A 144,179-nucleotide genomic window follows, 5' to 3' on the forward strand; every position below is an offset into this window, starting at 1 on the left:
AGGGACCATGGGAGGTTGGCTCCAGGATGTATTCAGTCCTGCCCTGCTGGCCACCTTCTAATTAATTTCCTTTCCATGCATGAATCCATGCTCTGGGGCACTAGTTGGTTAATAAAATTATATAATTTTCAGGTGCATAATTCTATAATACATCATCTGTGCATTGTATTGTGTGTTCACAACCCCAAGTCAAGTCTCTTTCTATCAACATTTATCCCCCCTTTCCCCTCTCTTACATCCCCCACCCTATATTTTCTTATATAATGGAGATGTGTGTCTTAGCCAATAGACCATTGCCAGAAAAAAAAAAAATCCTACCTTATAATAGAGAAACATGCAAATTGACCGTACCTCCGCTATGCCCATGATTGGGCCTGCGAGAGGCTGGGGGCGGGACTCCGGGTGGCCTATCCGGCAGTTGAGAAGACCAAGATGGCGGCGCAGATTCCTCTTAGTTCCGGGGGTCCCCCGGGCCGATCGCCACCCGGGGGGGCGTGGCCGGGCCGAGCCGGGCGCTTGCCACCTGGGGGGGCATGGCCGGGTGGAGCCAGGCACTCCCCGGGGGTCCCCGGGGCGGATCGCCACCCTGGCCTAAATGGCTGGTGCTGAGAGGGATCAATGGGGCTGGCGGAAGGAGCGGGTGGTAGTTGACCACCAAAGGCATCTGCAGCAGCAGGATGCAGAGCTCGGGTCCGAGTTCTCCAGGTTGGCCTCCGTGGGGTCCGCGTCGCACCCATAGTGGCCGAGTGGGGACGCTGGCATCGAAGCCCCAGCACGAGGCCAGCTTCCCAAGCCAGGCTGCGGAGGGAGGGAGGGCCTCTGGGCTGGGAGCACTCCCCAACCCCAGTGGACAGGGCACAGCGAGCGAGCAGCAGAGAGCTACTAGGGGTGGTGGGTGTGGTGGCCTGGCTTCCAAGAGGCTGGCTTCAGCTGCTGTGGCCTGCGCTGAGGTGGCTGGTGGTGGGGGCAACTGCGGGGGCGCATCCGAGGCTGGGGCACTGGGAGACGTGGGACTGCAGTCCAGAAAGCGAGGCTCCGGAGGATCTGGTCACCGACCCCCGGCATTGAAGCCGCCTCCTACAAGATGTATCCTAGCCTAGGTGTGTGGGAAGCAGGTTCAGGAACCTCTCCCTTTGCGGCGCCAGAGCCCAGGCCTGCCAGTGCCCCAGAGGAGACCCCCGCCAGGATCGGGGGCTTGACCAGTCTCTAAACCAGGGCGGCCATTAGCCCAGGCCTGCCAGCACCCCAGAGGAGACCCCCACCAGGATCGGGGGCGTGACCGGCCTCCAAACCGCCAGTGACCCTAACCCAGGCCTGCCAGCGCCCCAGAGGAGACCCCCGCCAGGATCAGGGGCTTGACCAGTCTCTAAACAAGGGCGGCCATTAGCCCAGGCCTGCCAGCACCCCAGAGGAGACCCCTGCCAGGATTGGGGTCATGGCCAGCCTTCAAACTGTGGTGGCCCCTAGCCCAAGGAGGCCTCCTGGCCGAGGACGCCTCAGTCTGTTCTTGACCTAGGGCCGGCTCTCCCCGCAAGGGACTCAGAAGCCGCCAGAGTCTAACTGCCAGTCTCTGGGAGTGCATCCACTGTCCACCAAAAAGTAGGGCCATCAAACCATTCAGTCTCAGTGCAGGCACAGGTCCGTGGCTGATGGGGTGGAGGCCAGACCAAAACAAAACAGCAGAAACACCCTGCCCACCTGGGCGGGTACTGCTGTAGTCCACGTGGCCTGGGCAGTGTAGAAAGCGCTACCTTCTCCCAGGTCCTGTGCTGGCACCTCCGCTTCGCTCACCCTCAAGCCCCCCTGAGTCCTGACAGCAAAGTGTGTGGGGCATTCTGCAGGAGTTGTGCCGTTCTGGGTGCTTTTGCCCAAAGACACACTTTGGGATGAATTCAGAGCCACATCTCATTTCCCATGAGACTGAAAGAACCATGTAAAAGGATTTTGACAAAAGCTTTCCACATCTCTGTTTATTCTTTTGAATCCATAAAACGACCTTAAAAAAAAGCATTCGGGCCACCTAAGAAAGAATGCACTTTCTGGCCAGAGCACGCAGGATTCCTTTGCCCAACAGGTTAAAGGGAGCAGAGCTGGCACAGTAGGAATGGCCCTGGTGCCCTATGAGGAGACCGGGGGAATGGTGTTGCCGAAATTCCATAAGCCTCTTGCCACCTTCTCCTTTGCAAACCACACCATCCAGATCCACCAGGACTGGAGGCAACTGGGAATCACAGCCGTGATTTGTGACATGGTAAGCAAATCTTGAGGGGCCTCTGAAAACATCTGCAATTGATTATAAGACTGGTCTTTATTTAAAAAGAAATAAAAGAACAGCTTTGTTGAGATATAACCCATATACTGTACATGTCACCTAAAGTGTACAATGAACTGGTTTTTTAAAGTAAATTCAGAGTGGTACAACCATCACCATGCTCAATTTTTAAATATCTTCATGACCCATCCCCTCCAAAAAAAACTTCTACTCACTGGAATCACTTTCCTGATCATCTTCCCCAAAATAGATTGCACTTTAAAGGTGGGTAAAGGAAAGTTGAGGGAAGTTAAAACACTGCACAAAGGATATTGTAAGATGACAAAGCCCAAAGTGAAGATCATGTGTTTTCTTTAAAAAATATATATTTTTAAAATTTCAGAAAGGGAGAGGGAGAGAGAGATAGAAACATCAATGATAAGAATCACTGATCAGCCGAAACCGGTTTGGCTCAGTGGATAGAGCGTCGGTCTGCGGACTGGAAGGTCCCAGGTTCGATTCCGGTTAAGGGCATGTACATTGGTTGTGGGCACATACCCCGGTGGGGGGTGTGCAGGAAGCAGCTGGTCCATGTTTCTCTCTCATCGATGTTTCTAGCTCTCTATCCCTCTCCCTTCCTCTCTATGAAAAATCAATAAAATATATTATAAAAAAAAAAAAAAAGAATCACTGATCAGCTGCCGCCCACAGGCCCCCTACTGGGGATTGAGCCCGAAACCCAGGCATGTGTGCCCCTGATCAGAATCAAACCTGGACTCTTCAGTCCACAGGCCGATGCTCTCTCCATTAAGCCAAACTGACCAGGGCCATGTGTTTTCTTCAAGTTCTGCGTGGTTGTAATGGTCCCCAAATCTATACTAATAAAAGGGTAATATGCTAATTAGAGTGGTTGTCTTCCGGACATCTTTCCAGACAAAGCCGCAGTGGCTACAAAGGCCAAGGCTCAGGCAGCCATAACCAGCTGCAGTGGCAGCAGCATTGGGGTTATGGGGGTGGTGCCTCCAGAGGGAGGCCAGACTGGGGGCCAAGGCACAGGCAGTTTGGGGTGATCAGGCTGATAGGGGAGGACAAGGTAGGGGCAATCAGGCTGGCAGGAGATCAAGGTAGGGGCGAGCAGGCCGGCAGGCAGTGGGGTTAGGGACAATCAGGCAGGCAGGCAGGTGAGTGGTTAGGAGCCAGCGGTTCCGGATTGTGAGAGGGATGTCCGACTGCTGGAAGTTGGACATCCCCTGAGGGGTCCCAGATTGAAGAGGGTGCAGATTGGGATGAGGGGCACCCCCCCTCCCCCAGTGCACGAATTTCGTGCACCGGGCCTCTAGTTAAAATATAAAACAATGTCCCTTGAGAGAATTTGTTAGTAAGAAAACTAGAAAAGGAATGATTTAGAAGATTTTTTTTTGTGTGAGACTTATTAAAGAGACAGCATAAATTGTAATTTGGGTACAAAGTGCTCTTACTGTGCCAGAAACTGAACATTGTCACTTGGTAGTTAAATGTGAAAAGTTAAATTCGTGCATGGGTGAAGTCCAGCCTGCCTCGATGGGGGCTGATCAGGGCCAGGACGGCAGCAGGTGGGGAGAGGACACAGGAGGTTGGCCGGCTGGCCCCACCCCTGATCAGGGTGGGGAGGCCAATTGGGGGTGGGGTCGGCAGTGGGGAGGGGCTGTGGGAGGTTGGGGTGTTGGGGGGCCAATCAAGGGGCCCCTGATCGGGCCGGTTGGCCACCTTGTATGCATCATAGCAACCGGTCATTCCAGTCGTTCCGTCATTCAGGTAGCTTGGCTTTTATATATATAGATATATAGATTTTGTTAGTTCATATTGGTTTCCCCCAGACAATTTTACATGGAAACTTTTATCTACCTCATAACTATCAGAAACACTATCACCTTGTAGGTTTGATAGTACTTGTTCTTTTATGGTCTCTAAAAGATTCATGAGGAGTGTCCCAGATTATTTGTTGACCTCATTTCTCAGGATCTTATGGGTCCTCAAAAATTTTATTCAGAGTGTTCTGAAAAGCAAGTTTATAGGAAATTAAGGAAGTTTTTACTTGGCTTCAAATTCTATTAGGCATCTGTGTTCTTGATTTCTGGAATGTAGACACCAATGATTTCACATGATGAAGTATTAAAGAATTAAGGTTGGGGAAAAGACATTTTGTGGCACTCTTTTAAACAATAGCATTATACACAGTATAAATGCAATAATACTCTGATTGGCCTTGGTCAGCATGACTGTCTATCTCTTTTCAACTTCTACTACATCTCCAGGCTTCCTTTCTATTCATTATGGGGGCAGGGCTCACAGCTGACCAGACACTCTTGGCTGTGTCTTTAACTGCAAAGAGGTTTTGGCAGGTAGCTCCCTCTGGTTATGACAGGCTAAATTAAACTGTTTTGAATTTAATGCATATTATATTGATGGGAACTAGCTGTTTAAAGCACTGAGATTCATCTCTATATGAACCCCTTTATTTCCTGCTAGTGTAAGTCCTATATAATAAAAGCATAGTATGCAAATTGTCCCCTTGACCATGAGTTCTTCCGGGAGTTCAACCAGGGGGTGGGGCTGGCTGGGCCAAGGGAGGGAGGCCCTGACTGGCAGCAGGCAGCTGGGGAAAGGGAGGGAGGCCCCAGCTGGCCGCTGCCAGCTGCTAGAGACCCTACCAGTGCACAATTTTCATGCACTGGGCCTCTAGTTATTAATAATAGGAAGAAAGCAAAAGACAGGGCAGACATTCATGGTCATCTAGGCAGCTTCACCAGGAATCTGCAACTTTATACTCCCCAGGGAACCACCTGTCCATTCCCTTCAGATCCCTGGGGGAAGGGGTCCTACAAAGGGGAGATGGAATTCTATGAAGTAAAGTCGGGGTGACATAGGGAAAATACTTGCCTGTCAGCCTAACCTGGGAACAAATGTAATTGGCTAGAGGGGGTGAAGCCTCTGCAAGCACTGAAATTTGGACCCCACATGCAATGGTGGAAATACAAAATAACCTAGCCAGATGCTGGACTGGACTGTACAAATATGGAGCAGAAACTGGGCAATGGCTTTAATCCTAGCCCTGCTGAAGACACACTGGACTTTTTCCCTGGTGGGATGGAGGGAGATGGGACCTTGGAAACCCAGGGATTTAATTCCATGCAAATAAATATCACTCATTCTCCCATGCAAGTCTTCAAGAATTCCTTTTCTCATGACATTGAAAGAAGCCCACTTCCATCAGCAGTAGGTGGGGGCGAAGAGAACTCACCACTGATAACACTAGGCCATCCTTTTGCTGTTGTGAATATATAATGTTTACTTATATTTAAAACTATACATATATAAGAAAAATATGTTTTTGAAAATTGAAGATATTTTCTTATTAACAGAATGCATGAGAAACAGTACTTGATTGTTAATCCTAGTAGAGGAATATAGAGAATATATTTTATAAAAAACAACACGCATTTTGGAATGTGTTTTATTTTTGCTCTGTTAGCACATAAAATGATGAAAATCTGTGAAAATCTGATTCTGGAGAACCCGAGGGTTCTTATCTCTTTCCTGTGACCCACTGTAATATCACCTTTGAAAATAGTAAAAATAATACTTTTTGCTGGGTTCAAACTTTACTTGGAGCAAAGAGAGGTAGTTAAAAGCTTTTGTTTAAAGCTATTTGATAAGTTCTTACTGAGAGGAAGTAAAAGCAAAAAGAAATAACATAGGACTTAAATGAGCAAGAGTCAGGTGATGTGGAAGTTTTATTCAGGGATAATTGAAGACTGACATTCTGGTGAAAGGCACAAAGGAGAATTAATGGCTTATTCCAAATTGAGGGTGATTCTTTAGGAAGTATGCTGAAGGATATACTTGGCAATAAATTTGACAACTAGCATGGTCTCTTTGCAGGTTGACTTTATCTGAGATTCTGGAAGTAGAAAACCAAATTTGCCTTTATCTCAAAGCTCAAAGGCAAATGTGTGCTTGATGCCCAGGTTGTAGGCCCAATCTAAAGATGAACCTGATGTTCGGTCTGTAAAATATAAGTAGTAAATATTTAATTAAAACAAATACTAATGTTTGTCTTGAAATGGAAATTCACTGGTGTAAATTAGCAATAAAAATAATTATGTGTACAGTTAATTGCAGTAATGAATGGGAGTAGTGGTCTGCGTAACACAGAGTGTAAAATATAATCATAGCTTTGATACTCACACACATTTAAAAAAATGCTGTGCTTTCAAAATTACATTTTGCATGGCTCAGCACTCTAAATTGAGTTTGTTTCCTGGCAAACAGTCTCAGAGGGAGGCATTCTGAACCAGGGCAAGCAGCTGAGGAAATCACTGAGGAGGGGTCACTGGTTGCTGAAATCCCACCAAGGAAAACTATACATATAAACTAGGCAAAATTACATTCTTTCTAACAGTCCAGGTCTCTTTATATTCATGTTACTAGGGTAAACTCTTTTCATAGTAAAAAGACCAAGAAAGTGGAAATCAGTTACCTTAAGCATATATTTAACCCCCTAATTCAATTTTTCCATGTCAACTTTTATGAAATTTTATTAAAAATGTTATTATTTGGTAAAAAGATTGAAAATATAGACACATCAAGAAGTTATATACACATAAGGTTTGTTTTGTTTTGTTTAAAATATATTTTATTGATTTTTACAGAGAGGAAGAGAGAGGGATAGAGAGTTAGAAACATCGATGAGAGAGAAACATCCATCAGCTGCCTCTTGCACACCCCCTACTGGGGATGTGCCCGCAACCAAGGTACATGCCCTTGACCGGAATCGAACCTGGGACCCTTGACTCCGCAGGCCGACGCTGTATCCACTGAGCCAAACCAGTTTCGGCATATACACATAAGGTTTGTATAAGTGCATATAAATACCAATATGCATTTATGTAATAAGATAGTATTTTTTACACATAAAATAATTTATATTCCAGGACAAGTATTGACATTAACATTTTAGGTTTGAAAGTTAAGAATTCAAAGCTGTGATGAGAAAAGAGAGAACACCTATTTCAGTGCAAAGAGGTAAGATTGGCTCTTAAATTATTCAGCAGATATTTATTGAATCTTTAATATGAATAATTCACTTTACTTGGCATTGTGGAAAGTGGGAGGTGCAGTGTAGAAAGATGAAGATGTCATTGGTGTCTTTAAGAACTTAGAATTTAGGTGAGAGAAGTCAAAGATGCAAATTAATAGAGACTAGACAGAATATATAAATACCATAGGAAAGGTACAATATTTTATGAAGTTTTTAAGGAAAAAAGAGATCATAAGGGTGGTGAGGAAGATGGCACTTCAGGCCCTTGATGGAGGTGATACTGGAGGGGAGCCTTGAAGAAAGGTGCACTTTTCTCAGATGGAGATGTAAGAAAGGCATTCTGGTCAGTGAACCACAAGGATGGAAAAGCATGGAGGTGTTTTTAGGGACCGGTGACATCCAGTTGTACTGGAACAAAGGGAGCTGTGAGAGTTTGTAGGCAAAACTTCGAAAACCTGATAAGTCAGGACAAAACAACTTGTTTGGGAGGCAGTAACAGCCATTTCTGCGCTGTACTTAGGATGGTTAATTTGGACTGAAAAGAGTAGAGACTAGGTAGGAAGTAGCGCAATAAAAGCCTGAGCTAGTATAGACTCGTCACACTGGGAACAGAATTGAGAGCTCCATGTAAGAAACACTGGAATGGAAAAGTCACAGAATTTTATAAAAATTAGTGATATTTCAATCTGCGTGGCTGAAAACTCCACATCATTAACACAAAAAGAAACTCACAGAGGGTAGTGATGGGGAAAAGAAAGAAAGACACAAGGATATGTTTAGATCAATCAGGAATCTGGAAAAATGAATTTTAAAATTTCGGCAGAAGCATCATAGGCGAAATTGGTTTGCATAAAATCATTATATCTTTCTGGTGGATTAATTCTTTTATTATTATTAATGTCTAGAAAATTTCTTTGCTCTGAAATTTACTTTATCTGATATTTAATATGGCCACTCCTTCTTTAATTAATGTTTTCACAATATATATTTTTCAATTTCAACCTGTCTATGTTATACCCACCACATATCAATCTATAGTTCTGCCAACAAAAAATCTTCATTGAGTTTTACAAGATAATGTTTCTGTTGACATTAAAACAATTTTCTTCTTTCAAAGAACATTAGGTGCAAGGAACTTACTGTAATACAATCAAAACAAGTAAAAATAAAACTGAACTAAGCTAGGAATTTGGTTTTAGACCAAAGGAACCCACAAAAGTGATGCTGGTAAATTAACGTATTTTTTAAAAATGTTATTGACATGTATTAAATATAATAACCAGCACTTTTATATCAACACTAAGTGAAAATTCTATTTGAACCAAGAGCTGAAGCTAGAGATACATGGTCATAAGTTGAAATATTTTCTCTGCCCTTCTGTTTGTTAATATAATCTCAGCTTGAATTTCTCTTAGTAGATAGACATTGGGTATTGTGAGCTACAAATTTGAGGTTTTGATTTTCTTCTTTTCCAGATGTATTGTGGGAAACAGCAGTAGGTTGAGAAATAGGAACACATGTAGCAATTTTGGTGTGTTGGAAGGCAATAAAAAAGGCACTTTGAAATTAACTTTTTAATTCATGATGTAACTCACAAATGGATGATTTTAATTCTTGCTAACCAGGTACTATTTCTAGATGGCAAAGGATTGGATATGCTGTAAATATGCAAATGTAAACATTTCACAATCTTTTAACACCAATTTTGTCATCTAAATATTGCTGCTTGTGGCAGAGTACTTGGTATACCATTTGACTGTGGTCTGAAATGCTGATTTTTGTTCCTGTTCTGCTCTAAAGTAATAAAACCTTTCTGTATGTCAATTTTACAGTCTATAAATGAGGGATTTACCTAAATAAGATCAGTGGTTGTCACACCTCGTTTCATCTTAGAATCTCTTTGGGTGCTCCAAAAAAAAAAAAAAAAAGAAAGAAAGAAAGAAAGAAAGAAAGAAAGAAAGAAAGAAAGAAAGAAAGAAAGAAAGAAAGAAAGAAAAAATGCAAGTGCCTGGACCCAGCACAGATTAATGAGATCAGATTGCTTTGGGGTGGGGCCTGATCACCTGTATATTTTAAAAGTTCCTCAGATGACTCTAAAGGGAAGTGAGGCTTAAAAACCATGAATTATATCAACAATTTTCAACTGGTGTGCCACAAGAATTTTTAAAATAAGCAATACCTGACTATTTAGTCAGGGGTACTGAGCTCTTTCCTCTTAGATTGTCAAATAAGAAAATCACAACAGCCTGCACAAAAACAATAGCCATCCCCTGTGAATGAATCAAAACTATACCCCCCCCCCTTTTTTTTTTTGGTCAGATTGCAAAAAATATATTTTTTGTTGTGCTGAGGAATTTTAATAATTAGTTTATGTGTGCCGTGAGATTAAAAAGGTTGAAAACCACTGAATTAGATAATCTTTTATGGTTTAATTTTTTTTCGGCTTTAAGTTATTTGCTGTGTTTGCTTCTTAGGTTCAAATTGTAAACATTTATTTTTTTTTCTGGAGGTCAGAGATCTCTCCACAATTTGGGTTTTTAAAATGCTCTTTTTCTTCTATCTCTATCAATTCAAAGAGAGAAAAATACTGGTGAGTTCTGGATGCTTTGTCCAAATCCCAGGACTTGTTAAGTAACAATCAGGATATTGGAATGACTAAGTTTTAATTGTGGTGCCTTTATTTTCTATTCTTATCAAGTCAACCATTTTGTACCCCTTACTTCTCATGAATGTTTAACATTCAATCAGGTGCTTTATTAAAGCCGTCACTTCTAAGAGTTTTGAACACCTATCAAGCTGCTGCAGCCCTGTATGAAAGAGGCAATGCTTTTTGAACCTGAATCCCTTTAAAAATCTTTTAATATCATATAATACAAAGTTTAAAATACTGCTACACAGTTTTACACAATAGTAATTCCTCTTCACCCTATCCTCTCCTTTAGAAAGTGACACACGTTGGCATGGATCGATGGTATCTTTGGCTATCTGCCAGTTAGAATGTAACTCCTTGAGAGTAGTCTTTGTGTCCTAACTCTTCTCACCTATCTCTCAAAGCTCCAAAATGCTGGGAAATTATTAGATAGGTACTCCATAAATTAAATGATTGTGATGCAATGCCATGCATAGCTCTACTCTGCTCATAATTTGCATATACTAGTATAGATGTGGAAAGTGTGAGAGTAATAATCCTTTGATTTTCTAGTTGCCATTTGAAAAATGTATTCCTGTTTGGAACCCTTTGTTCTTTGATGCTAAGAATACCTGTGAGTTTTTCAGTTTATGGTTGTAAGAATTGCTCTTATATCATATCTGGTGGCTTCTCTGGCCCTGCTATTTTTCAGTTTCCACAAAGTAGGCTGCCATTTTAAGCTGGTGTTCTAGTCTGTTCTCTTGGTCTTTGCTTTGCTTTTTGTCCATTCATGTAGCTGGGTATAGCATTTGTTTTGAAATCCTGTTGTCCTCCACTTGTATGTATAATGAATTCCTGGCATGTTGCAGCATGATCTGTTTGGGTGCTGGTGATTGGCTGTGTAATTGTACATTTTCTTCAGCCCAATGACTAGTGATTGCTGTTGAATGTTCTGTAGGAATGGGATTTGTCTGTTTGTTTTTTTTAGTCATTAATCTAATTCCATAAAAAGGAGCCTCCAATAAGTTGGCTCTAGAAGTTGTATGTGATGGCTACAGCATCTTCAAATTTCATGGCAATTGCTAGTTCAAAGTTTATACTTTCAGCTTGGGCAAGGGAAGTGGTTTATGAGGTATGGCAGGTAGAGTTATTGCAAGAAATCCACACATTTAAAAGGTATAATGGAAGTAAGCAAGTGTTTTTGGTGGTGATGAGTCGTCCATGAAATGCAGTCTTTATGCTAAAAATATTGGCTATTTTTAGAGAGTGATGCAGGCTATACCAAGTCCAGTCTTGAGGTTTCAATCCATGTTTACTCTTTTTAGGTAAGTCAGGACACCACTTTCATTAAGACACCATGCCCTGCACCGTGCTAAATATTGTGTGGTCTAAGAGGAGATTGGATGTACTGGTATAATTCTTGCTTTTGAGGAATTAAATTTTGTTAAGAAGTTAAGGTTTTGTAAGTAATTTCATTGGGAATTTTCCATAAAGTTTGGGCCTAAGAACTGAAACTTGTAAATGGTTTGGAGAAACAGCAATTTTTACTAAAGTATTTCCACATTAACACCAATGGGATCTAGCTATAAGAGCAAACATGATCTCACTTTCTAGGGTCTGAATTAATGGCCTTTGGTGAAAACCAAATGAATGTATTTTCATTGCTTGAAAATATAAAAGCCTGATTATTTTAGCTGAAAAAAAAAAAAAAACCACAGGAAAAAAAATCTATGCATAGTGGTCAAAATCATGGTCTTTGGTTTTTGTTATAACCTGGGAATGAATCGCAGTTCAAGTATTGCCCAGTCATAGGGTATTCTGAGGATATTTGGTCATGTTTACAGGTACTCTTCTGTAGCTTCTTTTTGCATCTCAATAATATATTATTTTATGGCTTGTAAGGAATATAAGTCAGTAATATAAAATGCAAATTACTAGAAAGTCTAGAAATAGGGAAGAGTAAGAAGTACTGAGACAGTAAAATAAAACTACAGAACTAGAGCCCTGTAACCTCCTTTCTTAATCCAATATAGATTTCAGTTAAACACTTTAGGAAGGGGCTGGTGAGAGAGATAGGAAACTGGTTTTATATGGTCAAAGTGGCTGAAACTGTTGGTTTCCCCATTTTCTCATCAGGAGCTCAGGAAAAGACTATGCTTGCTTGGGAGACTAGCCTAAGTAAGAAAGAACCCAATTAAAGTTAAATGATTAAATATAAAACTATTCCCTCCTGGGTGGTTCAGCTGACTGGAGTGTTGTCCTGTACACCAAAAGGTTGTGGGTTCGACTCCTGGCACATACCTAGGATATGGGTTTGATCTTTGGTAGGGGCACATACAGGAGGCAACTGATTGATATTTCTTTCTCTCCTTTTTCCCCTCTCTAAAAAAGCAGAATAAAAACACATCCTCGGGTGAGGATTAAAAAAAAAAAAAAGAAGTATCAACTCTGCCCCAATTAATTCTTATCATTCCTGAGAGTAAAATATTGTGTAGCTGATGGGAACAAGAAGAGGGATGAATTAAACTCTAAATTGTTTTGAATAACTTCTTTTGACCTCATAACCTTGTACAAAGTTCAGTATAATTTGTTTCTAGAAAAATATCCTCACCAACCGCAGATTTTATCCCCCAGATTCACATATGATTTAAAATCACCTGTTAAAAGTAAAGGTTAAATTAGCAATTCCAAATGTTCTAATACAAATTTACAAATTCTATACTTTTCTTAAATATTCATAAAAAAACAATTAGGGAAAATGACACAGTAAGTAATAGGAAAACCTTACAAATGATTGATGCTATTGGGCCATAGATGTAGTGGGTTGCATATGGAGTTGATAAAGCATCGGTGCTGATCTTTGCAACTTTGGCCTATAGAGAAAGGGAAGTTAGGAAGTTAGGGTACTATGTAAATGCCATTAATTTACTGGGGATTTAAAAAGTCAATTATACTGGTTATTTTGCATTTGAAGATCAAAATAAAATAAATGGTTAAACGAGAAATGTATTTTCAGTAAGATATATTGTCATTGTGAAGACTTCTAAATGTGGAATCAGTTATCTGCAATAATGTCATATCTCATTTTGTGTTTCTACACATTCTTTTCTCTCTGTTTTTTTCTTCCTCCCTCTCTCACTTCCTCCATCTTTTTATTCCATCATTTCTTATTAAAAAAACCATATCTTTCTTCTTCCTCTCGGACTTTGTTCTGGCTTCTTTGTTTGGTTTTCTTTGAGCTTTGGTATTTTATTTTATGTTTTTAAATTAGATTTATTGGGGTGACATAGGTTACTAAGATCACATAGGTTTCATGTGTACATTTCTATGATACATGATCTGTATATTGCACTGTGTGCCCACCATCCAAAGTCAAATCATCTTCCAACACCATATATTTAGCCCCTTAAAACCTTTACTATCCCCTACCCTCCTTCCCTTTGGTAACCACCATACTGTTGTCTGTGTCTATGATTTTTAGTTTTATAACCTACATGGGAGTGACATCATATGGTTCTTAGCTTTTTCTGGCTGACTTATTTGATTAGCATAATATTCTCAAGGTCCATCCATCCTGTCACTGGCTTCAGATTTTTGTCTCTTCCAAGCCTGTTTCTCTCGTCCCTCCTTCCTTTGTCTTTATAGGTTCCACGTTGCCATAGGACTTCCTCTGCCTCAGATTTTAGCATGCCCAGGGAAGAAAGGTGGTGCACCTCTTTAAAATAGTTCTGTGAGCCCTGGCTAGATTTGCTCAGGGGATAGAGCATCAGCCTGTGGACTGAAGGGTCCCGGGTTTGATGCTGGTCCGGGAGCTCCCGCCCTGGTGGGGGGCACCCTGGAGGCAGCCAAACGATGATTCTCTCTCATCATTGATGTTTCTATCTCTCTCTCCCTCTCCCTTCCTCTCCGAAATCAATCTTCATTCTTCTCTGAAATCAATAAAAAAATGTATTTAAAAAATAGTTCTGTGAAATTAGAGTTTTATTTCCAGAGTAGCATTTCATGACCTTTAACACACATTAGTATTTGTGCTATGAGAATGATTTATTGGAACAAACTTTAGTGGAATATAGTCACTAAAATATTTGTACTCTAAGTGAAGATTTTTTAAGTCTATGTAATTAAGAAATACATTTTTCTTAATTTAGTTGCTATATAAAAACTCTTACTTTATTCAAATAGTTTTGTGTGTATATTTCTATTTTTTTAATCTGTAATGCCATTTTATTAAAGGCAGATTGAAATTGCATTGGTGTGTCTTTGTGTAGGTTATTAATACTCATGGATTCAGATTTTCACCTATTTGGTTAAAGAAATGATTCTTGGGCCATAGCTTGCTTGTATGTTTTCTTAGTTTTATATGTACAGATGGTTTTAATGATTGGTCCAAATCTCTGCTTCAACTCAAAATTAAATGCTGTTTTGCTGAAACAATTGACTGAAGTCATAATGACAATTGTGATCGCTTAAAAAATTAAAAATAATTTCATGAGGTAGTATTTGAACCATAGCTTTTACTCGATGTGTTATATTTGCCAACTACCAAGGGATCTGGGACATTGGATTTTATCTGTTTTATTTCTTTTCTTCTACAGCAATTAAAAATATTTATTTATTTATATGGATATTCATTTATTCACATTTCCAATTTCTGTGATTCACTGAAATCCATATATAGAATTCTTTTTTTTTTTTTTTTTATGAAGCTAACAAATTTCCATAGAGTGGAAAAGGAAGCTTAGTGGATTCTAGTTCTGAAAAGACTGAGTTCTTAGTGAGGAAGTTTCACAAGCATCCTTTGATAGTAATAGTCTTCCTTTGGATAGTAAAAGAATTAATATAATTTCCAAGCTGATCTGGAGAATGAAAATACAACAGATGTTCCTAAATCTGGTGTCTCAGGGATAGGAATAACAGATGTCTTTGCTATTCTATTAGGCTTTTACTGTGTGTGGTTTTTACATTATGATGTATTGTAAATGTTTAACTATCTACGTAGTTATAGAATTCTACCCTGATGGCCCAGAAGTTTCTTCCTACTGGCTTTATCTTATAATCATGTTGAAAGATTTTTATTAACTGTATACTTTTATCACATGAAAAATTAATCTAAGGATTATGTTTTTTAACTCCAAGGTAAACTTCATTTGTTCTATTCTTTGGTATTAAAATGTGGAATTATTTTAATTTAACCCAAGTTGTTAATGAAGAACAGACTGAAAGTCAATGGTGGTGTGAAGACATAAGCCACAGGATTTTCGCTACATACCAGTTCCTCCTGGTCAGGTGGCAATTCTGATGTGTATCCGTAGGGAAACAACAGCATCTGGCAGCAGGAGTGCATGGTGATGTAGCCCCTGATTGATTTCAGGTGGCTTAGAATGAAGTCAGTGACAGCTTTGGTCTCCTTCTCCGGTTCTGGGGAGGGACCCGCATGGGTTTCCCCACATGGGTCTTTGGTGGCAGGAAAAGCTGTGGAGGACGTGGATGGAGGAGATCACAGTCTGCTCCCCCGCAGCACAGCCCCACTTCTTCTGATGGGGATTCACAAAGTGCTTTAAGCATGTTAGTCCCCCAGGTTCACAGGGCCCCTCTGTGTTTCTGGTGTGGTAGTCACTCAGACTAACTTTGTACACACAGCTCAGAGTGTAACAGATTTAGCCCAGTGGAACATTCTTAGCCTTGTTTATTTCTCCTCCTTTTCCCAGTCTCAGGAGTAATACTCCAGAAGCAGTCCAGGGCCGGGGGCCAGATAGAACCCAGTTCCAATTCAACCCCAGCTCTAACTTGCTGGCTACTTTCTTTGAGCTCGAGTTACTTCACCCTGTTTCAGCAGGCAGCCCTCAATCAGGGAAGCTGCTACTATCATATTCATTATGGTAGAATAGAATTAAAAGTTGAGGTGGTATTTTCAACAAAGTTAGGTTATGAAAAATATTATGAATTGAGGTAGTGGTAATTTTTCCTTGAGTATATATAACGATCAAGTCATATTTGTGTAGCAAGTACAAAGTCATCTGATGTAGCAGGTCTTTGCTTATTATTATTGCATTTCCATGAAACCTTTCACTCTCTCTCTCTAGATGTTTCTTTTCACTGAACATCTGAAGAACTACCTGTATGTTGGTTTTAATCACTGGCATTTCTCAGCTGTTACCAGAACAGGATGAGGAAGCTCCTGAGATCTCTCTTCAGAATATCTGAATTTTTGTACCTCTGGATTGTGCTTAATTTCAGCAAGCTAAATATATTAAGTGAGAGATGGTTTGATAAACAATCCCATGCCCCACTTCCTCCCATACAACAAAACATTCATAATACTTCTATTATAGTGATGATTATCTTTCACTTTTCAGATTAGAAAATGAACACCACAGAGCTAATACATATCTTTACTGAAATAAGTAGGTGGTTTAAGTAAATTCAGTGTCTAAACACTCTTTATAGCTCTTTTGCTTGAGATCAAGTCAACTCACAGTCCCCGAGGCATTAAAGTTCCTGTTGAGGTCAGTGCCGACGCACTTGGAGTCTGGGTTCTTGGGACGATTTTTCCTCCACATGCGTTTCTGCAGGATCAGGTGATGGAAGTGTTTACAGCAGGTGATGGAAGTGTTTATAGCAGATCAGTTTGCGTTTTTCAGGTTTATCATTTCAGATCCTCTCTGCAAGTGTCTACAGCTTTACTGGAAATCTATCTAATTAAACTGAGGCCCTTCATTATAACAAAATATATTGTTTTTGCATAACGTAATATTTTCAGAAATATTGCTTTTTATATTAATATTCTAAGTTAGTTTTAAAAACTGTTGATTAGTTCTCAGTGTTAGAAAAGATAAATGATGTCCTGAAATTGCCTATACTTTAAATTATAACTTCATTACATTGTTCACCATGTATAGATTCAGATATAACACAGGTCAAATTGTGACTGTAGGAGCATACTTTTCAGAAAAGGACTTGAAGAGGTAGTATTTGTCTGGAAGTTTGTTATTAATCTTGTTTAGCAACAGCATGGAAATAAAGGATCCTGTTAAAAGACAGATAGATATCTGTGCCAGTTTTTAATTTCTTTTTTGATACAATTATTCCCCCTCAAATTCTGTCCCAAGTTGATGGAATACAGTGACTTTTGCTTTGAAGTCAATGTGTTCATAATATCTTTAAATGACTTTTATTCTTAGCTAAAATATGCTTTAGCAAATATATAACATACATTTTTTATAATTACTGCTTTATTTTCTTTTTCCACACTACCAGTTTCAGCAGCAAAAATTTCATATTATTTCTTTTTATTAATTTATTTTTATTGTTGAAAGTATTACAGATGTCCCCCTCCTTTTTTCCCCATTAACCCCTTCTATCCCATACCCTCCCTCCCAGGCCTTCACTACACTATTGTCTGTGTCCAAAATTTTATATTATTTCAAAGACATCTATGTAGCTAGGAAATCTTGCTTGTCTTAGTCTGAAATTGAGATTTTTTTGGTTTTGTTAATTCTCACTGAGGATATTTTTTCCACTGATTTTTAGAAAGAGTGGAAGGGAGTGGGAAGAGGGAAAAGAGAGAGAGACACATTGATTGGTTGCCTCCTGCACAGCCAGGACCTGGGCAGGGAGATGAAACCTGCAACTCAGGTATGTGCCCTTGACTGGAAATCGAATCCGAGACCCTTAGGTGTGTGTGTGTGTGTGCACATGCACCAATACTCTAACCATTGAGCAGCACCAACCAAGGCAGTTACCCAAATCTTAAACTTATTGCATAGCAATTAGTGTGCATTAAAGTCAGTAAATAATATGTTGTCCAAATGCAAAAGATAAACTACAGAACAGTACCTGTGTCCATGACCAAATATACCCATCAATGTTGAACACAGGAAGAACATAAAAATTCATTCAGTCCAGGAGTTTGATCATAATTTTGTTTTCCCCATAAGTTTTGGTTGCCTGCGGGATAAAAAGAAAAACTGAAGCTATTGGTGTAAAGTTTAGTTATCATGTGGAAAGCTGTGGTTATAATAGTAAAACTGCCATTCCTTAAGTTATTTGCCAAAAGTCACATGATTTCAAATATATTTCTCCTAAACTGCAGAAAAATAAATGACCCATATAGATGACAGAGAAAAATGACATTTATTCAGACTAATTAAATTAATTGAACTGAGCATTCTTTACAGGATCATTTCATTATTGAGAATTGTAGCATTTCAAATGTAGCATGCAAGATACATTTCATAGGGAGAATAGAGGCCAAGTGAAAATTAGCACAACTTATTTTAAATGGATTATTTCCCTCACATTCCTTATGTACATATGGATTGAGTTTGTAAACATAAGAATATGCAAATATTGGAGAGGATTCATAAATTAATCATAATAAGATTAAATAAAAAATGTTCTATTGATAACTCAAGCGTTTAGAAATTGACCAACATTTTTCCTCACATCTGACTGAAATTTCTCTAAGTATCTGGACTTTCTATAGCTACCTAAAATCTCTGTCATCCTTCTTGGAAAATCTCTCTAGGTACAGCTATACTGGCTCCAGGAGATATCTTAAAGTCTTATGATGGGTTTCCTTTATGGGTTGCATAAGGGGAGCTTGGGCCCTCAGCTGGAAGAGCTAAAACAGGGCAGTAATAAATCAGTTCTACTCGCAGATTCATTCCCAGTGAAACTATCATGCCCAGAAAGCCACTGTCACATATTGCTTACATAAGCTGTGGAAAGAGAAAGTTATATGTAGTAGAAGTCAGAATACAATAGATATAGAGTGAGAGGAATAACAAACTTTTTAAAAAAGTGAGTCATTTTTTCCTTGGGAAGGAAATTTAAGTTTGCAAAGTGCATGTGTGGGCAATGAAACACCTAAACAGAAATTAAAGATCTGTGCTTTGAGCTTACTGAAGAAAGGCCATGTTTGTGGATTGTAATCTATAATAATAAAAGTGTAATATGCTAATTAGACTGGACAGCCGCAGTGGCGGGGCTGAGGCAGAGGTGCTTAGGGGCAATCAGGCAGGCAGGCGAGCAGTTAGGGGTGATCAGGCAGGCAGGTGAGTGGTTAGGGGTGATCAGGCAGGAATACAGAGTGGTTAGGGGCAATGAGGCAGGCAGGCAGAGTGGTTAGGAATGATCAGGCAGGCAGGCAGGTGAGTGGTTAGGAACCAGCAGTCCCAGATTGTGAGAGGGTGCAGGCCAGGCTGAGGGAACCCCCCCCAATGCATGAATTTTGTGCACCAGGCCTCTAGTATTAAAATAGTTTCATATTTTCCATACTTAACTATAAGAAAAATTCTCATTTTGTAACAAAAGAACTTTCTTTTCATTTTTTAAGCTGTCAGCTGGAATTTAAGAAGTCTGAAAGAAGGTGTCAATTTTATAAAACCAATGCTAAGTAAAATCGGAGCATTTATTTCCAGGCAGCACCAAATATAAGCTTGTCCAGTTCAGTGGAACTGCACTTGTTTTAAGGGGAGTTGCCACTTAGTGAGGTGCTGAGACTTGACAATCAATGGAGGGTTGTGTGGGTGTTCCATTCACTTACCTGATAGACGCACCACTGGCAGAATGCTGGGGAGATCTATTCTCGTGCATGAATGCCACAGTCCATAAAAATAGCCTTTCTTCTTTCATCCTTTTTCCCAATCTATTTAAAAATAAAGTCAAGATATTTTGCATGAATTCATAGATTGATCTCTTATTGTCCTATAGCTCATTCACATTCTCAAAGCAATTCTTTCCCCTGTCTCCCATTGAGTGAGTACCTGTGTAAGCACATATGTTCTCAGGGAGGACCATGGCATATACCTTACTAGTAAATTATGTCTATACATAATTCATAATTTATTCTATAGTGTATTTTTCAAAAGTCTTCCCTAATGTCAGATTTGTTTTTAGGGTTATTTTTTAAAATCACAATCTATTGTTTTTCTTATTTTACTGCTAATATCCTTTGGTCTGAGACATCCTACCTTATAATAGAGAAACATGCAAATTGACTGCACCTCCGCTACGCCCACGATTGGGCCGGCGGGAGGCTGGGGGGCGGGACTCCGGGTGGCATATCTGGCCGTTGAGAAGATCAAGATGGTGGTGCCCAGTCCTCTTAGTTGGGGGGTCCCTGGGGAGATCGCTGCCCCGGGGAGGCGAGACCTGGCTGCCCAGATGCTCAAGAGGGTATCGGGGAGATCGGCACCCTGGGGGGGCGTGGCCGGGCCCATCAAGCCGCTCCCGGGGGTCCCGGGGCGATCACCACCCTGGGGGGGGCGTGGCCGGGCCCATCCCGCCGCTCCCGGGGGTCCCTGGGGAGATCGGCAACCCGGGTGGCGTAGCCGGCCCATCCAGCCTCTCCCAGGGGTCCCTGGGGAGATCGGCACCCCGGGGAGGTGAGGCGGGACTCGCCCAGCCGCTCCCAGGGTCCCTGGGAACATTGCAGGCATGTGGTTGCTGAGACCCAGACCAGGCCTCTGGCCACAGATTCATAGCTTTGCGGAGACCTAGGGCAGGGATCTGCCTCATCTGCAGAGAGACAGAGGTTCTGCAGTGCCCCCAAGACGTGGGTAGGCCCAGCCAGGGATCAAGGGGCATGGAAGGACTCCTGGCAGAGGGCCAGGACCCTCACCCCTGAGGCGGGGGTTGAGGGGTTGTGCCACCTCAGTGGAGGGGTGCTGCACTGCAGGGTACTGGACTGACTGATGTGATTCAGAGAAGCTCCCAGTGCTAATGGGCCTCGTTCAGAAGGCCTTCACACTTCAGAGGCAGTGACTCCTGCTCCTGCCTTGACCCAAAAGCAAGCTCACGACACCCTGCCCCATAGCAGAGCATGCCTAGGCAGTGAGTGGGAAGCCTTCCACCTGCTTCGGAGAAGGGGGAGCAGTAAAGAATGGGGGGAGAGGAAAGAATGTGGAGCATCCGCAATGAAGAGGTGCTTGAGAAAGAGGCCCTGAAGCCTGACTGGAAGGTTTGTTCTGTTTGCTGGGCCGCTGCCCCTTAGGAAGCGCAAAGAGCATGGCTCTGAGGGCTTCCTGTGTGCTGAGTCAAGTTCCACAGCCAACTGGAATTGGCCTCAGTTTCCTGGTCTGTAAAATGGATGAAGCATGTCCCAGTGCCTTCACTGAGCTTTGATGGCCAATTGAGATACTATATAAAGAAAATGAGGGAAGAAATGAGAAAGAAAAGGAAGGACAAGCAACACAAAAGAAAGACTGAAAGGAACCTGTAAACCCATTGTCACTTAAATAGGGAATATAGTCAGTAGTGTTGTAATGATGGTATGATGCCAGGTGGGTACTAGAAATATCGGGGAACACTTTGTAAAGTATATGATTGTCTAACCACTATTCTGTAACTAATATAAAACCTGAAACCAATACAAAATAATGTTGAATGTAAAGAAATGAAAATTGGAGTGAAATTTTTATGAATTTCAAAGTTTAAATAAAAGCTGTAAAGGAAGGAAGGGGAGAATAAAAAGTGTTTTTCATTTTGCCACTTCATTAAAAAGACAGTTGTCTTTATATGGTGCTTTTATATTTTTCTAAGTCATTATCTCATTTTAATTTCCGGGCAACTTAAAGACAAGATAAGTATTCCCTCCACTATTCAAAGAAAGGAAATCTTGGTGTCTGGTCCTAATGATTCAATCGTCAAGCCCTTATTGTAAAGCAGGGTTAGTAAAATTTTCTGGGAAAACCAAGATGGCGGCATAGGTTAAACACCTAACCTGCAGCCGGGCACAACAATTTCAAAAATACAACTAGAGGTCAGAACGGACATCGTCCAGAGCCACAGGAGAGCTGGCGGACTGAAATGCCCACAGCTGGGGGGAAGGAGAAGGCCACGGGGACAATCGGGGGAGCCGTAAAAGCCTGAGGTATGGAGAAACTGGCGGAGACACGAGCACGCGCACCTGCGGGGAGGATGGAGCCGGAGAGGAAGGGGCGGCTGACGGCCTGGCCAGCGTTCACTGGCAGGAAGGAGATAAAGGCTCCGGAGTGCGCTAAGCGCCGGCTCCGACTGCACTGAGCACCAGTTCCGGGCGAAACCCTGGGAAGCCAGGCGCAGGCTGGGGGAATGAATCTGGGCTGTGGGGTGCAGGCACAGAGGAGCGGTGGAAGGCAGAGTTCCAGAGGCGCGCACGGGAAGGGGCGCAAAGGACGGACTGTTGCCTGCGCCACTGAACTGCCCTAGCGGGAAGGAGACATAAGCTCAGGACCGTGCTGAACCCCAGTTCCGACTGCACTGAACCCCAGTTCCGGGCTAAACCCTGGGAAGCCAGGCGCACGCTGGGGGAATGAATTTGGGCTGTGGTGGCGGAGGCACAGAGAAGCGGCGGCTCCAGACGCGCGCACTGGAAGGTGCGCAGAGGACGGACTTTTGCCTGCGCCACTGGGTGGCCCTGCTGGGAAGGAGACAGGGACGCCAGACTGCGCTGAGACCCAGTTCCAACTACACTGAAACCCAGTTCCAGGCGAGAATCTGGGAGTCCAGATTCATTAGGGGAGGGACTGGACTGTTTGGCAGTGGGCGAAACTCCAGGGCGCGTTTCTCTCAGAGGTGTTTGCAAGGAATACAGAGGGACACAGACGCAGGAGCCTCATAGGGCGGGGCTGACAGGAAGCCAAGGTTGTAGGCTCCACCCTGTAGCTCCGCCCCAGCCAAGCTGAGCAGAAGCTTTTTCCTGCTGAGTGCCTCAGGTAGTGGCTGACCCACACTACATTGGAGACCCAGAAATGAGGGCATCTAGTGGTTGGTGTGAGATGACACCAGATTTCAATCACTTGCATAAGGGAGGCATTCTAGAGGCAGACTCAGTGAGCGCCAAGGCATTGCTGCATCAAGACCCGGCCCACAAACATGTCTCCTGCACAGCAACTCTTCCTATATAGACAAAGAGGGTCCTCACGGCCAATTGGCCTGGAGGACAATTCCTCCCAGTGACACCAACAACAATCAAGACTTAACTGTACAAAGGAGGACCAAGATGGAGACATAGGGCGGCAGCCTGATCGTTGCCTACCACAACAATATTGAGACTACGACGGGAGAGCAGAGCAGACACCAGCCAGAAAGACCGGGGGGCTGGCTGAGCAGATGCTCTACAACTAGAATAAAAGAGAGGGGTACGCAGGATGATGCTGATGCCGGTGACCCAAAGTCCACACTTTAAGAACTATGGCTCAGGCGACACAATGGCGGCCTGGAACGTGCTCGGCGCAGTTCCCCCGGCGGTCTCCGGCTGAGGGGACGGCTCCACTCGCTGCCGAGCACGGACAGACGAGCCCCTGGGAGACATGGGGTGGGAGACTCCGTGCTTGCTGACCTCCGAGTCCTTCAAGAATCTCAATGCCCCGAAGTGGCCAGGTGCGCACGCTCAGCGACCGGCCACCGTTGCAGACCCAAGGGCCGACGCAGCGACACCGGACCAGCCCACCGCCGTGCACCGGGCACACCGGAGCCTTGCCGAGCCCGCTGCCCAACGAGTTCTGCGGCAGCCGCCCTGGAGCTCTGAGAAAATGACCGAAGGAATTGCTGAGAGGGAATTGACCAACAGGAATTGGGATCAAGAAGACGAAACCCCGCTGAGACCCGAGTCCAGGCGAGCCTGCGAGCCTCTGGGCTCAGATATGGTCACACGCCTCTGGGTCTAGATGAGGCCTCACGCCCCTGGGTTTGGGTGAGGCCAGGCGCCCCTGGGTCCAGGTGAAGCTGGATTCCGGGTTCGGGTGAGGCCATGTGCCCCTGGGTCCGGGCGAATCTGAACCCTGGGTCCGGGTGAGGCCGTGGGCCCCTGGATCCGGGTAAGGCTGGGTCCCGAGTCCGGGTGAGGCCATGCGCCCCTGGATCCGGGTGAGACCACGCGACCAGGGGTCTGAGAGAGGTAACGTCCCCCTGGGTCCGGGTGAAGCTGAACCCTGGGTCCGGGTGAGGCCGTGGGCCCCTGGATCCGGGTAAGGCTGGGTCCCGAGTCCGGGTGAGGCCGTGCGCCCCTGGATCCGGGTGAGACCACGCGACCAGGGGTCTGAGAGAGGTAACGCGCCCCTGGGTCCGGGTGGCCTCGTGCACCTAGGCCCGGGTGGGGCCGCGTGCCCCTGGGTCTGGGGGAGGCCAGGCGTCCCTGGGTCCGGGTGAGACCTTGTGTCCCTGGATCCGGGTGAGGCCTCGTGCGCCTAGGCCCGGGTGAGGCCACGTGCCCCTGGGTCTGGGGGAGGCCAGGCGTCCCTGGGTCCGGGTGAGACCGTGTGTCCCTGGATCCGGGTGAGGCCTCGTGCGCCTAGGCCCGGGTGAGGCCACGTGCCCCTGGGTCTGAGAGAGGCCACGCACCCCTGGGTCCGGGCGAGACCATGTGTCCCTGGATCCGGGTGAGGCCTCGTGCACCTAGGCCCGGGTGAGGCCATGTGCCCCTGGGTCTGGGAGAGGCCAAGTGTCCCTTGGTCCGGGTGAGACCATGTGTCCCTGGATCCGGGTGAGGCCTCGTGCACCTAGGCCCGGGTGAGGCCACGTGCCCCTGGGTCTTGGAGAGGCCAGGTGTCCCTGGGTCCGGGTGAGACCATGTGTCCCTGGATCTGGGTGAGGCCTCGTGCACCTAGGCCCGGGTGAGGCCACGTGCCCCTGGGTCTGGGAGAGGCCAAGCGTCCCTGGGTCCGGGTGAGACCATGTGTGCCTGGATCCGGGTGAGGCCTCGTACACCCAGGCCCGGGTGAGGCCACGTGCCCCTGGGTCTGGGGGAGGCCAAGCGTCCCTGGGTCCGGGTGAGACCATGTGTCCCTGGATCTGGGTGAGGCCTCGTGTACCTAGGCCCGGGTGAGGCCACGTGCCCCTGGGGCTGGGAGAGGCCAAGCATCCCTGGGTCCGGGTGAGACCATGTGTCCCTGGATCCGGGTGAGGCCTCGTGCACCTAGGCCCGGGTGAGGCCACATGCTCTGGGTCTGGGAGAGGCCAAGCGTCCCTGGGTCCGGGTGAGACCATGTGTCCCTGGATCTGGGTGAGGCCTCATGCACCTAGGCCCGGGTGAGGTCACGTGCCCCTGGGTCTGGAGGAGGCCAAGCGCGCCTGGGTCCGGGTGAGACCATGTGTCCCTGGATCCGGGTGAGGCCTCGTGCACCTAGGTCCGGGTGAGGCCATGTGCCCCTGGGTCTGGGAGAGGACAAGCGTCCCTGGGTCCGGGTGAGACCATGTGTCCCTGGATCTGGGGGAGGCCTCGTGCACCTAGGTCCAGGTGAGGCCACATGCCCCTGGGTCTGAGAGAGGCCACGCACCCCTGGGTCCGGGCGAGACCATGTGTCCCTGGATCCGGGTGAGGCCTCGTGCACCTAGGCCCGGGTGAGGCCACGTGCCCCTGGGTCTGGGAGAGGACAAGCGTCCCTGGGTCCGGGTGAGACCATGTGTCCCTGGATCCGGGGGAGGCCTCGTCCACCTAGGCCCGGGTGAGGCCACGTGCCCCTGGGTCTGAGAGAGGCCACACACCCCTGGGTCCGGGCGAGACCATGTGTCCCTGGATCCGGGTGAGGCCTCGTGCACCTAGGCCCGGGTGAGGCCATGTGCCCCTGGGTCTGGGAGAGGCCAAGTGTCCCTGGGTCCGGGTGAGACCATGTGTCCCTGGATCCGGGTGAGGCCTCGTGCACCTAGGCCCGGGTGAGGCCATGTGCCCCTGGGTCTGGGAGAGGCCAAGCGTCCCTAGGTCCGGGTGAGACCATGTGTCCCTGGATCCGGGTGAGGCCTCGTGCACCGAGGCCCGGGTGAGGCCACGTGCCCCTGGGTCTGGGAGAGGCCAAGCGTCCCTGGGTCCGGGTGAGACCATGTGTCCCTAGATCCGGGTGAGGCCACGTGCCCCTTAGTCCGGGTGAAGCCGTGCCCCTGGGTCCGGCCGAGACCAAACCAGAGGGAGTCGGACCTCCGTTACCACCATTTGTCCACCATCCAGAGCTGAGGGGTCAGTGCTGACATGTACACATAAGGAACTGGTGGACATTGAAATTGGGTCTCAAAAGAACTGTTGGTCCAGAAAGAAACTCACTACAGACTGATTCATTTGCCTGTCAGCATAACTATTATTGCTTGTCTCACATTCAGTTCTCATAAGTATATATCTAGTGACATATGATCTCGCTCATCTAGGGGAAATGATGAACAACATAGACTGAGGAACAAGAACAGAACCAGAAGCAAGGAGGCATCGATCGGACTATCGGGCCTCAGAGGGAGGATAGGGGAGGGTGGGGGGAGGGGGAGAGTTCAACCAAAGGACTTGTATGCTTGCATATGATCCTATCCAACGGTTAAGTTCAACAGGGAGTTGGGGCATGCGTGGGGAGGGGGGGGATGGGAATGGGGGGATGAGGACAAATATGTGACACCTTAATCAATAAAGAAATTTAAAAAGAAAAAATAAATAAATAAAATAAAATTTTCTGTGCAGGGTCATATCTATACTAATAAAAGCCTTGGGGGTGATCAGGCCAGCAGGGGAGGGTATTTGGGGGCAATCAGGCCTGCAGAGGAGCAGTTAGGGGGCAATCAGGCCAGCAAGGGAGCAGTTAGGGGGCAATCAGGCAGGTAGGTGAGTGGTTAGGAGCCAGCGGTCCCGGATTGTGAGAGGGATGTCCAACTGCAGGTTTAGGCCCGATTCCACAGGGATCGGGCCAAAACCTGCAGTTGGACATCCCCCGAGGGGTCCCATATTAGAGAGGGTGCAAGCTGGGCTGAGGGACACCCTCCCCAGTGCACAAATTTCGTGCACCGGGCCTCTAGTAGATTATAAAATTGCTTCTGTTTCTGTCATTTTCTTTTGTTTTTCTGTCTTTATAACCTGGGGATATTTTGCTTGGAGTGGACAAGATTTTGTGGTTGTGTTTGAAGTGGGTGTTTGAAGGGCTGTCATTTTGAAGAGAGGTTAGATTTGTTTGGTGTGGTTGGAGAGAATGGATGGATGGGAGTTTAGGGTAAGGAAGGACTTCCCTGTTATTAAGGGGATGCGTCAAAATCCAGCAGCAGCTGACTGTAATAATCAGCTCGGTTATAGAAGGAAATCCCCTTCAACATGGGGTGGAAATGCCTCACTTACTGTTCTGGGATCCTATGATTCCATGATTCTTAAATTTATCTTTTCTTCATGATATTTTAGTAATCGGTTTCACTGAATTTTAATGGGATAGAAAACTGTTTTATACACCAGAGACATCATAAACTCTTATAATAAAGATACAGAATAAGTAAGATGTTTGTCTGCATTTATCCACTGCATCTGACAAATGGTTTAATCAGGAACTTTTTTGGTTCCACCTGAAACCAACTGTTACTTCTATTTTAGAATGGATGTCTAGAGCTTAAATGTTCTTAAAAAATAACTTTTTATTATATCAAAATTAGCTATATGTGGCAAAAGGTAACATTAAAATTCATGTTTTTCAACAATAATAAGAATCAGTAGTTCTTGAATTATTTTTACCTTGAGAACATACAGTGGATTATTTTCAACAGTAGTTCCAATTTTAATATGAGAGACCATGTCAGGATGCTTATGCACCATTTTTTCAGTCCAAGCAACAATCTTAAGAACAAAAGCAATTTGAGGAATTAGAATAAAAGAAAACTAAGTGACAACAAATGTTGAGGATAACTCTTTTTTTTTTTCTTTTTGGAAGCACAGCCACTGTACTGTACCTTGATCCAGGCATTGCATTTTGCATAGATGTGCCTGCCTGGGATATCTTTTTTTAACATTAAACTGTTTCTCAATCACTTCTTGTAGATCATGAATCAAGATTCTGTTTGACAGAGGAATGATAAAATGCACATTTACTAGGGAAAGAAAAACACATTTATCTTTAATTTGCAGAAAATTTCTCTTCCCTTTTCTTTATCTTAGATCAGGTTATTCTCTTACCATAGCCTTTAGACATGTCATGTGTCTGGCTTCAGATCTTTCCATTTATCTATAGCTGTGCTGTCCAATATAATAGTCTATAGCCACACATGACTATAGAACACTTAAAATGGGCTTGTCCAAACATAGATATTGCTGTACATGTGAAATAGTTCACTAATATGTTATATTCATTACATGTTGAAATACTATTGTGCATATGCTAGATTAAATAAAATATTTTGTTAATATTGCTTTTTTAACAAAAAAAATACTAGAGTATTTAAAATGTGCAGGTGCCTTGCGTTATACTGCTATTGGTCAGTGCCACTCTATAGTCAGTCACCTACAATCTTCCTTCAAAGCACACACATTCACAACATACAACACAGACAAAAGTGGATATTCTTATGCACAAATCTAATGACTGTCCTGAGAAACTTGAGTAACTATAATAATAAGCATTTACTTAGCTCTTACCATGTGCCAGTCATTGTTCTAAGTAACTTTCATACATTAACTTATTTAATTTCCACATTGAGATTATTATCCTCATTTTACAGATGAGAAAGCTGAAGCATAAAGTGTTTAAATAACTTGCCTATGGTTACAGAGGTAGAAAATGGCTAGGCTGATTTGGAGAATGTGAAAAAAGATGCAGGAAGAATCACTGGAAGGTTAGTGTTGAGGACCAGAAGTTTACGTCTCTATTCTCTTATCTATTTTATCTAATCTTGACTTATATCCACTTATGACCTCATTGAATCATAAGACTTTAATGGCAATCTGAAGGTCATCCATAGTTGTAACTCCAGTTCTGGCTTTCCCCCTGAACCTACCGCTCCTAAATTCTTCCCCTACCTGTCCTATGACTTGCACATCCAACTGCCTACCTAACATTTTCACCTGGATATCTATTTATTTAGTATGGTCCAGGTACTGCTTTACACACATTATTTTATTTTATGTTATTTATATCACCACCATTTTATAGATGGGGACATTGTTGTTCAGAAAGTTTAAATACAATTTGTGTGTGGTGGAGTTGGGAATTTGAATGCCAACTTGCCTTACTTAAAGATTTATATTTCAAAAATACCACTGTCATCAGATGCACAAATATTTTTGTATATTTTGTCTGTTTAGGAATTTTCTATTTTTCTCTACAGATTTGTTTTCCTACTCTTATGTAAGCAATAAACCATATTTAATTATAGTTTTAATATTAAATTTTCATAAGTGTCTCATTTTTGTTTCTAATTTTTTTAGTAATTTCACCTATTTTTAATAAATGTCTTGTCAGAGTCACTTTAGAAACTATTGAAAAAAATGAGCTTTTGATTAGAATTGTATTAAATTATGAATAAGTTTGAGAAGAATCTTATCTATAATAATAAAAGCATAATATGCAAATTGACCAAATGGTTGAACAACGGAAAAACCATCCGGATGACCTTCCAGACGACCTTCCGGACAAAGCCGGGGCTGCAAGGGCCGAGAGGCAGCCAAGGCAACCAGGGCTGTGAGGCAGCAGCCGAGGCGGCCATGGCTGCGAGGTATCTGGGGCTGCAAAGACCTACCGTTGTGTGAATTTGATGCCTCGGGCCTTGAATAATTAATAATGAAGCATAATATAGGTGTTTTTTTTCAGTGAAATTTTGTAATTTTTTGTTTATTCATATGTTTTTATTAGTCTTGTGAGTGACTCTTTTCCTACTAAATGTAGGAACTGATTATTATTTATTAAAAATACATATTGCTTTGGTTTTACTTATCTATTAGCCACTGTATTAGTTTAAAAACTATCCTTTTTATTTCTGATAAATTTTAGTTATATCTTCAGGGTTTCTGTGTAGTTATTTTGCAAAAAATTATACTTTCTCCTTTTTTCCAATATATATTTCTTTTTTTTTTTTCTTGCTTTATTGCATTGGCTAAGCTCTCTGAACAAGGGAAATAATAGTGGTGAAAGAAGGTGTTCCATTTTTTGTTTCCGGTTTTAACAAGAAATCTGTCTTTAACTATTACGTATATATAATATTGATTGCCATTTTGAGATTAATAGGCAGTATCTATATAGCCAAATTATTATCATCCATTGATATATGGTTGCAATTAAAATTCATTATTAAATTTTTTAATATACTAAATATTATGTTGCAGCCACAAGAGATTTATGAGCACCTTCACAAAATGTTCATCTTATTTTAGTTGTAAAAAGCTTGTTTAACCAGGAGGAATGCATTGGAAATAGGGAAAATGACTTGCAGGAAGCAAGTATACCATCAATAGGTGATAGCTGACAGCAAAGAAAGCAAAGTAAAATTACATAAACAGAAGACTTAGAAAACATAGGGGTCAGATATAAGTCCAAATTACCCAACATATTTTGGGAACTTAGCCCTTGAAAATATCATTCTTGTAGCACAGTATAAACATTTGTGTTGATAATGATAATCTCTCAACCAAAAGTAAACTATATTTAATATCCTCGATTTTGTAGGGTAGTGTGGCTTATAATGGAACTATTTCTGTGAAATATTTAAAATAAAGGATTTTATGAAGTTGTACTTATCTGAACAATTTATTTATTTGGATTATCTCTTTTCTCACTTCATATAAAAAAAAACATTACTTGCCCAGCAGGCGTGACTCAGTGGTTGAGCGTCGACCTGTGAACCAGGAGGTCATGGTTTAATTCCTGTTCAGGGCTCATGCCTGGGTTGCAGGCTCGATCCCCAGTGTGGGGTGTGCAGGAGGCAGCCGGATTCTCCCTCATCATTGATGTTTCTATCTCTCCTTCTCCTTTCCCTCTCTGAAATCAATAAAAATATATATATTAAAAAACACATTACTCTGCTTCTGTTGATTAAACACATATGTATTTTTCTCCTATTAGCAATGAGTCCTATGTAGGAAGATGCTCTCTATTTTTGAACATTTATCCTAGTCATTTAGCACAGTATCGTATACTCTTTCACTTCCACAAATTCTATCAAGTAAGGAAGCAGGAATCTAATATGAAGAGGCTCTATGATTAGACATTCTTGTGTTCAATCCCAGTTTGGCTACTTAATACTTGTTGTGGTCTTGGGCAGGTTAACCATCTCTCTGATTACTTACTTTTACAATGGTACCAAACATACCAAGCAGGACTGTGGTGAAGATGAAATTCAGTGAAATATGAGATGTACTTGGCATGTCATAGGCATCCACAGAACTGCAGTCTGATAGAGAAGATGAGTCACAAAACTGACAACTACTTTACAGTTTTAACATGTCTTTAAACAGGCTTTGATGGTGTGTACTTGTTTGACTGATTTCTTCAATTTCTGGTGATAATGAACTCTGACACTGCAGCACCCACTCTGCTTTTCAGTTTCTTCATGCTGATTGGCTGGCTGACCTGAGTTTGGAGGAAGAACATAAATGAGGTACACTCCTCATTGGAGTTTATTTAGCACATGAGTCCAAATACTGCTCATGAACATTGATTCCTACTAACAGCACTGACAAGCACATTATTATGCACATTGTATGTAATTAATTGTTTGCTTGGTTTTTGACTTATGATGAAGCTGGGATTTCTGAGAAAAATATTGTGACAATTTCAGAATAAGATGGGGCATGCTTCACTAAAACTCACACAAAGCCTGCAAGGTTGGAAATTACATTTTGGGGCAACCAGGCTGGCAGGGGAGGGCAGTGGGGGTGACCAGGCCAGCATGGGAGGGCACTTGGGGGCATTAGGCAGGCCGGGGAGTGGTTAGGAGCCAGTAGTCTTGGATTGTGAGAGGGATGTCTGACTGCTGGTTTAGGCCCGATCCTAAATCTCTTAAGGTACTTAATTTGTAAACTATAGACATAATTAATTATTTTAAGCTCTAAAGAGGTCATGTGGCTTTTGCTCTACCTGAATTAATAGAAGTAGAGGAACCAGGCCAAAGAGACATTTTATGTTCCCAAAGGTTGATTTGTGACATAAATCAGTATTAATTAATAACAGGAAGCTCGTATCAAAGAATATTTTTAGACTTACACTTATCAATTTAGCTCTTGTGATAACAGCAGCAAAATTGTGTGAGCTAAAATATGACTTTGCACAAAGGCAGCACCATGAGGACACCAGAGCAATGCCAGACTGTTGCCGTTAGGGAATGGAAATTAAGCCCAAGGCTGAAAATTAAGCACTAGGGCCAGACGTTATTTTCATGAGCCCTTCCAATAACCAGCAGCCAGGCTAAGACAAATGAAACCAATTACCTTGTCTCAAATATTATTTTAGAACTCCAATAATTGCTTAATTTGTTAAAGATATTTCTAAATGTAGTTGAAATGATAAATAATTATCACTGAGGATTTAGTGATATGAATGGCTAATGTTTATCCAGTCTTTCTTATGTGCCAGGCACTCTGCTCAGTATGGCATTTACATTTAATCTTTCAATCTTTACTTCAGCACTATTAACAGGGTACCATTATCACCCCCAATTTTATACAGGTTAGGTAGATTTCCAAAGTTCTCACAATTGGTAAAATATAGAAGTGGGATTTGAACCTAGAGATCTGACGTCTAGTTGTGAACCATTATACAACAACGCCTTCATTACAAGGAGTAAAATAAATCCCTGGAGAGTGCCATTGAACCTGCAGTTTGCTTAGTCCACTGAGGTTGTGCAAAGTTTGCCCAGTGGCCAGCTCTCCTGGAAACATGTGTCTCAATGTTAGGGAATAGAGGAGAAATTCAGAGAAGAGGCAGGATGAGCCCTATCTTGACCATGTCAAGGACCCTCCTTCTGCTGTTTTTAGAGAGGAACAGAGAAGGAATGATGGAGAACTGTGGGCTAGTGTACAGAAGTCCCCCCTTATCCATAGTTTTGTTCTTCAAGGTTTCAGTTACCTGTGGTCAACTATGGTCCAAAAATATTAAATGGAAAATTCCAGAAATAAACAATTCATACATTTTAAATTGCACACTGTTCTGAGTACCTTACTTCATCTTATTCGTAGATATGATATCATTTCATATCATCACAAGAAGAAGGGTGAATACAGAACATTAAGATATTTTGAGAGAGAGACCACATTCACATAATTCTTATTATAGAATATTGTTATAACTATTATATTTTATTATTAGTTATTGTTCATCTCTTAAGGTACTTAATTTGTAAACTAAACTTTATCATAGGTATGTATGTATAGGAGAAAACATAGTTTGTGTGTGTGTGCATGTGTGTGTGCACTTGCTCACAATTGTGTAAACACATGTAAGTTGTCTTTCCTCTACTTGATTTAATAGAAGTAAAGGAACCAGGCAAAGAGCGATTTTATCGTCTCAGTAAATTTTCATGAAAGCTCTATGACACGCCATTTTAAAGATGAAGCAAGTGAGGTGGAGAGAAGTTAAGTAAATTGTTCATGTTAAATACCTAATGCCTGGTGTAAATGGGACTGGACCACACTCTGCTGCTTTTTACTGTGACCAACATCTCATCAACATTTATAGCAGGTATCAACATAGTACTTGTTTTACTCTTGGGCAAATAATATATAAAAATGTAGAGCAGAAGGAAAATGAATAGGATGAGACATTAGAATGACTTAATTGTATTAAAATATTAATTTTATAGGACCATGTATATACTTGGAATATAAATTTGTGTCTGACTAAACATCTATACTAATAAAAGGGTTATATGCTAATTAAACTGGGTTGATCAGCCATCTTCTGGATGTCTGACTTCCTTCTGGACAAAGCCATGGTTGTGGGGGCCGAGGCAGAGGCAGTTAGGGGTGACCAGGCCAGCAGGGGAGGGCAGTTGGTGGCAACCGGTCAGGCAGGGGAGGGCATTTTGGGGCAACCAGGCTGGCAGGGGAGGGCAGTGGGGGTGACCAGGCCAGCAGGGGAGGGCACTTGGGGGCATTAGGCAGGCCGGTGAGTGGTTAGGAGCCAGTAGTCTTGGATTGTGAGAGGGATGTCTGACTGCTGGTTTAGGCCCGATCCTAAACCAGCAGTCAGACATCCCCCGAGGGGTCCTGTATTGGAGAGGGTACAGGCTGGTCTGAGGGACAAACACCGCCAACGCCCCCCCCCCCCCGTGAAGAATTTCATTCCCCTGGCCTCTAATTATTAGATAACTAGAGGCCCGGTGCACGAAATTCGTGCACAAAGGGGGTTGTCCCTCAGCCCAGCCTATACCCTCTTCAATCTGGGACCCCTCGAGGGATGTCCGACTGCCCGTTTAGGCCATCCCAGTGGGATTGGGCCTAAACGGGCAGTCGGATATCCCTCTCACAATCCAGGACTGCTGGCTCCCAACTGCTTGCCTGCTTGCCTTCCTGATTGCCCCTAATTGCTTCTGCCTGCCAGCCTGATCACCCCCTAACCACTCCGCTGCCAGCCTGTTTGCCCCCAACTTCCCTCCTCTGCTGGCCTGGTCACTCCTAATTGCCCTCTCCTGCAGGGTTGATCACCTCCAACTGCCCTCCCTTGCAGGCCTGGTCCCTCTCAACTGCCCTCCCTTGCAGGCCTGGTCCTTCTCAACTGCCCTCCCTTGCAGGCCGGGTGCCTCCCAACTGCCCTCTTCTGCTGGCCATCTTGTGGTGGCCATCTTGTGTCCACATGGGGGCAGGATCTTTGACCACATGGGGGCAGCTATATTGTGTGTTGCAGTGATGATCAATCTGCGTATTACTCTTTTATTAGATAGGATAGAGGCCTGGTACAGGGGTGGGGGCCAGCTGGTTTGCCCTGAAGGGCGTCCCTGATCAGGTGGGGGTTCCCTTGGGGTGTGGGGCGGCCTGAGCGAGGGGCCTGTGGTGGTTTTCAGGCCGGCCACGCCCCCTGGCAACCCAAGTGGAGGCCCTGATATCTGGAATTTATTTATCTTCTACAATTGAAACTTTGTAGCCTGGAGCGGAGCCACCTGAGGCCGGCAGCCATTTCTGTTGGGGTTATAATTGAAACTTTGTTGCCTTAAGCGGGTGGGCCCTGCCAGGGTGTGCAGAAAGCTTTGCTTCCCCTGTTGCCAGGAGCAACCCTGGCCTGCTCTCTCACGCTCCATTCTGCCGCCATTTGTTTGAATTTGTTTACCTTCTATAATTGAAACTTTGTAGCTTGAGTGGAGGCTTAGGCCTGGCAAGGGCAGGCAGAAAGCTTGGCTTCCTCTGTTACCTAGGAAACCTTGCTCTCTGTGGCTGTAGCCATCTTGGTTTGGGTTAATTTGCATACTCGTTCTGATTGGATGGTGGGCGTGGCTTGTGGGTGTGTTGGAGGTGTGGTCAATTTGCATATTTGTCTATTATTAGATAGGATTAGACATTAATGTCAAGTGTTGACTGCTGTGTCAGTTTCATATAGATATCTTTTGCAATTCCCATACAATCTTAAGTGGATCTTAGTAAGATTTTACTTAATTGTATCATTTTATTTTTACTATTATATTAATAGTGTTTTTCTGAATTACCTTTTAACAGCTCTTTGTCATTTAATTTTAACTTTTTAAAGATGTATTTTAATTTTTGAAAGTATAACAGATATCCTACTTTTAACTTTTGATAAAAGAAAAGATAATCTAAAATGTCTCTAAAATATTAAAAATAAAAATATAGTAAAAACACAAGGGTTTTTAAATGCTGAATCCAAATATGGTATCTGCCCCTTTAAGCTTAGTTGAATGAATGTACTTTCCTTTAGATATTTTTCCACCAGTCTGTTCAGGTTTGTTATTATATATATATTATTTGTTGTTGTTGTTTTTAAATTTGGCCTTTTATGATTTTGTAAAAGTGTAAATAAAAAGGGAGCAAACATGCTACTTTAAAATCAAATCTTAGTAATTTAATTTTTCAAAAATTAAAATATAGTAATGCACAGATGCTTTAAACTAAATAGTGGTTTATATGCACTGTCTAATGAAGGGTGTTCAAGTAAATCATTGTGTCAAACCAGCCTCATAATGTGGTTTTATTCAGACTGGTGCCTGGATCTAACCAGATGTTTCTGTTCTTAGAACTTTCTTCGCTTACTGACTGACTCCAAGTAACACATATAATTAATATGCAAATAAAATTATCTATATAGTTGTTACTTGGAGATAAGATTTTAAATAGTTCTTGTCTGCACTAATCACTTTACATATTTATATTTCTGAGTAAGGTAACTATCTAATTATGTGGCTTTCCTACAACACTTGCTAATTTGGACTAATTATGTGGCTTTCCTACAACACTTGCTAATTTGGACTAGAAATCATGTCCTAATTAGATAAAACTAAATTTTATAGGTAGTTTAACACTCTGGTTCTTGATGTGGATAGCAAGGATGTATCTTGGCATAAGACAAATTGAAAAACACACTATTTATGAGGATCTGAATTTAGATAATTAGACTTCTGTTTGAAGTCAGAGTTGCATCAGGCTAGAAAGCCTATAGAAGAACAAAGGAGAGAGAGGACTAATGTGAGCTATTTGATAAAATGGGAGGATGTCAGCCACCTGCCCAGGTGTCTTCTGTCACAATGATTCATTCCACTACCCACTCTCGTGGCAAGCAACTAGCTTTTTGTCTACATTACCAAAATATTAAGAAAAACACACTACTTCATTTTTACCCTGCTGTTCAAACCAAATTATACAAAATTGGCCAGTTAAATAGCTTGGCTGGATACTTTGTAAGAATGAGCTGATCATAGGAATCTGAATCAGGTCTATATCAACGAAGCAAAGTGAGGAGTGTAGTAACCGAGGCACACATTTGAGAAGCCTGGCCATGAAGTGAATCAGGAGACACAGTCACCAACAGTTATATAGGGTGGAAGGGCCATGTCTTTTAGATGAAAGTATCCAGATGTCATCTGAACCTTAGCATAAGAAGAGACTTCATAATGCATTACTGATTCCTGATATCTTATAGGTATACTTATAATGTGTCTATTCTAATTTAATGGTGCAATTTGTAAAAACATAGAAAAGCACATATTGATATATTAATTAAAAATAATTAAATCAACTTTGGCATCAATTAACTTTGAATATGTTCTCCCCATTTATTAACTTCAACTGTTTCACATCCCTCTGGAAACAACAGCAAAAACAAAAACAGAGATTAATAACAGCCTGATACTTTTTAAGCCATCAAGCCAAGAACAAGAATGTTCTTCAAGTTGTTTTACATGTCTTTCCTTAATTTCAATAGGGTTTATATTTATTGAGGATATTGTAGCAATATCACAATGCAATCAAGTTGTCATGACGACAGGAAATCCTGATCTGCAGTGGATGATGGGATCTTTGTCTCATCTGGAAGAGGCTTCTTGAGTAACAGCACTAAGTTAGTTAGCAGCAACATGAAATGGCAGGTCCCAGAGAAAGGACTAATGTTGAGCAGTGTTTTGAGTGGTGAGGGGACTCCAGGGCTGATAAGGGCTGAGGGAGTTAAGATGGGAGCCTTTAGTACTTCAAATCACTAAATGTTTGAAAGTATAAAAACACATTTTGCTTCCTATATTTTGTTGATTTGTAATATTCATCGCTGGGTTCCCTTTTTGTTCACTGCCCCAGGGCTCAGGCAGTGCATGGCCCATGACTGGGACCACAATGACTCATTTTGGCATCTTTGGCCATTCAAAAATTCCCTCCTCTTGGATTTGTCTTATTCTATTGCATTGCTTTTGCTTTGCCTGAGAAAGAATTTCTTTCATAAAAATTATTTATTTACTATGTATTTTACATTCTCTCATCTCTGATTTAAAGATGAACACTATAATTTGGGTCTCTTTTTATGTATCAGGAGAATTCAAATACAAAAATGTGGTGCTGGCGGTTACCAGTAAAATCTGAGCTCTGGATGATTTCCTGTTGGGGTGATGAGTGTGGCTAAACCATCCATGCCTGCTCACATGCACTCTGTCCTCACTAGGGGTTGGTTTTTAGAGATGGCAGAGGTAGATAATTGTCATTCTTGCAGATCAGAGCAAACATAAGATGCAAGTTGATTGGCCAAGTTTGATTTCATCACCTCTATAGTCAGGCCTCAATAGTCTGTTTGGAAGTAACTATAAGTTTTATGTAGTAGATACAGCTTTCATTTTTATCCCCCAATTAAAAAATAGAACTTCCCTTTCAATTTCAAGACTCCCCAAGCTTTGAATATCTAACACATTTGAATATTGAATAATGGGACTTACTCATACTGCATTTTATTTTGATCCAAGACAAACTGGATGGACTGGGATTCCTTTTCACTAACTCGGAAATTCACCCTCATGTTAACAGCCACATGGGTGGCATCTGGATACAGAAGTCATGCTGTGGAGAGGAGTTCAATGTTAGTGACAATTGTTTGTTTGCTCACCCAACACATTTATTAATAAATGACTGTGTGTCATGCACCATGAAGGAATGTGGGTTCAATGTGACTAAGGTATGGATCCTACTCTTAATAAACTTATGAGATTTTTGCAAATATATTTAAGTTATGTCGAATATTATAAAGTGGGAAAGAAACCATTTGTACCAGCCACTCTTGCAGGACATGTTATCTATAAGTGCAAAAAGAATGAACAACTTTTGGTTAATTTGTTTGTTTCCACCATCTTGGGCTTGATTTGGATTGTTTTTTAATTGATTTAGCCCTAGCATCTGTCTCTAATTAGGAATATAGATTAAATTTATGGTTCCCTATTCCCCTTTCCAACTCAAGCCTTAAAATCAATGTCTCTATAAATTCTGGAATTCTTGGAAGGTTTGTGTCCAACAGAAGGCATAATGTTCAGTCTGTCATTTTTCTAGTAGTATGTCCTTGGGCAAATCACCACGACTTTTTGAGTTTCAGTCTGCTTCCCTGAAAATGAGGCTAACAGGGATCCATCGGGGGATGTTGTGCAGATTGTGAAATGGCTGTGAGAACTGGGACATGAAGGCATTTATCAACTGTTGACTCCTCTAGCTTAGAATTTCACAATAGAAATTTGAGCACAATAGAAATTTGGTGACTGGATGGATAGCATTCAGATTAAGATAACTTTGAGAAGATTCTAGTTCTTGTTGTTCTTTAAAATCATACTCAAATACAAAATATGAGAAATGTGAAGGAAATGCCCAATTTGCACCCATCACACCAGGCTTGTGGGCACATCTAAGTCTACCTGGCTGTATCTGAGTTGAATGCCACTGTAACTCTCAGTTAATAATGATGAGGCTGCTATGAACTAACTAATATTTATTGGTTTATTTTGATAAAAAAGCTACAGATGAATTGGACATAGGAGAGAAGTAGTGGTTTAAAGGTGAGTTAGGCAGGGCCATCTAACCATACAGCAGTTTCTCTGTCCTAACAGGGTAATGTGGAACAGGCATTCAGGGCTAGTGAACTTTCATGAGCATTTATTAAGCACCGGGCACAGAGCTGGATGTCACAATTGTGGAGGCTAACAAAGGATTTAAGATAAGCAAGAAGTTCATTGTGAGAGACATATGCATTTCCAACATGCTGAGCAATGCCAGGGAAAAGCACAGAAGCTCCCGGAGCACAGGAAGCACTGCAAGCTGGACATGAGAGTTGGTGGATTGAGGAGACTTCCTGCAGGAGACTGCCTGAGCTGGGTCTTGAAGAATAAGCCAAGTACAGAAGGAAGCATTCCTTCTGCACAAAGGTGTGCAGGGCCAAAGTTGGTGAGTCTTTGGTGTTCGTGGAGTTTTTAGAAAAAGGTGGTGGAGGAGCAGGAGACTGCAGAGGCAGGCCATTGGTAGATTCTGAAGGACTCTGGTGCTTATTATGGCCAGGCCCACTACCAAGCGCTCCCCAAATATGAGTATACTTAATCTTTGGTGAAGAAGGAAATTGAGAGACAGAGAGGTTAAATAACTTGTCTAAGGCCACATAGCTGGGATTGGAACCTTTGAAGACCATACTCTTTCCATAATTGGCTGCCTCTATGAAAAAGCTTCAGTTGGAGGAATGCAATCATCAAGTTTTAGAGAGAGCAGTCAGGTTGCCATGTGAACCGGTTGTGTGGGAGAAAGGACTAAGACTAAATATTAGTTAAGGGGTTATTGAAATTGTTATAATAAGAGGTAGAGCCAACATGAACTTGGCAGTGTCAGGGGAATGGAGAGAAAAATGTGGATTTGAAAAACATTTGGGAATTAGAGTAGGTGGAACTTTTGATTGATTTGAAGTGGAGATAAGATATATGGAACTAGAATAAATCCCAGATTTGGTTCTGGGTTTATATCGGCTGTGTAATCTTGATTATTTAATTTGCTGCCTTTGAACTTCAATTCTTCTGTTTTAAATGGGTTAGATTATGATACAGACACAGAAAATCTGTTGGCGAATTTGAAATGATGTATGCAAGGTGGCTGGCACATGTGCCTTTGTATAGGAGCAGCTGAATGGATGATAGAATGGTTATGTTATTCTGTTATATTGTAAAAGACTGGTCTGACTTTAAGAGTTTCCTTTTAGACATAGGAGAGGGAAGGGTCACATCTTGATTTATTACTATTATCAGTTAATAATTCTGTAACAGAAATGATGCCATGGGTGAAGACTGGGGTGGGAGTGAGCACAATAGAGTGGGCAAAGCACTAGCAGGGAGGAATTTTGTCCAGAAAAAGGCTTTTTGGAGGAAAAGTGGAAGTGGTAGTCTAGGGAAAAACAAAAACAAAAATAAAACCTAGGAAGTACTGGCAATTGTCTGAATTATCCAAGTAGTGCCTGCCACTTCCCCTTACCTTTGTCTTTGGACATTAAACATAAAATAGAAGCAACGTTTAGAGAACAGAAAGAAAAGATAAACTATCTCTCTAAATGCTTTACCTTGTTGGTTTTGGCCAAGTCCTTTAGGATGTTTGCTTGTTTTTCATCCTGGGGTTTTACATGGAACACCTTCTCCCTTCACGAAAGCAAAAGATGAAATATGTGAACTGCAAAGAGCATTCCTTAATCCTCTTCCCACACAGAGACCACAGCACAGGGTGATGAGAGTTACCTGTCAAAGCGGACAGGAGCAATGGCCAGGGCGGTAGTGATCAAACCTAAGACAGGATGAGGCACATGGTTCCTCTTTGCCTGCTCCCAGGCCCTCTGCCAGTTTCATGTCTCAGCCCTTATCTGGAGGAGCAGCTGATTTCCTCTTAGGGTTCTGGTGGATGAACCCCCCTCCCCCGTGTTTTCTACTTGGGGAGTGAGAGGTAAGGTGGGGACATAACAGTAAATGCCATGTGACTCATATTCCTTTTACAATAAGGAATGCACATTTTGCAGACAGAATGGGAGGCAAATTCCTTTTTTAGCAAATAACTTGCCCAAGAACACCAATCAGAAAGGATATATGCACCCCTATGTTCATAGCAGCACAATTCACCATAGCTAAGATTTGAAAACAGCCCAAATGCCCATCAGCAGATGAGTGGAGTAGAAAACTATGGTACATCTACACAATGGAATACTACGCTGCTATAAAAAAAAGAAGGAATTCTTACCATTTGCAGCAAAATGGATGGACCTGGAGAGCATTATGTTAAATGAAATAAGCCAGGCAATGAAAGAAAAATACCACATGATATCACTCATTTATGGAAAATAAAGAAAATTATAACCTGATAAACAAAAAGATAAATACAGAGGCAGTAAAGCACCGAACAGACTGTCAAATTACAGTGGGAAAGCTGGGGAGTGTTGGGGAGCGGGGGAAAGAGGTCAACCAAAGGACTTGTATGCATGCATATAAGCACAACCAATGGACACAGACACTGGGGGGTGGGATGAGGGCATACGACAGAGGGTAGAGGAGGCTGGGGGAAGGTCAATGGGGAACAAAAAAAAGGAGATAGATGTACTACTACATGTAATACTTCAAACAAACAAAAAATATATTAAAAAAATAATAATAACTTGCCCAAGGTAACAGAGCTTGTATGTTCAAAGAGCTGGGATTTGAAACAATTCTTTGCTCTAAAATACTGCTCTACCACATGTTTGAATTGAATGAGGGAAGGTATTATGTTAAATTTGCATTTGAAACCTGTGACAAATTTGTGAATCTGGCCCTTAATAACAAAATATGTTTTTGAAGTTACATTGTAAATTGTTAAATTAAAAACATTTAAATTATAAAATATTTTGAATATACTAAAATATTATAAATAATCTGAAAAACATTGATGTGTCCACCATCTATATATTTTTTAAAATATATTTTTATTGATTTTTTACAGAGAGGAAGGGAGAGGGATAGAGAGTTAGAAACATTGATGAGAGAGACACATCCATCAGCTGCCTCCTGCACACTTCCCACTGGGGATGTGCCCACAACCAAGGTACATGCCCTTGACTAGAATTGAACCCAGGACCCTTCAGTCCGCAGGCCGACGCTCCATCCACTGAGCCAAACCGATCAGGGCCACCATCTAGATTTTATGATGGCTACTAGAGGCCTGGTGCATGAAATTCAAGCACAGGGGTGGGGGGGGGGGTACCCTCAGCCCAACCTGCACCCTCTCCAATTCAGGTCCCCTTGGGGGATGTCTGACTGCCGGTTTAGGCCAGATTCCCCTGGATCGGGCCTAAACCGGCAGTTGGACATCCCTCTCACAATCCTGGACCACTGGCTCCTAATCACTCACCTGCCTGCCTGCCTGGTCGCCCCTAACTTCCCCCCCTGCTGGCCTGGTTGCCCCTAACGGCCCCCCATGCAGGCCTGGTCACCTCTTACTGCCCCGCGCCCCGCCGGCCTGGTTGCCCCCAACTGCCCCCATGCTGGCTGGGTCACCCCCAACATCCCCCCTCCCCTCTGCCCGCCTGGTCACCCCATGCAGCCTGCTGCTCAGTCATTTGGTCGTTCCTCCCTAATCCCCCTGCCAGCCTGGTCATAGGCAGCCATGTTGTGAGGGCGTGAGGGTCAATTTGCATATTACCTCTTTATTATATAGGACTAGAGGCCCAGTGCATGAAATTCATGCATGGGGGTGTGTCCCTCAGCCCAGCCTGCACCCTCTTCAATCTGGGACCCCTTGAGGTGGGATTGGGCCTAAATGGGCAGTCGGACATCCCTCACACAATCCAGGACTGCTGGCTCCCAACTGCTTGCCTGCCTGCCCGCCTGATTGCCCCTAACTGCTTCTGCCTGCCAGTCTGATCACCCCCTAACCACTCCTATGCCATCCTGATCGATGCCTAACTGCTCCCCTGCTGGCCCGATTGCCCCTAACTGCCCTTCCTGCCAGCCTGGTTGCCCCTATCTGCCCTCCCCTGCTGGCCTGGTTGCCCCTATCTGCCCTCCCCTGCAGGCCTGATCACCCTTAACTGCCCTTCCCTGCTGGCCTGGTTGCCCCTATCTGCCCTCCCCTGCAGGCCTGGTTGCCCCCAATTGCCCTCCCCCACTGGCCCGGTCACCCCTAACTGCCCTCACCTGCAGGCCTGGTCGCCCCCAAGTGCCCTCCCCTGCTGGCCCAGTAACTCCTAACTGCCCTCCTTTGCCAGCCTGGTCACCCCGAACTTCCCTCCTCTGCCGGCCTGGTCGGCCCCAACTGCCTTCCCCTGCAGGCCTGGTCACCCTTAACTGCCCTCCCTTACCAGCCGGGTCGCCCCTAACTGCTCTCACCGGTAGGCCTGGTTCCCCCCAACTGCCCTACCCTGCTGGCCTGACACCCACAACTGCCCTCCCTTGCAGGCCGGGGTCGCCCCCACCTGTCCTCCCTTGCAGACCTGGTCTCTCCCAACTGCCCTCCTCTGCAGGCCTGGTCACCCCCAACTGTCCACAACTGCCCTCCTCTGCCAATCATCTTGTGGCAGCCATCTTGTGTCCACATGGGGGCAGCCATCTTTGACCACATGGGGGTGGCCATCTTGTGTGTTGGAGTGATGGTCAATTTGCATATTACTCTTTTATTAGATAGGATACTTTTGCCATATTTGCTCTGTACCTCTCTTTGTAAGGAAGTGAAATGACATTACAGAAAGAGCTACAGCATCCACCTCCTTTCCTTCCTTTCTTCTCCCTCTATCCTCAGAGGCAGCTTGAGGACTCCTGGAGGGCAACATAATATGGTTGCTCAAATTTTTGTACATTGGCTGCTGTCTTCAGGATCTGGATGCTGCAGGTGCCTAGTAAATGCTTTTTGAAAGTAAAATTAATGAATAGGCCATTTTAAACAGTCTCTTGGGGTGGGCATTTTCTTCCATCTTGAACACAACTCAGTTAATTATAGATTACTAGAGGCCCGGTGCACAAAATTCGTGCACGGAGGGGGGTTGTCCCTCAGCCCAGCCTGTACCCTCTCCAATATGGGACCCCTCAAGGGATGTCCGACTGCCCGTTTAGGCCCGATCCCTAAACGGGCAGTTGGACATCCCTCTCACAATCCAGGACTGCTGGCTCCCAACTGCTTGCCTGCCTGCCTTCCTGATTGCCCCTAACCGCTTCTGCCTGCCAGCCTGATCACCCCCTAACCACTCTGCTGCCAGCCTGTTTGCCCCCAACTTCCCTCCTCTGCTGGCCTGGTCACCCGTAACTGCCCTCTCCTGCAGGGTTGATCACCTCCAACTGCCCTCCCAGTGGGATCGGGCCTAAACGGGCAGTCGGACATCCCTCTCACAATCCAGGACTGCTGGCTCCCAACTGCTTGCCTGCCTGCCTTCCTGATTGCCCCTAACCGCTTCTGCCTGCCAGCCTGATCACCCCCTAACCACTCTGCTGCCAGCCTGTTTGCCCCCAACTTCCCTCCTCTGCTGGCCTGGTTACCCCTAACTGCCCTCTCCTGCAGGGTTGATCACCTCCAACTGCCCTCCCTTGCAGGCCTGGTCCCTCTCAACTGCCCTCCCTTGCAGGCCTGGTCCCTCTCAACTGCCCTCCCTTGCAGGCCTGGTCCTTCTCAACTGCCCTCCCTTGCAGGCCGGGTACCTCTCAACTGCCCTCTCCTGCTGGCCATCTTGTGGTGGCCATCTTGTGTCCACATGGGGGCAGGATCTTTGACCACATGGGGGCAGCTATATTGTGTGTTGCAGTGATAATCAATCTGCATATTACTCTTTTATTAGATAGAATAGAGGCCTGGTACAGGGGTGGGGGCCAGCTGGTTTGCCCTGAAGGGCGTCCCGGATCAGGTGGGGTTTCCCTTTGGGTGTGGGGTGGCCTGAGCGAGGGGCCTGTGGTAGTTTGCAGGCCGACCACGCCCCCTGGCAACCCAAGTGGAGGCCCTGGTATCTGGAATTTATTTTCCTTCTACAATTGAAACTTTGTAGCCTGGAGCAGAGCCAAGCCTGGGGCTCCCTCCGAGGCCGGCAGCCATTTCTGTTGGGGTTATAATTGAAACTTTGTTGCCTTAAGCGGGTGGGCCTGGCCAGGGTGTGCGGAAAGCTTTGCTTCCCCTGTTGCCAGCGGCAACCCTGGCCTGCTCTCTCAAGCTCCATTCTGCCACCATTTGTTTGAATTTGTTTACCTTCTATAATTGAAACTTTGTAGCTTGAGTGGAGGCTTAGGCCTGGCAAGGGCAGGCAGAAAGCTTGGCTTCCTCTGTTACCTAGGAAACCTTGCTCTCTGTGGCTGTAGCCATCTTGGTTTGGGTTAATTTGCATGCTCGCTCTGATTGGATGGTGGGCATGGCTTGTGGGTGTGTCAGAGGTGTGGTCAATTTGCATATTTGTCTATTATTAGGTAGGATTTGGGAGATGGCAACACCTCTACCCAGAATCATAGATAATCTAACACTGTGAGTGAAATTATTAGAATTTCCTTTTAAAAACTACCTCTTCAGCCCTGGCTGGCATGGATCAGTGGTTAGAGCATTGGCCCATGCACCAAAGAGTCTTGGGTTCAATTCTTGGTCAAGGGTACACGTACCTGGGTTGCTGGTTTGATCCCAGGCCCCAGTCAGGGTGCATGAGGGAGGAACCAATAGATGTATCTCTCTCACCTTGATTTCTCTCTCTCTCTCTCTCTCTCTCTCTCTCTCTCTCTCTCTCTCTCCATTTTTCCCTCCCTCCCACTCTCTAAAAAATCAATGGAAAAATATCCCCGGGTGATGATCAACAAAACAAAACAAAAAACTACCTCTTCACATTGACAAATGTATAGATGGTCATATATGAAACTTCTCAGAGTCATGGTTGCATATTATTAATATTATTATTAGCAGCAATAGCTTAATTTCTCTCCATCTGATAGATGTGCGATATAATGTAAGACTTTTTTTTTATTCCTTCAAAGGTCCCCTTGCCCCCCCTGCAGGTAAGAAGAGGAGGGTTTTACAAATGGTTTCATGTTTTTGACATTGGACAAGCTCATCAGCACTAGCACTCCCAAAGCAAATACTTGTTTCATTGTTTCTAAGAGTATGTTTGGCAGGGTACAGAGAAAAATAAAGAGCTTGGCAGATATAACCTCAGAGTAGCTCCCAAACTGTGGCTACTTTACCTTGAGCAAGCTTCCTAGTCATTCTTATCTGTAAAATGGGGGTGCAAATGCGACTTTTAAAAGTAGCTATGGTTGATCTCTTACTTGCCCCCCCCCCCCCCCCCCGCAACTCCCCCACTCTCCCCTGCCTTCCCTCTGAGGTTTGAAGGTCTGTTCAATGTTTCTATGTCTCTGGATCTATTTTTGTTCATTAATTTACGTTGTTCAATATCGTCCACAAATAAGTGAGATCATGTGGTATTTATCCTTCTCTGACTGGCTTATTTCACTTAGCATAATGTTCTCCAGGTCCATCCATGCTGTTGCAAATGGTAAGAGTTCTTTCTTTTTTAAAGCAGCATAGTATTCCATTATGTAGTAAAAGTACCATAGTTTTTTAATCCACTCATCTGCTGATGGGCACTTAGGCTGTTTCCACATAACCAATGGACACAGACAATAGCGGGGTGAGGGCTTTTGCTGGGGGGTGGGAGTGGCCCGGGAGAGGTCAATGAGGGAAAAAAGGAGACATATACACTGAGTGGCCAGATTATGATGATCTCTGAACGCATAATAATCTGGTCACTCAGTGTACATCCTATATAATAAAAGGCTAATATACAAATTGTCCCCTCAACCAGGAGTTCGACCAGCAGGAAGGCCAGCCAACTGCCCATGTCCCCTTCCCCTGTCCAGGCTGGCCGGACCCCACCTATGCAGGAATTCTGCGTTCAGAGATTATAATAATCTGGCCACTCAGTGTATAATACTTTCAATAATAAAGAATTTAAATTTTAAAAAAAGTGGCTGTGAGGCCTAAATGAGAGGGCATATGTAAGGGATGTGGAGGATGGTAGGTACCAAAAGACATGCCATGACCTCTCGGTGGTGATGAAATTGTCAGATTCTGTAAACAGACTTACAACTGGCCTCGGGCGCTGCAGCACTGAGGAGCACCAGCATGTATCACATGCTAGACTAAAGTACCTGCTGCAACCTTTGGGGGTGAAATATCTCTCTATGTTTGTTTCAATAGGCACTACTTCAAGAATTTTTTTTTTTTTTTATGTAGTAGCTTCGCTTTTTGGAGTTTCATTTTCTATTCTAAAAGTAATAAATGCCCATTGAAAATAATTTAACAAATTATTAAAATGTTGGAAGAAGAAAATAGAAATCACCATTAATTCTGACATTCTGACTTTTTTTTTGGAAGCCTTTTTCTGTGTGACTAGTTTTAAAACTGTGTGGAAAAGGCTTCTATATATATATATATTTAGGTCAAGTGGGAATGACACTTCTATTTTCTTTTGGGATCTAAATAAATGTTTGAAGGATCCTGATATTTCTCAGGATCAGTTTCTGATTATAAATAAATCTTTGACTTATTCATATCTTGCATATTGACAAATCACATGGATATGTGATGCTTTTAAGACCTGCCACTTCTCCCCAATCTATTTTGCCTCTGAGGAATTGTACGATAGATGGATCTTAAGAATATACTGGAGCTTTTTCTCAGAATGGGTATGATTTCTTGGCAAGCATAATTCAGTACAACTTTATGTTACTGCAGCAAGATTTATAAAAGGTCTTGGCAAAAGTATGGGGTAAGATAGCTGTTGGATATCATATTATTTCAGGATTGGCTACATAAGACAATATGTTTCATAGGTTAAATTAATTTCTTTGAAAAGAGTTGTAAAATTGAATGCTTCACATAGCAATAATTTCCAATCTTTCTGGATCTTTATACTCCTAGGATTTTTCAGTAGTATATGTCTAACCACAGTTTTAAAACCACATTCTTTTTTTAAACTATGCTTTTCTGCATATTTTAGACATTATTGCTATAAGAAAAATCTCTTAAAAAATGAGTCAAAATTGTTTTGTCATTAGTAGAATCTTTCAAGTAATTATGTCTTCAAATAGAATCCAACAAACTTCTGAACACCTTTATATATTTCATAAGGATATGGTGAAAGAAAGATTTGTTACCTTTAATTGTGGATGTTGGATTCTTTTTTTTTTTTTGATTCTTAACATTGAAACAAAACTGCCCTGCAAAATGCTGGAGAGAAATGTGCCTTCCTTCCTTCCTTCGTTGCAGCAAAGGTAACATCTCTGGACAGAGACCTGAGTATACGATTCATGCAGAGTGGGACCTGGCTAGGGGAGAATGACTACCTTCTTAAATGAAATGATCTGAGAGGATCATCAAGACCCCATCTGGTACCCAACCTAACTGAAATTCTCTCTGACCAGTTCCTATAGGTTATCTGGCAAAAGCAGATGAATACATGGAATGTGATACCAGGAATGCAGAACTTCAATAATCCAGACTGGAAAACCAGTCTTTCTATTTTGTAGTCAAACTATTAGAGAAAGAAAGATTCAGAGGCCATTCTTGTGCTGTTGGTTAATTGCTGTTTTGGAGGAGATGAGAGTGTGGAACTGAAGGAGAGCCTCACAGCTGGGCTCTCAAGCTGGAGTAAGTTAAAGAAGGGAGGAGGAGAGGTGCCCCACAGACAGGGGCTCCTGGGTGGGCAAGCCTGGGCTGGGGCCCTCAGCAGTCTCAGGCCAGCTGTGCAGGCAGGCATGCGGCACCATTGCATTGGGAAGGATTACAGCAGACTCCTCTTTCTGTTTTTGTTTTCATTTTTTTTTTCTTTTTTTCAGTTTAGCTCAGGCAAGTGACGCTCTAAGCCAGTTAGCTGTTAACGTTGGCAAGAGATATAGCAAAAATGTTTCCAGTGCAGAAAATGTTGGATACATGGGATTTTAAATGAGAATATTTGTGTATTTGCTTTCCCAATTCTTATTCTTTTAAAAAATTTCTTGTAATTTTAGAAAAGCCCATCTATATTCATAATTTCTATTTTAAAACACTCAATTAGAGACTTTGGAGGGTTCTTTATAATTTACTAGTACTCACATGATTTCTGAACTTTGGGCTATAGCATCCCATAGAGGCAAGGTAAGGGAGCAATTTGGGGAACTATCTGTGATTCAATGACATACCTCCAGCAAGAACACTCCACTCAGGTAACTGCGGTTGAGCTAGCTTTCCAATTCACAACATGGATATGACTTAAATATAGAATGGGGAAAGATAATTTAGCTAATTACATCTGTTTTTAAATTACCATCAGTATTGTTTACTAATTTATGGGAATTTCTTTTTTTGCCCTTAAGGATCTCTCTCTCTCTCTCTCTCTCTTCTCTCTCTCTCTCTCTCTTTCTTTAATCCTTATCAGAGATATGTTTTTTTTTTAATTAATATTATTAAATTAAATAGAGGCCTGGCGCATGAAATTTGTGCACAGGAGGCAGGAGGGTGGAGGGGGAGAGTCCCTCAGCCCAGCCTGCACCCTCTCTCAATATCCGGGATCCCTCTTGCAATCCAGGACCGCTGGCTCCTAACTGCTGTCCTGCCTGCCTGCCTGATCGCCCCTAACCACCTCTCTCTTGGCCCCACCTCCATGGCTTTGTCCGGAATGATGTCCAGAAGGTCATTTGGCTGTCCAGTCTAATTAGCATATTAAGCTTTTATTATTATGAATTCTTAGAGAGAGAGGAAGGGAGAGAAAGAGAGAGAGAAACATCAATGTGAGGGAAACATTGATTAGTTGCCTCCTGTATGCTCCTTGACCTGTGACTGAAACCTGCAACCTTTTGGTGCATGGGACAACATTCCAACCAACTGAACCACTCAGGGAAAGGATGTCTTTTTTTAATCTTCTTCTTCTTTTTTTTTTAAAAATGTGTTTTTATTGATTTCAGAGCAGAAGGGAGAGGGAGAGAGAGATAGAAACATCAATGATTAGAGAGAATCATTGATTGGCTGCCTCCTGCATGCCCCCTATTGGGGATTGAGCCCACAGCCTGGGCATATGCCCTGACCGGAATCCAACCATGATATCCAGGTACATAGGCTGATGTTCAACCACTGAGCCATCATGGCTAAGATCTTTTTATCTTCTTATTTAAATAATGTATTACTAAATTATTTTGATGATTGCTTGAGAAATTGTAGCAACTTCACTGCTACCATCTAGTGGACAATGAATGCAATTAACCTTTCTTCGGCTTGACAACTTCTAAACAAACTGTTGTGACTTCAAAAGATGCTTTTTTGTTTTGTTTTCTGTCATATACTATAATTTTTTAAAAATTAATTTTTCTATTGAGGAAACACTGGTTAATAACATGTAAGTTTCAGGTGCACAACATTGTCAATATCTGTTTTTCTGTTGTGTGCTCTTGGCGGTGAGCACAAACTAGAATTCTTTTTTTTTGGAAAGTACACTGTCATAGATATTTCAACATATTACTAGTATGCTGGATGTGGAATCCTATTTTCCTTGAATCCACATAGAAAACAATGAACTAATATTTCATTCTATGGTTTTAGAATAAGAGATGTCCCCAAACTATTAAGAAATACACATTATTTTAAAATTTGCACTTTGCACAATATACTTTACCATTAGCATGTCCAGTTCTAATTCTGGAAAACTTCAATTTCTAGAGTGATTTTTTGTGCAGCCAGGGTTCCTGGAACCTCTTGTTTTACTTCTAGTCTGCATTCCACACCTTAGCCTGGTGGGTGTTTTAAAAACTGATCGTGTCATTTACAACTTAATGCCTTTCATTGCTTTCCATTGTTCCTAGACCAATGTTCCAAATCCTTAAGATGGCCTGCCTAATATAGTCCCTACTCCTTCCTCAGCCCACACACAGGCCTTTCTTTGCTCAGCTTTCTCTCTCTTTTTTTTCTTTTTTTAAAAAAATATATTTTATTGATTTTTACAGAGAGGAAGGGAGAGGGATAGAGAGTTAGAAACATCGATGAGAGAGAAACATCCATCAGCTGCCTGCTGCACACTCCCTACTGGGGATGTGCCTGCAACCAAGGTACATGCCCTTGACCTGAATCGAACCTGGGACCCTTCAGTCAGCAGGCCGACACTCCATCCACTGAGCCAAACCGGTTAGGGCTGCTCAGCTCTCTTAAGTTTCACCATCTCTGGCTTCTTCTCTCAGGTTCTGAAGAGTCACAGGGCCTGGAAGGGGTGCTCTTTTCATCAGCTAATTGTGACTTAATTCTTCAGGTTTCAGTGCTTCCTAAGAGAGCCTTCTCCCCACATCAGGTAGGTAGACCTTTTAATGTTGTTGTTATATATTTTTTTAATGCAGTTTGTCCAGCACTTACTTGCTTCATGTAAATTAATGGATTATTAAATAACAAGTTAAATAACTATTTGTTTCATGTCTGTCTTTCCACATGGTCTATACAACCACTGAGGGCAGAAAGGTTCTCTTCCTTTTTCATTACTCTGTTCTCAATTGCTTAGCAAAGGGCTTGGCACATAGCACACAGCTCATAAAGTAACTTGAATGAGTTGCATGAGATGAAAGCAAAACCAAGATGGGGTCTTTTCACCTATACTATGGTTTATGACCCAAAATTTCCCCTTACATCTATCCTTCCTCGAAAGCCCCCTTCATAACCTGCGCATCTCTGTGCTCTGCCCGTTTTGGCCAGAGGGCTTTAACTCCCCTGTGCAGTGGACCCACTTCATTACTGTGCACAGCTTACTTAGTCATTTGTTCACTTCATTTTTTCCCCAAAGAAGTAGGCAATCTGTCAAGTTTTCTGATGATAGTGATTCACTTTTATTATTACTTTTTCCAACTAATGTAATAGACTCAGAAGCTTAAAAGAAGAATTGGGATCTGGAAACATCCAGGCAAACAGAAATGATAATTCAGGATAGAAAAGAAACAGTGAGCATTTTGAACTAAGGCTCTCAGATGCTCGACTAGTACGGATGCTCCAGGACGTAGCTGGCAATGTGCTTGATCGCCAGCATCGTCTCTTCGCAGGTTGGCCGAATCTTGGATTCAGGAAGGGCAAAGCCATATCTGCCTTTATCCCGCAATTCAAAGGTGAAGGAATATTTGATTCCTTGGTCATAAGCCCAGTCGTCAGAGCCTCCAGCAGCAGGATCTGAAATGTGCAAACAGCAGAAAACAAATCTTTACATCTAGGAAGGAAATTTTAAAAAATGCCAGCTTCCTTTTATAGTTACAAATGTTTCACTGTGCAAAATAATATAGGTAGGCTGCTTGCCTAGTAAACTGGATCATAAAGATATAAAGGCTATTTTTAAAAATTAGACCATTGTTGCTGCTAAGCCTCCTTTGTGGGAATGATGTGCTTACTACCCTAGGAAGTATGTAATTGTAATGTATAAACTACTCAGTGTGCTTGTATGCTGTGGTAAACTATGCTATATAGTATGTAATTTGTTTACAATATATATATATATATATATATATATATATATATATATATATAATTTCTTGGAAAAAAATATGTATCTGCCAGGAAAATAAGAAAAGCTGCATGGTGACTGGTGAGAGGAGAGGACTCTCAGCCCTGGGGCCACTGTGCTGAAGGATAGAACTGGAGCAGCTGGAGGGCAGGGCTGTGCCTTCATTTTTGTTTCCTCAGGGCCTGGCCTATGTCCTGGCATGGATTAGGCAGTCACCCAGTCATTCATTCAATAACAGCTATGGTGTCACTGCCACATGGATTATGAATTCATTTATTGATTCACTTGTTCTTTCGTTCGTTCGTTCATTCATTCATTCATTCATTCAATCACTCATCTGTTTAATTCAGTCAACGATGTACAGCCCTCACTGAGCAGCAGGCCATGGGCTCAACTCTGGGGATGTCAGGACAAAGGAAAGCCGTGGCCTCTGCCCTCCCAGACCTTATAGTAGAATCACAAACCTCACTGTACTAGGTTGAATAAAATATACAAGAAATTCTCAGTATATGAATAGGTGGGTTATTTCTGCTAGAACCCCTTAAGGTAATAGTATATGCCGTCTGACTCAGAGCAGTTTAAAAAAGGACAATACAGAGAACTGTATTCTACATAAAGCTTTTTTTCATTTTTAAAGCCTTAGGATTGGAGCCTCTCACACTGCATGGGGCCGGGTGCGGGGTGGGGGTGGGGGGGCCTTGATGATAGGACCTGGTCTTTTCCCTTTTATTTCCAGTCCTTTTATAACAGGGGCAAAAGAAATCATGCAAAGGCAGGGAAAAATATTGCTAGATTTTGAAAACAGAGCCTGCAGAATGTGCCTTTCTAGTGACTCCAAGGCTCTGCGGTCCAGCCCCCACCTCGTTCTCCTGCTGCATGCATGTCTCATGTCACTTGTTTGCGCACCCGAGTGAGGCCTGAAGTAGCCTCCCTCCTACGCTTTCCTCCAGCAACTGTCCTTGCAGATAAAGCTTCTGTACCATCGCCTGGGCAATCAATCACCCTTGACACGAGGCTGGGCTGGTTACTCCTTGGGGTGCTCTCCTTGGGCTCCCTCTGGTCAGCACTTAGCTCCCCCCTGTCCACAGCTCCTCCCTCCCTCCCTGCTGTGGGTACTTTGAAGACTGCGCTGGTCCCTTCCTCCCCTTCCTCCCCTTCCTCCTTCCCTCTTTCCTCCTCTCCACCCTTCCTTTCTTCCCCAGCACCCAGTAAGGTCTGGCACATGGTAGGTGCTCAATAGGTGTTTATAGGGAGTGAATGTTTACGTGTGTTAAAAGCAATATACTTTTCTCTCTTTTTCTGAACAGAAACTGATGACATAAAAAATTTCATAAAAAATTCACCCCGAGGCACAACCACACGCTTTAAATGATCAGAAAGAAAAGGCTCTGGGAGCCATTATCGCCTTCTTGGCACGGGCTCTCCCTGCACAGTGCCGAAGCGAAGCCGAAGCCGAGACTCACAGATGGTGGTGGCTCCTGGGCCGTAAGTGTACTTGGTGCCGTGCAGCGTGGCCAGCTCCTTCACGGTGGCCTTAGCCAGGGCATTCTGCAAAAGAACCAGCAGCAAGGGAGTAAGAAACCAGAGCACACACAGACAAACCAAAAACAAACAAACGCTCACGTGTTGTTTGGAGGACAGTCATAGTTCCATTAACATTTTATACTCCTTTGGCACCCATTCCAGTTTTCCAGCTAACTTGGTCATGAGACCCCAATGACTGCCTTGATAGGATGCCTTTTCCCAAAGCCCCAAGCAGTCACTCAGAGCTTCCATCTGTCCTACAGAGTGGTCATACTCTGTCAACACCATTTGCTGGCCTTTAAGTCCTCAGTGACTTTTTCTGTCTTTAACTCAGCGTCCCCAGGGTCTAGTCCAGGGTTTGTCACTTAGAGGTTGTTTAGTTAACTATTTGTTGGAACTCTGAGGATGGTCAGCACTCTTCTTACCCAATTATTTGGAATTAGGTCCTTTATTTATATTAAATTACTGTTACAATAAAGCATGAGTTCTAGGAATAAGTTCTGTTTTAGTCACAGGAAAATCTTTTCCTTCATTTTCTTTTTTATTTACATAGAATTTAGTTGGCTTTTTTTTTTTTTTCTGGAATTCTTATTTAGGCTTGTTAAAAAATTTTTTTTAAAACCTTACTTCAGGCTAGACAAATGAGGCTTATAGAAATCTGTAACTGTCCCAGATATCATATTTATTGACATTATAAAATGTCATTGTGAAGTAAAAATTAGGTCTTGTCTAAGGATTCGTTGGACAAATTTATCTTATCTCTGGAGCTTGAAAGAGAAAGGAGGCCATGAGGTTTTATGGTTATTAGAGACAAACAAACAGAAGTCAAATGCACACAAAATAACTCCAAACCAAAAACCACCTGGAAACAGCAGGTTAGAAAGCCAAGATAAAGTCATGATGGGACTGTGGGAGGTGGGGCAGGGCAGCAGAAACTACACATGTGAATGACTGAGGGTCAGTGCTGCGCTCAGTGCCAGCACAGAGCTGTTTAGGCATTGGCAGTTCCAAGGATGTGGGCAGTTCTGGCTTGGAAGAGTTTTAGATTGAGAAATTAGAGAATATTTATTCTATTTCAAAATGCAGAATATTTGAATTCTAGAATAAAAAATTAGGAAATATTAACTTACATGTATTCTTTTTTTCTTAGAAATAGCATCACCCTCTCAAAAGACCTATTGCCCTCCTGCCACTCCACTCAGTTCCCCAGGGAGAAGGGTTCTGTTCCCAGCTCCTCCCTGCACTATAGAGGCCCTAGCATCCTCTGGTGCACTGCCTATTTAAGTGAATCATTTGGAAAGCAAGGCCTGCTTAGGCTGTCTGGGGAATACAGATTCGAAAATCTGACTGTTTACTACAAGAGAAAAAGCCACAATTCACTCTGGTGGTGAAATGGCTATATTTCATACGTTGGCATCATTATCATGACTTGTACAAATGCTTGGAAAACTGAGGTTGGTGATGAAATCAGAATAACTCTATTTACAAAGTAGCAACTTCCCTTCGTTCTTTTTCTATTAAAACCCGTTTAATAGAGTCTGATGTAAAACTGCTGAGGGCACGTCCTATAAGACTTCAAGGATTCCAGCTCCCAAAGAGTGAATGCTTCATCACCAAGTGGTAAATTAGAAAATTTAAAAAGAAGTATAAAACTTAAATCATGACTTTCTGGTTTGGTTGATTGAATTGATGTAATCAGCTTTTTGGAATTAACATGTTATTCTCAGACTTTTGGACACTAAGTTGAAAATTTCCTTTTTTCCTAAACTGCTAAACTGATGTATGACTTCTCTTACTGCATGGCCTCTTTACTGATGTGATCTGTCTAGTTCCTGTTCAATCTTATTCTCACCCACACTGGAGTCAGGTCTTCTTGCCACGAGTTAGTGTAGGGCCTATTGCCCAATAGAACCGAAATAGTCTACAAACATTGCATCACGCTCCGGATAGATTTCAAACCATCTTTTAGAGATGTGAAACATGGTGAGGTACTCATTCTTTTGGTCGGTAAACAGTATGTTTTTTTACTGTTCTACAATTTCTCTAACTTGCCATTACCCAAGGACATCTCTAGTTATTTTTTTGTAAGGCAGAATCTCTGATTCTAAAAACCTTTTATTTATTCCCTAGTTACCTTTTTCAGGTTTTTCATCTGTTCTATTTTTCTTTCCATAAGCCTTGAATTACTACTTTTATTTAGTAGGAATATGACTCTAAAATTTCCGGTGATCTAAGGTACAACAACATGACTATAGTTAGAGATACTGTATTGAACACTTGAAGGTTGCTATGAGAGGAAAGCTTTAATGTCCTCTTCATAACAATAACTGCAACATCATCATTCTGTGAGGTAAAGGATGTGTTGACCAATGTGGCAAATGTTTCACAATATGTACATGTATTAAATCATCATATTGTACACCTTACACTTACACAATGTTATATGTCAGTTATGTCTCAATAAAGCTGGGGAAAAAACCCAGATATGATTCTTCAGGGTTAGTTCCAAATGTGAAAAGTTATGAAGACTAGAGAAGATTTAAGACAAGAAGATCATTGTCATCATCTACTGAACTCATGTGTGTCGGTTGACCTTCAAGTCTCTCAATATATTTATTGGTATAACAATATTTGAGTTATCCAACAAAACCCAAGGGGCCTGCTCATGATATGTTACTTCTTTTGATTTAATTAACTTATCAATTTATCCATAACTACCGTTAGAGTCACACAAAAGTTCAATTTGCCTTTTCTGAAACAGTTGCTGTGCCTTTGATACTGAAGCACTATCTCAGCTTGATGTTATCTTAAAATTGCAGTCATTTTGCTCTGTCGCTCTGCACATTGCAGGAACGTTTAGTTTGGGCCTCAGCATCGGTTCACCTAGTCAGCGTTTGCTCTCTCATCTGGACATCTACCTCCTCATCACACCTGTCAGTGGCTCTCACTTTTCTCCTTTCTTGGTGTAAGAGTTTGGGCTAGTCCCTCCCTTTTCTCTCAGGTTGTATCACTGGCTGTGCCTCCCCCTGTCCCTTACTAGCTAGGGTTCCCTGAACTCATTCCTGCCTCTCCTTACCTCCTTGACCTTGGGTATCCTTCTCCCTTTGTTGGACTCTCCTTTCCCTCCTTGTCCACATGATTCACATGCTATTGTTCTTCAAGTTTCAATTTTAGTGTCACCTTCTTTGCAAAGCTGCCAAAACTCTCTTAGGGAGCACTGAGCCCCCCTCTCTTGTGAGGGCTCATTCTCTATTAGAGTTCCTATCGCTCTGTGGATGAAAGGGGCCACATGCTAACCTGACGAGCTCAGGGGAGGCCTACATGACAGTCTTGCAAACTCAAAGACCTAAAGTAACTACAAAGGATGGTCTGAAATGAAACTTTATCTAAAAGCAATTATGGTGGATAGTCACATCCTAGGCCTGTATCTTCACTGACAAAGTCAACCTTTACCTTAACCAAGCCTATCTGTCTTTTGGCGTCTATGATAACATATCCTTTAAATGTCTGGGTAACTTGTAACTTCCTTTTTCTGGACCCCTTTGGGCACAACCTAATGTGCCTGGGCACCAGGACAGATGCCACAAATTCCTTCATTGTTATTGTTATCATGTTAACTGTTGACTGTTAACTATCCTGCACCCACCTAAGTATGTGTCTATCATTTTGCTTTTCATCCAATCGCAGAGGTTTCTCTGCTTTGCTTTCTCCCACCTTCCTAGTCTATCACCAATGGATTTCTTGTAACCCACCTACGTCCCCTCCTTTGATTTCAATGTATAAAAATAGATGAAAAAACTGCCATTCTCTGGAGCATTATCCCAATCCGTTGAGATACTGCTTCCGGGCAATTGTCAACAGTTTGGCTCAAAAAAACTCACAAAAATTCTTTACAGGTTTGAATGTTTTTACGTTAGCAACTCTGCTGTAATAACTTCTGTAGAGGGCGCCTGGGAAGACACATGGGCATTTTCCTTAATTGTCGTCAGCTGAACTCAGAGCGTAGGCCGAGTCATGCCCTGGGAACATGCTTCCCCAATGAGGCTGGACATGTTAATCAGTTCTGACTTCACAGCAGCCCAGGTGTCAGCAGGGGCGGGACTAGATATGTAAATCTAGGCCCATAAAATAAACGTGCTGCGTGGCTTGGGTCGTCGTTGCAGCCTCTCCATCAGAGAGGAAAGATGGCGTCCCACCCAGCTCCCAGCTTTCAAATCTGCTTCTTGGTCTCTTTCTTTCTTTAATTTCTTAATCCCCAGCTCCTCCACTCAGCAACTGGACTGTTTCCTTTTCCGTGATGGAGATGGACGCGGAAAAGAGAGAAATACTACTACAACTTCTTTTTGGCATTTAATCTCCTTGTGAGGAGGAATTCTTGGCTATTCATTTTGTATCTTCAGTAGGTTGCATAGCACCTACCACATGGTTGGTTGATTGAGTCTAATTCTGAGACTTTGGGGCATTATAGATGGGCCTGATTTGGAAGGGGGTACAGAGTGCTGAGCTCTGCAAAGGCTGAACTGTGACTTGCCTGAATGGAGATTGGGATGCTTGTGGGGAGGGTGGCAGGCAGTACCAGGTACTGATGGCATTGACCTCTGCTATGGACTTTACTTATTTCTATTAATTTTTAAAAATGAAATCTATGGACCCTTTCTCTTAGCCCTCAATACCAAGAGACAAAAAAGTTGGAACTGACATTAGTCAACCAAAATATCATCTTTTAAATTCCAATGATCTTAACAAAAATCTTTGGAATCAGTGTGGGTCTTTTCTTTTGAAGAGTTCAAATACTTTCACAAATGTTAGTCATTTATCTTCCCAACATTATCTGTCCACATTTCATCGACATGGAATTTTCTAGCAGAATAGAATGCCATGGGGGGCGGTGTGCTTGGTGGGGATGTTTCAACTAAGCTAGTGACTAACCCCTGTCAGGAGTGGGAGAGAGGGGCGGTGGGGGAGGGGGGTTCCTGCATTTGCTAAAATGTTAGAGTGGTAACTCCTTTCCCTGTCTGGCTCTGTATAAAGGGATGAAGAAAGTTAACTAAAGACCCACAGAAGGAATAGCTCATCAGAGTGTGATCCACATCTTGAAAAACTCCAATTAATGACACTTTCTATACAACCTGTTATTTGAGGGACATGTTACATCTTTGCTCAATAGGTTCAAAATGAGAACTAACATTTACATAAACCTTAGACTTTACAAAGAACTCTTGATAAGAGCTAGATATTTTTATCCCCATTTTTCAAATAAAAGAACTGAAACTCAGAGAGGATAAAAGAACTTGCCCGAGGGCATGCATTCCTGGTAAATGGCTGATTTGAGATAGGTTCTTCTTGCTTCAAATCTGTGCTCTTTTTCACTTATCCTTGTGGCCTTGGAATGCTTTAAAAGAAGTGTTGCTGGAGCTGGTTTTACCAGTTGTAAAGAACAGAAGAAAGCTAAATATAAACCAGCCTCAGAGAGAACTTTGCTTTCAGTCAAGGCCAAACATGGCCAGCCTTTATTAATCCTTAGATGAGTTTCCTACCACATCTTATGCATGTTCTCTTTGTCACCTGTTTTCTTAGAAAGAGGACTTGGTCATCAGCAAAAGACAGTGACAGTCTAGAGTGTCACATCTAACTCAAAGCCCAAGAGACAAAAGACCAATTAGTATAATGGTTCCCCAGGCTCTGAGCTCCAGGGTGAGAGGAATAGAGTGAGGGTGTTTCTTCCCACTGACCTGTGTCTCCAGGTGACACGTTTCAGGGAGCTCCTGACTTAGGACTGTGCTTGTGGTCCTCATTGCAGCCTCCCTGCACACAGTCAGTGTCATGAAGGGAGGCTGCCTTCTAATCTTCCTCTGGTCCTTTATTCTAGTACTAGAAAACAGAGGCCCCAAACTGACAAGGGCTTTAAACCAATTCAAAGGACATTTCCTTCAGAACCTTGTTTCTCACTGGACTTTAACCATCCCTCTGGGGGAAGACATGTGATAATGGAAGCATCAAAATGATCTTTAACTGCAGTTTCCTTCCTTCTGTCTTGAGATAATGGGGACTCACACCAAGGGACCAATGAGAAATTTAACTTTTGTAATTTTGGTGCAAAAGGAGAAGCCAGCGCTGAGGAGAAGGCCTTTGGGACTTTAAAAAACAAATGTGTTTCTGGGAAAAACAAAGAGGGTAAACAAGCAGAGGCTCTTGTTGCAAAGCCCTGAGATTTGAGAAAGGCAAGGAGTTAGGGACAGCTTGGCTAGGAGAGAGGACCTGTCTATCTCAGCAGAGCCCATGGGGAGTATGGGAATGTTTTCACTGATGTAAACCAAATTTTTTCTTTGGCTGATCTACAGACATATTTTTAAGCTCTTTAAAATTCAAGGAAAATGTGAAGCATGAGTCAGCTGAAGTTTCAAAGTCCAGAATTTTTTTTGGTGTGTGTGTGGAAGTGGTGCTTCTTTTAAATAAATATTAAGAAACAAATGCTACAGAATGAGGATGTACATGGCCTCCTGCACTTCAGATTTGCAAAACACTCTAAACTACACATGAGAAGGGTGGGAGATGCTGTGAAAGCCAGGAACCTTTGGCTAGAGATGTGACTCCACTCTTATCTCTGTTTAAAGCAGGGCTTCTCAGCCTCAGCACTCTGGACACCTGGGCTGGATAACTCTTTGCTGTGGGGCTGTCCTGTGCACTGTGGAATGTTTACCAGCACCTCTGGCCTCTACCCACTCTATGCCAAACACTCCTACAGTTATGACAACCAAAAATGTCCCCTCAACATTACCAAATGTCCCCTCAGGGCAGGGAAGGGGCAACACTAGTTCACAAGGAAAGTCAAATAAAGGACATGATTATGACAAAGAGTTATATTTTATAGAAAAAATTAAAAAGGAAGAGAACTGGTTCTAAAGGTACTCTGAATCCTTATTTTCCTGTTGACAATGGTATGTGTCTCCTAACTACCACTGCAGGTCAATCCTGCTAAAATATCACATTACCAGCAGGGTTGCCAGATTTAGCAAAAAATATGGGATATCTGGATTTTGGGGTATCCAAAATATAAATTTCAGATAAACAAATAATTTTCAGTATAAGCCTGTCACATACAATATTTGGAACATACTTAAACACTAAAAATGATGATCTGCTGTTTTTCTGAAACTCAAGTGTCACGGAGTCGTGTACTTGACCAGGCAATCCTATGTCTTGGGTGCCAACTCCATGGCCTGGCTCCCACACAGCAGTCATCTGACATTCAAGAGCCTCCATAGCCTGTTTGCTTCCTACCCACTGTTCTCTGGCAGGAACACTCCGCACAGGAGAGCCTCCTCTCCCCCATCACCCACTGCCCATTGCACTGTGGTGCATTAGCTGGCTCTTCTCTCTACCTCAAGTGCTCTCTTCCTCTGCCACCCCAATTCTGCCCTTCCTTCAAGGCTCAGAACAAATTGTGTTTCCTCTCTGTAACCTGTATTGAATAACTTCATCTCATATTGCCATTTCCCCGCCCTGAATGCCTACCATTGTGCCTGGTTGGAAACTGCCATTCTGTCCTTCTGTTGTATGGTATCAGTTAGCTGAGTCTCACCACGTCAGTAAGATCCTACACTCTCTATCGCAGGAGCCATGCTCGATGCTGACCACTTAATAGGAGCTCCATGAAATTTCTGGTCATTGCCTGATAAGCCATGTACTGACCGGGAATTTTAATAAGCCAAGCAGTCACTGAAAATGTATAGTGGTAAGTCAGCAACCAGTTTCTCTAATCAAAGAAATTCTGCAGTTGTTATTTGAAAAATTTTGTCTTTTAAGTGAGATTGCAAATTCTGTGAAATTCCTGAAGCGGATGCTTTGTGCCTCAAGTCCTGTCTGCCTTAGCTGCTGGTAGCCTGCCTCAATAAACGCAAAGCTGTGAATAGGTTTGGGAGCCTTTTCAACTATGTCTGATAGTTTTTATTTCCTGTGACAATGAAGAGGTCATACAATTCAATATTTCATTATCCTTTAGAATTTTGAAAATGTAAGTATATTCTTTATCTGGGCCTTAAACCTTCCTTTGAAGATAGTGATAACTTTATAGCAGGGCTATGGCCTCATTGCTCTTGTTACTAGGCAGAGACATGGTGACAACTGTGATTGGGTGTGCTCAAGACCCTGCAGCTGTCCACCTCCTAATAACAATATTTATTCCCTTTGATTTTTATGTTTATCTCTAATCAGAGCCTTGCTCTGTGCTCACATGCTTGGATGGAGCACTGGATTTCTATCCTGGTGGCTCATTAACTGAAACTTTAATTAAGAAGTAGTGAGGTGCCATAAGACTGGAAGGTGTTAGACTTGAGAAAAATACTTCTATCTTTTGTTTAAGTTTAATATTTTTTCAATAAGACTGTCACTTCTCTCCGGCTTAATCATAAAGACTGGGCTCTCAGAAGTGAGGCATCTCAGCTGACTAGTGTAAATCCTTAGCAAAGTTAGGGGCAGAGGCATGAAAGACTATTTAATGAATAATAGCTACAGGGGGTACCAACCTAGAACATGACCATACCAATGTGTGTGTGTGTGTGTGTGTGTGTGTATGTGTGTGTGTGTGTGTGTGTGTGTGTGTGTGTGTTTGGAAATTGGGGCAGCCTAAGAAATTCTTCAGGATCCAATAGTTCCAGGCCCTAGGCTGCCTCTAATACTGCTGTTGACTTAGCCAGCCTTTATTGTCTCAGCTAGAAAACAAGAAGATGAGAGAAATTCCAAGATTTCCAGCTGTAGAATTCTGTGCTTCTAATGCAGAAATGTGGTGTGAGATGCCTGCCCCTTTGTGTACTTTTGTGGAGTGCACATCAGCTTTCCATTTGCTCAAGATACTTAGTTGACCTGTTATGATGCAGGATTCCTACTTTTGAACTTAGAAGAGGTATAATAATAATTACTATTATTAACAGTGCCATGTAGGCCTCTTTGGGAGGAAGGTGTACCAAAGACTGGGAGCTTCTCCATACTCAATAAATGCAAAGCTATGAATAGGTTTGGGAGCCTTTTCAACTATGTCTGCTAGTTTTTATTTCCTGTGACAATGAAGAGGTCATACAATTCAATATTTCATTATCCTTTAGAATTTTGAAAATGTAAGTATATTCTTTATCTGGGCCTTAAACCTTCCTTTGAAGATAGTGATAACTTTATAGTGAAGAAGTCAACACCAAGGAACCAGACAGTTTATTAAACCATTGGAAATTTACAGTGTACTTTCTATGAAAGTGATTTGCAAACTGGGAAGCAATGCATGTAAGATACTTTTATGATTCCTCACACTTTTTTTTTACTGATCTGCTGAAGATATATTTTTGTAGCCTTCCTTGTCATCCATGCTGTTACTTATGTTCTTCTATCTCATTGGTCTTTTGCATTCCTATCTCTGCCTTTCTTCACTCTGAAAGTTGTCTCATGATATCGGCAATTATCAGGCAATCTACATGTAAGATCTTTCAGAAATGAAGCCACATAAATTTTCATCATGAATCAGACATCAAAGGATTGCTACTTATAATATGTCCTAGATTTGGGCTAAGAATGCCAATATAAGTAGAGAATAATTTCCTTCAGCTTGGAGTCTTATTCTTTTTGAATATTTTGCCAAACAATTATAATCTCATAAACTTTATAAGTATATAGAGAGATTAGAATTATACACATACTCAAAATTTTGTATAAGACAAAGTTTGCTTTGCATTACTTTAAGAAAATTCTGACTTATCTATAATGTGGTATGCCCAGAATGTATCTTATTAATTTTTCCTACCTTCTATTTTCTACTGTGGGGTCACATTTTCCTAACTGAGAATTAATGTGGAGGCACTAGATTTGGATGGAACATTCATCTTTCTAGATCAAGACTTACTTTTTCCTTGATATCCCCATTACGAATAAAAACCACAGAAAAGCTAATGTTTTTCTTTTTGAGAGAATCAAATTCTCTTTTGGGTATACATATATTTATAATAACTCTATAGTTATGAATTGTCCTAGCAAAATGTGCCTAGGAAATAAGTAAGTTGAATTTATACGAAATAAGAAAAATGTTGAAAGTATCTTCACTCTTAGTTACTGGGTCTTCAAAAGACTTCTAAAGTTACTGGGTCTTCAGAGTTGCTTTGGAATGCCAACAAAACCCAGATCCCAAAAGAATCAGATAATCAAATAGCATCCACCTTGGATTTCACTAGTGGCATTTAAAATTTTCTTTTGAGATATGAGGCAAAAGTTTAATTATAGAAAACAATGATAAGAAAATAAAGTAACTTTTAAATTAATGAGTGTGATATAAGTACAATTATATTTTGCATTATAGTTACCTGATTATGCTCTGAAAAACACAAGAAGTCACATGTGCTTTTCCTTGAATTTATTAGTTTTTTGAATGTAAAAATAAACATCCAACGTAAGATTATTTTGTGGTTTGTGCTTTTTTTAAAGAATAGACTGTGAATATTTTAGTTTGTTATAATTCTGTTTATTACACTTCTTTGCTAATTAGAATTTAAAAACAATTTTGAAGGGCAGGGTTTCTAATATCTTTTTGTCTATTACCTCTCTTTCCTTGATTTTATTTATTTATTTTTTATTTAATATATTTTATTGATTTTTTACAGAGAGGAAGAGAGAGGGACAGAGAGTCAGAAACATCCATGAGAGAGAAACATCGATCAGCTGCCTCCTGCACACCCCCTACTGGGGATGTGCCCGCAACCAAGGTACATGCCCTTGACCGGAATCGAACCTGGGATCCTTGAGTCCGCAGGCCGACGCTCTATCCACTGAGCCAAACCGGTTTCGGCTCTTTCCTTGATTTTAAATGAAGGAATGATTGTTAGAGAGGAGCATTGGTGGCTCGCTTTCTAGGGAATGGCTTCACACTGTTGGGGGCATGTGTGAACTGGCCCACCAAACCCACTAACTTGAGCCTTGAGTCTGTTTCTGGATGAAACTACCATAGGAAGGAGCAAAAATTACTCAGGAGATTCTATAATTAGATCTTTTTTTTTTAAAGGATAATCTGTGGACTTTTAGAGTAGCCCAGATAGTATGTTATTACTATATGGAGTGACAAATTTTCATCTAAAAGGGTTTACATTTATTCTCAAAATAAGAAAAAGCATTGAACTTTTGTGAAGCAGTTCAATTCAAAGAATACTTTGTCTTAGTCTTTTAGAATTTCTGTTTAAAACTAGTTGCTACTAAGCAAACTGGATATCCTGGTTATTGTTACACTTAATATGGTTTATAATTTTAGTTTTACTATTTTACTTATAAACTTATTAATGCTTAGTTATTATGGGTTTGTCTTTTTTATTCTGATGTGGTACAATTCAAACATATTTACATTAATTAAGCAAACAACACATGCCATCACCTCTCCACTGGTGGCTGGAAATCTAGGTCTGAAGTGAAGAGCTGACCACACCCATCTCTGGGACAGAGGGCCTTGAGCACCCACTGAGAGCACTGAGTGTGATTGGAACACTGAAATATTTAATGGTTCCAACTCATGATGTTTTCTTTGTGTTTTGGCAACAGATAGGGAAAATGGGAAGCTTTTTAAAAAATAGCATTTTTTAAAAAAAGAACGAGCTTGTCAGCTATTAGCTATCATTTTATTTTCTAAGAGGCTGAGTTATTTTTCTGTTTTGCTCTTCACAAAACAGTTACAGCATTACATGTTTTATTTGGTCTTTGAAAGACTGAATCTGAAAGTACAAAGCAATATTTTTCACTTGTTAAAGTTACTGGGTCTTCAAATTTATGTATTTAGGTAAGCCAAATATCTATGTCATTGTCTAAGTAGAATACTTTTTTGGGGGGGAGGCATAACTCAAATGCTTTATTTTTTATTTTTTTTCAAATGCTTTAAATCTTGTTCTTTTAGATCACTGTTCCCAACTTCTGGCAGCCAGATGTTTCACAAATTTAAAAAATATATTGTGTGAAGAATTCAAACCTTATTTTAAAAAAATATGTATTGATGTGTGATATTTGTTAATTATGTAATTTAGCTTTTCATGTAGTTATATCTTGATTCTCCAGCAAGATTGCTAGTTTATTTTGAGTCAGGGATATAAATTATTTCCTATATCAAGGAAGGACCCATTCACATCATTTTTTAATTGACTGATTTACTTTTGTGTCTCACGTCATCAAACAGTGAAATAAGCAATTTTAGGATTTCATCACAATCCAATGTCAACTAAATGTGCCACATTCCTAATGACATCTGCCACATTCTGCCTATGTCAAATCCAGCTCAAGGCAACTTGACAAAATTGACTTTCTGATTAAGATTGTACATGAGATGAGGGAACTTTGTGGATTATCCCAGATGCCTCTGAAATCATCATGTGAGTCAATACTGTGGTGAAGCAGGAGGAGGTGGAACTATTGTCATTTTGAAGATGAATGAATAAACCACATTAGGACCATTCCCTGAATCAAAATGATATTTCTTTTAGCTAATTTATGTATCCACTTTTAGATTCTCTATAAATTTGTTGTAAGTCTTTTGCTTATATTACCAAAAATTATTAATGGAACTTCTAGAAATTGTTCTTATAATTTTTTCCAAGAATAGAATTTTAAAAATTGAACAGTGAAATACCATTTCTACTGTCAAGACTACTTACCAACTCAACATTGTTTTCCGTGAGTTTGTAATCATAGGAGTAAGGGTAAAGCATCATCTGGGAGTATGAGTGGATTGTCAGATATGCTTTGATGGAAGACAGGTTGTTGCGGATGAAATTAGCCAGGGCCTTGGTCTCTTTTTCAGACTCTGCAGCAGGTCCACAGTAAGTTTCATCACAGGGGCTTCGAGAAGCTCCAATTTCTGGAAAAACATATATTGTTAATGGTAAAGGTCATCTACTGAAGTTCTCACAAGGCATATTTCAAACTTTCAAATCAGAGAGTTAAAGATAAGTGGTTTCCACAGGAGTACAAATAATCATCATCATGTATGTACACATTATAAACTATGTACACATTTAGTCACAAGATGAGGGTAGTGTGTTTTTAAGGAAACCAGCAATGTTTCCTGTGTAGTATTATACAGTGAGATCAATATAGTGTATGAAAATTAAAAAGTACAGAGCAAATTAATATCTATGAGAAATTTTCATATTGTAATCATTTTCTGAGATTGAATCACAAAATTATAATTCTACTAGTAGCCCATTTGCAGGGAGAATCCTGCAAGCGGCTGCTGCGGCTGAGTGCGCTCCTGTACCCGAGAGCCGCTGCCACCCGCCCCGCTCTGCCTCGCTCTGCCCTGCTCCGCCCCGCCCCACCCCGCCCCACCCCGCCCCATCCCGCCCGAGCTTTCCCTCTGGCAGCCACCTTGCTTTCCGCTTTTCCTCCCTCTTCCTTCTAAGTTGTCTTCAGTCTTCACTCCTCCCTCCCTCAGCATATGCAAATTAACCGCCGTCTTTGTTGGGTAATTTGCATACTCGCCCTGATTGGCTGGTGGGCGTGGCGTTTGGCTGGTGGGCGTGGCGTTTGGCTGGTGGGCATGGCTTGGGTGTAGCGAAGGTGCGGTCAATTTGCATATTACTATTTTATTAGGTAGGATTACAATTTTGTTTAAATAACTATTTAATGATGGTCTCCTCTAGATTATACATTCCACAAGTAGTAGGATTATGTCGGTTTGTTCAGTCTTATGTTCCGGCATCTAGCACGGTTGGGAATACAATAGAGCACACAACATATTTTTATGGAATGAATAAACTCTATTGTCTATGCTTTCAGAAATTAGAACTCTAAAATATTATATTTTTTCTTGTTTTAGATACTATTTTGTTTCCTATCTTATTTTTCCTTTTATGCTTCTCAACAGATACATGCAAATGGTCAGCTAGATACTTACTGCACCATCCAGCATCAAAATTTCTGTTGGGGTCTGTACCAATGCATTTAGTTCCATCATAGGTGGAGCGAGTCTTTCTCCACATTCGGTTCTAAAAGTGGATTATATGGTTAGAACAAGTAAAATAGAAAGTGGTTGGTTTTAATTTGATCAGTGCCTCTAAATACTGGTTCATATACCTTGGTCCAACTGTAGACATAGCCATCAATATTGAATACAGGCAAGACATAGAAATCTAACTTTTCGAGAAATTCCGTCATGTGGATCTCACGTCCGTAGGTGCGAACAGCCTGTGATGAGTTACAAAGCAGAATTTCATGAAAAAATGGAATGCATGATGCTGCTAAAATTTACATAGACTAGATGATGTTGACTTTGGTAATAGATGCAGTGTCCCTTGTTGAAGTAGATATTAATGTTTAAAAATCAATTAACAAAATACTGCTGATAGTTTTGTTTAAAACACTTATTTTTAATTTTTCTCTGTTTCCAGGATACTCTATTTCATCTCTATGTATTCCACATAATTATTATTTTTTATTTTAATTTTTTACTTTAAAGTTGAACAATGATTTAACAAAACTAAAGACTTTTAAATAACATACATATTCACTTCCTTTGCAATAATAACCATGATAACTTTTTTTCAAAGTTAGTAAGATATGAGGGTAAGACCCATTCTAGTAAGCAAGGATTGTCTATGGGTGGCTATGCCTGTTTCTCATAATATCATCTAGAAATTTATTTAATTTCTGTGAAACCTCCTGTAGATAGTCTAGCCAGTGTCTATTATGGAAAAAGAATGAGAACCTCTTCCACTGTAAATTGAGTTTACACTAATGGGCTTTGGGGAGTCTCTCACTGAGGCTCTAAGCTGCACAATAATGGAAGTCTTCTTTGAATGATTGTTTCTTGAGAAGGGAACTCTGTTAAAGGACTGGACTAGTTCTCCATGCTAAGAAATGTGGACACTTATCTATGAATAAGGACCTCATGCCCATTTATTATATTCTCTTAGAGTCACAGTCTCTTAGTCCCTGAATTATTTAAAAATTAAATTTAACTCTCTCCTAAGTGCTTGAATAGACTTTATATTTGAGGCTTTTATGTATTAATAGTCTTAGGCTCCTAAGTCCGATGGTCTTAGGCTCTACAGCAGCGGTTCTCAACCTGTGGGTTGCTACCCACAGGTTGAGAACCGCTAGCAGGGTCGCCTAAGACCATCGGAAAACACAGATATTTACATTATGTTTCATTAACAGTAGCAAAATTACAGTTATGAAGTAGCAACGAAAATAATTTTATGGTTTGGGGTCACCATAACATGAGGAACTGTATTAAAGGGTCGCAGCATTAGAAAGGTTGAGAACCACTGCCTTATACCCTCCACTCAGCTTTTCTGAATGTTACCATTTATATAACTGGATCAAAGTGATACACTTTGGTGCAGTGCTATAAACTAAACTCATTTTTCACCATCTTTTCTACTAACGTCCTTTTTCTGTTCTAGGACCCCAAACTGCATTTGGCTGTCGTGTCTCCACAGTCTCTTCTTATCTGTGACCCTTCCTCAGTCTCTCTTGTCTTTGTGATTCGGCACTTCTATCGAAGAGTGCTGCCTGGTTATTTTGCAGAAGGCCCCTCAATTGGGCTTCTCGGATATTTTAATAATTAGAGAGAAGTTATACATTTTGGGGAAGAATACCTCAAAAACCATGTACCTTTTCAGTGCATAACATTAGAGAGCACATTGTATTGATTATGTCTCATACTGGTGATGTTAACCTTGATCATTGTTAAGGTAGATCCTGCTAGGCTTCTCCATTGTAAATTTTATAATCTGGTACATATTTTTCAGTAGATACTTTTAGGATGGCAAATATTTTATTTCTCTTTAAACTTTTACCCCCTAATTTTTGTGCATATCTGTTGATTTTCCTGAAATTATTATTACTGTAGTGTTCTAATGGTAATTTTCTATTTTGCTCATTCTTTGTACATCTGTTAGTTGTAATTCTGTAAGAAAGACTTGTTCCTTCTTTTCTTTTTATTAACTTATTTAATCATCTATTTATATCAATATGGGCTCATGGATATTTAAGAATTTTAGTTTTTAAAGGGCTTTCACATATATCTTATAATTAGAATTATAAGGATTGAAAACAGTACCATTTATGGTAGGGAGCACTATGTACTATTTTCTTTTATTCTAAAGCATGCAATAATTAGTATCCAGGAGATAATGATCGAGTTAGTGTTTATCCACAATCATGAACTTTCATCCACTATACTATTTACTAGCCTTTCCACTAAAGGTGGGTGTGAAATTCAAGTAAATACAATTCGCTAACTGTGTTTATTTTAAAACTTGCTTTATGAAGGTCTTTTGGTGAGAGTTGCAACTAATACCCCAAAATAAGAACTTGAAATTATGATTTTTCTGTTATTATTCTCTTCTATTATAGCTAGGTGGTAAGGAATTGATTGAAGTAAAATAACACTTTCTACTTCCCTCCGTCCCTAAATCACTTCACATACTGACCTCTCTCACAAACCACTGGCAGAATGCTGGGGAAATCCACTCTCTGGCATGGAAACCGCAGTCCATGAAAATTGCAGGCTTATTGGGTCCAGGCTTGCCAACCTATTACAAACAAAAGGAAAACTATTATTCATTAAATTTGGAGCTTACCAGTCACTACCCTTCTGAGCTTTGGATTCAAGAGGTGAAACTTGACAGCAGCAAGAAATATATCCCATGATTAAATTAAAACATCATACTAGCACAGTGTGTTCTTGCCACTATAACCCAGTGTTTGAGCTGAAGGCTTATTGAGCCCTATCTGTGGTCTTACATGGTTGTTTATTACTTTTATTAAGCTTGATAAGCACATATTTTCAGAAGATGCTTAATTACTCTGCTTAATTGTCCTCATGGGAAGGTTATTTTCAACTGCTATTATTAGGTGACAGGCCCAAGACAACTGGATGAATAATTAGAAATAATAGTGATTGTTGCTAATCTTGTAAGAATTTTTTCTTCTCTACCACTTATTCCTTGTCTTTTTATATTATTAGAATTATGTGACCTAAATGGCATTGGAAGATGACAGAAAGAAATTGTTGATATGCTTTGTAATATTGTCTGATAGACATGAAGTTTATGAAACTCTTTAGCAAATGGATTTGCAAACGACATCTGGGGGAAAAGACTTGCATCAAGGTAGATGATCATTTACATTGCTTAGAAGAAAGTGGCTAAATTTATAGGACATCCATTTTATTGTATTTTTTCCTTTTGAATAAGTCAACATAATGATTTAAAAATCCATGTATGATAAAAGAAGCTGGGAAATCTGTTTGATTCCCTGGGGGATATAGGCAGGGAAAGAATTTTAACCATGTTTGGGATGAGTATATCTGTGAAACAGATGTTAATGTGTTAGAATTCATTGATTTAAAGCCCTCAGATATAGCAAGGTCATGGTTAAAAACAATTACCTTGAGGAGGTACATAGTGCGTCCTTCAAAAGTGGTGCCGATTGCACTGCGAGAGATGAGGTCTGGATTCTCACTGGCAACTTGCTGAGTCCAGGCCTCTATCTACCAAATGGAACCATATGGATTAATGTGGCATTTTTGGTTCAATTCCCAAAGTAATGTCTTACTAAACAATGTGCATGTCCTACCGTTTCCCAGTTGTTGTACTTCTCGTAACTGTGTCCAGTCGCACGGACCTGGCTGTCAAACTGAGCCTCCAGAATAGATCTCAGGTTGTTTATTAATACCCTGCAATGAACCAAAATGTGTGCTCCTGTGAACATAAGTACATTTCCCAGTGAACACAGGTGAAAAACAAGAGCCACTGCATTAACAGACAGTACAATGTGTTCTCCATGGAGTCACACATGTTCTCTGATAGTTCCTAATATCTTTCACCCTGAGCTGATTATCACAAATAGTGAGCAAATCACTGAGAAGGATACTGTAGAGTGTGAGCAAGGCAGGCTCTTCCTGGGCCCAGACTTCACATATTTGGGTGTTTTGGACCCTAAACTTGAAAAATGGTATCGGGTGTATTCTAGGCTAGGGCCATTGGCTGCCACACAAAAGTGTGCACTTGAGCCCTATCTGTGGTCTTTCTTCCTCAGGGCATTCCTGGTGTTAGCACTAAAAGCCCCATGTCCCAGGAGCCTACTCAGTCCCAGATAAACTGGGGCAGGTGGTCACTGGAGGTCTTCATGTTTTTGAGAAAAATATATTGGGTAGAAATTCAGAAATATTAAAAAGTTAAAGGTTTAGTAGACAAAAGAATACTGAGTTTAAAGACCTAGTTTCTGCTTGCCTGTCTTTCGAGTGTTCAAAGTAGTCTAAGAATGATTCTGTAGCAAGGTAATATGAAAATTGGTGATAGAGCCTCTAAGGCTTGCTTATTTCTATAAACAATTGTTCAAGTGAAAATTTCTGCTGTCAGAGGCAGGCCTGAGGGTGTGTGTATGTGTGACTTCATTTCTCTTCGCTACTTTTGAGTGGAAAGTGTGTTTTGAAGGGACAAAATTTTATGAGCATCAGTGTCCTTAATCACAGCACTGTAAATGCTATGGACAGAAGCCAGTTTGCAAAACTTCTGTTAACCACAGTCAAGCCTTGAAATGTTTTTATCTAACACACTGAGAATTGCAGCCCCACATCAAAAGTCTGCCTCTCCTCCGGTTGCCCCAAGGGCACTCTGACGAGGGAAGGCAGCTATGTCCTCTGAACTCCCCGCTGTTGCTCCTTCATTTGGTTAACTAGGGCATGAACTTGTGTCTATTTATGGAAAATGCAATAAATTAATACAAAAGGATATTGCTTCCTAGGAAAAGGCAAATACTGTCTTAAGGCAGATACTTTTTAAAGGAAAAGAAGCAGGTTTTAAAATGAATTCTGTGGAAAGAACATTTTCTGCCATCAGGACTCTGTCAGCGCATTGGTTTCTATGGCTGCCGTAAAATACCACAAACAACATGGATTTATTATTTCACACTTGTGTGGGTCAGAAGTCCTACCCAGGTCTCTGGGCTAACCTCAGGAAGCCAGCAGGGCTCAGTTCCTTCTGGAGGCGGAGGGGAGAACCTGATTCCTTGCCCTCACCGGCTGCCTGAGGCACGTTCCTTGGCTCTTTGCTGTGCTCCCCCACTTGGAAGCCAACAGCACTGGCTCAAGTCCTTCTCACAGGGCAGCATCTGATCTCTTCTGCCTCACTCTTCCAACTTTAAGGGTCCTTGTGATTACCGTGGACCTAGTTGGACAATTCAGCATAACGTACCTATTTTAAGGCCAGCTGCTTAGCAACCCTAATTCCATCTACACCACTAACGCCCCTTTGTCAGTTAACATAACATGTTCATATGTTCCTGGATTAGGATATAGACCTTTTAGAGGGACCATCATTCTGCCTGCTGTTGTTAAGTGTTATAATTATATTCAACACCCACATTGAATTGTTAGGGAAGAGAGTAGAAGTAGAAAAATCCTAAATTAGAAACCAAAGATCAGTGTCATAGTTTTGCCTAACTCATAATTTGGATTCAGAAAATTAATTTAATCTCCGGGTCTTAATTTTATAATTTTTGGAATGGAAGCATTTGATTAGCTGGTATTTAATGCTCTTTTCAGTTCTAAGATGCAATGACTTGGGCCTTGGTCATTTACATAGATGTCTTCCAAGGTTTATGAAGAAAGAATTAAACTATGGTAAAATTGCTAGTTACAATTTTCATAAAATTCAGGAAAACACAGAGAAAACTAACGTCTAGAATAGAAATAGTTTAAGAAAATGATTTTCAAATATAACTATAAACAAAACAAAACCCTGAAGACTTTAAAAAAAATAAAAAGCAGAAAATTTAAAGAAAACAACTACATTCTAAAATCACCAAGTTGAAAAAGAACAAATCCTACTAAATAAGGATGAACTTGTCTGACCTGTGAACGAAAGAAGCCACCTGCTAACCTGACAAGCTCAGGGGAGGCCTGTGTGGCAGTCTTGAAAACTCAGAGACCTAAAGTAACCACAAAAGATGGTCTGAAAATTAAATATTTAACTACAAACAGGTGATAGTGGGCAGTCATTCCTAGGCTGATATTTTCCCTGACAAAGATCAACTTAGATCTTTCCTGAGCCCATTTGCCTTTTTTGCCTCTAAGATAACATATCTGTGAGATGTCTGGGTAACTTGTAACTTCCTCTTTTGCTGGAGCCCCTGGGGCACAACCAGAAGAGGTGGGCGCCAGGACAGATGCCTCAAATTCCTTCATTATCATGTTAATTGTTCCTGTACCCACCTAAGTATGTGTTCATCATTTTACTTTTTATCCAATCCCAGGGGTTTCCCACCGCTTTGCTTTATCCCACCTCCTTAATCCGTCACCAGTGTAACCCACCTATGTCCCTCTTTTGATGGCAATGTATAAATACAGATGTAACCCGCCATTCTTTGGAGCATTATCTCAATTCATTGAGGTTCTGTTTCCCGGCATATGTCGACAGTTTGGCTCAAATAAACTCACTAAAATTCTTTACAGGTTTCAATGGTATTTTTTCGTTAACAGACCAAATGCCAAAACTAAAAATCCAAGGGGAAACAGTAAATGATATCTATTTTCATTTTAACAGATTTTGCATGGTCAGTGAGCAGGTACTATAGCATATGGGTCGTAGGGCTTCTTCGTTGGGTGCCCAGAAAAAAGAAGTAATCAGTTAATTGCTTCCAGGCATTCCACACCCTCAGGACTTCCATGAGACATTTGTATGTAAGACCATAACCATGGCGATGATCTCTCATCTATGGGGAACCGGCTCTGATAAAGAGGCCACAGAGCTCCCACAGCACATCCTGCCTTTCTCCTGTACCCAATCCTCAAATTCAAAGTATTTAGGAGAATCAGTGGCTGGGTAGGGGTTGATGTTTTGTTCAGTACTAAGACAAGACATTCTGTTTGCATTATTACTGTGTTAAATATTAAACATTTAAATCAATAACCAGAAGCATAAAAATAAGTTACATTTAAGATGACCCCTAAGAGTAAAAGTGTCCTCGGGTAACTTGCAAAACAGAATGAGGTTGAAATAGGGTGCTGAGTTTTGCTGGAAGACTGGGGATTGACCTCAAATGATCTTTTCAGCCCTATGATTATTTGATTTTATTAGATTTAGGACAAAGCACTCCTTTACTATATTACAAAATATTATCTAAAATAATAAAAGCATAATATGCTAATTAGACTGGACATCCTTCCGGACAACCTTCCAGACGAAGCCAAGGCTGCAAGGGAAGCCTGGGTCCTGGGTACCTGCTGGTGGCTGGAGGGAAGCCCAGGTCCTGGGTGCCAGAGGGAAGCCAGTGCTGGCAGCTGGGAGAAAGAAGGCCTACCCTTATACAAATTTCCTGCATCGGGCCTCTAGTTACTAAATAATGAGCCTCTATAGTAGGAGATTAAAACAATGCCTCTTAATGTAATAGAGACCATATTATGGCTCCAAATACAGAGGCATGTATACTATTTTATACTTTCATATGTTCCTTATATAGTGCTATCCAACTTCTTTTTAAAAAATATGCAGGCAAATTAGATAACAGGGACTCCCAACAAAGCAAGGAGTACAATCATGAAAAGGAGAGATGTGACTCCATTCTCTGCACCTTTCAGGTCCCTGGAAAAGGAGCATTTGCTCAGTCCGGGCAGCATGCCTGCCGCCGTGGAAGAACACTGATGCACCCCCTGCTCTCTGAGGACTCGTCCCTGCTCGAATCTGAATACATAGAGAAATGATGTTATAGGCTGTTAGCAACAACCAGTCTTCCCTGGAGTGGAGACTGACACCATCCAACTCTTAGTCTCTCTGTATCTAAGGGTGCAATATACTAGTAAACATTTAAAAATAGTTATTTTTCTGGGTACACACATTGTGATTTTTTCCCATGGTAATTCAGAATCTGATTAATGTTGCCAAATGATACAAGTCTTGGTGAAGAGGGTTGGAACCACTGAAACATCTGAAAAGCTGTTTTGCTGGGATTTGTGCAGTAGAGTATACAAACAACTGCAAATTCTTGTGGAAGGAAATCATCTAAAGTCTAAACACAAATTAATTACCATATGAGGTCATAATGGGATGCACAGGGACTGCTTGCAGCCCTGGCAAGGATATGGCTGGTGTGCTTCTCCAGGGTTTCTAGAGACTTATTATTTAACTAGAGGCCTGGTGCATGAATTCGTGCACATTGAAAGGAAATTAATTAGAAGAAATATTTTAGAGGCCGGGGAGGGACTGTGGGAGGTTGGCTCCAGGGCGTGTTCAACCCATCTCACCCAGTCCCGATAGGCCATACCCCAGCAGCAAGCTAACCTACTGGTCGAAGTATCTGCCTCCTGGTGGTGAGGGCCTGTCATAGCGACTGGTTGAGCAGTTAATAGCATATTAACATATTAGGCTTTTATATATATATATAGATATTTAGAAAATTATATGCTACAAATGTGCTCCACTGTGAACAGAGAAGCAAAGAGTATCAAGATCTTATCCCTTAGGGAACGTCCTGTGTTCTAGATGAGACAGTGTTCACACACAGTTCCCCAAAAATTTACCCACTAAAGAAATACATGAATTTTCCACCCAATACAAGGAGACTCATGTGTGATTAGAAGTCATTTTACTAGTTTGTGAGATGGATAGAGTTAGGACATCATTCGGGTGGCTAGGACTAGTTTATCCTTTTTTCTTAAAGAATTATGAAGAAGCTGTCATCTTTTTTAATGTTACTGAAGCTCCTACAGACTAGGAATTTAGAAGTCCTTCCTAGTGTAATAATATGAGCAAAATGTCACAAATATGAATCTAAATCACATTTTGAAACTTACTGTGTTATATCTGTTTTAAAAAGACAGTCAATTCTTAAGGTCAAATTCTGATTTCCACAGGCAGAAGCAGATAGCTAAGCTATGTGAAGCATGATAATGGGGTTAAACATAACACTTTCTGTTGACATTTAAAAAATGTACAATCTCCCTCTTTGTATAATATTAAACCATAGCAGCATTCTTACCAATAGAAATATCAGATTCAATGTATTTACGTATTGTTTTGTTTTATCTTCGCAACTACCCTTTGAAAAAGGCATCATATTCTCATTTTATACAGAAGGAAACTGAAGTTCAGAAAGGTTAAGATAATTGTCCAAGCTCACACAGCTAGGAGGTTGCAGAGCCAGGATTTGAATCTGATTTGCTTTTTTCCCCAAAGCATTTACTTGTTGCATTTTGCTGCACCACTTCTGAAACAGGTACAGATTTTACAAATGAAAATACTGACATGTTCAGTAGCATAGATACTATACTATATATTTAAGATGTGAAAAACAAGAGATTTTCTGATAAAATGATGTAGGTCACATTTTCTCAAAATATAATGAAGGGTTGAGCTTGTGATAGGGAATTGTTGGATAAATGTTTGAATGTTCAGGACTGGAGCCTGAGACTGCTCCTTTGCTCCATGCTGACCCACTCCCTGGATGAACTCTGCTTAGGACTAAAGCCTCATTTTCTCCTTCCCTATAGTAGTCTAAATGCCTTTAAGTCTACATGGCCTCTCCCACTTCTAAGCCTTAGCACATAGTCTGTTCTCTGCCCAGTATGATTTTTTTCTTATCTTTGTCAGGCTAATTCCTATTTATCTTTCAGTTCTCAGCCGAAGCCTCATTTCTTAGGGTGGCCTTTTCTTTTTTTTATTTATTAACTTTTATTGAACGTATTAGGGTGACATTAGTTAATAAAATTATAAAGGTTTCAGATTGACATATCTATAATACATCATCTGTATATTGTATTATGTGTTCACCATCCCAAGTCAAGTCTCCTTCCATTACCATTTATCTCCTTTACCTTCTACCTCTCCCCAACCCTTTTTCCCTCTACTGTTTTCTCTATGAGTTCTTTTTAAAATTTGCTTAATCACTTTACCTTTTTCACCCAGCCCTCCAACCCTCCTACTCTCTGATAGCTGTCAGTCTGTTCTCTGTATCTATGATCTGATTCTATTTGTTTTTCAATTTATTTTGTTCATTAGATTCCACCTATAAGTGAAATTATATGGTACTTGTGTTTCTCTGACTGCTTACTATTTCACTTAACATAATGTTCTCTAGGTCCATCCATGCTGTCTTAAAAGGTAAGATTTCCTTCTTTTTAATGGCTGAGTTTTATCCCATTGTGTAAATGTACCACAGCTGTTATTTTTATTTTATTTTATTTTTATCCATTCATCTATGATAGGCACTTGGGCTGCTTCCAAATCTTGGCTATTGTAAATAATGCTGCAATGGACATAGGGTTGTATATTTCTTTTTGAATTAGTGTTTTGGATTTCTTTGGATATAGCCTAGAAGTGGAATTGCTTGGTCATAAGACAGTTCCATTTTTAGTTTTTTGAGGTAACTCCATATTGCTTTCCACAGTGGCTGCAACAATCTGGACTATCTTTTCTCCACATCCTCCTCAACACTTGTTGGTTATTGATTTACTGATGATAGCCATTCTGACAGGTGAGAGGTGATATTTTATTGTGATTTTGATTTGTTTTTCTCTGATGATTAGTGATGTTGGGCATCTTTTCATATGCCCATTGGCCATCTGTGTGTCTTCTTTGGAGAAGTGTCTATTCAGGTCCTATACCCATTTTTTAAATTAGGTTATTATTATTTTTTTTTGGCATTGAGTTGTATAAGTTCTTTATAAATTTTGAATATTAACCCCTTATTGGATGTGTCATTGGTGAACGTATTCTTCCATTCAGTGGGTTGTCTGTTCATTTTGTTGATGGTTTCTTTTGCTGTTTGGTATAGTCCATTTTGTTTGTTTTCTTCTTTGTTTTCCTTGCCCAAAGCAATATATCAGAAAAAAATATTGCTAAAAGAAATGTTCAAGATTTTACTGCCTATGTTATCTTCTAGGATTTTTATGGTTTCTAGTCTAGCATTTAAGTCTTTAGTCCATTTTTAGTTTATTTTTGTGTATGTTGTAAGAAGGTGGTCTAGTTTCATTTTTTTTTTTTGCATATGTCTGTCCAATTTTCCCAACACCATTTATTGAATAGACTGTTTTTATCCCATTGTATGTTTTTTTTTTGCCTCATTTATCAAATATTAATTGGCCTTAAGAGCATGGGTTTATTTCTGGGCTCTCTATTCTGTCCCATTAATCTCTATGTCTGTTTTTATGCCAGTACCATACTGTTTTGATTACTATGGTCTTGTAGTATAGTTGATATCAGGCAGCATGATTCCTCCAACTTGGTTTTTCTTTTTCAAGATTGCTCTGGCTATTTAGAGGTCTTTTGTGATTCCATATAAATTTTTTGAATATTTGTTCTAGTTCTATGAAATGCACTATTGGTGTCTTGATAGGAATTGTGTTGAATTTATAGATTGCTTTGGGTAGTATAGACATTTTAATGATGTGAATTCTTCTTATCCATGAACATGATATATGCTTTCACTTATTTGTATGTTTTTCAATTTCTTTTTTCAGTGTCTTATAATTTTCCAAGTACAGGCATTTTTACAACCTTGGTTAAATTTATTCCTAGCTATTTTATTTTTTTGTGATGCAATTATAAATGGGATTGTTTTCTTAGTCTTCCTTTCTTTTGTTTTTATATATTGTTATTGATTTCGGAGAGGAAGGGAGAGGGAGATAGAAACTTCAATGATGAGAGTGAATCATTGGTTGGCTGCCTCCTGTATACCCCCTATAGGGGATCGAGCCCACAACCCAGGCATGTGCCCTGACTGGGAATGGAACTGTGACGTCCTGGTTCATAGGTCGATGTTCAACCACTGAACCACACTGGCTGGTCCTTAGTTTTCCTTTCTTACAGTCATTATTGGTGTATAAAAATGTAAATGATTTCTGGATATTTATTTTGTATTCTGCTACTTTACTGAATTCATTTATCAGTTCTAATCGTTTTCTGATGGAATTTTTAGGGTTCTCTCTCTATTGCTTCATATATATATACAATGACTGTTTTACTTATTCCTTTCCAATTTGGATGTGTTTTATTTATTCTTCTTATCTGATTGCTGTGGATAGAACTGAATAAAAGTGTGGTGAAAGTGGTCATTCCTGTCTTGTTTTGATCATAAGGGAAACGATGCTAGTTTTTGCCCATTGAGTATGATGCTGGCTATGGGTTTGTCATAAATGGTCTTTATTATGTTAAAGTATGTTCCCTCTATTCCCACTATGCTGAGAATTTTTATTATAAATGGGTGCTGGATTGTATCAAATGCTTTTTCTGCATCTATTGATATGATCATGTGATATTGGTTCTTCATTTTATTTATGTGGTGTATCATATTTATTGATTTGTGGATATTGCACCAATCTTGCATCCCCAGAATAAATCCTACTTGATCATGGTGTTTTCTTTTTTTTCTTTTTAAGGTATTGTTGGACTTGGTATTCCTATATTTTGTTGAGTATTTTAGCATCTATGTTCATCAGGGATATTGGCCTATAATTCTTTCTAGTGTCTTTATCTGGTTTTGGAGTTAGGAGAATGCTGGCCTCATAAAATGAACTTTGGAGTCTTTCTTCTCCTTAATCCTATCTTAATTCGGCCAGAGGCTTTAGGCCTGGGCAGGGCCCAGCCCTCCATTGGTGTGAACTATAGAGGAAACACCTTTTCTGACTGCACATTGGCTAAGCTTCCTGTATGCCACTGGTAATATTCTTAGTAACTTGGGTAATAAGAATCCAAAAAGGTGATCTAGGGTTTTTCCACCACACTTCTGGAGAAAAAAATGAAGGTCTGCTGCTGGAAGGCTAAGAAATGTCATATCCTGCCCTAGCCGGTTTGACTCAGTGGATAATGCCTGGGCCTGCAGACAGCAGGGTCTGGGTTTGATTCAGATCAAAGGCATGTACCTAGGTTGCAGGCTCCTCCCTGGCTGGGGCCCAGATCAGAGTTCATGCAGGAGGCAACCAATCAAAGTGTTTCTCTCTGTCTTTCCCTTTCTCTTCCACATTCTCTAAAAGTCAATGGAAACATACCCTCAGGTGAGGATAAAAAATAAAGAAAGAAATCCATATCCTATGAAAGACACATCTTGAAAATGCCTAAAGAAAGTTGTCATTTTTTCTTGGTGAAGGGACTGGAGTCCGTTTTGATGAAAACACCTTGGTGGCTGCGGTGACAGACAGTGGCTGCAGGAGTGGGGTGATGGGGCTGGTGCCTTCCCCTGATCAGCCCGGTTGCCTCCCACAAAGGGAGGCCAGACTGCGGCTTAGGTACACTCCCAGAATTTCGTGCACAGGGCCCCTAGTATTTTTATAATAGTTTGAGAAGGATAGGTGTTAGTTCTTTAAATGTTTGGCAAAATTTACCTGTGAAACTATCCATTTCAGGACTTTTGTTTGTTGGGAATTTTTTGATTACTGCTTTAATTTCATTAGTTGTTATCTCTTCATTCAGATTTTCTTATTTTTTCCTGATTCAATTTTGTAAGATTGTATGTTTCTAGGAATTTATCCATTTCTTCCAGATTGTCCAATTAGTTGTTCGTAATATTTTCTTACAATCTTTTGTATTTCTTTGGTGTCAGTTGTTACTTCTCTTCTCTCATTTATGATTTCATTTATTTGCTGCTTTTAAGATTCTCTCTTTGCCCTTATCCTTTGCCATTTTAATTATAATGTGTCTTGGTGTGAGCCTCTTTTGGTTCATCTGACTTTTTGCTCTTCCTGTACTTGTGTATCTTTTTCCCTCACTGGGTTAGAAAATTTTCAGTTATTATTTCTTCAAATATGTTCTTGATCCCTTGCTATCTCTTTTTCTCTTTCTAGTACCCTTATGATGTGGATATTGTTACACTTTATGTTGTTCCAAGTGTCCCTTAAACTATCATTACTCTTTAAAAATTCTTTTTATTTTGCTGCTTTGTTTGGGTTTTTCTTCCAAATCACTGATTCAGTCTTCTGCTTCATCCAACCTATTGTTTATTCCTTATAGTGTATTCTTCATTTCAGATATTGTATTCTTCAGTTCTGACTGGTTCTTTTTTATGGTGCCTATGTGTGTGTGTTTTTTTTTTTAATGCTTGTTATCTCTTTGTTTAAGTTCTCACTAAGTTCCTTGAGCACCATTATAACCATTTTTTTTGAACTCTATATCTGGTAAATTGCCTGCATTTATTTCATTTAGCTCTTTTTCTGGAGATTTTTTTCTGTTCTTTCATTTGTCGCATATTTCTTTGTCTCCCCCTTTTGGCTGCCTCTTTGTGTTTATTTCTACGTGTTAGGTAGATTTGTTATGCGTTCCAGGCTTGGTTATGTGGCCTTATGTAGTAGGTGTCCTGTGGGACCCAGTGGTGCTATCTCCTTGATCACCTGACCTGGGTCCTCCAGGAATGTTTTTTATGTGGGTTATGTGGGCCCTCCTGTTGTAATTGAGTCTTGATTTCTATTGGTCTTTTTGTGTGTAGGACCAAACCACAGCCTGGCTGATTGTGAGGACCAATCTTTCTCAGTCTCCTAGCTGCTGTGCAGGTGCTGACCACATAAAGCAGATTTCACCTCAGCAAGGTCTGGGGCCTGCCAAATCTCCTTTTGGATATGTCACTTGTGAAGCTAATTGGATCCTGCTTTAAAATTATCTGAAGCTGGCCACTGGTTATGTTGGTTCTAGGGCCTTTTGGGAGGGACCCTGGTACAGGCCAATGTCAGATGCTGTCTGTGACTGGCCCTGGGCAACCTGCTTGAAGCTACAAAGTGATCCACAGTTTGTGGCTGCCTCTGCTGGCCCTGGGTGTGTGCAGAAAGGACCACACTACATATCAAGGCCAGATTTTACCACCTCCAGGCTCAGGGGCAGGTCAGCAAAAGACCCAAGTGACCCTGAGATCAGCCTCCGCCTGCTTCTACTAGTTGGCTGCCTGTTAGTTTCAGTCACTGCAAGAGCCTCTGGTGGTACTCCAGTTGCATGAGGCAGGTTCTCAGTGGGTCACCAGATAGGAGTGAGTGGTATTTACCAGATTTGTACAGGTTCAATTAGTGCCAATGCTGGGTCTGAGGCCACTCAGCAATGTACCAAGATATACCAAGTCTAGCTGCCACTGTCGGGTGCTTGCACACTTTCATGGTGGTGCAGGGTCTCAGTGAGTTGTCAGGGTATGTCCAACAGAGTTTATCAGGCCCAGACTGACTAAGATTTGGCTGTGTGAAGGGAGGGCTTTGTACTACTTGAGAAGGTAAAGAAAAAATGGCCCCTGTCTTAGAGCCACACAACTTAGTTTGTTCCAGATTCTGCCAAGAGCCCAATCTCAGTAGAGAAGGGCTGCCTGGAGTTGGAAGGATTGGTCTAGTGCAGGGGTGGGGAACCTTTTTTACTACCAAGGGCCATTTGGTATTTATAACATCATCTCAGGTCATACAAATTATCAACTTAAAAATTAGCATGCTATGTTTGGTCAAACATTTAATTAACTCACCTCTAATTCTTTGGCAGGGCCAGACCACATGATTTTGCTGGCCTTACATGGCCTGTGGGATGGATGTTCCTCACCCCTGGTGTAGTGGATCTCCCAGGAGTGAGAGGTGCTAGTCAGGCTTGGGGGAAAGTGGGGCGAGTGGCTCCCAACTGCAGAGCCACACAGCTCAGTCATGACATATTTGAGTCTGCCTAGATCTCTATATACTGGCCCAGGCAGCTGTCACCTCAGCAGGGTACAAGCTCCTCAGGGTGAGGACTGCAGGTAGTCCAAAGGGTATAGATATTGCTTTCCTCCAGGCTGATGCTGTACAAAGGTAAGTGCTCCATCTAAGGAAGATGGCATGTACTGTGTGGGAGAATGACTCACCACAGGTATCCTGGTGGCTATATCTCCCCACAGAGCCACAAACTCTAGTATTTCCTCACGTGACTCTACTCCACTCTGCCCTCCCATTGCTGGAGCACAGGGTGAGTGGTTGTGAACAAAATTTATGCATTTGCTCTTTAACCTTTTGCACTCGGATGTCGGATGTCGAGTGTGACTCGACACGGTTAGCATTAGAATAAAGGAATTGAGGAAAAAGCAAGCGAGTGCAAAGGGTTAAAAGGGCACCTGTGTCTCTAGTCTCTCCTTGACGGGCAGAATCCCTGCTGATGCTCTGGTGCTCTGGGCTGGGGAGCTCCACATGGGGTTGAGACCCCATCTTCTCAGAGGGAAATTTTGCAGCTGAGATATCCCTCCAGAATCTTAGCTGCCATCCATGGGAATGGGGCCCACCCTTTTTGCATCTTTGCCCTTCCTCCCAATTTTTCTGTAAATCCTTAGTTATAAGATTTCTCTTCAGCTAGTATTCAGTTGGTTATTCAGGTTTATTGTTCTATATTTTAGTTGTAATTCCAGTTTGGTCCTGGGAGGAGATAAATGTAACATCCACCTACTTCATTACCATCTTGGACCTTTTCTAGCCCTTAGACTTGGTCTATTTCCCTGTATTTTGAGCTCTTTACTTTTCTTGACATCTGTTACACATTATTGAAGTTTAGTTTATAATCTGGTTTCCTCAGAAGTGGGTGGGGGTATATCTTTCATTTTTGGTACTTGGTATATGTAGGCACTCACTATTTGTTGGATGAACAACTGTCTCTACTTAGGTGAACATTCTCATTTTAAAAGATTTATATGGACCAGTGTGCTATTTGGGGAAAGGAGGCATGGTGTGATCAGCTTAGTCAACTCTACTCTAGGCCTTTAGAGAATGACTTTTCTTTTATTTATTCCTTCTATTCACGCCTCTCTTACCATTAGAGATAGTCATGGGGCCTTGGGGGACAAGGGACAGAAGGACCACTCAGTCTGACTCTAGTCAGGTCCTATTATGAGATATTAATAGCCCTCATATCTCATAATAGGTCTGGCTGCTCACCTGGAAAGGCAGTGATTTGACTTGGGACTAATACTGTGTACAGCTGATGATAGTTGGTTTGGCCTGTAGACTATCTATCACTTATAAACCAGTAGCAGGTAAGATTTCTGACTGAAGATTTGGGGTTCAAGAATCAAAACCATTTTTATTGGAACAACAACTAAACACAAAATTGAGCAGGTCTGAAGTCTTAAGATTTGGATTCTAGGTCTAGTTCTGTTATGACCTATTTATGTGGACCTGAGGAAGTCATGGTCTTGATCTTATTTTTACCTTCCCAGAGTTATTCAGAGGCTTGGATGAGAACATACATGGGAGAGAATTTTAATAGTTATAAAACACAAACTTACTCATATTGTAGCTCATTCTGCTCTAGAAAGTTTTCCACAGTGGAAATATCTTCTGCTTCAACACGGAAGTCAACTGTACTGTGAGGTTTGATTTGTGTGACAGAATCTGGTTTCCAGAAGTCAATCTGAATAAGGGATAAGATATATTATATTGAACACCTCTAATCTAATGGGTGGATTATCATTGGCAAGAATACTATTGCTCTACTCCATTGAGTTATTTTCAAACTTAAATTATTAATGAAATCTCTTAGAGATATATCCTTTGAGTAAATAAGAGTTGGGATCAAGCAGTTGCTAATAAAAATGTTTACACATATTTTCATAGCCCTAATTGATTATCAACAAGAATGAAAAACATGTAATTATTTCCCAGAGTGCTAGTCAATTGCAGTACTCTATAACTACTCTTTTTATATTTATTGATTTTCAGGAACAGTTACTTTTTGGAATAGCAATGTTTGTGGTAATGGATAAAAGTGTTCAATGAATGATGAGAATTTATCTAGAGCTACAAAATTTAATAGAGAGAAATTGAGCTTTCCTTTCTAATTTTTAGTGAACTTATTTTTTATGAGGAATTCAGGGCTGTACATGTCAAAGTAATATGTGGACCTGGGGGCATTTCTGACCTGTGGAGGATACATAAGGGAAGAAAAATGTACCCTTCCATAGCGGTCATCTAGGTACCATGACAACAAACAAAATACTCTTGAGGATGATTTAATATACTGACATTTTCATTTGTGCAGTTATTCATGAACTGTTATTGAGGACCTACTATGTGCTAGGCTCTGTGCCTGAGACTACTGTGAGCAAATATAATAGTGAGCAAATCAAATATGGCTTCTGTCCTCATGAGAGATATTTTAGAGAAAATTGTGCACAAAAATAATGGAATATGTAGTTTCAAATTTCCTTTTTCTATGGAAAAATAATAACCAAGGACATGTTGTCTTCTGTAGGATTTGCTATTTTCCTATACCTTTCTTGGGCTGAGTAAAGGCCTAGAAGCCTGATGTGAGCCAGACAGTGGGTCTTTCTCTACCTCTGTGTCTTGCACAATTCCTATTTAGATGTTACGAGCTAGTCTTAGGCTGGAGATGTGACAGGTGGAGATATTTAGACCATTGCTGGCAAACTTGGAAGGAAGTTTGGGCAGACTTAATAGAAACTGGTGAGGTAAAATATTAATTTTAGATATACCTGTAGCCTATATCCTGTGCTGGTAATCTTCAAACCACTGAAGATGTCTAATGGGTGCTGAGTTATGAGTTAGGGTCATAGGAAATGTCAGTGCAATGGGAGGCAGGGAAACAGGGATTACACCAAGAGGGATTCCAGAAGAAAAAGTATGAGTGTGGTTGTCACTAAGGTGTTGAAAGGAGGGAGTATTGATGATTTGATAAGGACTGGCTATAGCATGTGACTTAGTGAATCAACAATGGGAGGATAAAAATGAGATGTTAAAAGGTAATGGAGGAAGTATAAAGGTATGTCGTGATAAGGATATCCTATCTAATAAAGAGGGAATATGCTAATTGACCCTCACGCTGTCACAAAGATGGTGGCGCCCACAGCCAATAAGGAGAGAATATGCTAATTGATTGCCACGCCCTCAAAGTTGATGGCACCCACAGCCATCAGATGGCCTTGCCACGCAGTTGCCTCTGGAGTCTCCCCCCATCCTCTCAGTCCCCCAGCTGCCCAGGGCTGGCCCAAGGCTCAGGTAACCAGGGCCAGTCGAGGCTTGCACTACCATCAGTGGCAACAGCAGAGGTATGATGGGGTGTTACTTTCCCCTGATCACTGGGTCGACTCCCACCCCTGAGGGCTCCCAGAATGTGAGAGGGGGCAGGCCGGGCTGAGGGTCCCCCCTCCAGTGCATGAATTTTCATGCACAGGGCCTCTAGTAGAAAATAAAGGACTAGTAATAAATTCTAGTTAGCCAATGTTGTAAAGAGAAGCACAATGAAGACAAGCACATTATAAGAAAAAGCATACTTGAAAAAGTTAACCCTGAATTTGTGTTTCCAATAAATGCTTGGCATTCTAAGGTGGGATGAGAGAGGGAGGTGTATCTTTATAGACAGAAGTTTAGAATTGGTAAAGCACATAAAGTCTTCCAAGTATCTTAGCAAGTTGGCAGTGCCCCACCTGTACATAATTCTGGGACTCCCAAGCTCTGCATCTCTGTTCTTGAAAGCTATTTCCCTGAGAATTGGAAAAAGCCAAGCTAACAGTTCAAAGCAGGCAGGTCATGCCAAAAAACAAACAAACAAACAAACAAACCCCCCCCCAAAAAACACAGAAACAAACAACAACAAAAAATTCTTTTCAGGGAAGCACTCAACCATGACCCTGGGAGTGGATGTCTAAATACTCCAACTCCCTCACTTCTCAGGTGAGATAATTCTGAGGCGTCTGATTTGTACCCTTTCCTAGAGTTGCACTGTAGCATTAAGCTTTAGTTATCATCTGTGGTAACTGACTTAATAGGGACCCCTTGTTGGCTTTTCTGTAACCATTTCCACTTCTCTATCAGTTCTTCCTGCACTTCCCAAATGAAATCTTTGCCTGCACATCTTTGTCTAAGGGACTGCTCTGGAAGAAACTATATTAAGATGTAGCTTTCCACTCAGAGCAATAAATGTTTGCACAATATCCTTTGTGATGGTTCTAATACAAGCTTGAGTGTAGTACCACTTCAGAACAGCCTAATTGTCTTACAGATAGTTGTATTTTTCTTAGTAAATTGAAAGTTGCCTTCCCCCTTGCCCATTCATCTTGGTTCTGCCAAATTTTGCAGGGAATGAGGGGAGAAAAAAAATATATGATTCTGCAGTAAGAATTATGGATTCTTTAAAATAAGGTGGAGGAATCTCATAAATATGTTTGACAGAAGACATGCAGACCTAACCTAAGCTTCCTTATCAATTTCAGCTTGGCATGGAGAAATCCTTCAGCAAACACTGACTTCCTACACTATGGAGGTCTGAAAGTATGGCACAGACATATTATACTGATGTTACTCCCCACTGCTTAGGAGAAATGGAACCAAAAATCAGGAGCAACACTATAGGCACATAGATGTCTACTAATGTATCAAGTATGGATACAAATAATAAACTCAAATTATTAGCCCAAGGCAATAAATATAAATTTCAGTAATTACCAAGACCTTGTGAGTGATATGTCTGAAGTATGGAAGTGGAAGTGGAGTAAAACATGTAATATGAGATATGGGAAATTGAATGATAAGTTAAGAAGTTATATAACTGAGGTCATAAAATTATAATCCAGAAAATTGAGTGACAAAGAACCATAAAGGACAAGTGTTGGGAGATAAAAGAATATCTTTAGATGATAGCACAATGGGAATGTCAACTTAATCAACCAGCTGGTTAATAACTTAAGAGCCCTTCCTAAAACATATCACAAAACTAATGCAAGAACAGGATAAAGTAGTATGTTCATTACTTTATCTTAAGTACATTTTTTAAATCTTAAATTCTATTGGGAATAAAATCCTATCTAATAAAAGAGCAATATGCAAATTAACCATCACTCCACTACAAAATGGCTGCACCCATAGCCACAAGATGGTGGCACCCAGTCCTCTTAGCCCCAGCGGAGTCCGCCCAGTAGCAGCAGTCCAGGGTGTCTGGCTGGGAGGCACCAGCGCCCAGCGTGAGCCACGGGATCGCTGGCAAGTGGCGGGGGTTGGGTGCTCACCAGTGCCCAGTGTGAGCCGCAGGATCCCCTGGCAAGTTGGGGCGGCTGGAGGTTGGGGGTCTCAGCCTCCCCCAAGCCACAGGATCCCCTGGCAAGCCAGGCTGAGACCCCCGCCCCCAAGCTGCAGGATCCCCTGGCAAGCCTTGGGGACGGGTGTCTCAGCTGCCCCCAAGTCGCAGGATCCCCTGGCTGTGAGGACAGCTTGGGCTGGGGTTTCAGGCCTGCAGGGCCCAGCACCCAAGCTGCAGGATCCCCTGACCAGGCACCCCCACTGCATGATCACCCAGCCAGTGGCAGCAGCCTGGGCTGGGGTCTCAGGCCAGGAGGGTGGTGCACCCCTACCGTGCTATCTTCAGGCCAGCGAAGGCAGCCTGGGCTGGAGCCGTGCAACCCCACCAGGCTATCCCCAGCCAGGCTGAGATGGCAGCCTGGGCAGGGATCTCAGCCTGGCTTGGCTGAGGCGGCAGCCTGGGCTGGGGCGGCAGCCTGGCCAGGACTCGATCCCCTTCCAGTGGTGGCAGCCTGGGGTCTCAACCATTGAGTCACACCAGCCAGGCAGATATAGAGGAATCTTAAATGTTTTTTTTTTTATAATATATATTTTATTGATTTTTTTACAGAGAGGAAGGGAAAGGGATAGAGAGCTGGAAACATCTATGAGAAACATCGATCAGCTGCCTCCTGCACACTCCCCACTGGGTATGTGCCTCCAACCAAGGTACATGCCCTTGACCAGAATCGAACCTGGGACCCTTGATTCTGCAGGCCAATGCTCCATCCACTGAGCCAAACCCGTTAGGACTGTCCAATATGCTAAAGAAAAAACCCTATCTAATAAAGAGGGAATATGCAAGGGAGGGCATTTGGGGGTGACCGGGGTATCAGGGGAGGGCAGTTAGGCATTGATCGGGCTGGCAGGGGAGTGGTTAGGGGGTGATCAGGCTGGCAGTCAGAGAGGTTAGGGGCAATCAGGAAGGCAGGCAGGCAAGTAGTTGGGAGACAGCAGTCCTGGATTGTGAAAGGGATGTAAACAGGCAGTCGGACATCCTCCAAGGGGTCCCAGATTGGAGAGGGTGCAGGTTGGGCTGAGAGACCCCCCCCTCCATGCACGAATTTTGTGCACCGGGCCTCTAGTGGGTGTATAAAACAATATTGATGTTGAGAATCTTTGGTTCTTCACAAATTTACACAAATTTGTTTCTTCACATTGCATTTGACCAGAAATTTTGCATTTTATAGAATCTTTATTTATCTTGATGGAATTTTCCTTTCTTTTTGGAAGTAGAAGTGACTTCTATTCTAGACCTGATTCCATGGAGGAACTTCCTAATGTAGTGGGAGTAATGAGAAATTGGAAACTTGTAACCAGGTCACTCTAGGCACAGATAAACATGTACCTTAAACTAGAGAAACAGAAATTTAAAAGTACAGAGAAAACAGTAGGTTTTATGGTGACTGTCACCAATAAAGGAACAAGTAGAACTCTGATTGCAAGGAGATAAAGTACTTACTATATAATTACAGATGAAAAGGGGAGGTGGCTAGAGTCCAGTGTGGTCACAGATCTCTCCAATGCATTTAACTTTCAAAAGGACATGTTCAAAAGCTGGGAGGAAGGTCACATGGCCAAGGATGAATACAAAGACTAGATGCCCTTGTAATGATCTTATCAGGAAGGCTACAGTTCAGAATATGCTGTACTTGTTGGATTGCTAAGGAGAATAAAAATATCTTTCAATTGTGTAGGAAATAAATGAATAAAGAAGAAACATGCAGTTCCACTGCGTGGAGCTATAGCCTGGTGTTTGCAGCTAAGAAGAGAGAAAGTAGCCATATGTAACAAGTGGCCTTGTTTTTTTCCAAGGAGTTAACACTATCTCTTCCTCTTATACAGAGAGATGAAATTAACATGAATAAAGAATTTGTCATGTTAAATTTTAGCAGAAATAACTTTCTTTTGGAAAGAGAACTTTGAGGCCCACAGTAGATGAGGAGAGAGGGGATTATACTGGCTGTGTAAATTGCCTTTCAATTTCCAGATAACAAACACTTATATAGTTCTTATTATATACGTTCTTTCTAAGTGCTCTACTTATATTAATTATTTTAAATCTCACAGCAATCCTATAAGGTAAATACTATTATTCTCCTCATTTTATTAACAAAAATGTTGAGACCCAGAGAGGTGACCAAGATCAAGCTAGCAAGTGTAGAGCCAGGGGTTGAACCCAGTCTGAGTCCAGATTATCTTCTCTTGACCACCATACAATGCTGAATTTTAAGTAACTAAAAAATACTGCAGTTGTAATTGCAGAACTTTAGCAGCAGGCTTGGAGGAATTAGAGTTTGAAGGGATCACTGAGGAATGGATGGGGCAAGTCTTGGATTTCATAAAGAGAAAAACAGTTGAACCTCAGTACCAGGAGCTCCTGGGCCAGGCATGGATCTGGCAAAGCTGCAGGGTATACTGGAAGCAGATGCATTGTGAATGCTTAGAAAAGGAAGCTGTGATCACTGGGAGCCAGCATTGTTTAAAACAAGAATAAGTCAGGCCCAATGATTTCATCTTATTATTGGAAGAGACCTCAAGCCTGAGTGCTGAATTTGAATCTCAGCAAAGCATTTGACTAAGTGTCTTCATTTATATTCTTCTTTACAAGTCAGAAAGCACAGTGTTATCTGTAGGTAACACCACAGTAACATGGGTAGTTTAGCGAACTTACCCAAGAAGAGTTGGTTAATGAATCACTTTCAGTACTTAACACTATGTCTGACACATTGGAGAGTGAAGATAAATACATATTGAATGAATAAACCATGAATGAAGCCTCTAGTTCTGTGCTGACCCCTGACTCTTTAATCTTTTTCTTTATAAGTGACAACGATAAAAGTTGAGAAGGAATACTTATCCAACTTGCTGGTGATGCAAAGTTAGGGAGAAGAATTATGACCCTGAATAACTGAATGTATTTTTAAAATGATCTCAACATGCTGAAAACAGGCTATCAAGATAAATTTATCAGGGGTAAATCTAAAATCTTGCATTTAGGTTAAAAAATCGCAGTTACATTTGGAAGAATATCTTACATGAAGATGATTCATGTGAGAAAAAAAATAACCTAATGGTTTTGATTGGCCACAGGTTTACTATGAGCTAAGAGTATTCAATAACTGTTCAAGATGCTAAAAAGAATCTCAGACCCCACTAATAAAAATATCTGCTTTACAAATGAAGGTAGACAGTGGTCCTGTGGCATGTGTTAATCAGAGCACATCTGGAGGTCCACTGTCAATTTTGAGAACTACATTTTAGAAAAGAAATACAGACAGAAAGCTTGAGCAATATTCAGAGGTGACCAGGATGATCAAGTGTCTGTAAACCAGTGCTAAGAGAAATGATGGAAGGCCTGGAAAAGATAAACCTTAGAAATAAGACAATATTTATCTCAGTTGGGTCAAAATTAGAGAAGGTACCTTTCAGCTTCACATAGCAATTAGGATGCTGTTTAAGGCAAATGGACTATTCTGAAAGCAGTGTTCTTACTGTCCCTAGAAGTACTCAAACAGGTTTTATTAAGGCTAGCAATCAGGGATGCTATTTCTATGGAGGAAATTCCTGATTTGAATGGAAGGCTGGAATAGTTGACTTTATATCATCTTTTAATTCTAAATTTCTGAATCTGTTCACATTATGATACTGTCTACCTTCTTTTTTTTTTTTTTTGTCTTCTTACCTTAAAAGGTAAAAAAAAAAAAATCCATAGAAAGAAAAGATAGCTGGATAGAGAGATGGATAGATATTTAGGAGCTAGTAAATTATTTTGGATTATATATTCATGAAGAAAGAGTTTTGGCCTAAGTGAACTATTTGTAATCAGCAATAGCTTACTGCCACATGACATGCATAATAAAAAATGTCAGTTTTTACTCCATGTTCAGTGAAGTTTTTAAAGTAGCATAGATATTTTGGTTTCTTGAAAATAAAAAGAAAGCATGGAAATCACCCATGTCTTTTTACCTTCTCCCCCCTCTCCCCATGTCATATCATTAAGAGGGCCTAAATCAAGGTCATGAAAACTCAAGCTGTTTGATTTGGAATGAAAGAAAATCAAAGAGAACAGATGATACATGGGATGTGGAAATGAATTTCAAATTGGACAAAAGCCCAGTTTTTCAGTAATATTGAAGTCAATTATTTTTCTTTTTTGCTTAAGAAAACAGGACAAATAACCTCAACTTCAACCTATCTAATTGTGACAGGCCAGCTCATCCAGTTGTCATGATCTACCAGCTCTTAAAAAAGTTACTTTGCCCTAGTTGGTTTGGCTCAGTGAATGGAGTGTCAGACTGTGGACTGAAGGGTCCCAGGTTCGATTCCAGTCAAGGGCACATGCCTTGGTTGCAGGCTCTATCCCCAGTTGGGGGTGTGCATGAGGCAGCCAATCAATGATTCTCTCTTATCATTGATGTTTCTCTATCTCTCTCCCTTCCTCTCTAAAATCAATAAAAATATATTTAAAAAATAAAAAAATAAAAAAGTTACCTTGGATTTATAACACTACTAGAGGCCCAGTGCACGAAATTTGTGCACTGGGGTGGGGGGGCGCCCTCAGCCCAGCCTGCCCCCTCTCACAGTCCAGGAGCCCTTAGGGGATATCCTACTGATGGCTTGGGCCTGCTCCCTCTGGGGAGCGGGCCTAAGCCGCAGTCTGGCCTCCCTCTGCGGGACGTGACTGGGCTGATCAGGGGAAGGTGCCACCCCCACCACCCCACTGCTGCTGCCACTGACAGCTGCCGCAGCTGCCAAGGTGTTTTCATCAACATGGACTCCAGTCCCTTCACCACGAAAAAATGACAACTTTCTTCAGGCATTTTTAAGATGTGTCTTTCATAGGATATGACATTTCCTTTTTCCTTTTTTTTTTTATCCTTACCTGAGGATATGTTTCCATTGATTTTTAGAGAGCATGGAAGAGAGAGGGAAAGACAGAGAGAAACATCAATGTGAGAGGGACACTTTGATTGGTTGCCTCCTGCATAAGCCATTAACTGGGCCCCGGCCAGAGAGGAGCCTGCAACCTAGGTACATGCCCTTGATCAGAATCGAACCCAGGCCCTGAGGTCGGCAGGCCAAGGCTCTATCCACTGAGCCAAACCGTCTAGGGCAGGATATGACATTTCTTAGCCCTCCAGCAGCAGACCTTCATTTTTTCCTCCAGAAGTGTGGTGAAAAAACCCTAGATCACCTTCTTGGATTCTTATTACCCAAGTTACCAAGAACACTGCAAGTGGTGGCGTATGGGGAGCTTAGCCAATAAACAGTCAGAAAAGGTGTTTCCTCTGCAGCTCACATGCAGAGGCCCCCCTGTGTGTGTCCGCTGGGGTGGGGTCATGCTTGGAGCCGTGCTGGTCGTGCCTGTTAAGGCTTGGAGCCAGTCATGACTGTAAAGGCGTCCTGGACAAATTTGCATATTACCTCTTTATGTATATAGATAGAGCTTATGGCAATCTAAATTAGGCAGAATAAAAAGATATGTGGCATTAAATGTTTTTCAAGTTTTTATTTCTTGCTATAAAAATGCTATAGCTAATATTTCATGTAATTCTTCCTTTGATTGAATCACAGTGCAATTTAAGATTTTAAAGTAAGTATGAAGCAAACCTATAGTACAGAATTGCTATTTACCTGGTTGGTGTTAGCCAAGGCATGGAGCAAGTTGATGTGATTTTCATCTTCAACAAAGACACGGAACACCTTCTGACTGAATGGTGAGAGAGCAGAAGGAGAATAGAAAATTTAAAATTGGGTAATACATTCAAACTTTTTGAGCTACCAAGGAAGAAGGACTGACTTATTTAAGGAGTTGTTTACTTACCCTTCAAAGTGCTCACCAGAATGGTGAGCAGATGCTAGGGCCAAAGTCACGAGAACCAAGAGTGCCAACATTGTGCCTGACTAGGTCTTTTGGGTATGTTTCACCTGCTTTTATAATCCAGGGTGTTCTTTGTTTTTTTCTTCTGATTGCAAATAGGCACTATCAAATTGTGATTAATTATTTTCCTGGCATTGCTACTTTGGTAGCTGTGTAAAGCCTGAGAGGATATCTCTCTCCACACCTGTGGAAACAGGACAAATAACCTCAACTTCAACCTATCTAATTGAATGTCAGACCTTGAACAGTCTGGAGGTAAATTATTTTTACATAAAATCTATTTTACAGTCTGTTTTTTTCCTCTTATTTTGAATTGGGAATTACATACAATAAATTCTATAGATTTAAGTGTAAATTTTGATGAGTTTGACAAATGTATATACCCATGTAATAACCATCTCTATCAAAGTATACATTTCATCACCCTAAAAGTTCTTTTGAGTACATTTTAGTTTGTTTCTCCTTCAGGCAACCACTGTTTAGATTTCTAGTTTCATATATTAGTTTTGACTGTACTAAAACTTCATGTAATTGAGGTAACACCATATATTTTCCTTTGTGTCCAGCTTCTTTCATTCAAGATAATGATATTGAGATTGATTAGTATTTTTTTTTTTTTGTAATATTGGTTTGTTCCCCTGTATGAATACACCACAGTTTATCTATTTTCCTGTTGATGGATATTTGTGGTGTTTTCAATTTTGTGTTATTATGAATAAAACCTCCATAAAAATTATTATACAAATCTTTTTATTGACATTTGAAGTCTTTTGTCTTTTTAAAGAAATTTATTGTTTGCCTTTTAAAATAGTTTTATAGCAGGTCCTTATACATTCAATATACAAGTCCTCTATTAAAAACTATATCTTGCAAATATTTTCTTCCAGTATGTGGTTTTCATTTTCACTTTCTCAATATTATCATTTGATGAGCAGAAGTTTCAAGTTTCAGTTTATCAATGCTTTTCTTTTATAATTCATGCCTTTTACATTCTTTTCAAGAAATCTTTTACTATTCCAAAGTCTCAAACATATTTGCCTATGTTTTATTTTGGGAGCTTTGTACTGTAGGTCTTTATGTATGGAGTGAAGTATGGATCAACTGATTTTTTTTTTTTACTAATAAATCTTTATTGTTCAGATTATTACAGTTGTTCCCCTTTTTTCCACCCATAGCTCCTCTCCACCTGGTTCCCTCCCACCCTCTGCCCTTAACCCCCTCTCCCACTGTCCTCATCCATAGGTATATGATTTTTGTCCAGTCTCTTCCCAAACCCCCACACCCCCTTCCCCCCAAGAATTGTCAGTCCACTCTCTTTCTATGCCCCTGATCCTATTATATTCACGCTTTTATTCTGTTCATCAGACTTTTTATTCACTTGATTTTTAGATTCATTTTTTGTTAGATATGTATTTGTTGTCACTTTGTTGTTCATAATTTTTATCTTTATTTTTTTCTTCTTCTTCCTCTTCTTAAAGAATACCCTTCAGCATTTCATATAATACTGGTTTGGCGGTGATGAATTCCTTTAGCTTTTTCTTATCTGTGAAGCTATTTATCTGACCTTCAATTCTAAATGATAGCTTTGCTGGGTAGAGTAATCTTGGTTGTAGGTTCTTGCTATTCATCACTTTGAATATTTCTTGCCACTCCCTTCTGGCCTGCAGCTGACAATCATATGGGTACTCTCTTATAGGTAACTAACTGTTTTTCTCTTGCTGCTTTTAATATTCTCTCTTTGTCTTTTGCTCTTGGCATTTTAATTATGCTGTTTCTTGGTGTGGTCCTCTTTGGATTCCTTTTGTTTGAGATTCTCTGCATTTCCTGGACTTGTAAGTCTATTTCTTTCACCAGGTAGGGGAAGTTTTCTGTCATTATTTCTTCAAATAGTTGTTTTAAATTTCTTTATTGATTAAGGTATTACATATGTGTTCTCATCCCTCCATTAACCCCCAAACCCTCCCCCCCCCTCATGCCCTCACCCCTCTGGTGTTCGAGTCCATTGGTTAGGCTTATATTCATGCATACAAGTCCTTTGGTTGGTCTTTCCTCCTTACCCCCACCCTCCCCTACCTTCCCTCTGAGGATTGACAGTCTGATCGATGCTTCTCTGTCTCTGGATCTGTCGCTGTTCATCAGTTTATGTTGTTCATTATATTCCATAAATGAGTGAGATAATGTGGTATTTATCTTTCTCTGACTGGCTTATTTCACTTAGCATAATGCTCTCCAGGTCCATCCATGCTATTGCAAATGGTAAGAATTCCTTCTTTTTTACTGCAGCATAGTATTTCATTGTGTAGATGTACCACAGTTTTTTAATCCACTCATCTGCTGATGGGCACTTAGGCTGATTCCAAATCTTAGCTATGGTGAATTGTGCTGCTATAAACATAGGGTGCATATATCCTTTCTGATTGGTGTTTCTAGCTTCTTGGGGTATATTTCTAGAAGTGGGATCGCAGGGTCAAATGGGAGTTCCATTTTTATTTTTTTGAGGAAACTCCATACTGTTCTCCACAGTGGCTGCACTAGTCTGCATTCCTACCAGCAGTGCAAAAGAGTTCCTTTTTCTCTGCATCCTCGCCAACACTTGTTGTTTATTGATTTGTTGATGATAGCCATTCTAATAGGTGTGAGATAATACCACATTGTCATTTTGATTTGCATCTCTCGGATAATTAGTGACTTTGAGCATGTTTTCATATGTCTCTTGGCCTTCCTTCTGTCTTCCTTTGAAAGGTGTCTATTTAGGACCATTGCCCATTTTTTGATTGGATTGTTTATCTTCCTTTTATTAAGTTGTATGAGTTCCCTGTAAATGTTGGAGATTAAACCCATATCAGTGATGACATTGTTCTCCCATGCAGTGGGCTTTTTGTTGTTTTGTTGATGGTTTCTTTTGCTGTGCAAAAGCTTTTTATTTTGATATAGTTCCATTTGTTTATTTTCTCTTTAGTTTCCATTACCCTAGAAGCAGTATCAGTGAAGAAATTGCTTCAGCATATGTCTGAGATTTCTCTGCCTGTGGATTCCTCTAGTATTTTGATGGTTTCCCATCTTATGTTTAAGTTCTTTAACCATTTTGAGTTTATTTTTGCGTATGGTGAAAGTTGGTGATCTAGTTTCATTTTTTTTTTCATGTATCTGTCCAATTTTCCCAACACCATTTATTGAAGAGACTGTCTTGACTCCATTGTATGTTCATGCCTCCTTTGTCAAATATTAATTGGGCATAGTGGTTTGGGTCGATTTCTGGATTCTCTATTCTATTCCATTGATCTGTATGTCTGTTCTTGTGCCAGTACCAGGCAGTTTTGAGAACAGTGGCTTTGTAATACAGCTTGATATCTGGTATTGAGATCCCACCTTCTTTGTTCTTTCTCAGGATTGCTGCAGCTATTTGGAATCTTTTTTTATTCCAGATGAATTATTGTAAAGTTCATTGTAGGTCTGTGAAATATGCCATTGGTGTTTTAATGGGGAGTACATTGAATCTCTAGATTGCTTTGGGTAATATGGACATTTTGATGATGTTGATTCTACCAATCCATGAACATGGTATGTTTTTCCATCTGTTTATGTCTTCCTCTATCACTGTTTTCAGTGTCCTGTAGTTTTTCGCATACAGGTCTTTTACCTCCTTAGTTAAGTTTATTCCTAGGTATCTTAATTTTTTTGGTGTGATGGTAAATGGGATTGCTTTTTTAGTCTCTCTTTCAGTAAGTTCACTATTGGTGTAAAGAAATGCCATAGATTTCTTGGCATTAATTTTGTATCCTGCTACATTGACAAATTCATTTATTAAGTCTAATAGGTTTTTGATGGAGTCTTCAGGGTTTTCTATGTACAATATCATGTCATCACGAATAAGGACAGTTTTACTTCTTATTTTCCCATTTGGATGCCTTTTATTTCTTCTTCTTGTCTGATCACAATGTCTACTACTTCCAGTACTATGTTGAACAGGAGTGGTGAGAGTGGGCATCCCTGTCTTGTTCCTGTTCTTAGGGGAAATGGTTTTAGTTTTTGCCCATTGAGTATGATGTTGGCTGTGGGTTTGTCATATATGGCTTTTATTATGTTGAGGTATGATCCTTCTATTCTCACCTTGCTGAAAGTTTTTATCGAAAAGGGGTGTTGGATTTTGTCAAATGCTTTTTCTGCATCTATTGATATGATTATGTGATTTTTATCTCTCAATTTGTTTATGTGATGTATCATGTTTATTGATTTGCAGATATTGTACCATCCTTGCATCCCTGGGATAAATCCTACTTGGTCGTGGTGTATGATCTTTCTGATGTACTGCTGGATCTGATTTGCTAGAATTTTGTTGAGGATTTTGGCATCTATGGTCATGCGGGATATTGGCCTATAATTTTCTTCCATTGTGTTGTCTTTATCTGGTTTTGGTATTAGGGTGATGCTGGCTTCGTAGAAAAAGCTTGGAATTGCTCCTTCCTCTTGAATTTTTGGAATAGTCTGAGGAGGATAGGTTTTAGTTCTTCCTTGAATGTTTGGTATAACTCCCCTGTGAATCCATCTGGCCCTGGGCTTTTGTTTGCTGGGAGCTTTTTGATGACTGCTTCAATTTCTTCCATAGTTATTGGCCTATTGAGATTTTTAGAATCTTCCTGATTGAGTTTTGGAAGGTTGTATTTTTCTAGCAATATGTCCATTTCCTCCAGGTTGTCTAGTTTGTTGGAGTAGAGTTGTTCATAGTATTTTTTAACAATGCTTTGTATTTCTGTGGGGTCTTTTGTTATTTCACCTCTCTCATTTCTGATTTTGTTTATTTGAGTCCTCTCTCTTTGCTTCTTGGTGAGCTTGGCTAGAGGTTCATCAATCTTATTTATCCTTTCAGAGAACCAGCTCTCGGTTTCATTGATCTTTTGTATTGTTTTTTTGGTCTCTATGTCATTTATTTCTGCTCTGATCTTTATTATCTCCTTCCTTCTGCTCACTCTGGGCTTTTCTTATTGCTCTCTTTCTAATACTTTGAGTTGTAGAGTTAGATGATTTACTACCATTTTTTCCCTATTTTTTGAGTACGCGTGTAGAGCTATAAACTTCTTCTCAGGACTGCTTTCATTGTGTCCCATAGATTTTGGATTGTTGTGTTTTTGTTGTCATTAGTTTCCAGGATGCTTTTAATTTCTTCTTTGATCTCATTGGTAACCCACTCATTATTTAATAGCATGCTATTCAGCTTTCAAGTGTTTGAGATTTTTTAATTGTTTTTTATTGTAGTTTATTTCTAATTTTATGGCATTGTGGTCTGAGAAGATGTTTGGTATGATTTCAATCTTCTTAAATTTGGGGAGACTTTGCTTGTGACCCAATATGTCGTCTATTTTTGAAAATGTCCCATGTGCACTTGAGAAGAATGTATATTCTGTGGCTTTTGGGTGAAACGTTCTGAAAATGTCAGTTAAGTCCATCTGATCTAGTGAGTCATTTAGGATTGCTGTTTCTTTGCTGATTTTTTGTCTAGAGGATTTATCCAGTGATGTAAGTGGTGTATTAAAGTCCCCTACTCTTATTGTGTTGTTGTCCATCTCTCCCTTCATATCTTCCAGGAGTTTTGTTATTTATTTGGGTGCTCCTGCATTGGGTGCATATATGTTTATCAGGGTTATATCCTGTTGTTGTATTGATCCCTTTAGTATTATGAAGTGGCTTTCCTTATCTCTTGTTATGGCCTTCTCTTTGAGGTCTGTTTTGTCAGATACAAGTATTGCTACCCCAGCTTTTTTTTCATTTCCATTTGCCTGAAAGATATTTTTTCCATCCCTTCACTTTCAGTCTGTGTGAGTACCTTGTTTTGTGGTGCATGTCTTGTAGACAGCATATGTATGGGTCATGTTTTTTTATACATTCAGCCACTCGATGTCTTTTGATTGGAGCATTTAGTCCATTTACGTTTAAAGTTATTACTGAAAGGTACTTGTTTGTAGTCATATCTATTTTTGTGCTGTGTTCCTTCTTACCTCTTTATTTCTTCTTTTTACAGCATTCCCCTTAGCATTTCTTGCATTGCTGATTTGGTAGTGATAAACTCCCTTAGGCTTTTTTTGTCTGTGAAGCTCCTGATTTCCCTTTCAATTTTGATTGATAGTCTTGCTGGATAGAGTATTCTTGGATTCAGTCCTTTACTTTGCAACACTTTGTATACCTCCTTCCATTCCCTTCAAGCTTGATATGTTTCTGTTGAGAAATCGTTTGATAATCTGATGGGGAATCCTTTGTAGGTAACTCTCTGTCTCTCTCTTGCCACCTTTAAGATTCTCTCTTTGTCGTTAATATTTGCCATTGAAATTATGACCTGTCTTGGTTTGGGTCTTTTGGGATTGATCTTACTTGGGACTTTCTGTACTTGTGTAACTTTTTTCTTCCCCATATCCAGGAAGTTTTCTGTCATTATTTCTTAAAATAGATTTTCTAATCCTTGCTGCTCTTCTTGTCCTTCTGGCAGCCCTATTACATGTATGTTACTTCGTTTCATGTTGTCCCAAATCTCCCTTAGGCTCTCTTTCTGCTTTTTAATTTTTTTCTCCAGTTGCTGTTCAGATTGAGCTTGTTTCTCTACCTTATCTTCTAACTCACTAATTCGGTCCTCTGCTTCTTCTAGTCTACTGTTGAAACTTTCCATGGTGTTTTTGATTGTAGCTATATCACTTTTTATTTCTTGCTGATTCTTGCATAGGCTGTTGATTTCTTCCTGATTCTTGCATAGGTCACTATGGGGGACTGGGTTGCACAGTAGCACTGTGGCATGCTTGCGTTGTAGAAAACAGATTTCCGTGTGCGCTGTGGAAAACAGACTTCGGTATGCATGTGCCCAAAATCAAAATCAGGTGGCACTGCTGCCCTGTGTGAGCTTTGGGTTTGGTTGCCCGATTGAGCTGTGAGGAGCAGATTCCCAGTCTCTGTGCGTGCATAGGCTCAAATTACCGTAGCAGCTTTGCGGCCCGTGAGTGCTCCCAAGCTCAAATTCCCGGAGGGACTCTGAGGCCCAAGCGAGGGGCGGGTCTATAAGTTACTATGGCGCTATTCACGAGCCTGCGGGGAGGGGGATAGGCTCTTTGACTCACAGAAATCTGTGGTTAGGATGTCTGGATTCTTGTTGTCTGTTGGTCTGAAGGTGTGGTCGCAGTTCTCTGTCCCCAGTGGCTGCAGGGTCCTGGTTTGCGTCTGAGATGTGACTGGTTGGTGCTGAGGCCAGGATCCTAGTCTCAGGCAGCTCTGTTTTTTCAAGATGGCGTGGTCTCTGTGCCTGCACTGGCTGCCCAGTAGTGTCCGCTTTGTGCGCGGGGCTCCGCTGTCTAAGACTGCTCGGTTTGGCAGCCCCTTGGAAGACCTGCAGAATCTAACTGTCCCTAGCTAATACACACACACCACACATGTCTACACTATCCTCTATTGCTCTCTCACTTTCTCACACTCTCTCCCTCCCTACCTTCCTGCCGGTCACCATTTTCCGGATCTCCTCAAATAGGTTTTCAATATCTTGCTCTCTCTCTTCTTCTGGCACCCCCATAATTTGGATGTTGGTACACTTGAAGTCGTCCCAGAGGCTCCTTACATTATCTTCATATTTTTGGATTCTTTTCTCTTTTTGCTTTTTCAATTGGGTGTTTTTTGCTTCTTCGTATTTCAAATCTTTGACTTGATTCTTGGGATCCTCTAGTCTGCTTTTGGATCTCTGTATATTATTCTTTATTTCAGTCAGTGTATGCTTAATTTCTAGTTGGTCCTTTTTCATATCCTTGAGGGTCTCACTAAATTTATCAGAGGTTTCTAGAAGATTCTTGAGTAACCTTATAACTGTGGTTTTGAACTCTATATCCAGTAGTTTGCTTTCCTCCATTTCTTTCATTTGTGACCTGTTACTTTGTCTCCACATTTTGGCTGCTTCCCTGTATTGATAGTGTGGCTTTGTGTGTTAGGTGTCCTATAGGGCCCAGTGGATCAGCCTCCCTAATTACCTGAGGTGGACACTCTTGGTGCACCCCTTTGTGGGCTGTGTGCACAGTCTTGTAGTTAAGCCTTGATTGTTGTTGGTATTACTGGGAGGAATTGACCTCCAGGTCAATTGACTGTGAGGATTAGTTGTGTCTTTGATGGGAGAACTTCTGTGTGCTGGAGACACCCTTATGGGGCAAGACTTGCTTCAGTGGGGCTTTGTCGCTCACTGAGTCTGCCCCCTGAGTGTATCTCTTATGGATCTGAAGAGTTTTAGTCTGGATTGTCTCACTCTGACCAGTGGGTACACTGGCTCTTGGATCTCCAAGGAGAGAGGCCACCCAGCAGGAGCTACAGAGAGATCTGCAAATTCCTCCTCTTTGTTGGGGTTTGGAGTTGCCCAGATAAGGCCCAGCTGTGAAGCAATGCAAGCTGCTATCGAGCCTTGGGTCTTCTTTTGGAGGCTCTGGGGCTCTTTGACGCAGCTGCAGTACATTAGGTTTCAGATTGCTAAGGGCCAGGCCATTCATATGCAAAGCCTCTGCGCACAGCTTGGGTGGGGTTATAAATTGGGTGGGGCAGGGTCTCAGTGAATTACCAGGATGGAGCAAACAGCAATGGCTGACCATTAGCCCTGCCCAGAAGAGGTTCTGGGTCTCTGTGTCCCACAGTACCGTGAAGAAAAAATGATCGCTGCAAGCACCTCTGAGAGAAAGTTGCCCTCTAGTTCTGCCCGATGCCAGACAGTCCAGTTTCTCCCTGTATGAGTCTGGGTCCTCAGAGTCTCACCCAGAACTAGAGTTCAGAGCAGTTGGGAGCTTGTATCTCCCTCCTGGTTGAAAAAGAACAGTGTACTCAGTTGCCAGCCCTTTCTGAGCACGAGACTCCATACCTCTGCACTTCACTTCTGTACCTCCGCAACTCCTCCGAGTTTCAGTGTGCTTTTCTCTTTCCTTCTAGTTGTATAATTTCCACTCAGCCAGCCTTCCCATGGTTCTGGTTGATACCCGTTTTGTCTTTTAGTTGTAGTTTTGAAGTGGTTGTGCGAGGCAGAAAGTTCAGGTGTTTACCTATGCTGCCATCTTGGTTTCTCCTGGATAAACTAATTTATAATCTGGATATTCAATAGACCCAAAACTATTTTTTGAGAATGATTTTCTTTCCCTAGTGAATTACATTGGTTTTTATATCAAATTCATTTGGCCATATATGTGTGGTATAATTTCTGGACTTTTTATTGTGTTTCATTGGCTTATTTGTCTAATTTGATACAATTATCACAATTTCTTGGTTTTTATACTATATAGTAAGTCTTAAGATAATATAGTATGTAAACCCTTCAACTTTGTTCTTTTCCAAGATTGTTTTGACTATTTTTAAGTACTTTGCATTTCAATATTTATTTTAGTAACAATTTGTCAATTTCTATAAAAAATCTTGTTGGGATTTTGATTGGGATTGCACTGAATCTATAGAGCAATTTTGGGAGAACTGATATAATTATAATACTGAATATTTCACCTCATATACACATTATCTTTGTATATTAATTATTATTATGTATATTATATATATTATCTATATATATAAAACTCTAATATGCAAATAGACTGAACTGTGGAACAACCGAACAATCTAACAACAGAACAACCGGTCACTATGACATGTGCTGACCACCAGGAGGCGCACACAGAAAATGGCAGGTGTCGACAGCAGGTGGCAGAACACGGAACATGGCGGGCATCGGCTGAGGTGGGATGGTGGAGCAGGTGAGCGGGGGCGCCAGACCAAGGTGGGGCACTGGTCGCTGTCATCAGGGCGAGCCTCTGGTGGTTACTGAAAATTCTTTTCTCCCATGCATCATGGTCCTGCCCAGTGCTCGCATCTGCTGATGGTGCTAGAGCTGCCGCTCGCACATGCTGCCAGCACCTGGCACTGGCCCTGATGGCTCAGCACCATCAGCAGGTACAAGTGGTGGCTGCTGGCCCTGATTGCCCCTCAGGGCTTCTCCATTTCCCCTTGCTCCTGAAGGGTGATCAGGGCAGCAGCCACCACTCCCACCTGCTGACGGCACTGGCCCTGCTTGCATCTGCTGCTGGCACCAGCCCCAACCACTCTGCACCATCAGTGGGTGTGAGTGGGGCTGGCACCATCGGAGTGTAGGAGTGGCGACAGCAGGAGTGGGGCTGCCAGCAGACAGGGGACCAGGGGCCATGGAGGAGGAGGAGAGCAGCCGGGTAGGGGCGTGGAGGATGAGCTGAGACCCACCCCTGTGTCCACCATAGCCTCACAGCTCACAGTTTCTTTCAAGGTGCACGAATTCATGCACTGGGCCCCTAGTTATGTATATTAATCTGGGTCTGAGTGTGAAGGGTCGGAGATTTTAATATACCTTCAAGGTAAAAAGTTATCTTTCCAGAGTTTCATAGATGCTGGCAGAAGGATCCTGGGTCAGAATCAAAAGACTTTATTATTTTTGACACAGTGGGCAGCATAAGCTTTATATTTGTATCAGTCCTTTTATACCCCAGTCTCATGGGATGCTGTAAAGTGGGCCCAGGTGGATGTTTGGTATGCAGGTTTATGTCATGATTGAGGTATACTAAGTTTAGGAAATTCCCAATTTTATGAGGGTGCTGCTAGCAAATCTGCCCAAGCTTTGCTATAGAGGAGACATTAGCTTTGTTATCCTGGAGTGCAAATAGGACTTTCCTTTGCCCAATAGGCAGACACTGTTTCTATCTTCCAAGTTGTTTTCTATACACATATCTTTAAAAAGATAGTTTAGAATAAAAGTTGTCCAAGACATGCAGAAACAGAGGCTCCATGAAAAATTGTCTCTCGAACAACCTAAGACAGGCACAGTAGCAAAGGGGCCATCAGGAGAGAACTTGGGGGTCAACAGAGGTGGGGCACAGACCTTCACCTCCCACCAAGTTTGCAGGGGCCTGAACCCTCACCCCTGCTGAGGGAGGTCTCCTGCCCCCATGGCTGCTTTGCTTCCCATGCTCAGCTCAAATCGGGACCCAGGTAACAGAGACTTGGCCGACAGCAGATGCCCTATCACTGCAACAAGACTTGATGGAGATATCTTGCACCCATGATGAGGGGAACTGGGGTCTTTGATATCTAAATCCAGCCTAGCACCAGGAATGCTCAGGGCCTATGCAAGAAGGCAAATAATCCTCTCCACTAATATTTACAGGGTAAAACAAGATGGTTGTTAGAGTATTAAATTTGACAGTAAAATAGTAGTCAAGTTTTCAGACTAATTCAAATTGGCCAATCAAAATAAGCAAATATTCTAGAAAAATCAATTGTACTGGACAAAAAGGCTGTTCCTAAAGTGTTAACTAAAATTTTTATTGGTAGTTCATCTCATGGTAAAATTGTAACATATAGTGAACATAAAACAGTCACATTTTAGTGCAAAGAAAGTAATATTTAAAAGCTATCAAGATTATAGCATAAAATTTCCAAAAGCCTCCTAATATTTAAACCAAAAAAGGGGGGATAGTAGAAGAATATCATGTAAGGAAAAATATCCTGTGAGTAAATTACATCTAGAAAATTTTTACTTTAGAAAATTAACTTTCATTTGTAATGCTAACAGCAAGACACCCAGGTAAAACATACATGGTGTCAATACAAGCCAAAGGAAAATCATTTGGGCAAAAAGTGAAAAAGGATCGCAAGTCAAATTTATAGAAAATATTCCTTTATTAACTTTTGTTCGAGAATATGTTTGTATATTTTCAGAAAACAACTCCGAGACCATGTGGATTCCTGCAACAGAGAGAAGTGACAGGAGTGCTCCAGCCATGAAGACAGAAGAGAAACAGTCCAGAGATGGAAGATGCTGACGATGCCTTGCCACACTAGCAGTCAGCAGATGTGTGTCACTGCAGATTGCCCAGGACCAAACCAGAGAGGGTCAGACCTGCATCACCACCATTTGTCCACCATCCAGAACTGAAATATCATTGCTGTTATGTACACATAAAGAACTGTTGGACATAGAAATTGGGACTCAAAAGAACTGTTGGCCTAGAAACTCACTATAGACTGATTCATTTGCCTCTCATCATAACCATTATTGCTTGTCTCATTTTCAGTTCCTATAAGTGTATTCCTAGTATCACATGAGCTCACTCATCTAGGGGAAATGATGAACAACATAGACTGACAAACAAGAACAGCATCAATCAGACTGTCAGACCTCAGAGGGAAGGTAGGGGAGGGTGGGATAAGGGAGGAAGATCAAGCAAAGGACTTGTGTGCTTGCATATGAGCCTAACCAGTGATCACGGACAACAGGGGGTAGGGGGTATGCGTGTGGAAGGGTTTGGGATGGGAATGGGGGGGGGAGGGGGGTTTGAGGACAAATATGTGATACCTTAATCAATAAAGTAATTTAAAAAGAAAAAAACAAATATCTAATTTCTAGATTGCTTAATGTTAAATTAGTACTCTAAAAGTAAAATGAATTTGAGAGATTCTAGTTCATTTTATTTATTTATTTATTTCTTATTTAATAAATCTTTATTGTTCTGATTAAAAAAAAAAAAAGAAAAAGAAAAATTGTCTCTCAACAATACCTACCCCTTTCTATATAGTCTTGACTTCTGGTGAATTTTCTCAAGAGTAGGCTACTCTCTTGGTCATTCTGATAATTCTGACAAGACCAAATCCATTCAATTTACCTAATGTGCCATTTAATTAAGAAGAATATCAGCAGGACTCCAAGAAGCATGAAATCAATCTGTAACATTGATCTCTGCCATGCTGTCTCAGGGTACTAGACCCAACCAGTTGAACAAATTCCATAAATCATCAGTGTCTGCTTTAGAAAGCCAGGCAGCTTTCCTCTTAAATTTCAATATTGACTATTCCTCTTCACCTGAGGCAATAATGTGGGTACAGCAGGACTTATTAGCTATTGCACAAACTTTACCATGGACTACAAGGAAGGAATCTAGGGCAATTCTATCATGGAAAACAATCCTGGTCTCAACTCAATAAATAAAATAGAGAAGTCATTTATAACTGTAAGGTCAGCAGTAGTGCTGGCTTCACAGATTCAGTTGATGAAGTTTGTTAATCCTGGGTCTCTGTTTTTGGTAAATTCTGCCATGTGATAATAGAATGGCCACTATTGGTCCAGTTTTGCATCCTACTGAGTTGGCAATCTTATTGGAAAGTTGGTTCTTCTTCCCCAAAATTCTATCCCAAATTTTCAGATTGAATCTCAGTGGACTGAGTTGGCACATGTGTCTCCCTGTCTTTCAAGCAATTCTGTGGTCAGGATGATGAGATGTACGGATGTCCAGGCATAAGTCATATGACTAACCCTAGACCCTTGGCATAAGCCTCACACAAACTATTTATTAGAGCTATTACTGCTGCTCTTGCCACCTTCCCCAGGATGGATCTTGAGTAGTCCTTACTTGTGTTTGTCATGGGATCCTAGTCAAAGTCATGGTCATAAATCAGTGTCCTAACTACAAGAGAGGCTGGGAAAGTGGGAGTCTGACTTTTAACTTAGAGAATGGGAAGGGTCTCTGCCTATTATGGCTCTTTAACTACAGCATTTTGAAGTCTTAGAGAAGGCGTTCAGACCTGGAGGGTAAAAAGAATGACAAATATACACTGAAGGAGGACATAATTATTTGAGGGTGACTTGTTGTGTTATACTTGGAAGTGTAAATATGCTAGCAGGTTTATTTCAATGGATACTATTTGAATCCAAGTGGAAAACAATTGGGATTTCCAGTTAGTAAGTAAAATTTGTTTTTTTTAGTTGCAATAATTTTTTCATAGATATTGAAATTTCTGCTTCCCATTTCATATATATATATATTTAATTTCTTCTTTTTTTATGCACAACTTTGGCTATTAATAAGCCAAGAGGCAGCTTTGTGTCTGTTTGTGGTTAATGTAACAGTGTGAGATTTTGAAGAGTCTGTAAACTGCCCCATGATGTTATGATTCGTCCTATGTGATGTCTCACTCAGTTTCTGGTAAAGCATTTCCTAAACATATTCCATGGTGTTAAATAGGAGAGGGTGCTGAGGACAAATGTCTCTGCTTTAAACTAAAACAGATAATCTCTTATAGTGGAGGGCTTTTTAGAGTCTTTAATGTATATTGTAAATCTTCAAAAAGGGACTGTGATACAGCATCTTCCAAATATAACCCACAGTAGAGTGCCACGTTAGTTACGTCCAGCTAAAACGAGAGGACTTAGGATCATTGCTATACTCCAGTGTGCTTGGCTGTGGAACATTTTCTTCAAAAGCATCACTTAGACCCACTGATTTTGGGAACATATTTTGGAAAACTAGATTGAGTTCACAAATAGAATCACATTAAATTAAAAGTTTGGCCCTTTGGATTCTTGGTATGTTTTGTTCAAGTTCAGAGAGTTCATTTTGACTTCAATGTTAAGGTCACTGAGTTAAGTGCTTATGGAGTGTTCAGAGATAAAACATGCTAAATTTCTGCTCTTCAAGCCCTGCTGTGCCAGGCGAGTAATGGTCAGGCACAAATATTAGGGGAGTAGTTTTCTTGACATCTTTTTGTTTTGTTTGTTTTGTTTTAGAGTATAGGTTTATTAATTAGGTCAATCGATGATTTTGGGTAAACCATTCCCTCAACCTGAATGTGATCTCAAACTGATAAGAGATAAATAGTAAATGAAAGAGAGAAATAGAGGGCTCTTTTTCACTATAGGAGCAGATGATACAAGGAGAGAGAGATAAATCAGGGAATGTGTAACTTCTCTTAAATCAGAGAAAACAGTTCTAATGACTTGGAGGAGTTAAAGTGTTTTGTACATATATTTCTGTCTATTGTGAATAGAAAAAAATTATATAAAAATGACTCTCTCAAAAATCCTGTGTAGTCATCTCCATTATTGTCATATCCTATTATCAACTGCTAGATCATTTACAATTGACCTAGTGATCTCATTTCTGGGAATATATCCTAAAACCCCAAAACACCAATCAGAAAAGATGTATGCATACTTATGTTCATAGCAGCGTTATTTACAATAGCTAAGATTTGGAAACAGCCCAAGTATCCATCAGTAGATGAATGAATAAAAAAGCTGTGGGACATTTACACTATGGAATACTATGCAGCTGTAAAAAAGAAGGATCTCTTTCCCTTTTAGACACGAGGGGTGGACCTCGAAAATATCATGCTAAGTGAAATAAGCCAAACTGAGAAAGTCAAATATCACATGATCTCACTTATTTGTGAAGGTCATGAACAAAATGAATTGACCAACAAAGTAAGACCTGAAGCAAGGAGGCATGAAATAGACTGACATACTTCGAAGTTGGGTTGGGGGGACAAGAAGAGATAAACAAAAGAACTAATATACTTATATGCATTGCCCATGGACATGAGCAATATGGTAGTGAAGACCTTGGTGGAGGGAAGGTAAGGGCTGGGAAGAGGAGGAGAAAGGGGGGAAATATCTGTAATACTATCAACAATAAAATATATTTAAAAATGAAAAAATAAAAATAACACATATGTAATACCTTGATCAATAAAATAAAAATAAAAGAAGAAAGGAGAACACTGTTGCTTCAATTCTGATGTTAAAATGCAAAAGGTTTTAGATGATAGAAGAAGAAAGCTCCTAAATGGAAAGTTACTTCAGAAAAGAGTTAGCTTTTGTTTTTGTTTGCATCCACTCAAATAAACTAATTGGTTCAGTCAATTCAGTGAAAATACTGCTCAAACCCTTATCTTAACTGAACTGTCCAGCTGTTTATGAGGCAGCTAGTTTCCCTGTAACTTGATGGGTGTAACTGATTGATGACCCAATCTATTGGTATTGCTCCAAAAAAGTGCAAAAACAACCTGAAAATGTTATCCAGGTGCACCAGTGGCCTGTTAGCTTTATGTAATTATATTTAGTATTATAATAAAGTACCCTTTTATGAATATGAAGAGGGAGGCTAGTAAATATTTTCCTGGCTGGATTTTCATATATATATATATCTCCATCATCATTAATGGGCATAGTCTGCACATCTCTGGTGTGAATGTTTATTAAGAACTACAGACCAGTATTTTTGAAAGCTGGGAGATAAATAGGACAATTTCATCTCATAAATCTTACCACCTGACTCATCAATTTGAGGTTCCTTATTGAAACAAGGAAAACAACTTTAATCATGCAAATATTTGGAAACTGCAAGCATATCTCTATTTGGAATTTGAGAGAAAATTAAAATGGACAAGTTATGATTGATTAACTCATGAAGAATGGGTTAGTTAAAAAGCAGTTGGTTCTCTTTCCAGCCTGTATCAATACTCCATCAACAAGAATTAAGAAAACAGCATAACTAGGCTCCAGCTCCTTGCTGAGGGCAATTAATCAGAACAAAGGCAGGGGGAGGTAAGTTGGAACGGTGACAAATAAATCAACCTGTTTTTGTACCTACATTTATCTTAGTTAATTCTTATATACCACCTTAATATTTTGATCTTTGATTTGTGTATGAGATGATGGATATTAGGAAAAATATTCCCACATATTTTGATTTATTATATGAATAAATTATATTATATTTCCATATTAATATCTTTACTTTATGAGAAATATTTATTTCACTCTAATTTGTAAAGAAATGGGGAACTATTTTTATTTTTAAAATGCTGTAACAGAACCTTAAAGCTCCTTAAAACTTTTTGAAGAAAAGGCAGGGTTTTCATAAATAAATGTTAATAATATAAAATGTTATATGAGTAGAGAAATAAAAGCATAGAATCAATTTAAAAAAGAAAATGTCAATGTTTTCTGACAACCTGTTTACTCTTTATCTGATAAGAATCTTAATAAGGTCTTAATAGCTCCAGTTCAATTTCAACTTATTCTTAAAATTAGTTTGGAAGGGCAACCTCCAGGCACACAGGCAATGCCGCTGATGCTGCCTCTCGGCAATCTGGTTCGAACCACTAGGTGGGTGTTTCTGTTCTAAGTCACCGGGATGCTTGTTTCTCTCTATTTTGTTAGTATGAGGAATGTTATAGGCTAATCCTATGATAACCGCTCTGGTTGACACTTGAGGGTAACAGGTAGAGAAACTGGAGTCTTTTGAAAAAGTTGACATTTGAGTCCTGAGAAAGATATTCAGTTCATTGGATGTTAGCACGTCGATTTTTACCTATTAGGAGTGATCTATTTTAATATTGGAATGCTGTATAGTCCCTTTGGAGGACTAGGTATTATATCATGATTTTTAAATAATAAAATTCCTTCAAAGAACTCTGAGAATTAAATAGCTAAGCCAATGCCTTGATTGAAATTTAAAAGAAGATTTCAAAATCTTTGTTTAGTTTTCTTTGGTCTCCAAATGCAAGGAGGGTTGAACTTGCTTCACAATTAATGATCTAATTTTGCAACACTGCATGCTGCTCCCAACATTGATCTGACTCGGAGGCAAGTCTGTTAAACATGATGTCAGCAGGAATTATTTTGACAATTGCCAGAAGCAGTAACATCAGACTCAAGAAATTTTCATTTCAGGCTGTGGTGGTCTAGAATATTGGCCTGATGTTTACATGCTAATGGGCAATCAAATACAGTGTTCAAGAGAAGAACCCATAAGGAAAAGTGATCACACTATCAATCGAACAAAACACCAGTTTTCTCAGGGAACATTGGAGGTAAGCCTGAAACACACAAAAATCTCCTCTAATTTCAAATTAGATCAGCAGAATCGAAGGCACAGTCTTCCTCTTGATGGTCTCTGGTATTGCTTTACTGTCAGGAGTAGTGATTCCAAACCACATGAAATGCCATCCCTGATACACAAGGCATTGACTGGTGATGGGACCCTCTTAATCTGAGGAAAGTGCCTCTTGATGGGCTACAGTTTTCATTCTCAGGATTAATGAACCAACATCAGAGCCTGGTCTTGTGTTTTTTAACAGTGGCAGATAAACATTCAGTATCTACATTTCAGAGTGGTAACACAAGGATAAATCAAATAGCAAATTAAATTTAGGTATGCCATCTGCTGCCTTGATTTTATGAATTCTAGCCCATAGGACATTGACTGCGCATGGATGTATAAACCATTGTTTTTTATTATTGGACTTACAGCAAACATTGGACAAATGTTTACCCATGCTGGTAGTCTTCTTGGAAAGAGTAAAATTCAGCAAAAGTGAATATTTTTGGTTATTGTTAAGTTTTTATTTTAATAAAAACAAACCACAACAGAATAAAAAACCGCATGTACTCATTTCTCTGAGTGCAACATCTCAACTGGCTGTAGAAACTCATTCACAATGGGTAAATAGTTTAATGTGTAATTGTAAGCAGAATTGTAAAAAAAAATATATATATATTAGGTTTCCATGATTTTATTCTCTTCTTCTGGTAAAATATCATTATTTCTCCCTGGCCCCTAATGGTTAAGTCTTTTAAAACTTTTCCATTTCCAGGAAAGTTCTTGATTTCTTCTGATGGTGTGTCTTTATTTCACAGTGCTTTTTTTTTTTTAATTAATATGTTTTCCCAGTGTTTCTAAGGAAATTTTCTTATTCTTTTTTAAAACAAATTTTAAAAAGTCTGTTTTCAAAGGGTCTATTTTCTTTGAACAGTTTAATGTAAAGTGTGAAATTACATTTTGGTGCTATCATTTGCAGGCATTTTTATTTCTCAGTGTCTGTTGCCAATCTGGTTCTTTACAGCATTTGCTCAGAGGCAGGGTTACCAGGACTGGAAAAAGCTGATTTTCAAGGACTTCTGTAGATTTTTAGCTAAGACCATAAAACGAGTTCTCTATTTCTGAGGATAATAAAAGTCTTAATGATATGTGCATCCAACAGATGGGACAGAGGGCTGTTTTGGCAGTGGGCAGTTGAAATCTGCCCTCAGTTGTTTGTATAAGGCTCTCACTAAAGTCAATAAAAGGTAATTTTCACACACAATTTAGTTCAGTATAAAATGTGGGGAAGAATAGTTGGTTTAAGTCCAATGGGCATAAGGGTGGCAGTTGGTAGAAGTTTTGTTTCATGGCAAATTATAACTGGCAGACTGACAAGTTGATCAAGAGAAATACAGGACTAAGTCACAAATTATGGATGATGGCAGAGCTTCCTTCAGAGTCAGAGCAAAGGACACAGCTGAAGCAATGATCCTAACATCTCTGGCATAAGCCTTGATGATAAAAAACAACAACAAAACAAACAAACAAAAGAACACCAGAACTCTCTTTTTGTTCCCAATCGTCTTCCTTTTTCAGTCTCTCACTCATACCCGTGTTTGAAACCACTCATCTGATTATGTTTCTACTTAGCATTTTGTCCAATAAACAAAATGTTTACATATGTCAATATTGCATTGTAGGAACATCATAATGCGCATCAGTCACATCCAGAACCTACACTGCAGCCTTGCGGGGTCAGGGATGTGGTGTAGATCTCCTGACGGAAAGAGAGCTCTGCACCGCATGCATTCTTCCTGGTTATTATGAGGGAATACCATGTTTAATGCAGATAAGGCTTTAATGGGGCTGAGAAACAATGTGGAAAACAGGTTTATAAGTGAGAATTTTGTATAGAAACCATTAGTGACTTTGCTCTTTCATGCGCTTATTAAATGATTTGTTAACAATTTATACAGATCAATAGCTTACATGTATTTTGGGAATTTAAAAAAAGTGAACAATGGTTTTGACATGCATTATTTTATCTGATGCTGGTGATTTCTGAATCTGGAAGTGTACACATGGCAGCCAGCAGAACAGGTTCGTGTTCTGGCTCTTACTGTTAAATCTTTGAAGAGAGGTACTGCAACTCTATATGCCAAGAATACATGACAAATGAGAAATGAGTTTATAGTCATGGAGTTAGTAACATTTGTTAGACTACTGCAGGTTTTCTCAATCTTAACACTATTGACACTTTGGGCTGAGCAAGTCTTTGTTGTGGGGGCTGTTCTGTGCAGTGTAGGGTGTTTAGCAGTGTCAGTGGACTCTGCCAATCAGACACCCGTAGTAATTCCCCTTGCCTCGTCAGAATTGTGATAAATAAAAATGCCTTTAGGAATTGCCAAATATCCCCTCAGGGCTAAATTTCTCCTGTTAAGAACCACCGTCTACTGATAGGATTAGGTAGCTTCTAACCAAGCTTAGGGTAAGACTATGGACACAGATAGAGAAAGGTATCCATGTAGTAAGTTTAGATTAGAGATTTGTCATGTTGTTTGTTTGTTTTTAAAATCCTCACCCACGGATATTTTCCCACTGATTCGAGAGAGATTGGAAGATAGAGGGAAAGAAAGAGAGAAATATCGATGAGAGAGAAACACACTGATTGGTTGCCTCCTGCACAAGCCCTGACCAGGGCCCAGGAGAAGAGGAGCCTACAACCAAGGTACGTGTCCTTGACCAGAATGGAACCCGGGACTTTGGTCTGCAGGCTGACGCCCTTTCCATGAGCCAAACCAGCCAGGGCTGTCATGTTGTTTTAATGACTCCACCAGTAGCCCTAAGAAACTATGAAAGCATTCAACCCCAAGACATCAGCAGCCACAATGAGGTGCTTACCACATGGCAGCATGAAACCGAAGCTCACGCCAACAGATCATTCTCTGGGACTGTGCAGGCAGCTGTGGTTTCCTGAGGTGAGGTGGGACAGCTGCACCCAGGGCAGAAGCATGGCCAGAGGAGTGGAAGCTGAGATATGACAAGACAGAAAGCAATGGCAACTGCCTGCAAAGAAACCGGCAATTACTGAGTGGAAAGCTTTTCTTGAATAGGAGGTAACTTGATTCTTTAAAACTCCTTGGCATTTGTTTCTTCCGAACATCTGCTAGTGCTTCCAGTCCCCTAGGGAAACTGAGTTTGTGTGCAGTCCAGCTGGGCCAAGAGGCGAGGCCACAGGAAGTGGGTCTGGATGTGCTCTTCTTTCTTGGGTTAAATCCCCTCTATCCTTTCCAGGTAAAGACAGGCTGGACAACTGGGGACTGTACACTTACGTTCTTTTGTTGTAGTTTTTGGTACTATCTCCCCAAAGTGCAGTGAAGAAGAGGGACCCATTTCTTGCTAATCCTTCTGTCTTTGTGATCCAACTGAATTGGATTAAAAAATCTGAAATGAATTTTGTTTTCCTTGACATTTTCCCATAGATCATAACACATTCAGGACTTTGTCCTGCCTAATGTCATTAGCAAAAATCTGTGCAAGCACTAGAAATTTTTCATGTGTTCTTTTGTTTCACCTTTAACACATCTTTTTAAAAGAAAACTGCTTTTTTTTAAAGAATTCTAAAGAGTCAATGACATTTGCTAATTTCTGAGTTATAGAATTCTTAAAAATATGTAACTGCACTGTAGGTGATTCAAAATAGGGCAGTTTCAAGGCTAAAGTGAATGGTTCATTTTCATTTGAAATGAGACTGCGTTTCAGTGAGAGTGTGGGTGCTGAGTACATTTCAGAGCGAGGGGATTATGGGTAATTGTTGACAGCTTGATTAATTGCTCAGATCTTTTTGATAACAGACTGTTTCTGGTTGGCTTTGGTCTTTCCAAATGCCAGAACTGCTCTAACAGATCAGGCACTTTCAAACGTTCATGCCTTTGCTCATTCTCTGCCAGCTGCTTGAAGTATCTTCCTTTCTGAAGCCCAGCAGAGGAAACCCATCATCCTCACCAAACCCAAGGCACAGTACTCCACCCCCACAATCTAATGTGTCTCAATTTGCTATAGTTCTTACAGTCAATAGCATAACATAATTAAATTGGGACTTTTAAAATTAATTAGTGATATATGAAGTAATGGTTTCTTTGATAACTGATGGCAATTTAGATTTGAAGAAATACAGTAGATGAATCTGTACTGTCAATGTGTTATTCAGTGGAAATGGGCAGTAGTAGGCAGTTAGAAGTGATGGTCTGGTTCTTTAGAGAGGTGAAGGTGTGAAATATATTCACCCATCCCAAGTTCCCCAAAGTCTCAATTCATTATAGCATTAATGCCTAAAAGCATACTACTGAGAGGTCATGCAAAGTAAGGATTGATAAGAAACCAAGGAGGAAGTAAATTTACAGAGCTGTGTAACTATCACCAAAGTCTAATTTTAGAAACTTTCTATCACCCCAACTAGATCTCCCAGGCCCCTTTGCAGTCAATCCTTGCTCCCATCCCCAGTTCTAGGTAATCACTGATCTGTTTTCTTTATCTATACGGTTTTATGTTCTTGGCATCTCATATAAATGGAATGTTATATTATACTAAGGACCTGGTGCATGAAATTTGTGCACCAGGGAGGGGTCCCTCAGCCCAGCCTGGCCCTTCTCACATACTGAGAGCCCTCAGGGGATATCCTACTGATGGCTTAGGCCCGCTCCCTGTTGGGAGCGGACCTAAGCCGCAGTCTGTCCTCCCTTTGCGGGAGACGACCAGGCTGATCAGGGGAAGGCACCAGCCCCATCATCCCGCTGCTGCAGCTGCCAAGGTATTTTTATCAACATGGACTCCAGTCCTTTCACCATGAAAAAATGGCAACTTTCTTTAGGCATTTTCAAGATGTGTCTTTCATAGGATATGACATTTCTTTCTTTATTTTTCTTTTTATCCTCACCTAAGTATATGTTTCCATTGATTTTTTTCCCCTTTCCCTCTGATCTCAGGCTCAGCCCCTGCCTAAGCCTAAAGCTTCCACTCCAGGCTTTAGGCTTGGGAAGGGGGACCCCCCGGCACCTCCGATCTAAAGCCTCTGCCCCAGGCTTTAGGCTTAGGAAGGGGTTCCCCCCTCCCCAGCACCTCCGATGACAGGCTTGGCCCCTTCCCAAGCCTAAAGCCTCCACCCCAGGCTTTAGGCTTGGGAAGGGGGTCCCTCACCCCTCTGATGGCCGGCTGGGAGTGATCTGGGTGCGGAGGAGGTTCCCGGGACCCAGGTATGTATGCAAATTAACCGCAATCTTTGTTGGGTTAATTTGAATACTCACTGATTGGCTGTGGGTGTAGTAGAAGTATGGTCAATTTACATGTTTCTCTATTATTAGGTAAGACTAGAGTTCCGGTACACAGAATTTGTGCACAGGTAGGGTCTCTAGGATTAGGGGCTGGACTGATTGGGGCCTGAAGGTCCCAGTGAGGTCGGGAGAGGAGGCGACAGTCACCAGGCCAGGAGTGGAAGAAACGGATGCCGGACGCGGACGCCACTGTCAGTGCCCTGCCACCGTGCCTCCCCGCCTCCCCCACTCCTCCTTTCCTCGCCACCTCACCGCCACTGGGGCCTATCAGCCTGGGGAGAGGGATGGGGCCTGGTGGCTGGGGGGAGGGATGGCCAGCTGGGGGAGGGCACTGACCACCAAGGGGGAGCTTCTGCATTGAGCGTCTGCCCCCTGGTGGTCAGTGCACATCATAGCGACCAGTCGTTCGGATGTAATGGTTGCTTAGGCTTATATATATATATTATAGTAATAGATTTTTATATTATAATTACATGAAATTGAATGTTATATTATTATTATATCATATTAATGGAATATTACATTATATTATTCCAGATCTTTTGTACCTAGCTTACTTCATTTAACATTATGTTTTTGAGGTTCATCCATCTTGTAGCATTTATCAGCAGTTCATTTCTTTTTTAGTGCTGAATAATATTTTGTTGTCTGGATGGACCACATTTTGTTTATCCATTCACCAGTTCATGAGCATTTTGTATTGTTTCCACTCATGAATATCCTATCTAATAAAGATGGAATATGAAAATTGACCATAACTCTGTGACAAAGATGGCGGTGCCCACAGCCAATAAGGAGGTAATATGCAAATTGACGTGACAAGGCAAGAGGTGGAAGGCGGCTCTGGCCAGAGCGAAGGTGATGCCGACAGCCAGGGGAAGGAAGGCCTATTCTTGCACGAATCTTCATGCATCGGGCCTCTAGTTCATATATAAGTCTTTGTGTGGATGTATGTTTTCATTCTCTTGGGTAGATACCGAATGATTTCTTTATCAAGCTATGAATGCTTATCTCAAGAAGAGAATGTTATTCTATAGACACCTATGAAATTTTCTTTTTATGTAGGGTTATATTGAAACTTTGTATTGAGTTATATACCTAAAAATTAAAATACTAATGAGTAGGTGAATATAAGAAGTGTAGCTAAAGGCTATTCAAATTTATTGGTATAACTTACTGTCATTCACTAGTAACTACTTGCAGTCTTCCTGTCTGGAATAAAAATGACATACATTATATTTACTACTCTGCTAATACCACCAAAATGCCTATCATTTGTCATTTCCAGACTGTCTGCTCTGAGGTGATGCAGCAATCTAATTCTTTAAAACTGTGGCCTTAAGTGTATCATTTTATCTCTTCCCTTTTTGTCTTTTTATGGTAAAGGACAGCTCACATTTGAAAATTAGGATTTAGGTTGATTACTAAAAGAGCCAAATAAAAATTTAACTTATTTTAAAACATTTTCAAATCTAGAACAACATGCAGGATTGTTTATTAATTTATCAGAGAAGTTAAAGAGAGAGGAAAATTTCCTCCACCTTGATTTCCTCTGTTCCCTGGCTTCTTATACAATCTAGAGACCAATTCCACATTTGCACATTTTTTATAGTATGAATTTGGAAAATGTGATCATGATAAATGTTAATATAATATGAAAAACAAAACTTCTCAGGACATTTCTGCTAAATTGTTAGTGATAAATTAGAACTTAGAACAGAGTCTTCACTGGTCAAGATGGCCACAACCACATCAAAATTACAACTACAACTAACAATCATCATTCAGAACCACCTGAAATCTAGCTGAACAGAAGTCCTACAACTAAGCATGTAAAGAAAAAGCCACATCCAGACTGCTAGGAGGGGTAGAGATGCAGAACAGGCTGATCCTACACCCACATGTGGCAGATAAAAATTGAGAGGGATGTCTCCACTCTTTAGGTACCCCCTGAGGAGTTAGGGGTCCCAGCCACACACCAGGCCCTCCCACCTAGGGTTCTAGTGCCAGGAAGAGAAGTCCCCATAATTTCTGACTATAAAAACCAACAGAGATTGTAGCTGAGTGAAATTGAGGACTGTGGGAGTCCCAGGTATTCCTTTTAAAGGGCCCATGCACAGACTCACTCTCTCTGAGCTCCAGCACTGGGGCAGCAGCTCAAAAGGCACTAGGGACATACAAGGAGGAACTGAATTGTCTGGCTTCAGGGTGAGAGCTGGAGGGGCAGGTTTCTTCCAGAGAGAAGTGCTGGCAGAGGACACTGTTCCTTTGCTGAGCCCTCCCTCAATAGAGTCAGCAGACAGTCACCATATTTGAGTCTCTATCAACCTGGCTATCACTCTTCATTCCACCCTGATGATTCCATGACACTCTGCCCCACCCAACTTAGCCCACAAACTATTTCCGGTGGTTTTTCCATACAAATGGCCTTAGCTCATGCTCCAGACTTTCCTATAATCCCTCAAACAAGCAGCATCTTGACTTTGCATGTCCCCCATATAAGTGGCCCTAGGTCTGTAACTAGTGGCAGCCTTTTATGGGCACCTCCAAGTCTAGCACAAGTAGCAATTATTAGCAGATTGCATTGCAGCTCATGCTGGGTGGTCCCAGGTGACTGGGTGGTCCCCAGTCAGCTGACATTGGCCTGTACCTACCAGGAGACCCTAAAGTCAGCACACCCAGTAGACAGCTTCATAACACTTTGAATCACCACCCAACCACCTCCCGAAGCAGCAAATGCAGAAGGCACAAGAACCCTGTTGAGATAAGTTCTACTCCCTGGGGTCAGCCCCTATACAGCTGATTCCTTACATAAATTGGCAGTCACAGCCAGTTCTCCCAGTGATAGGCCTGGGGGTAAATTCCTGTCATTGAGATACCAACATCAATCAAGGCTAAAATACAACAGAAGGGTGTACACAGTCCACACAGGGGGACACCTGGAGTGCCCAGCTCAGGTGATTGGGGATGCTGTGTCACTAGGTCCTATAAGACATCGATTACATTAGTCCACTCTACCAAACTTAGGAGATGTAGCAGCTCTACCTAATACATACAAACAAACACAGGAACCTGCCAAAATGAGGAGACGAAGAAACATGGCCCAAATGAAAGAACAGAACAAAACTCCAGAAAAAGATCTAAGCAAAATGGGACAAACTATCAGATACAGAGTTCAACACACTGGTCATAAGGATGCTCAATGAACTTAGGGGAAGAGTAGATGAACTTATTGAGAACTTCAACTAAGAGATAGGAAACACAAATAGAGATAGAAAAATTAAAGAAGAAACAGTCTGAAATGAAGAATATATTACAGGGAATCAACAGTGGAGTAGGTAAAGTAGAAGATCAAATCAGAGATTTGGAAGATAAGGAAGCAGAAAATACCCAATCAGAACAGGAAAAAAAAAAAAGGATCCAAAGAATATGAGGAGAGTATAAGGACCCCTTGGGACAACATCAAGTGTATCAACGTTTTCATCATGGGGTCCTAGAAAGAGAAGAGAGAGAGCAAAAAATCAAAAGCATATATAAAAAACTAATGATTGGAAACTCCCCTAACTTGGTGAGGGAAAGAGAGAGAGACAAATCCAGGAAGTGCAGAGAGTTCCAAGCAAGATGAACCCAAAGAGGCCCATACCAAAACATCCCTTTCATAATTTGGGACTGCTGGCTCCCAACTGCTTGCCTGACTGCCTGATTGCCCCTAACCACTCCCCTGCCAGCCTGACTGACGCCTAACTGTTCCCCTGCTGGCCCGATCATCCCCAACTGCCCTCCTCTGACAGCCCGGTCACCTCCAAATGCCCTCCCCTGCATATTCCCTCTTTATTAGATAGGGTTTTTTCTTTAACATATTGGACAGTGTATCTGCTATGGTCTTGACAAACCAGTAAAAATGTAAACCCAAACTAAAGGTGTCATAAAATAAACTCCTTAAACAGGAATTTCATGAGACCTTGGAAAGGTGATATCATGTGGTTGTTGGGCTTATATTTGAGTAAGTAGAAGGTTTATAGGTGATTTCACACTTTTTCATATTTTCTAGAAGTTTCCTTTTATAAACAATAGACATGTAATCAACTGTCCATCTTTCCCTCCAAAAATTATTTTGAAAGGGCAAAGTCAATTGGAGCCAAGTCTGTTACGTAATGTAGATGTTAAGATGGAAGGCTTTTTCACATAGAGGTCTACTAATACTGTACTTATCCATTTTCCCACAAACTTTTGGCCCATTTTTTCCCTTCTGCTAGAAATACTCCTTCCAAGATGCCTTTCTCCTCTTAATAATCTCAATCCTCTCTACCTATGAAAGTTCTACTGGGCCTTTTGAGGGTTGGCCAAGTCTCTGTGGCCCTCTCCCCATCCTTGCAGCCAGATCTGCTTGCTCCTTCCTCAGTGTTCCCACAGTGCCGTGGACACAGCTCCAGCACAGTCCACACATGCAACCTGTTGTCACCATTTCCTGGGAACGTCTTGTCCTATTCTCTTCCCTTTATAGGGGAATCAAGCTGGAGTTTTGCAGGTCGGGAAGAAGCTGGCAGCGGCTGAAAGTGGAATGTGCCTAGAGGGGCGCAGACACCTCCCAGCCAACAGGCCTATGGCCTGGGTCATGGCTGGGAGTGGATCACACGGGGGAGGCACGCCCACAGCCCTGGCCACAGCTGGAAGCAGAACACGCTGAGAGGGGCGCAGACACCTCCCAGGCGACTGGCCTCCGTCCTGGTGGCGACTGAAAGTGGAGCATGCGGAGAGGGGCGTGGCTGCCTCCCAGGACCACAGCCATGGCCATGACTGAAAGCTGAATGTGCTTAGAGGGGTGCAGGCACCTCCCAGGCGACTGGCCTTGGCTCTGGCGGTGGCTGAAAGTTGAGCATGTGGAGAGGGGCGTGGCTGCCTCCCAGGCCCACAGTCCTCATCAAGGCTGGAAGCAAAACGCGCCAGAGGCACGGGCGCCTCCCAGATGACAGGCCAACGACCTGGGTCACTGCTGGGAGCAGATCGCGCTGGAGGGCATGGCTGCCTCACAGGCCCAGGGCCCGGGCAGGGCTGGAAGCGGATCGTGGGAGGGGGGTTGGGAGGGCACAGGAGCCTCCCAGGTGGACGGCCAGGGATGCACGGGCCGAGGCTAGTAGCAGATCGTGCCGGGGGTGCGGCCACCTCCCAGGCCTACATCCTGGGTCGCGAAGCCGGCTCTTGGCTCTCATCAGCAGCCCTCCCTGGGACTGGGGGTCTCCGGCGGGCCTGAGAGGACTGGGCGCCGCCATCTTGTGTCTATAGGCGCCGCCATTTTGTCGCAGAGTGATGGTTAATTTGCATATTACTCTATTATTAGATGGGATTCTCTAAACTAGCCTCTTATTATTTCTTAAGATATTTATGTGGCATCTTCCATGTGCTAGGCTCTGAGCTAGGCACCTAGATTACAACTGTGGACAGCCATTTAAATTGTACACAGTAAAGGAAGAAGCTATTTAGCAGATGACTTTCTCTTCTAATTAGAAAAAAGTTAATTTGTTTTAGAAGAAAAAACTTACAACTTTTGGTTACTTGATTTAAAGATCTTTGGGGCTTCCCTTCAGTTCTTTGATGTGATTACTTATTGGTCTCTTCCCTGAATCACCTGTGGGTTTGCTATTGAGCAGCTCCTAAGACCAGGAAAAGCATGACCAAGGATGAAGAGAATCATTCTCTAAGTTGAAAGTTCCAACACCTCCAAGATGAGGTCTTCTGAATCCTACATCTCTTGTTGAAATCTAAGGAGAAAGATGTAAATATTCACAAATAACAATGATAGGTTAATTAGATGCATTTAATACAAATAAAAATATTGTTTTGTCCTATTCATCTAAAATTCTTACACATTTCCTTACACTATTGATCTTATACGAGATGCTTAATTAATTCATTTGAATGTGACATGATAGATCCTTAGTTAAAAATGTCTGTTCTCTTGGGTACCAGATTCCCTGATGAAGTATGATTTAATTTTAAAATCAAAATGTTCTGTGTCAAAATGAGTTATTGTCAGGTAACACCTAGGGAGTGAAACTTTTTATAAATTGAAGATAATGCTGTGCTCAGTTGTGGGAAGAAAGCCTAGAAACTAGTGATGCTATCATGTAAGAGAAAAGCCATCTTCAACATAAGAATATATCAAGTTTCACCTCAAATTTATCAAAATCTAATTCAAAGGGGTATGGAGTTAGCCAGTGATCCTACAAGGACAATATCACCATAGTCCAAAATCTATATATTTTCCAAAGTCTGGACATCCACAATATTGTTTGAGTTACACCAAGATCACTCCTCTTTCTTTCTAGACTTTTCTTATATAACATTAACAAAACCTTAAATTCCAGTATTGTGATATTGTGATTTATCAAAACAAAAAAAGATATATTTGGTTTTTGTCCCCATTCCTAGCACAGAACTCATAAAACCCTTGGAATTTATTGAGTGATAAGAGCCATAAAGTTTCCTTGATATTCATAAAAAAACATTTTCAACCACACCTGAATGAGTTAGTGAGGTGATTTTTGGAAAGCATCTAAGAATGGGGGCTGGTTGCCAGGGGAACCAACTGTAAGATTGGAAAGTGTGAATTTCTTAAGTAATAGTGATCTTTAAAACTAGGGAAATAATTAAAAATCTATCTCCTTTATTTTAGCACATTCAATAATTTAGCCTGACCTCTGGGAAGAGAGAGGAAAGAAGGCTTGAATCAATTGCCAGTGGCTAAGGATTTTATAATCCCTACTAGAGGCTTGGTGCACAAAATTCGTGCATGGGGATGGGATGGAGAGTCCCTCAGCCCAGCCTGCACCCTCTCCAATCTGGGACCCCTCAGGGGATGTCCTACTGCCTCTCGCAATCCAGGACCGCTGGCTCCTAACTGTTCGTCTGCATGCCTGTCTAATCACCCTTAACTGCTCCCCTACTGGCCTGATCGCCCCTAACCACCTCTGCCTGCCTGCCTGCCTGATTGCCCTTAACTTCTCCCCTACTGGCCTGATCGTCCCTAACTGCCTCTGCCTCGCCCCACACCTGAGACCCAGGATTCCCTCCTCCAGCCAGTCGCAGGCACCTGGGACCTGGGCTTCCCTCCCGCTGGCTGGCTATAAGCAACCAAGACCTGGTCTGGCTTCACCTGGGCTGCAGGCACTGGCACCCAGGTCTGCGGGGCAGGTAGCTTGTCCCTCTCCCGGGCCGCAGGCGCAGGTGCAGCTGCTGGCACCTGGGACCATGGGGTGGGTTGCTTGTTCCTTTCCTGGGCTGCAGCCTGGCTGGTCCCCATTCCTCTCTTGTGAGCTCATTTGTGCCTGGCTGGTCCCCATTCCTCTCTCCCCAGTGTTGAGTGTCTGAGCCATGACGGTGTGATGGTGTTACGACCATTTGCATATTAGCTTTTTATTATATAGGATGTACTGAAGCCATATACTAGTAAAACAAAACAAAACAAAAATCGCAAAGGACAAGATTTGGAGGGCTTCTGGGTGAGTGAACATGTGCAGTTTTGGGAAGAGTGGTGCATCCAGAGAGCATGGGAGCTTCGAGCCCCTTCCCACATATCTTGCTCTATGCATCTCCTCCATTTGTCTGTTCCTGAGTTATACCCTTTTATAATAAACCAGAAATCTGAAGTAAAATATTTCTCTGAGTTCTGTGAGTAGCTCTAGCAAATTAATGAAATCCGAGGAGCAGGTCATGGGAACCTCTAGTCTGTAGTTGGTGGGTCAGAAGCACAGGTGACAACCAGAACTTGCAATTTGCATCTGAAGTCGGGGAGGGGTCCAGTCTTGTAGAACTGAGTCCTTAGCCTGTGGGATCCGGTGTTATCTCCAGGTAGATAGTGTCAGAATTGAGGCAAATTGTAAGACACTTAGCTGATGTTACAGAATATTGCTTGGTGCTATTAAAATGCACACACACACACACACACACACACACACACACACACACACACCAGAAGTATTAACCAATGCCAATTTAGTAAGTGCACTTTTAAAGATTCTTTGTCAGTGCAATAGCTTTTAAATAGAACTGTGTTTGGTACTGAAATATCAGCATAGAAACACAACTGTGTTCATTGTCTGCCGGAAATAGGATCAGAGATGATCTGAGTTCCATGAATTCGCCTCCATCACCACAGGCCCACTGCAGAAAGTGGGGTTTTGAATACCACAGGAAACAGGCCCTGAGGAACACTCACCGCCTGTTTTGTTCTGGTGTGATGCACATGCTGATAGTGGCCAGGTGGAGGATTTGGCTAGCCCAGCTAATTGTCTCTATCTGGAGGAATAGCAAATAGTGCTGTAGCAGTGTGCTGCCCCCAGATACAAATTAAACTGCACTCAAGTGCACTTAGAAGAAATTAACAAAGCTCCAAATGAAAAGTGACTTTAAAAAATTCATTCTCTTTTTATTTCAATTTTACAATTAATGGGAAATGAATAATTGAAAAGACCAAGAGAGAGAGTAAGTAGTAAAAGATTAATATCACAACACAAAGCTTTTATAGATATTATATTTGAATGTGCTAAATAAAGGAGATGGATTTTTAATTATTTCCCTAGTTTGAAAGATCACTATTAGTTAAGAAATTATTTATTTGGAAATCTGCTGGCTAAGTCAACGTACATTGTATTTTAAAATAAAGAAATGACTGAATGTTACCTTATTCTTCCCATAGAAACAAAGCTGAAGCCATCCTCTCTCTCCAGGTTGGTAGGGGTTTGGGGGGTTCTTTATGTTGTATCAAGGCAGATGACATAGTCCTTGGCATTCTGTGAGCTGCTTTACTTGAAGGGAAAATTCTTCTACTACACCATTGGTATATATTTTACCAAATATAAAGAGAACAAAACAAATTCCTAATCAGAGAAAAGGCATTCCACATTATACAAAATTCAATTATGCTTCATTCTCATAGTTTGAAATATTATCTGGTCAGTTGGATGGATCAACTAAAGACTATTATTTATTGAGAACTTAGTCCATGCCAGGCTCAGTGTTAACAATTTAACATGGATTGTCTATCTTGATTTTCATGACTGTTCTATGAATTATTCCTCTCTTATATTTGAAGAAACTGGGACTTAGAAGAAAATAAATGCTTAAGGTCACACAATTAGGAGAGCCAAGATTTGAATCAGAGACATCATGTTTATTTGTACTTGAAACATTAGGACGAGAGACCTATGTAGTCTGAAAAGGTGTGGAATCCCTTGTCACGTCCCGCGTATTTCAGAGATCCTGTTCAGGTCCGGTTTCTGGAGAAGGCCGCAATCAAAATGAAAATAAGCTAGAAAAGAATCAATTTGGGTAAATGGGGGGCCAGGCGGGAGCCCACCTCTAGTGGGAGGACTACTCACTGCTCTGGCCTTTGCCATCCCTTTTATTGGGGTTCTGAGATACACCCATATCCTTTAGGAAGGAAATTCCAATAATAGACAATCAGCAAAAATTTACATATGATTAACAGGTGAGAGTTGCTTTAACCACCAACGTCTCAACTAAACAATGAGTGACTAGCTCTGACCATTCAGAGAGATTAAGGTTGACCAAAGCATTCCAGATTCCTTTTTCACATTTAACTTTCAATGTCTCAATGTTCGGTTTTCTGGCAAAAAGGGATGAGTCATCTGAAAAAAAAGTGTGAATTCAGGTGTGACTTTCACACTTATGCTTCTACCTGCCTCCTGGCTGGGTTTTTTTCATGATGGATTAAGAACAAAATAACACAAAAAACTTCATGTCAGAGAAATAATATGATTTGAACAGATCTCATTTTCTTTGCTAGATAGCATACTATTAAGTGATTTTTCTCAATTTGCATTCTTATAAATTATTATTATTTTTTCTAGACAGTTTTCTACCCAGGTGGCTGAATTTTCATTGCAAAATTAGTTCAGATAATTTTATACAAAATTACATTAAATGTTGTTACACGTGCTTTATTGAAATGAAATAATTAACATTTAATGAATTCCCTCTCCTCATTGGTACGTCTAATCTATCCAGCACAATTTGGAAATAAAATTTCATTCATGAGTCTCTTGTTTACTATTGTTTCCATGTTTTTCTTTAGCAACTTACTGGGGGATTTAACAGACTTCTTGATTACTCAACAGTGGCCCAAAGGCCAACCAGAGAATCCAGTGGCCTCTAAGAGAATAATCAAATAAGATGCTTCTAGAATATTATTTGAGGAGAAGGGTGGTGTGTGTGTGTGTGTGTGTGTGTGTGTGTGTGAAGTATTATTATACTTTTGAGTGTCAGTGTACGGTTGTGTATTGGAGGTATTTGGATAATAATTTTAAATGCTTGAGCTTCCCTACAATCTTCTTGACTATCCAGAAATATTTTTAGGATTTTGCTAATGCTAATTTCTATTATGCTATGGGATTAGCTAATGCAACCTTCATTTCTATAGGAAGAGCTTGATATTTAAGTGATAAAAATAATGTCTGCAAATATTCTACTTTCAAGATTGGATAAGTACTGACTGGATATGGACTAAAGGTTGCAAACAATAGCCCCTTTTCATTCTGAGCTGTTGAAGCTGCTTTCTTTCTTTTATTTATGACAAAGAGATCTGGCCTGGTACAAACTGCACATACCTCACACCTTGATTGCACTTTGAGGTACATTTCTGTCTTTGCCCAAACCTTCACTGCTTGCAAGGAAGACCAAGTCAAGGGCCTGCCCCAGCAGGGCTGCTCACATGCTCAGTGTATTGAGAGGTAGATCATGAAAAGTGAGAAAAGAAAATGCAGTGATGGAAGAGAATGGGAGGAGGAAGTAAGGAAAGAATGAAGGGAAGACAGATACAGAGAAGAAATAGCAAGAAACTGCAGGAAAAGGGCTTAAGAGACACAGGACACATCTGGGTAAATGGAAGAATAGAAAGCAGCAGGGAAGACTTATTTTACTGAACCTTTTTTCTTCTAATTCAGGATCTCAACCTGAGGTCCACGGAGAAAAGTGAGCACCCATGAGTTGGGATTTGAAAATGATGACATCCTTATTTTCTCTCACTTCTAATTAAAAGTTGCATTCCCTCAACTATAAATATAGGCCACAAACCACTGTAGTAATAGCAATACCATTGGTCTTCAAAGGAAACCACACTTTTTCAAATCATCTTATACAAGCTATCTTTATAAAAAGCTCTATGAACAGGAGGCTCAAAATTTCCTAGGGAGAGTTCCAGAGGTGAGTTCCTGGGACAAGAACCAGAGAGATGGAGGCCCATTCAAGGGATGCTTTTTGGCTTCTTTCATGGGACAGGGTAGAGGGTAGACTGATTCTTCCTGAGAAATGTACTTCCCCTGAGTCCAGAGATTCTTTTCTATTTGTTTGGGCATAAAGTTCAAATGACTTTGACCCTGCTGATATCCATATCTGACCTGTAAAATTTTCAATTTACTAAGTTATATCTCATAGAGTATAACGTGACAGTGTCTTTAAACTTAGGTAGATATAAAAGGACTAATTTCTTATCAATGCCCAAAACATCTTGTGAGATGTTTGACTGATGACTTTATCTTCATGTAGTTATTTTCCTTTTCTATGTAATATGTAAATCTCAATTTTTAATAATTTCAGAGTAAACTCCACTTGCCACTTGGTAGTGTCTAGTCTAAAATATGTATGCATGCCAATTTTGCTTCAGTTTTTGAAAAATAGAATTATTCTAATAAAAGGGCAGTGTAGTTGATTGGACTGGTGAAGTTTTCTCAATGATACTTGATGTCTGAGTCCATAACTTTGCAGTAAAAGGCTTTAAAAGGAAACAGAATCCTTTTCTCTTTAAACTGTAATAAGCAGTGATTGTCCAAGGACCATACAGAGTGTTACACTCAGATGAGCAGTACTGGAGTGCAGAACAAGATCACTAACTGGCCATCGATGACATCTCCTGTTTCTCAGTACCCAGGAGACTGAAAATCACTTGGTTTCCTTTATCTAGATCACAGCTGTCTTGGGCCTGATTCCAATTATTTTGATCTGGTGAGGCTTCTTGTTGGCAACATAAGTGCAGTTGAGGAGGGCTATAATGACATAGCAGTAACAGCTGACAGTCCTCATTTGATCCAGGTGAATGTCCTCAGAAGTGTTGTTGGAGCCCTTATGCTTATTGCTCTCACACATCTAGAAGAAGTTTTTTTAAAGAGACTGAAAGGTATGTTTTCTCCATTAAACTCTGGACAAAGAGCAATCATGAGCCAGTGTTTGTTAATCCATCATATCATAAAGCAAGAAAATCAATAAACTGAAAAATGCAAAGTACCCTTATGTGCCCACCAAGCCCTCATTTCCAAGGAATTCATTCATCAGGAGATAAAGCTTCACAACAGATTTGTTAGCCTAATTATGATTGTAATTTTAACCAACTTGTACGCAATAATTGATCAAAAATCTTCATAACAGGCTTCCCAGAGCAATTCATTAGTTCAGTAAAACAGTATGAGTAATAGATGGAGTACACGTGCTTCATAATCATGTTGTTAGGGGAAAAAGCGCAGCAGCTGCAGTTCAGTGTAGATGGCCATCAGAAACAGTTGATTTATCAAAATCAATTGATCCTGGCAGTTTCCATTCTGGGACTTAGATCACAATTAGAGTTCAGTGCTGCTTACATAGCCAGAACTAAATAATGTTGGCTCATTTTCCACTAACATAAAGGGTTACACCATAGATAAATAGAAAATTCAGAATTTACCCAGCTGTACAGATTAAGCCATGCATTTAAATGATCAATACATGGAGTAAAAACTGCTCTCCCTCTACAGGAAAATGACAGTTCAATACTTTCTTTTAAACCTGGACCTGCTATCCCATCCTAAAATATAAAGCACCATCCTATATAATAAAGAGGTAACATGCAAATTGACCATCACTCCAACACACAAGATGGCCACCCCCATGTGGTCAAAGATGGCCACCCCCATGTGGACATAAGATGGCCATCACAAGATGGCCAGCAGGGGAGGGCAGTTAGGGAGGACCCAGGCCTGCTGGGGAGGGCAGTTGGGGGCAACCAGGCCTGCAGGGGAGGGCAGTTGGTGGGGATCAGGCTGGCAGTTGTGGGGGACCAGGCCTGTAGGGGAGGGCAGTTGGGGGTGACCAGGCTGGCAGGAGAACAGTTAAGTGTCGATCAGGCTGGCAGGGGAGTGGTTAGGGGGTGATCAGGCAGGCAGGCGAGTGGTTGGGAGCCAGCAGTCCTGGATTGTGAGAGGGATGTCTGACAGCCCGTTTAGGCCCGATCCCGAACATCCCTCGAGGGGTCCCAGATTGGAGAGGGTGCAGGCTGGTCTGAGGGACACCACCCCATGCACGAATTTTGTGCACAGGACCTCTAGTTAGTAATAAAATGCTTTTTCGCATACCAGGAGAACAACGGACAGAAAGAATTAAAGTTGAGCTTGCAAAATGACCCCTCCCCGCTTCCAGTAAAATGGATTATCGCTTGGACCCTCCATAGGGTTGCACTTTAGAAAAACCCTCAATCAATTAGTGCATATAATCTTGATTTTTAAGCATCAATCATAGACCTAAACAGCTGTATATCTTCAAAATTTCTACCCTTTTCCAATCCACACTCTCTCATCTTAAAAACTGTGGCCTGATTCATTTGATTTAGCAGCTGCCTCCTTACAGCTCCACATGCCTCCAAGATACACAGATCATATCTATAGCCCACCATCTCTGCTTGGCAGTCACCCTCACCAGCTCCACATCTTTTTGGCTTCTGTCTCCAAGCTCTCAGAGGGGTACTTGACCCTCAAGTATTGGGAGGCAGTCAGAGATGTAAAGAACTTTAGATCACACACAGGGATGCAGAGCCCAATGACTCCATGACAGTGGCCTGTGTGGGAGGGTGACCATGTTTTGTTTTGTTTTGTTTTTCATGCAGAGAGATGCTGCAAATAACTCAAACTTATGTTCACATTGCCTACCTTGTTTTGCTTAAGAGGACCAGACCAATGTTGACTTGTTGTTGCCACTAAACTTTTAAGGTTCAAAGCAGGCTCTCCCTCACACTGCCAGGAAGAATGCTCAGCTGAATATATTATCTGCTTCCAGTATTTCCTCATTCTGGAGGCTTTGTGGTCTGCCCAACTACATTGTCTTGGGTGCGACGTCTGTTCTGTTCTGCAGGGACCAATTAAAGAGCTTGGCAGAGAAACAATGAACTTGCTCAAATTCTATGAAAATCATGGAGCTAAGGGAAAACAGACCTAATCCCCAAATCTCACAGTGAAAAGTTTGTGGTTTGCTGCTGAAGTCAGGAGTAAAAGAACCACACTGAGCTCTACGTAGAGGACAGTTCATTGGCATCTATTCTACTCCAGATTAAACAACATTAACCCCCAAGAACTGCCAAGTTTTTATGACCAAGTGTATTCATGAACGACAGTGCAATGGAAATAAACTAATATCTAGAATAAACAGAACAAAACTGGAGAATTGATTTGTACATTGTTATTCTGCTCTCGGTAATAAATAAACCCTATTGCCCTCTCCATTGGGCAGAAGCCAATCTGATTAAATGCGTGACCATGAGGATTGAGTCCAGGATCAGAGTCACAGCTGCCTCCAAAGCTAATCTGGGTTTCCAACCTCCCCTGGCCAAGGATAAGAGGAAAACTGGAATTTGTGATGACTGAGCAATAATGAGTTCCCCGCCCTAGCTAGTTTTGCTCAGTGGATAGAGCATTGGCCTGTGGACTGAAGGGTTCTGGGTTCGATTCTGGTCAAGGGCACATGCCTGGGTTGTAGGCTTGATTCCCAGTAGGAGTCATGCAGGAGGCAGCCAATCAATGATTCTCTCTCATCAATGATGTTTCTATCTCTCTTTCTCCCTCTCTTTTCTTCTCTTAAAAAAAATAAAAATTCCTCTACTTAAAGGTTTTTAGATCATGTGACTTTTGAGGTGTTTTCAGCATTTCACCCAAATCCTTTGCAGTTGATTAGTAACTCTTTCTTGCCAATTGATTTTCTCTGCTCATGTGCTCCTCCAAAGTAAAATGTCTTTATGGATGTTTTCCCATATTTAATGGAACCACTATTGCCCACCAGAGGAAGGCCAGGGAGAGATAGGATGGCCTGGGGACAGAGAGCTGAGCTGGGGGGAAGGTGCACTGAATACTGTGTGATGTTGGATGAGCCACTTAATTTTTCTGAACACAGTGTTCTCTGAGATATGACAGGGTTTATTCTGGGTTCGATTCTGGTCAAGGGCACATGCCTGGGTTGTAGGCTTGATTCCCAGTAGGAGTCATGCAGGAGGCAGCCAATCAATGATTCTCTCTCATCAATGATGTTTCTATCTCTCTTTCTCCCTCTCTTTTCTTCTCTTAAAAAAAATAAAAATTCCTCTACTTAAAGGTTTTTAGATCATGTGACTTTTGAGGTGTTTTCAGCATTTCACCCAAATCCTTTGCAGTTGATTAGTAACTCTTTCTTGCCAATTGATTTTCTCTGCTCATGTGCTCCTCCAAAGTAAAATGTCTTTATGGATGTTTTCCCATATTTAATGGAACCACTATTGCCCACCAGAGGAAGGCCAGGGAGAGATAGGATGGCCTGGGGACAGAGAGCTGAGCTGGGGGGAAGGTGCACTGAATACTGTGTGATGTTGGATGAGCCACTTAATTTTTCTGAACACAGTGTTCTCTGAGATATGACAGGGTTTCCTTGACAGTCAGATCCTAGATAGCGAAATCCAACAATGCCTAATCCTTACAGCACATATGACGGAAGTACATTAGTGTTTGTAAATATAAGCTGCATGTGTTAACATCAACATGGCATAAATAGAAAATCAATATTCTGTCTTGGTATTAAAAAGTCAGTGTATTTTTTTTTCATCCTCTTCATATTCTATATCAATTTATAGCTTTGCTATTCCCCAGGAATTCTAAGGATGCTGTTATTTAATATTAGCAAGAATTGGATATAATCAAATATTCATGGTGTAGTTGTCTTTAGTAGTTTATGAGAAGGTTATCCATGGTGAAGTGCTTATGGCACTGCATTCTCATCGTAGCTTAGGGCTTTTCCTCACCTCGCCTCTCTCCTTCTCCCCAGAGCCCTATGTCAGAGGCAATGAATGCTTAAGTAGACCCTGTCAGGAAAACTCTTGGTGACCCTGGAAATGGTATTTAACCTTTCTATGGATCAGCATCCAAATTGCAAAGCAAATATGATAGGAGCTGCCTCTGTGAGTTATGACTAAGAAAAGGGATTGTAAAACATTCTGAAAATCCTAAATGCTACAGACAGGTCTAGTAATGTTAATAATTCACCACCTCATGCCTGGCGGTCATCACTAGACCCTTAAAGCCAGTTGTTTTGTGGTAATCCAAGTAATTTCCTGCTAGAAATGGCAAAAACTCTAATGACAAAGATTTTTACCAGTATTGGATGCTTCTTATCAGGAGGACTGGATTTTCTGATGTGTGTGTGAGGCATGTCAGTGCTATAGGAAAGTGCTTCTCCTGCGGTTAAGCCAAGGCCATGAACACTTAGTGTGGCTCCTTTCAAAAGCAAGAAGTTCACAAGAGTCTCTTTATAGCAAGGTTTTCTTTTCTTCTTTTTCTTTAAGAAGGGAAGAAAACAGATTTGGCATAAGCTATATGACAGCCACAATGAGGCTTTTTTATGTATGAAAGACATTAACAATCAGCCCCACCGGGTTTATGTGATTTGAGAATATAGCTTTAAAAATCACATTACAGGCAACAGTACTGAAGATTAATGCAGAGGCCACTTACCTTTTTATTATATGGCTTATTAGCACCTAGAAGCTTGATTTATGAAAGAATAAAGTCTAATGTAGTGTGTCAAAGGATAAAGACTGTGCTATAAAAATTAACATAAGAAGGTGACACTACACTCCTCAGTTTTAGAAAGGAAAGTTGTTGAGAATTTTCTGCAAATTGTGGCTCTGGGTTACTGGGGAGGTGATCTTCCAGGAATGGCTACTTAAGGAAGAATGAAAGAGAGGACTCCTTCGGGGAGGTGCTGCCTGTGGGAAGACCACAGGCACCAGCTTGTAATGGGCTATGGGAGCAAGCGGGAGGCCAATAGAGAGAAAAGAGCATATGGAAAGGGCCTTAGTGAGAGAGGTTAGTGTATTTTGGGAGCAAGTAGAACAGTGTGGCTGGGGCATTAGCAATAGCATGGAACATGCCAAAGTGAAGTTTAAGAGATATGCAGTTACATTTTTTTATTAAAAATATAGTTTGTGAAGCAAAAATCTTAGTGTACCTATCTATAAATAAAAAGTTATTGTGTCTATATTAAAATTGTGTACATAAATTTTATCACAGGATTCCATTTCTAAAGATTCTAAGGAAATGATCATATACCGTGTGTGTGTGTGTGTGTGTGTGTGTGTGTGTGTGTGTATATATGTATATATATATATATATATATATATATATATATATATATGTTTATACCCAAGGTTGTTTATTTTGGTGTTAACTTTTATTTTTTAAATCATACTTATTCAGTTTCCATGGCATTACTTTTTTAACCTGCTTTCTAGGAGATTGATTATGTTTTTGTTATTTCTCACTTTTTCTTCTACTAATTTGGGTTTCTTATTCATTTGCTACTTTATCGACCTTAACATTTTTATGTGCCTTCTTAAGATGAAACACTGAACCAATGGAAGGTCCTTGCAAATCCTTAACTCTAAAATCTCCCATTGTTTTCTTTTTAAAAAATTTAAAATTAATTTTAATTAATTAAATAAATAAATAAAATCTTTATTGTTGAAAGTATTACAAAGGTCCTCCTTTTACCCCCAGTAATCTCTTCCAGTCCCCTTCTGAACTCCTCCCACCCAGGCCCTCACCACCCCATTGTTTGTGTCCAGGGGTTATGCATATATGCATACAAGTTCACTGGTTGTTCTCTTCACCCCCACCCTCCTCTGCCTTTCCTCTGATGTTCAAGTCTGTTCATGCTTCTATGAGTCTGCGTCTATTTTTTATAATCAGTTTACTTGGTTCATTAGATTCCACATATGCATGGGATCATGTGATGTTTATCTTTTTCTGACTGGATAATTTCCATCAGCAAAATACTCTCCAGTCATGTGATGTTTATCTTTTTCTGTCTGGATAATTTCCATCAGCAAAATACTCTCCAGTCATGCTGTTGTAAATGGTAAGAGTTCTTTCTTTTTTATTGCCGCATAGTATTCCATTGTATAAATGTACCATAGTTTTTTTTTGTTTGTTTGTGTGTGTGTGTGTGTGTGTGTGTGTGTGTGTGTGTGTGTGTGTGTTTGTTTATGCACTCATCTGCTGATGGGCACTTAGACTATTTCTAAGTCTTAGCTATTGCAAATTGTGCTGCTATGAACATAGGGGTGCATATATTCTTTCTTATGAGTGTTTCCGGTTTCTTAGAATATATATTCCTAGAAGTGGGATCACTGGGTCAAATGGGAGTTCCACTTTTAATTTTTTGAGGAAACTCCATACTGTTTTCCACAGTGGCTGCACCAGTCTGCATTCCCACCAGCAGTGTACTAGGGTTCCCTTTTCTTTCCTTGCCAACACTTGTTGGTTGATTTGTTGATGATAGCCATTCTGACAGGTGTGAGGTGATATCTCACTGTCATTTTGATTTGCATCTCTTGGATGATCAATGACTTTGAACATTTTTTCATATGTCTCTTGGCCTTCTGTATGTCCATTTTGGAGAAGTGTCTATTTAGGTCCTTTGCCCATTTTTAATTGGATTGTTTGTCTTCCTTTTGTTAAGTTGTATGAGTTCCCTGTATATTTTGGTGATTGACCCCTTATCAGATGCATCATTGGCAAATATGTTCTCCCATGTAGTGGGCTCTCTTATTATTTTGATGATGGTTTCTTTTGCAGTGCAGAAGCTTTTTTATTTTGAGGTAGTTCCATTTGTTTATTTTCTCCTTAGTTTCCATTGTCCTAGGAGATGTATCTGCAAACATATTGCTATGAGAGATGTCTGAGATTTTGCTGCCTATGGTTTCTTCTAGGACTTTTATGGTTCTACTTCTTACATTTAAGTATTTTACCCATTTTGAGTTTATACTTGTGTATGGTGTAAGTTGGTGGTCTAGTTTCATTTTTTTGCATGTACCTGTCCAATTTTCTCAACACCACTTATTGAAGAGACTGTCTCTGCTCTGATGTATGTATGCTCTTGCCTCCTTTGTCAAATATTAATTGAGCATAATGGCTTGGCTCGGTTTCTGCGTTCTCTGTTCTGTTCCATTGATCTATTTGCCTGTTCTTGTGCCAGTACCAGGCTGTTTTGAGTACAGTGACTTTGTATTATAACTTGATATCTGGTATTGTGATTCCTCCAACTTTGTTCTTCTTTTTCAAGATTGCTGCATCTATTCGGGGTCTTTTTTGGTTCCATATAAATTTTTGAAGAGTTTGTTCTAGGTCTGTGAAATAAGCTGTTGGTATTTTAATAGGAATTGCATTGAATCTATAGATTGCTTTGGGTAGTATGGACATTTTAATGATGTTGATTCTACCAATCCATGAACATGGTATATTCTTCCACTTCTTTATATCTTCCTCTATCTCTTTTTTCAATGTCCTGTAGTTTTCCAAGTACAAGTCTTTTACCTCCTTGTTTATTCCTAAGTATCCTAAATTTTTTTGTTGCAATTTTAAATGGGATTGTTTTTTAAGTTTCTCTTTCTAAGAGTTCACTATTGATGTATATAAGTGCTATGAATTTTTAGGTGTTAATTTTGTATCCTGCTATGTTTACGAATTCATTTATTAAATCTAGTAGTTTGTTATGAAGTCTTTAGTATTTGGTGTGTACAGTATCAGGTCATCTGCAAATAATGAGAGTTTTACTTCCTGCTTTCCAATTTGGATGCTTTTTAGTTCTTCTTCTTGTCTGATCACTAAGGCCAGGACTTCCAAAACTGTGTTGAACAAGAGTGGTAAAAGAGGGAATCCCTGTCTTATTCCTGTTCTTAGGGGAAATGGTTTTAGTTTTTGCCCATTCAGTATGATGTTGGCTCTTGGTATGTCATATATGGCCTTTATCATGTTGAGGTATGTTCTCTCTATTCCCACTTTGCTGGGAATTTTTATCAAAAAAGGGTGTTGGATTTTGTTAGATGCTTTTTCTGCATTGATTGATATGATCATGTGATTTTTGTCTTGCAATCTGTTTATGTGCTGTATCACATTTGTTGATTTATGAATATTGTACCAGCCTTGCATCCCTGGAATAAACCCCACTTGGTCATGATGTATGATTTTTTAATGCAATTCTGGATCTGGTTTGCTAAAATTTTGTTGAAGATTTTATTGTTCATGTTCATCAGGGATACTGGCCTGTAGTTCTCTTTTTTTGTCATGTCTTTATCTGGTTTTGGAATTATGGTGATACTGGCCTCATAGAAAGAGTTTGGACGTGTTCCTTCCTCTTGAAGGTTTTGAAATAGTTTGAGGAGTAGAGATGTTAGTTCTTCTTTGAATATTTGACAAAACTCCCCTCTTAATCTGTCTGGACCAAGACTTTGTTTGCTTGGAGGTGTTTGTTTGCTTATTTATTTTTATTACTGCTTCAATTTCATCAGTAGTTATTGGCCTATTAGATTTTCTGATTCTTCCTGATTGAGTTTTGGAAGGTTGTATTTTTCTAGGAATATGTCCATTACATACAGGTTGTCCCGTTTGTTGGAGTAAAGTTGTTCATAGTATTTTATTACAATTCTTTATATTCCCATGGGGTCAGTTGTTACTTTACCTCTTTTGTTTCTGATTTTGTTTATTTGGGTCCTCTCTTTTTGTTTCCTGATGAGCCTGGCTAAAGGTTCATCAATCTTGTTTATCCATGGAGGCTACATAGCATGCTATTAAACAATGAATGGGTTACTAAAGAGATAAAAACAAAACAAAACAAAACAAACAAAAAAACCAAAAACAAAAATCCTGGAAACAAATGAAAATGAACATACAACAATCCAAAATCTATGGTACACAGTGAAAACAGCCCTGTAGGAAAGTTCATAGCACTACAGGCCTACCTAAAAAAAAAAAAAAAAAAAAAAAAAAAAGAAAAGAAAAGAAAAAAAAAAGAAAAACCAAGAAAAACTGATAATAAGTTATCTAATACCACAACTTAAAGAATTAAAAAGAGAACCACAAGAAAAGCCCAGAATAAGTAGAAGGAAGGAAATACTAAAGATCAGAGTGGAAATAAATGACATAGAGACCAAAAAAATACAAAAGATCTTTAAAATTGATTTTAGAGAGAAGGAAGAGAGGGAGGTATGAGAGAGAGAAAAAAGGAGAGAGAGAAAGAGAAATAAGTATTGATCCGTTGCCTCTCGCATGCGCCTCTACTGGGAATGAACCCACAATCTGGGTAAGTGCCCTGACCAGGAATTTGACCTTCAACCTTTTGGTGTAGGGGATGATGCTCCAACAACTGAACCACCGTGCCAAGGCCCCCATTTATTTTCTTTGTTTTTGACCAATGTTTAGTCCCCTTGTTTTAAAATAATTTCTGTTCTAGATATTAAACAATTAACTCACTGTTAGCTATGTCTACTCTATTTTTTGACATTTTAATTTCTAATATAAAATATTTAATGTGAAAAATTATAAGAATACAATAAAGACATTTTCTTCCTGAAATATTTAAGAGTAAGTGGCTGACCTAATGCCCTATGCAATATTCCCAATTACTGAAGTGTGTAACTCTTACAAACAAGAAAATTCTCATACACAACCACAAACAAGCATCAAAAATCAGGAAATTAACAGTGATACATTACTACCATCTGATCAGACTCCTGTCAAGTTTAGTCAGTGGCCTCATTAATGCCCTTCGTAGTAAAAGGGTCCAGCACAGAATCCCACCATGCATGTAGCTGTTGGGTCTCTGACCTCCTTTGCTCTGGAATAGGTCCTTAGTCTGTCTGGACTTTCATCTTGAAAGTTTGAAAGCTATAGTCCAGTTATTTTTTAATGTCCCTCAGTTTTTATACCTCTGATGTTTCCTCATGGTTAGATTCAGGTTATGAATTTTGGTAGAAATATCACAGAATGATAACATTTCTTCTCATTGTGTTGTATCAGGTGGTGCATGGTTTTGATTTGTTCTATTACTGTTGATCCTAACCATGATTAAAGTGGTATCTGTCAAGATTCTCCACTGTAAAGGAATTCCTTGTCCCTTTGTAATTAATAAAGATTTTGTGAAGCACTTTGAAGCTATACAAACACTTGACGCCTCTTTAAACTTTCACCAAGTAACATTAGCATTAATTATTATTCTGATGGTTGTCAAATTATGATTTTATGACTTTTTAATCTATATCCATTTATTCATTGGTGGTCTACTATAAGGAAAAGCTTTCTCCACATTTAGATATTCACTTATTATTGATATTAGTGTGGACTCATGAATTCCTACTTTATTCAATGTAGGGAGCAGTTATAGGGTTAAGCCTTGGACTTACCAGCTGGCAAAGCCACAAACAAGTCCCAGCTTAGAGGGCACAGCCTCTTAGCATAATTAAGCTTGATCTTGTGACTACTCCCTAGATCTTTTCTGGGTAGCTAGTGGGCTGTGGGAGGTGCAGCAAGTGCTGCCAAAACAAGTGAAACTCACAAGAACATTGTAACAATGGTGACCACTACCTTGTTTACCTCTGACTATAAAATAAAGGCTCAGCTTGCCGTCTGAATCTGTTTTGTAGCCTCAGCCAGGCACAGAAGATCCACCTAGACCCAGCTTATCCTCTTTGTCTTTTCTTCATCCTTCTCCGGCCCTCCCTCAGGCTCGCAGAACCCTTGGCTGTGCTGGCGCGGCGCAATTCAATTAACAATTTTTTAATTAATTAATTAATTAATTAATTAATTAATTCTTTTTAAGAGAGAAAGACTGCCACATGCAGCACCTCATTTGGATGTGTCTAGAGTCTTGGAAGCTTGACTACCATACATTCTCCTGCAAATGGACCTTTTGAGCTTGTTTGGAGGTTCTAGTAGGGGAGCCCGGCTACTTGACTACCCTTGACTGAAGACTAGTCCTCTCCTCTATCAGGGAAGGTTGTCCTCTTTCATGGAGCTCACAGCTTGGGAGGGATGCACATGGATCAGTGAATGAGGAAGGGGCACGCTCCTAGCTAGCTAAGTTGTCCTCACATATCCTATTCAATGGATTATAATCTGTTGCAAAAATTATTTATTTTGATGCTCAAATTGTAAAAAAATTGGCTAGGAGTCCTTTACACTGGTGCCTTTGTCTTTCATATTTCCCCATGATTCTTTGTGCATTTTCTTACTTTCTTTCCCAAAGATGTTCCAGGCTCACCTTATACTTTCCTTGCCCCTGGAAGCAGCCATTTCTTTAAGGAACCATGGTTTCTCTTTTAGTGGAGAGTGGTTATTTAGAAACTAAGATCTGAGTGTTAAGTGTAAGCATTGCTATAATTCTCAGGTCTCACTCACACGTTCTCTCTTTCTCCTGTGCATGTGCACACAATACATAAAAAAATATAAATATATTTATATTTCTGTGTTGGTATATTTTATTGGTAACGAACTGCTTATATTCACACCCATATGCTCCATCAATACCTCCAATTCCAAGCTATCTTATTTTTTCTTTTCACATTTTCCACTCCTTTCTCCAACAGTGAGGAAACTGACTCCCATTATCCTCAATATATTTATTCTTTGCATTAGTTTTACCTGTATGAAGCCCATTTCTCATTATAAATGTGACCTAACTCACTGACCTTGCACAGATACCCATCTTGCTGAACACCACTTAATGACTTTTGAACTGAAATAATTATGTTTTTTAAAAATTTTTCATTGATTGAATATTTTTATTTCTAGAATTTAAAAAACACACATTTATAACTAATCTGTTCTTGACACAGAGTTTTTATTTGTTCTTTATTCTTAAATCATTTGAAACTTACTTTCATATTTATTCACAAAGTTCTGTTTGGGACTACTCCATTATCTTCAGTTCTTAGGGTTCAAATTATCCCATTAGTTGCATCTTCCCACTCTGCTTCATTTCTGTGTTGGGCTTATAATTTTTTTACTGTGAGCAATTCTTCAGTCAGGATTGTTTACCTCACAAATCCCAGTGTCCTGGTTGTAGAACTGTCCCTGTGGAGTCATTCCTGTACAATAATTTTGTATTTGCCTCTTCCAAGGATTTAATGAGCTTCACGGGTATAGACAAACTATTCTATTAAGTTCTCATTCTGAGATACCTACAGCCTGGGAGTACGACTCCTCAGACCATGGCAGGTATAGGTTTGTTGTTCTGCTTTCCTGATGGTGGTTTTTTTTCAACCTTATCCCCATGTATACATCCAGCTTCCTTTAGCTTTCCAAGGCTGGCAAGCAGAACCCATAGAATAGGATTCACAGCCCCTCATGGCTCCTGGTTTCAAGTAAAGTTCAGTTCTGACTCTCATAGGTGTGTCTTCTCCTAACTTATCTCCTTACTCCTGTTAAATTCTAGCTTAAAGCACCTATGGCCTATATCTGATTCTTATACCCCTGGTGGTGAGTGGTTTCCTTAAGACTTATAGTTTTCTCTTTGTTTCTGGAACCTAGTAATTTCTTTATCATGTTTTACATTGGGCTACATGTTAAGATTTAAGTTTTTCGTTTGTTATATATTAGTACACATTTTAATGTTTTGACCAGGGAAGTTTCTAGTGTTTCTAGTAATGATATATTGTAAATGACTTAAATGTTTAAAAATAGTGGACTGCTAAAATAAATTATAATGTAGTTGTAAAAGAGAATAATATGTAACTATTACAAATAATGTGATTCAAGTATAATCAAATAGATAAGAAATGCTTGTTATATAATACTAGAGGCCCAGTGCACGAAATTCCTGCACTATGTGCTAGGCACTACCTCAGCCCAACCTGCACCCTCTCCAATCCAGGAGCCCTCAGGGCATGTCCTACTGATGGCTTAGACCTGCTACCCATGGTTCTCTGCTCTCTGTGGGGCCTGCCTGCTCCACACCACGGCAATGGGCAAGCAGGCCCTTCTGTGTGCTGCCTGCAGGCCTGCTTGCCTGCTTATGGGTCACCATGGCTACGGCCAAGCAGGCCCTGCTGTCTGCTATAAAGCTGCATGGCTGCCCTCGCTTCCCGGGGCCAGCGATGGTCTGGGAGCCTGCGAAAGTGGCTTGGCACGGCTGCCCTCACCTCCCTGGGCAGCGATGGTCCCGAGAGGTTGCGGGCTTGGTGCCCGTCCCCGGGACCCAGGCCGCTTGTAGCCACCCTGCCCCCAGCTGCTTGGCACCTGCATATGCAAATTAACATGCCACCTTTGTTGGGTTAATTTGCATACTCACTCCTGATTGGCTGGTGGGCATCGCAGAAGTACGGTCAATTTGCATATTTCTCTTTTATTAGTGTAGACTAGAGGCCCGGTGCACAAAATTCGTGCATGGGGGTGAATGGGGGGGGGTGTCCCTCAGCCCTGTCTTGGCCTGCAAAGACACCAGCATCCCTCACCCCGGCCTCTAGCCAGAGGTTCCTCCCCTCCTTCTACACAGCCTCTGGGAAGATGCTTGTACTGGGGCCTCCTCAGGGCCCTGGCCCACGATGCCCTGCAGTTCGGGTACTCGGGGGCTTGGGCTTTCAGGTCTGGCTTCCTCACTTGGCATGGTGAGCATCAGCTGCCATGGGAGCCTTGCCTTAGGAGTCACCGCCTTGAATCATACTACTTGTGAGTGTGTGTGTGTGGGGTGGCCTCGGTGGCAGTGATTTGATGTCTGAAGCATGCCCGCTGACACCCACCACCGTGGCACCACACTGGTCCCGTCTGGACTGCTGGCAGGGGGCTTCCAGTCTGTGACTGGGGCTGATGGGCTGTGACTGGGGGCTGCAGGTGGAGGACCCCGGCACCCATAGGGCTGTCAGCATCAGGAATTGGAAAGATCCATTTTTCTGGTTCCTCCCCTGCCGCGCGGATGCTGAGCTCCAGGCCCCAAAGGCTCGTTCACTCCCGCTGCACGGCCGGCCGGGGCAGAGGTGCGTGCATGCGGCGCCAGGGGCCCTTTAACTCCTGCCGCATGGCCCGCTGGGCCACAGCACAGCCATGGTGTAGACGCTGAGCTCGCGCCACCGCTGGCCACGCGAGCTCAGCGTCCTGCCGGCCCCATTTGGTCCCTGCTCAGCAGCGCGGT

General features: G+C 41.1%; 2 protein-coding genes and 1 long non-coding RNA gene across 3 annotated transcripts; 1 reads left to right on the top strand and 2 right to left on the bottom strand.

The window, feature by feature from the left end:
* Positions 1–6,108: 6,108 nt before the first annotated feature.
* Positions 6,109–47,190, bottom strand: CPA3 (carboxypeptidase A3). The gene is given in 14 exon segments (XM_054710272.1): positions 6,109–6,296; positions 12,749–12,833; positions 15,230–15,432; positions 15,482–15,488; positions 16,437–16,526; positions 17,797–17,907; positions 19,508–19,609; positions 27,410–27,511; positions 27,625–27,678; positions 27,680–27,728; positions 38,017–38,131; positions 40,646–40,728; positions 40,825–40,870; positions 47,151–47,190. Coding segments are annotated over 14 exon segments (1,275 nt in total).
* Positions 47,191–51,941: 4,751 nt separating this feature from the next.
* Positions 51,942–94,980, bottom strand: CPB1 (carboxypeptidase B1). Its single transcript, XM_054712453.1, has 11 exons — positions 94,910–94,980; positions 94,720–94,795; positions 85,299–85,423; positions 71,682–71,781; positions 71,494–71,595; positions 70,535–70,636; positions 68,172–68,282; positions 67,993–68,083; positions 66,752–66,954; positions 54,029–54,113; positions 51,942–52,237 (listed from the first exon to the last, which is right to left on the bottom strand). Exons 1-11 carry the CDS (start codon positions 94,978–94,980, stop codon positions 52,050–52,052), a joined length of 1,254 nt encoding a protein of 417 aa, XP_054568428.1. The 3' UTR covers positions 51,942–52,049.
* LOC129148071 (uncharacterized) lies at positions 84,976–106,994 on the top strand. Its single transcript, XR_008555253.1, has 3 exons — positions 84,976–85,046; positions 104,544–104,703; positions 106,694–106,994. It is a non-coding gene; the product is annotated as an uncharacterized LOC129148071 (long non-coding RNA).
* The last annotated feature ends 37,185 nt before the right edge of the window (positions 106,995–144,179 follow it).

This window comes from Eptesicus fuscus, chromosome 3, assembly GCF_027574615.1.
Source record: "Eptesicus fuscus isolate TK198812 chromosome 3, DD_ASM_mEF_20220401, whole genome shotgun sequence".
In the NCBI taxonomy this organism is placed as follows: Eukaryota; Metazoa; Chordata; class Mammalia; order Chiroptera; family Vespertilionidae; genus Eptesicus; species Eptesicus fuscus.

What these genes read in the sequence shown, in the direction of transcription:
- CPB1 (XM_054712453.1), bottom strand. Translation starts at nt 94,980, where the DNA reads ATGTTGGCACTCTTGGTTCTCGTGACTTTGGCCCTAGCATCTGCTCAC. An exon ending in GCACTATGTACCTCCTCAAG is followed by an intron (nt 70,637 to 71,493) that starts GTAATTGTTTTT and finishes TGTTTGTAATAG; the next exon opens with GTTGGCAAGCCTGGACCCAA. An exon ending in ATGTCTACAGTTGGACCAAG is followed by an intron (nt 68,084 to 68,171) that starts GTATATGAACCA and finishes ATCCACTTTTAG; the next exon opens with AACCGAATGTGGAGAAAGAC.